This window comes from Grammomys surdaster, unplaced genomic scaffold (genome assembly GCF_004785775.1).
Source record: "Grammomys surdaster isolate TR1022 unplaced genomic scaffold, NIH_TR_1.0 143, whole genome shotgun sequence".
Lineage (NCBI taxonomy): Eukaryota > Metazoa > Chordata > Mammalia > Rodentia > Muridae > Grammomys > Grammomys surdaster.
Window position 1 is genome coordinate 318,920 of NW_021604601.1, and position 144,179 is coordinate 463,098.

A 144,179-nucleotide genomic window follows, 5' to 3' on the forward strand; every position below is an offset into this window, starting at 1 on the left:
GTCTTGACCACACTTTCAAGGACGCCTGCGTGCCTTCCGTGCGTTCCCCTTCGGCGGTCCCACCCCGACTGGCATCCGGGAAAGCCTCTCCTTCTCTCCGGGTGTCCAGACCCTGTCCAGCCCGGCATCCCCGGCTGTCCACCTCCGGGTCACCCCGCCCAACCTCACGGAGGTCCCGGCAGAGGAGCGGCCTGCCGCGCCCGCCCGGCCCTACCTGCGGGGCTGTGGACGACGGCCTGGGGGCGCTGGTGGTCAGCCACCCCGCGGCTGGCAGCACCAAGAACAGCAACAGCCGGACCGGCAGCGGCGCTGATAGGGCGCCCTCCATCTTGGACAACACCGGCGCCGGGCGGCGGGAGGTGAGGGCGTGGCGGCCCGGGATGGGGCGGGGTCGCGGGGGGGGCGGGGCCGAGAGGAGGGGGGACGCCTAGCAAATGGGGCCAGCCCACTGAGCTGGTGGAGTTGCTCAGGCCTTTGACGTCTTTGGGCGGAGCCAACTTCGTGAGCTTCTCAGCGTTTGGGATAAGAAAGGGATTTTTTTCCAAACAAGCGCAATTCTTTACTTTTGGAGTGTGTTTCTGTTTTTTCTTTCGAAACAGTAGCCTAGGCTGGACTTGAACTACTTACTGATCCTGCTGCTTCGACTTCCTCAGTGCTGGAATTACAGTAATGTGCCACCCTGTCAGCTCAACCTTGATGGTACTTTTTCATTAGTATCAATATGTTCATATATTTACAAAGTGAAAGCACAACTAGTTATTTTATAAGCTGTTAGGAATGAAAAATAAAACACTTAGCACTTGGAGAGGTCTTCGCTTTTACACTGGTTCTTACTATGTAGCCCCAGAACTCGCTATCTACAGAAAGCTGACACTCAACTTGTGACAATTCTCCTGCCTCTGCCTCCTGAGTGTTGAGATTACAGGCAAACACCACCATTCCTGCTGATGCAGAAGTTGCCTTTGGATACAGATGAGAATTCCTTAAGCAGTTTTATGAAGTACTGGGGCCCCCTTACAGTCCCAGGTGTCTGATTTAATTAGATTTCATTAGAGCTGGGAAGCCAATACTTTGTCATGGGTCAGGGTTGAGGACCTGATCCTTCTCCTAAATGTTCCATTGTATCTTTGGTGATAAGAGAAAATGTCCCCAAAATAAGCCCGGTTCACATGTCTCCATATCCTGCTTCATTACTTTCCTAACCTATGAAATGAAGGCGTAGACCTTTCTTTGACCTGTTTTTAAAATTTTATGTAAATGGGTTGTGAACCACCATGTGGGTGCTGAGAATGAAACCCGGATCCTTTGTAAGAGCAATAAGGGGTCTTAACCACTGAGCCACCTGTCCAAACCAACATTCTAAACCCTTTACTTTTTTTTATCTATTGTGGGTCGTGGTGTCCAGTGGTCGTGAGAGGGCAACAGCCTGGGGCCAGTTCTCAGCTTCTACAATGTGGTTTATGGGGATCCAACTCAGGTCATGATGCGGGTTGGAAAACAATTCTGTCCTAATTGCACTGAGCCTCAGGGAGGGGCCAGAGCATGTCAGCTGGGGAAGAGTAGGTGACGTGGGCTCCAGCTAGGAGGCTATCGAGAAGCCCTCAGCTGTGTTAGGTGATTTCCCACCGCTGCTTTGGGGTCTGCACATCACTGTCACTAATCCTTCCCATGTGTAAGCCCGATGAACCCGAGGATTCCCCAGGGGAATGCCAGTGGTTTTTTTTGGTTTGCCATAGACCTTAGAAGTAGGGGTAGATGCTCACCGCTCCCCTGGGGAAGGAGTTTTCTTAATATTGGACTGCATACTGACTGACAAGTGTTTATATCTATGGCCTATTAGGCAGAATAAGAAATTTATTTAGTTTTTTTTTTAAAATAAAACCTTTGCCATAAAAAGGATTTTTTTCCTGTTTTTGAAGCCATTTTATCTCTTATCACCTCTTACATATTCCTTATTTTTAAGCTACAGTAACCTGCTAGGTAGCACTCAGATATTAGCAGGCTTATAGGTCATTGAGGATGGACCTCCTCCTGCATAATTGGCAGCTTGTAAATCCAGAAGATGAATTGCTGGACTTTGACTACTGGTTAAATGTATGAGATCTGAGTGGAGACACAGGAGTCTAGACTATAGTTACTATTTAGCTGGAGGCTTTTTAGTAAAGCACAGCCATATCATTGTTCCCTTCCTTAAGAATGAATCCACCTCTCCCTTGGCAGAATGCTTGAGAGCCCTGGGTTCATTCCCAGCACCAAGTGTGGGCACATCAAGATGGTGCAGCTGATAAAGGCTCTTGCTGCCAAACCAGAAAACCTGACTTAAGCCCTTGGGAGCCCACATGACGGAAGGAGAGAACCAACTCTTTGCAAGTTATCCTCTGATGTCCACATACCCACTGTGGTACAAGTGTGTACACACACACACACACACACACACACACAAATGTAAATAAATAAAAGCAAAACCTGGGTGTGATACAGGACTATAATCCCATTAGCTCAAGGTCATTGTTGGCTACATGAAACCTTGTCTAAAAAAAGAAAAAAACAAAACAAACGAGTTAACTGAAATGGGCCTGTCAATCATCTAGACAGGAAAACCATCCCTCAGGAAAGCTATCTCTCTCGTCATTGTCCACTCTCACCCCTTGAGAGTGTGTCCTTCGCAGTGGTTCCTTGGGCACATGTCAACCTTGAAACTGTCCCACTTTACCTTACAATAAACTATATCTATCTCTACACTACATTTGTGTGTCTCGGAATTCTTTTTGACAAAGGCAACACAAGGCAAAGAGGAGACTAGGATGAGATTCCCCATAGCAAAGCTAAACAGGACTGGTCAAGTGTTCGCAGTGTTTCTCTGTGTAGTCCTGGCTGTTCTGGAATTCACTCTGTAGACCAGGCTGGCTTTGAACTCACAGGCATCCACATGCCTCTGCCTCCCAAGTGCTAGAATCAAAGGTGTGCGCCACTACTGATCAGAAAATGTTCACTTCTTAACTACTCAACCACTATGAGGTTCTGTACATCAGTACTAACTTATAGGTGGATTCTATAATGAAGCCCCCACCTCCTTCTGTGGTCATCTAGAACCACTGGCTATTTCACCCTGTGATAAACTTCTGGAATTAAAAATGAGTCTAGAGAACTAGAGAGATGGCTCAGCAGTTAAGAGTGCTTGTTGCTCTTCCAGAGGATTGGGATTCAGTCTCCAGGGCTCAGTGTGGGTGGTTCACAACCACCTGTTCCAAAGGGTCTAGGGCCTTCCTGACTTCACACATGCAAACACAGACACACACAAATAAATATTTTTAAAAAAATTAATCTAGAGTTCAGAAAAAGACATGCGTGGAGTGTAGAATACATATAGAATATTGCAAAAGGTCCCAGATTACAAGTGTATGAGCAGGTAGTAGGGAGATAAGGCTGCTTGTTTTGCAAGAGAGCTTTTCCTAGCATCAGACAGTCTAGTCTTTCTTTATTTCACTGTCTCTGCTGGTGGCATGAGCTCCAGGAAGGAGCAGCCAAACCTTGAAGCATGGAGCCAGCTCAAGCAGATTCTCCTTGGCACCTATTCTTTGGACAAAGTGGAAAAAGAGGGCCAAGTACTTAAAAGGTTATTTGGTAAAGAGAGACATTACTATATGTATGACATTGCTTTCTTTGGGTCCCATTTTATTACATGCACACACAAATCACATGATTTGAAAAAATAAAGTTACCACAACTGTGATGAGCTATCAATCCCCCAAAACCACACAACCCCCAACTTCAAATATACCTCGTTGAAAGGTTCTATTCACTTTCTATTCAGAAGAAAATGTTTTCATCCACCTGACTTTCACATTCATATGCAAGATCAAGAATTAACTTGGTAGTTGCTTATGAATAATAAAACCGTCAGTATCAGTATGCACTTTGATCTTCTGAGTCAGCTCATGTAAACTAGATTTGAGCACAAAACTCATCTAAGGGTTCAATTTATCTAATATCCAGCCAGTCTGATTATGTGCACATTTGATGCATTCTGATATTTGAGGCAGAAAATATTTTGAAACATTTAATAGCTTAGAAAGTGAAGTATGTAAAACACAGAATACACCTTTAATTGATCATTAATAATAACCTTTGAACCCAAATATGGACATGTCTGCCTCCTAAGTAACTTATTTCATTGTTACTTCTGTTATCTTCACAATCAAAATTTGAGTTTACTGTTTTCTGTGATGCAAAGCAAGCTTGCCAGGAAAAGGAAATCTGGGGAGTGCTGGGTCTGGATGCAATTTTTGGGACAAAGTGAGTCACAGGGCTTTCAGTACAGCACATCTTACTTGGTGTTTTCCAGAGTTAGCCAACTACATATTTTTGAACTTTCCAAAGATTCCCAGAAGAGTACAAGAGGGAAAACAAGTAACAAAGCCACATTCATTGTTGTTGTTGTTGAATAGTATTATGTCAACCTGACACAAGCTAATGTCACCTAAGTGGAGGGACCCTCAATTAAGAAAATACTTCCATAAAATGGGATTGTACTGTGGGGCATTTTTTAAAATTTCTGATTGATGGGGAAGGGCCAGCACATTGTAGGAGGGGCCATCTGGGCTGGTGGTTCTGGGTTTTATAAGAAATCAGGCTGAGCATGCAATGGAGAGCAAGCAAGCATGGCAGGAAGCAGCACCTCTCCATGGCCTCTGCATCAGTTCCTGCCTCCAGGTTCCCATCCTATCTTAACTCCCTTCAATAATGGACTACAGATGGGAGGCACAAACCAAATAAACCCCTTCTTTTCCAATTTGCTTTGATCATGGTGCTTCATCATAGGCGGTCAAATCTTACCTCATTTTTCTAAGTTTTTGTTGTTCTTTTTGTGTGTATGGTGTGTCTGTGTGTGTTTCTGTGTAACAGCCCTGGCTGTCCTGGAATTCCCTCTGCAGACCAGACTGGGATTAAACTCACAGAAATCCACCTGCCTCTGCCTCCTGACTGCTAAAATTAGAGGCGTGTACCCCATGCTCAGCTTTTCTAAGAAATTTTAAAACTGCTTTTACTGGAACCTTATTATCCATGTTTGTTTAAAAATAAAAGTTTTGTTTTTTTTGTTATTTTGTATTCTTCTATTTGTTTGTTTGTTTAGATAGAGTCTCACTATGTAGCTTTAGCCAGCCTGGAACTCTATGTAGACCAGGTTGGCCTGTCTCTGCCTCTCAACTACTAAGATTAAAGTTGTGCACCACCATGCCTGGCTAGTAAATACATTTTATTAGACCCAGTGATGATATGCCATATTTGTATAAATAGTTAAGTAATAGAAATATTAGTATAAGGTCAGCAAGATGGCTCAGCTGGCAAAGGTGCTTGCCATCTAAGCCTGATGACTTGAGTTTGATACCTAGAATCCATGTGAAGGTGGAAGGAACAAACTGTCTCTGTCAAACTGTCCTCTGACCTACACAAATGTGCCATAGCACACACTGACACAGACATACTCAAAATAATAAGGCTTTAAAATGAACCATCTTTGTCAGTCAACATGTACTATGCATTTTTGTTTAAATTCTTTCTGTATATTTAAACTTCACAAAAATCTAATCTGAAATATAAAAAGCATCCCATGCTAACACCAGCTATGTTCTAATAACTCGGTTTCCCCCGTCCCCAAGGTCTCCATGGTCCCCATGCAGTGACCACCAAACTCTCGGTTCTCTTGCTGAGGATTCTGCTTGAATTTCTAGCCATCTGCCTCCTGTGGTTAGCTGTCACAAATCCCCATGGCCTGGTAAAATCAAAACTCCAGCGGCTTGTAATTTTTCAGTCAGATGTAACACAATGAACTCAGAGCCAATTGATGTTGCTATAAACTGCCCACCTAGATTGGACAAATTGTCCTGTAACAATCCATCCCTTCTATGATATTCAGAGCTACCTGTGGCTATTTAAAGCCACACAGATCTGGTTTGTCCTTCTCTTCCTCCATCTTCCTCCCTTCTCCTTGTGTCTCCCTATCTCTCCCGTTTCTAAAACTCTCAGCCCGCCTTCTTTATCCACTGCCCAGTCACAGGCTCTAGCCTTATCCTGTGCCTGATCTCACCTGCATATAGATAGCAATCCACATATATGGTTACAATTCATGATAATATGTGTCTGTTTTTTTTTTTTTTTTTTTGGTTTTTCGAGGCAGGGTTTCTCTGTGTAGCCCTGGCTGTCCTGGAACTCACTCTGTAGACCAGGCTAGCCTCAAACTCTCAAAATCAGAAATCCGCCTGCCTCTGCCTCCCAAGTGCTGGGATTTTTAATAACTGGAGTTTCAGGCCAAAAAAATGTGGAAGTCTTGCAACACCCTCCTGGCTCTCCCCAAAGCTAGGTTTGGCCACCAGTTATCAAAATACAAATTAAAGAGACAATTTTGAAAAGCAGAGATAGGAGATTTATTTAGTGTGGCCACATTAGGAAAAAGAACAAATAAGAGACTAATGATCTCCATATTAGTCTTCAGGGTGCTGGCATGAGCTTTGGACTTAAACAGAGGAAGAATCAGTACCTGGGGGAAAGGATGCAGAAACACTGCTGGTCACGCTGTGGTCTTGGCACTGTCTCAGGTCTGTTTCTGCAAAGTGGCCAAAGAAATCCTTATCATTGTCATCACATCCCGTTAGGGTATTATTCCGGCTCCTACAAGATGATCACTTCTGCTCCAGAGTCTGGTCTCACTAACAAGATGACCTACATGCAATGTTTTACTGCTTTAGAACCCAAAGTGATTCAAGAGAGAGGAGTCTAGGCCACGACAAGTTATCAGTGACCAATGTCTGGGATTTTTCAGTTATTACAAGGGCATTTCTTGAATGCTTAGACCTATCTAGTACTGCTGCTTAACGATTTTAGTCGTGACCTGCATGTAGCTTAGCAGTTAAAAGGAACTGTTGCTCAATCTTGAGGTGAACTTTGGATCACAACACTCAAATCAGGCATAGATACCTGTACCTCCAGCTCTAAGGCATCCAACACTGTCTTCTGGATATAGATACTTGCACACACTCACAGAGACACAGGACTACACATATAGATAAACAGTTTTTAGAGATAGTAGTGAGCCTGCCTCAAAAACTACAACAAAAATAAAATAGCAGTCACAGTACAATCAGGAACACAAGGGTAGAAAATGTTAGCACCATTAACAATTCTAGCTTGCAGGACACCAGCTTTGTCACAAATTTTTCTAAGCCTTGCGTTCTAGGAAACTTATATACAAAAAGAAACATAAATACAGCCGGGCAGTGGTGGCACACGCCTTTAATCCCAGCACTTGGGAGGCAGAGGCAGGCTAATTTCTGAGTTCGAGGCCAGCCTGGTCTACAGAGTGAGTTCCAGGACAGCCAGGGCTATACAGAGAAACCCTGTCTCAAAAATAAATAAATAAATAAAAAAGAAAAGAAACATAAATACACTACATACAAAAGAACCCACAACTTTCATCACAGCTACACCGGTGCTTTTTAAAAGTGTTTTTATTAGTGTGTACTAAGTATGCACAAGTTTCACTATCAACCTTTCATATGTGTACACAATTTGTTTCAATCTTATCCACTCCCCATCACCCTCTCCCTCCCTTCCCACCAATGGCCTTCCTCTTCCAAACTAGCAACTCTTCCGCTTCCATCTCTCTTTCAGATGAGTTTTATTAGGGTTGTTAGGTGGACATGGGTGAGTTTGTAAATTGACATGGGCACTTTTCCACTGAAGGAAACCTCTTTCTCCCATTAATCATTAACTACATATAAATGCCTAGGGAGAGGTGGAGCCCTGTGAACCCTTCCCTTATATGACAGTGTTCATGAGCTCAAACCTGTGCAAATAACCACAGCAGCTGTGAGCTCAGCAATGCTACAGCCACGTCATGCCTGGAAGACAGCATTCCACACTGCTCCCTCAGCCCTTCCTCCAGCCCTTCCATCCCTTCTGCACCCCATTTCTCCAGTGTTCCTTAGCCTTGGAGGGGCGATACAGAAGCCTCTCTTAAGTTTGCTTTTGTTGTATCCCATAGGGTTTTGTATGTTCTATTCTTGTTTTCACTCAACACTAGGAATTTAAAATTTTTTTCTCCTTAATTTTTTTTAGCATTCATATTTAACAGTTTTAATATCTACTTTGTGGATTTTCTGTTGCTTCTTATTTTCTGTTGTGTAGTTTCTATTGCTTTCTAGCTTTTATTCCATTATAGTCCAATAGAATACAAAAGGTTATCTCAATTTTTCTGTACTTTTTGAGACTTGACTTTTGTCCTAATATATGATCTATTTTAGAGATAGTTCTACAGGCTCCTGGGAAGTATATTCTGTAGTGTGTGGATAGATGTTCTAATCTGTTCAGCCCATTTGATCTATGATGTCATTTAACTCCAGTGTTTCTAGGTTTTTCACACATACAATCCATCTATTGGTGAGAGCATAGGGCTAAGTCTATGGCTCTATCTAGCAGCGTTTGCTTTATGAAGTTGGGCTCACATGTTCAGTGGGTTTGTTTAGAACTGTAATGTCTAAAACGAGTGTTCCTGTAATCAGTACGAAGTGACTTCCTTTGTCTCATCTGATTCGTTTTGGTTTGAAGTTATTTTGTCAGATATTAGACTAGCAAAGTCTACTTTCTCCTAATTCCATTTGCTTTGAATACCTTTCCCCCATCCTTTTGCTCTAATACAAATTCTGTCTTTCGTGGAGGTATAGGTTTTGGAGGCAGCAAATAAAAGATGTGCTGGGATTAAAGATGTGGACCACTACCACCTGGCTTTTATTTATTTATTTATTTATTTAATTTATTTATTTTGTTTTTTTTTTTTTTTGAGACAGGGTTTCTCTGTGTAGCCCTGGCTGTCCTGGAACTCACTCTGTAGACCAGGCTGGCCTCGAACTCAGAAATTTGCCTGTCTCTGCCTCCCAAGTGCTGGGATCAAAGGCGTGCGCCACCACGGCCCGACGGCTTTTATTTTTTAAACACAAATCTGCAAGTCTTCCTCTTTTTGATTGGGAAACTGAGGCCAAGGATATTCAAGAAAGGGGTGTGTTAATCCCTGCCACTTTGTTGTCTTTATGAAGTGTTTGTTTCCTTGATCCTCATTTGTCTATCCACTGTTGTAGCATCTTTTACTTTTCTCTCCTGTATCCTGTATGTGCCTATCATTCCCCAGTCTCAGGAGTTCCTCTCCTAGTATCCTCGTAGAGCTAGCTGGCTTCATGCTCATAAATTCTATTAGTCTTTTTTTTTTTTAAATCATGGAATGTTTCTGTCTATCAATTTTAATATAGTTTTCTGGAGTACAGTAGTCTGGGTTGGCAGCCATAGTCTCTCAGAATTTGAAATACATTCTGCACCTTTAGAACTTTTAATGTTTCTGTTGAAAATTAAGCTATTATTCTAACAAGTTTGATTTAACATGTGTCTTGGTGATTTTCTCTCCTGGAGCTCTTGATACACTTCCTTTGTTTTGTATATTAAGTGTTTTAACCATAATATGTTGCAAATTTCTATTCGGATCCTATTTGTTGTGGGTATGTTTCTTTCTTTACATTTGGGACACTTCTTTGGCTATTACTTATCTGTAGACTTTCTCTTTATTAAACTCCTCTTTCATGCATTGAGTCCCTTTCCTAGCTTAGCTGTATATTCTCTTGGAGTTAATTCAGTTTATCCATGCGCGCGCTCATGTCTTTGAACATATCACACTCTTTGAATTCTTTGGAATTTCTTCTAAAAGATTCCCACTGAGTGTCAACACTATGGGACTGGTATTTTTGAGAGAAGCCTTACTGCCTTTTTCATTTTACTTGTGGTTTTGCATAGAGACTTGTGGTGCTCTGGCAAATGTCAAGGCTGGCAGAGAGACAGTCCGTATTCGGCAAGAAGAAAACACGGTTCAACACTACTTAGTTAGCTGCTATTGGTTCATACTTCTATAATTTGATACCAGGCAGTTTTTTTTAGATATATTTAAGTATGTTACAATTTGAGAAAAAATCTTTTCTGCTAATGGTTATCTCAATTCAGTGTTTACAATAAAGCTTACAGTGTGATTTCACTGAAATTCTTTTACAAAGTACATGTGACCTCTACCATGAAGATGGGTTCTATAGCTTGAGTGCCTAGGATCTGGCTTGGTCTCAGTCCTTCAGACGTTTAGAGGGCACTAGGCTATAAAGAACATGCGGCATCTCTTCAAAAGAGGGTTCTATTCCCTGCGAAGGATAAAGGTCTAGGGAAAGAGAGTCTGGGATAAACATAATAGTGTGGTGTGGCCCTATAAACAGCACAGAACAACATCCACTTGCAGCCATCTGGGTGGAAAATAGGTATGCACATTGTATTGCAGTTCTAACAGGAAAGTCTTCCCCTACAGAAGTGTTTCAGCTCTGCCCAGAAAGGTATCCTGGCAATCAGGAGCCAAGGAGTACCACAAAGTCACACTGCACAACAAACCTCACACAAGAAATTTACTGGGAGGGAAAAACCCAGGAGGGTGGCTGCAGCTGCTTGGGTAAGAAACAGTAAACTAAGCGGAAGGCATAGCTTTCTTAGGATTTCTTAGGGAGTGGAGCTTCCCAGGGTAAGGATTAGTGGGATTTCAAGTTTTGAGCTTGGGCAAGTTTAGGGATTGGCAGGATTTTTTTTCCTTGTAGGGCAGGGCTTGGGGCTTGGCTACTCTCCCACCTTGGGACTGGGAATCAATGTTAAAGCTGGCAGAAAACACTAAAGCCAGGGCTGTTAGGGAAGCCTGTGGGGGCAATGAGCTTGGACTCTAAAGATCCTTAGGCCTGGGGCCAGCCCCTTTCCTGACTTGGGGATTTATAAAGTTTACAAAGTATGCAAAGTTTGCAAAAGGAGTTAACTGCCACTTGAGTTGGTGTGAACAGGCAACATACATCTTTTCCAATGAAGAGACAGTGTAGTTTGAAGTCTCGCAAAATCCACCAAAGCTGCAGCTGGTCCTTCCTTCTTACCCCACCCTACTGCCACCATAAGATGTCCACGAAGGAGCTGTCAACAATGCAGCATCTGTCAAAATAGTAACACCTCAGCTTGCTGCGTTCGTGAGGAGCTGTCCACAGTGGTGATACCTTCTTTCCTGCCTCAGCCTCTCGCCTTCCTCAAATACCACAGCAGGAGCTGTCCAACAGGAGCTGTTTATGGTGGCAGTGGCAGCATCTTCTCTCCAGCCTCCTAGAGCAGCTCCACAGAGATGGAGCCTCAGCCAGAGCTGCTTGTGGCCAGGAAAGACTTCACACCCTAACCCATGGGCCACATGCAGGGAAAGTGAATAAACCCAATCAATCCCTGAGCAGGAAACCCACCAATCTCTGAACAGAAGAACACACCAATTCCTGAGCTCCCCAAGGAAATCCCACCAATCCTCAATCTGGAAATCTGTACCCTGACAAGCTCCGCCCCAAGAAATTCTATATAAGCCCTTCCTTTTGTCCAATTCTTTGATGTCTGCTCCTGGGAGCAGAAGGTAGCCATCCCTGGATTTGTCCCTCCACACCCTGGACCCTCCAATAAGTCTCTCTCATGAGATTTACTTCCTGGAGTGACTCTCTCATCAGAAGAAGCCAAGAAGCAAAGAGAAGTGAAGGAGTGGGGCTGAGGCTTCTCAGCTCAGCAGGGGGATGCCTCCCCTGGAAGCTGCAATGCTGAGGAGGCTTCATCTCCGAGCTGTATGGTTCCTGAGCTCCTGAGTCTTAGGATGCTCTTCCACTGGGACACTGTCCCACCTCAGAGCTGTATAGTTCCTGGGTCCCCATGTCTCAGGATGCCTTTCTATTGGCATCTTTCCCCCTCAGAGCTGTTATGGTTTCTGAGCTTCCAAGTCCCAGGATACTCTTCCATCTGAGCAGAAACACTTACTTAATATATTAGTTACTTAATATATTAGTTATTTATTAGTGTGGTCCAAAGTAAAAAGAAAACTATAGTAAGATTAGATGATAGAGACAATGAAGAAGAGAACACAGATGGTAGGGAACTACAGAGGAAAGAGTAGGGAAGAGAAGGGAGTAGATTCAAGAAAGAGGTAAAGCTAGGCTATCAGTTAACACAAATAACACCGCCTCTCTGGAGACTGAGGAACAGAGGCCCTGCAACCAGGCCAGAAGATGTTCACTGGGAGAGGATAAAGTGAAAGGAAATCTGGAGTGAATGAGAACAGGAGTGAGGGCAGGTATATAGGGCAAGGAAGAGTGGGGAGAGCTGGCATCCTAAAATGGCATGGACAGTGTAGGTGTGGAGGGGGAGAGAGCTAGATTGAAATAGGACATAAAAACAGCCCCGCTTGATTGTTGACTCGCATCTGGATTCTCTTGCATTCTATTCCTAAGTCCTAGAATCCTGTTTACAGCTTGAGCACTCCTCTGCAATGAGAATAGCCTTTAGGATGATCAGATTACAAGTGCTGTCCTAGTCAGTGGGCAGTGTTTCACAGATGGATTGCCAGGACTTGTCACGCCTCTGCCAATTCCTTCAGGACACTGATTGCAAATGTTGGCCCTGCCTCTGTGTAGCTGTTCCCACTGTCTTGTATGCCGCCAGGAGTCTGTATATAAGTTCCTATGTATACTTTAGTTCCTACCAGGTTTTCAGTTCACTGAAGGATATGCAGATCTGACTCAAAAGTTTGCTTTGAGGCCAGACCTCATGCATCCTAGGTTTGCTTTTATTTGCTACACAGTGGTTATGATCTTCAACTGATTCTCCTGCTTCCACAACTTACCTTTAAAAAGTCCTTTCTCCTTATCTTCCTGGATATACCTATGATGTCATATCATATCTCTGATTTTTGAGTAATATGTTTGATTAGAAAAGAATGTAATAAAACATGGAAACATCTTATCAGCATACAAAAAACCGGTAGTATGTACACACACACGTCTCTCTCCAATAGAAGACTGAAGCCTTTGTATTCTAATTTGTTGCACAAAAACTCTATGCTGTTAAACCATGTACAGTCTTGATATGCACACTAGCATGTTCAAAAATCAACAAGAAAACCCCAAAACCAAAGCTTGTTAGTCACCTTTTCAGGCAGCAACCGATGCCTCCGGCCTGGCGTTTTTTGATGGAGAGACTATGGAAACCCCAGAGCAATCTCTTACAAAGGCGAGGAGAGAATGTGCCGCGGGCTTGGGGGTCCCCCAGCTCTCGGGTGGCTACGCTATTCCTACAGAATGGCCCTCTTGAAAGACAGACCTTTATACGGGTTACCAAGGGCGAAGGAGAGCCTTCAAATGACAGCCTCCACGGCAGTAAGACAACTGGCAGCGGATATCAGCGGCCGAGTCAAATGACCCGCCCACCAGGCTGCCGGAAGTTGCGCCTCCAAGGTGGGCGACGGCGCCCCCGGGTGACGCCTAAAACCGTCGCACAGATTGTGACGTAAGGCGTAGACGCGCGCTGGCTGCGCCTGCGCCTGTCATTACCTGGGTGTTTGTTCCTGCGGAGAAGCCGGCGCCATGGCGGTTCTCTTGGAGACTACTTTGGGCGACGTGGTCATCGACTTGTACACCGAAGAGCGTCCGCGTGGTGAGGCCTGCGGCCTGCGGGACCTGGCGGGGCCGTGAGCCTGCTGCCCAAGTTCCCTTTTCTTCGCTGTTTCTGGCTCGAGCTCTGTTTCATAGCGGGCCTTGTATGTGGTGTGTGTGTGTGTGTTGTGTGTTGTGTGTTGTGTGTTGAAGGACTTTGGCTTGTGGGTCTGTGAGGTGCATAGGCGATACCCATAGCTTTCGTGACTTTGTTGTGCTTTCTTTACTCGTGAAACGAAAAGGGTTAAATACGTCTTGACATGATACCATTGGTCATGATGAAAGCAGGTAGGACGCGTCTGTTTTTTCGGGAAGGTGGCCGTCGCATTCTTCCTGGTTACATGACATCTGGTGTCTGCCTGTGTGGCTGATCAGCAAGGCGCCAGGGATCAGCTAGTGTTTGAGAGAGTTGAGAGAGAATGAAGCGGGCTTTTAGGACTTAGAGTCCTAAAAGAAGGATATGCACATTGCTATGGAAAACAGAGAGGTGGGAAGAAACCACATAAGAAACCTAGCTTTTTTGGAGATGAGTGGCAAGTAAGGTTTTTTTAGCAGTTTCTTTGGAGCTTTTCTGGTGATAGCAAGAAATCTGGCATGGCTGGAACGAATTGGTATGTGGAGTGCAACAGCTGCCACTGACTTAGAGTCAGGCCAAATACGTCCTATGTGCAATGTTGGTGGTCTTTGATAGTTTGGCAGCCTTTGAAGGCTTCAGGAGCAAGACTACAGCATGGCACACTTGCCTTGGGGAGATAATAGGCAACTGTGTGGAGAAAGTATCCGTTGGGAGAATCGGGAAACCAGGAGAGATTAGCCACAATCAGTGTCCTTCCCCCAAGAACTGCAAAGATGGCCACAGAATGGAAGAAGCTGCCGAACTGCACAGGGAGTGCCTCCTGCTGTGTACACCTCCCATGCTCAACTGTCCCTCCCCTCCCCCACAAGCACTTCCCTTTCTGTTGCAGCCTTCTCTATCCTTACTGTTGCCAATGGCCACACTCCTCTCCACGCCTGTCCCTCTGAGAACTTCCTGACTATATATAAGAAAAGCTCCAATAAAGATCAGCTACAAGTAATCTCTTTCTTCTGTTCTGTCCACATTGGTTTTATAAATCACAGCAGCACTCATTTTATTAGAACATGTACTTACTGTCCTGGAACTATGTGAATGATTGGCTCCTCCCAGGGATGTGCTGCAAGGAGAGCAGGAACTGTACCTTAATATCTCCCTTATCTTAAGACCCTGGTACAAGCCAGGCAGTGGTAGCACAGGCCTTTAATCCCAGCACTCAAGAGGCAGAAGTAGGTGGATCTCTGAGTTCCAGACCAGCCTGGTCTACAGAGTGAGTTCCAGGACAGCCAGGGCTACAAAGAGAGACTCTGTCATGAAGAAGGAGGAGGAGAAGGAAGGAAGGGAGGAAGGACTGACAAACCTAGTACAGTATCTGCCACTCTGAGAACACTGTACTAGTGGTTTGGTACAGTGAGCAACACTTGGGGTGTGTTGTTTTTACTTAATACTCTGTCAGGTGGTAGGAAATGCTCAGTTGCCTTCTGTTACTGTGATACATTTAGTTGCTTTAGGGTGACTGGATCTGAAGGCTCAACGGATGCTCTATGGAACTGTATTGTTTTGATTTTTGTTTTGTTTTTCAAGACCGGGTTTCTCTGTGTGACAGAGTCCTGGTTGTCCTGGAATTCACTCTATAGGCCAGGCTGGCCTCAATCACAGAAGTCTGCCTGCCTCTGCCTCCAAGTGCTGGGACTAAAGCATGTGCCACCACCACCGAGCTTGAACTGTATTGTTATCTCTTGATGTTGCATTTTTTTTTCTCTTGAGTCCTTTGACACTGTATGTAGAGCAGCACTTTATATAATGAATGGACCCCTTTCCATGGAGTTGTGCCCTCCTGAAATGGAGCTAGAGTTACCACACATTATTAACAAGCCGAGGTTCTGCAAGGAAACCTTAGGACACCAAAGACATCTACTTGTGTATTTGAAGAGAATGACTAGGCATGTGTGTGTGTGTGTGTGTGTGTGTGTGTGTGTGTGTCAAGCAATAGTAAGTATATCCAGATTCTTTTTTTTCCTTACATTTAATTGCTGAAAAAAATTTAAGCAAACAGCAGTCTCCATGACCAGCTTTATTACAAGTCACCAACACATAGCTATTCTTGTTTAATTTACAGCACCTCCCTCCACCTCCATGGATTTATTTAATCTTTGCTTCAGTGTTTATCCGTAAAAGAAAATAATGATAAAGTATAATTGGAGCCAGGCATGGTGGCACATGGCTAAGAATCTAACCCAGGCCCTTCTTGCATGCTAAACACTAATGTTGAGCTGTGTTCCCCCAACTCCATCTTTTTTGTTTTTAACTTTCTGCCAGTCCAGTTATCTTCAGTCATTTTTGTTTGTTTTGATACAGTTTCACTATGTAGCCCTGGCTGTCCTAGAACTCACCACGTAGACCAGGCTGGCCTTGAACTCAAGATCAGCCTGTTTTTGCCTCCTGAGTGCTAGAATTAAAAGCATGTGCCACCAACTCCCCGTCTCTTTCATCTTGGTAAAAATACACAATCTTGTCCCCACTCTTTCCTCTCCCCCCCCCCGTGTGTGTGTGTGTGTGAGAGAGAGAGAGAGAGGGAAAGGGAGAGGGAGAGGGAGAGGGAGAGGGAGAGGGGGAGAGGGGGAGAGAGAGAGAGAGAGAGAGAGAGAGAGAGAGAGAGAGAGAGAGAGAATAAGTTCTTCAAGGCATGAGCCATAATTTAGTGATGTTTATGATGTCAGCCAGTGCCAAATATCTAGAAGGCTGTATTAGTTACTCTTCTGTTGGTGTGACAAAACACTGTGACCAGATAGTGACTTATGGAAGCATTTATTTTGGATTATGGTTCCAGAGGGACTGGTCATAATTGTGTGGCAGGCATGTCAGCTTTTGGCTGGATTAGGTGGCTGTGAGCTCATATCTTTAGCAGAGCACGCCAAGCAGGGAGAGTGAACCAGAAGTAGGGTGAGGCTGGGAACACTCAAAGCCTGTTCCTAGTGATGAATTTCCTTTGGCAAGGCTCCCATCCTAAAATTTCCAGCTCACAGAACCTTTGTTTTTCTTTGTCATCAATTTGTCTAAAACTGATTTTTTGCTTTCCTGTAATTTAATTTTTACTTTCTTTCAGCTTGCTTGAATTTTTTGAAGCTGTGCAAAACAAAATATTACAACTATTGCCTCATCCACAATGTACAGGTGAGTTTGTAGGTATTAGTCATGTTATTTGTTACTGAAAACATGTAGCAAACTGTTAATTAACAAAGAATTTTGTATATTCTAGAGGGATTTTATCATACAAACAGGAGATCCCACAGGGACTGGCCGTGGAGGAGAGTCTATATTTGGGTAAGTTCCTATGCATGTGTTTTAGTTAGGGTTTCTACTACTGTGATAAAACACTATGATCGAAAGAAACTTCGAAAGGAAGGCTTATTCCTTTCAGGTAACACTTCATTACTAAAGGGAGCCAGGAACAGTGACTTAATGGAGGAACTGAAGCACAAGCCATGAAGGAGCACTTCTTCCTGGCTTGCTGCTCACAGCTTGCTCAGTGTACTTTCTTGTACAACCCAGAACTACTTGCCAGGGTGGCGCTGACCCTGTGTGGGCTGGGTCCGCTAACATCAGTCATTAATCAAGAAAATGTTCTATATACTTGCCTACAGGCAATCTGATGGAGCCGTTTTCTTAAATGAGGGGCCTCTTCCCAGATAACTAACTCTAGCTTCTGTCAAGCTGATAAAAGAACAACCAGGCATGACTCTGTGTGTGTGTGTGTGTGTGTGTGTGTGTGTGTGTGTTTAGAGACAAGATCTCATGTAACCCAGGTTGATCTTGAACTCAGTCACTACCAAGCTGAGGATGAACGTAAACTGATCCTGCTGCCTCCATTTTCCTTGTACTGAGATTAAAAGCATGCACCACTACACCTGGTTTTACAGTGCTGCAATTGAACCTACAGTTTGTGTATACTAAACATACATTGTACCAATTGAGCTATATCCCTACCCTCTATTTTTATCTATTCTTTTATTGATTGCTTTTGAGGTGGTCTTATTCTGTAGCCCAAGTTAATCTAGAACTCACCTTGTAGCTTAGGCTTGGCTCTGACTCAAATTTTTGTTTTGTTTTGTTTTTTTATTTTTTATTTTGGAAAAGATGTCTCTACTCCTGGCTGGCTTGGAACTCATTCTGTACACCAGGCTGGTTTTTATTTTTTTAAAAAACCTCTTTTTTGGTGGTGGTGGGGGGTGAGACATGGTTTCTCTGTATAGCCCTGGCTGTCCTGGAACTCACTCTGTAGACCAGGCTGGCCTCGAACTCAGAGATCCGCCTGCTTATGCCTCCTAAGAGCTGGGATTAAAGGTGTGTGCCACCACTGCCTGGCTACCAGGCTGGTCTTTAACTCAAGAGATCTGCCTTCCTTTGCTTCCCAAGTGCTGGGAGTAAAGGTGTGTCCCACCACCTCCTGGACAGACTGAGGCTTCTTATGCCTTAGCCTCCTAAGTGTTGCATTATAGATGTGCCTCATCACGTCCATCTCAGTTAGTGTTAATCTGCTTTCATGAGCCAGAATCTCACTCTGGTCCAGGCTGTCTTGGAACTCACTGTGTTGCTCAAGCTGGTACCAAACTTGTTACAATCTTTCGGGCCGTGTTGGTTCAGTCATCACATTAAAATAAGACTCCAACTCTACAGTGGTTCCCTAAGTTCCCAGAATGCCTGTAAGGAAAGAGAAGGAGTATTTGGATCAGTGTGATGTTTATAAAGACACGGTCACACTGTTGCAGTACCTCTGTATTTCATTTTGATAGTATTGACGTTTCATAACTTTATTATATACTTTCAGACAACTGTATGGTGATCAAGCAAGCTTTTTTGAGGCAGAAAAAGTGCCAAGGATTAAGCACAAGAAGAAAGGCACTGTGTCCATGGTGAACAATGGCAGTGATCAACATGGATCTCAGGTTAGGACATGGATGGATGAGCTTTGCTTAGGCATGAAGAACTGAATGGCGCCTATGAAGTTACCTTTTCAAGTTATTCAGTAATGAAAATATATTAAGGACATTTTTAGGGGAAATGTCAAATTATTTCTTTTCCACATTAAAAGTGCAGGGGTTGGGGTGGGACAGATGGCTCAGTGATTAAAAGCACTAAGTCTTCTTCCAGAAGTTATAGCTTCATTCCCAGACCCACATGATGCTCACAATGCTTTGGGACTCCAGTTCCAGGACATCTAATGGCCTCTTCTGGCTTCCATGAGCACTGTGTACACGTTGGTGTGCCACCACATCTGTCTTGTTGAAGTATTTTAAACTATCAGGGAAACATCTTTGTACCTGTTGATATAAACACAATCTCTATTTTTTATTTAGTTTTAAAAATAAGTATATAAGAATTGATACAGTAAATCTAGAGTCTTGGTTTTGTGGTTTTTATAGTTCTAAGTAATTTCAGACTAATACATGTTTTCAAATATTTATTATGTGCCTTTTGGTCTAGTTTCTTATTACTACAGGAGAAAATTTAGATTACCTTGATGGTGTTCATACAGTCTTTGGCGAAGTGACAGAAGGCATGGACATAGTTAAGAAAATCAATGAGACCTTTGTGGACAAGGATTTTGTACCATATCAAGATATCAGGTGTGCTTAGCTTTACTTTCTTAATATACTAGAATGATTTAACACTGTGGTGTTGTACTGACATGAGTGAGATTTCTACACATAGGACTAAGGTCTCAGTGTCTTTTACTTTTCTGTAATGAATTTCTCTGACATAAGTAAGTCTAGGAGTGAAGGGTTTGCTTCAGCTCACAGCTCCAGGCTGCAATAGGGTAGTTAAAATGACACTTGAGAGGAGTGAAGGGTTTACTTCAGCTCACAGCTCCAGGCTGCAGTAGGATAGTTAAAATGACACTTGAGTCAACTAGTTACCTTACATCCACAGCGATAAGAAAGAGCCAGGAGTGCTTGTGCACAGCTCCCTCCTCATTCAGTCCAGCTGCTCCCATGGTCAGGGAGGGTCGTCCCATCAGCTCTGTTCAGCAGATCCTTCACGGGCATTCCCACAGACCACTTTAATTTAGACTCCCTTTCCAGGAGTTTCCAGATTCTGCTACATTGACAATTGAAATTAACCATCACAACTAGTTAATAATTCAAAATGTGAATTAATATGAGATCATTAGAATCCTTGTGAAAAGGAGCTTTTATATTTTTCTTTTGTACTAATTGTTACGTTGATTACAATTACTTTTGTTTCAGTTTATTTTTTTAAAGGCAGATTATTTTAAAAAAGGTGTAAGTAGCAAGGTTTAGGTATTTACTTTTTTCTTTCTCTGTTTAGTTTTTGATGTATGTATTTTGAGAGAAGGTCTCACTCTGTAGCCTAGCTTTCCTGGAATTTACTATCTAGCTCAGGCTAACCTCAGACTTGGGATTCTCTTCCTTCAACCTCCTCAGTGCTGGGGGTTACAGATGCCAACTGTCATGCCAGGCTTACTTTACAACATAAAGTCATGCAGAGTACCAGTGTCAAAGGGAATACAGTGCTGTATAAAAGCATACTGTAGGTCAGTGATGTCCAAGCCTTGTGGAATCTTTGGGCAGTAGAAATAACTTATATGCTAAAGTTTATGAAAAAAGTATGGATTCTGAAATAAATGTAACATTTGGATTTGTTTTGTAAGGATAAATCATACAGTGATTTTAGATGATCCATTTGATGACCCTCCTGATTTATTAATTCCTGATCGATCACCAGAACCTACGAAGGAACAATTAGATGTAAGTCGTACCTTGGCAGTATTGTCTTTTTCTTTTCTTCTGAGACACAGTCTCTCTATGTAGCTCTGGCTGGCTTAGAATTTTGCTATGTAGACCAGGGTGGCCTTGAATTCACAGACATCTGCCTGCCTCTTCTCATGCTAAAATTAAAGGAGTTCACCACCCCCCAGCTAGTAGCACCTTCTTGTACAGGTATATTTCTATTGCTTATCTTACTTGATCTGTTACACAGAACAAGTTTAGAATTCCTTTCTCACCTACAGAGATGATTATTTTTGTAGCTGTCTCTTTATTTCCTTAATTTTTCTCTTTAGTTCCTATTCTACCAGGAGTCTCAGTTATGAAACTTTATATAAATAGTGCTTTGGAAATTTTTCTATCACTTAATCCTAGGAGAATAGCCTCAGGGTCAAACTGAATGACTATCTTGTAAGACACTTTTTCAGTGGGGATATTCTGGAGCCAGGTTAGACCTAGCCATTTCTGTGGACTGCAGAGAACATTCAGGTGTTTAAAGTATAAACTTACTAGGCTTTCTCAAAGCTGAATTTATGGTTGAGTTTGGTATTTAATTCTAAAATTATGTATCCTTTCTACTGAACACTTAATTGGATAATAGTATTTATATAAATATTTCTTTTGATTTTATAATCACTCCAAAGCCAAGTCTGGCAAATACTATAGAATCAATTTAAATGAATGCCCAGATGTTTGTAAATTTCTATTCTGCTATGTTTGATAAGCTAAGAATAAAGCATGATGTCTTCCATGATTCTGAGTTTTAACTTCTATATTACAGAGTGGTCGAATAGGAGCAGATGAAGAAATTGATGACTTCAAAGGAAGATCAGCTGAAGAAGTAGAAGAAATAAAGGCAGAAAAAGAGGCTAAAACTCAAGCTATTCTTTTAGAGATGGTAAGATAACTGTTATATAACTTACATAACACATTTCAGGGAGTTTATCTGTTTTTGTGATAATAAACTAGTAAAACTTGAATGGGATTCTTTTTTCTGGATTATGTTTTTTTTATTTTTTGTTTTTATTTGTTTGTGTTTTGGGTTTTTGAGACAGGGTTTCTCTGTATAGCCCTGTCTGTCCTGGAACTCATTCTATAGACCAAGATGGCCTCAAACTCAGAGATCTACCTGCCTTTACCCTCTGAGTACTGGGATCAAAGGCATGTGCCACCACTGCCCAGCTTGAACTACGTTTTGTAGGACACAAGAACATGAAAATAAACAGATTGGTTCTATTTTTCCATAAATTAGTGAGTGCTGTTTTAAAAAAGAGAAATGCTAAGGTGAAGAGGTGAGTAAAGACACGTGCTGACATGCCTGATGAGCTGAGCTGGCTCACCAGAACCCACATGGTGAAAGGACAGAGCTCACTCCTGTCACTGTCCTCTGACCTCTGTTTGTACACCATGACATGCACATGCCCACATTCACACATAACACACACACACACACACACACACACACACGGAAAAAAAATGAGAGATGGTTATCTAATTTATACCTATTGAGTTTTAGTTTAGTATTGATATAACTTTTGAACGTTGTTTAATTAGACTACATCTTCATGGATAGTAGAGAAAAGTTTATTTTGAATTGATTAATCATTCCCTACACTGATTCACATTTCTTTGGCTAACTGTATCAGCCCAGTTAATTATGTGTATATGTGTGTTTGTGTATGAATTTGGTGAGCACAGGTACCCAAGGAGGCCAGATATATCAGGAACTCATGTAGCTGGAAAGAGCAGTACATGTTCCAACTACAGAGCCGTCTCTTCTGCAACCTGCATCTTTTTCCCATTAACTTTTCTCATTTGTCCTCCTTTCTCTCATTTATGGATTTCTGTTGATTTGGTTTTTTTTCTCTTTGCTATTATGATACTTTTTTTTTTTTTTTTTTTGAGGCAGGGTCTTACTTGCTGCCCAAGTTAGTCTCAGTTTCCTAGGCTCATCAGCCTGCCAAGTATCTTGGATGCTGGATGTGTGCCACCATCCCTGGCTGTGACTCTTCTTGGGCACAGCTAATCGGCTGCTGTTGCCATTGGCTGGCTTCGGAAATGTTGAGCAGATTTATGGCTCTTACATTTCTGAAATTCAAGATTTTCCTTTTGGTGTGTTTTTTCAGTCAGGAATTCTTTACATGATCATCTCAGTTTTCAGATATACATATAAAGGGTATTATTGCCCTCAAAATGCTTGTGGGAAGTATGTTATAGTCTTCACAGTTCTACCTCACTGCTGCCCTCTGTGTGTCCTTAGTAGGAAGCGCACCCAGCACCCTCCAGTGTGCTGTTTGCTGCAGCAGCTGACGTTGATCTTGGCTTTAGTTTAGATAAAGTAAAAGGTCTAAGGTTGAGAGTATAATTGGGAAAACTGTGTAAAAAAGGTCTAAAGTTGAGGGTATAACGGAGAAAACTATGTAGAAATTGTGGTTCCATATTGAAAAGCAGTCTGGAAAGAATTGGGTATTACTGAAGACTACATAATTGTTTTCCAAAATTCAGTAGCAAGCAAAACTAAACAATATATTGCTTGATGATGTATGGGGTAAACATCTTAGAGGTGTGAAAAGGAATAGCCAAAACAGAAAATAAAAACTTGGGTTTTTTTTTTTTTTTTTTTTTTTTTTTTTTTTTTTTTTGTGAGAGAAGCAGGACAGTGGGACCAGGGGAGAGTATTTGTTCTTAGGCACATAGTTTCTTATTACTTAAATTTAAAATGTACAATTTTTATTTTGTGTGTTGTTGTATGTTAGTTAGGTGCATGTTGGAAGGTCAGAGGACAATTTACAGAAGTTGGTTACCTATGTTCCCTGAGGGTCCAACTTGGGTCATCAGGCTTGTTGGCAGATGCCTTACCAATGAGCTAGCCCCAGTGGCTTTTATTGTTATTCTTGAAAACCTATGCTCTACAAACAATATATCAAATACTTAAAGAAAGAAAACATGGGTGTTATTTGTGTTTTGAAGCCACAATAGGTCTGGATTTGTGTCTTAGCTACAACCCTTTTGATTTCACTGTACTTGCCTTTAAATTGGAGAGTGTGTGTGGTTTGGTGGAACTGGCCTGTAATATCAGTACTCAGAAGATTTGGGTAGTAGGGCTGCAGGTTTGAGTCTAGTCAGAGCTCCAGTAAGAGTCTGTCTGAAATATAAATAAAATTTAGAAGTAAGTAATGGGATGGAAACATGGTATTGCTTGAAGAACTAGCAGCAATTATCAAGTTAGGTAAAAACGTAGCTATTAATATTGTTAATACCAGGAAAGATATAGTATCAGTTTATTTTAATTGCAAAAATTTTTATTACATTTTGCTTTTTGTATATATGTGTGTAAATACGTTCAGGTTATCGTTTGCACGTGGAAATCAAGGGACAAATTTTGGAAGTTGATTCTTCCACCGTGTGTATTTACTGCTCTAAAGGCCGTGGGACCTGGGAGAATGGAGGTGATGAATGAGGCGGACTGAAGTCTCATGCTGCAGTAGCTCACCTTATTCAGAGTGTTGCACAGTTTATACTCTCAGGGTTAAGAGGAGTGTATAATAATCACCAGGGCAAGCTGCAAGTGGCACAAAACATGTTTTCCCATACAGGCATATGAGCAGGTAACCAATAGCCAGTTGTAACACATAATCTGAGGTAAACTCACTCCTATCTGCTGCTACACGTGGGAGAGGCAGAAAAACACAATCCAAGAACAATTCCACGCTTTTGAAGAAACTGAGCTCACAAGACTCTTACATCTTGGTTTCTTGGAGTTTTCTCATAAGCGTTCAGAAATCTCCTCACCCAACTCCATTTTGGACCATGATCTGGTATATGTGAGTCCTAGGAGTTGAACTCAGGTCGATGGGCTGGATGGCAAGCACTTTTACCCCAAGAGATATCTTCTTCTTCCTTTTTTTTTAATTTTTTTTTTTTTATTATATATACAGTATTCTGCCTACACGTAAACCTGCAAGCCAGAAGTTGGCACTAGACCCCATTACAGATGGCTGTGAGCCACCATGCGGTTGCTGGGAATTGAACTCAGGACCTTTGGAAGAACAGCCAGTGCTCTTAACCTCTGAGCCATCTCTCCAGCCCCCAAGAGATATCTTCTAAACCCTTGAAATACTTTTTAGATTATTTTTTTCACTCTAAACCTATAGTTCATGGTGTAAATTTAGATGGTTTTAAGAAATCAGTGTTGTGGGCTTAGACAAAAATATTTGGAATAGAAACTAAAAGAATTAATTTGTATGCTTGATTATTTGTAACTTTAGGTGGGAGACCTCCCTGATGCAGATATTAAACCTCCAGAAAATGTGCTATTTGTGTGTAAATTGAATCCAGTGACCACAGATGAGGATTTGGAGATAATATTCTCAAGATTTGGGCCAATACGAAGGTAATCCCAGCATTAGTAGAGGAGAAATTTGGAAATATCTAGGTATTAATTGATTGATGTGTGTTTGTTTTATGTTTTGTCTTTTTGAAACAGGATCTTATTATGTAGCCTTGACTGGCCAGCAACTTGCCTTATAGTGGGCTTGAACTCAAGATCTGCCTACCTCTGCTTCCTGAGTGTTAAGACTTAAAGCCCTATGTCACAACATTCAGCAGAGTGTTTTTAATTACACATTTTTGGCAAGTTTGTCAATTTTGAATGACTTTTTAAATTTACTTTTTGTTTTATTTTATTGTTTTGTGGGGCTGGGGATCAAGCCTAAGTCATCATGCATGTTAAGCCAGTTCTCTACCTCTGAGACATAGCCCCACCCCTTTTGATGAATTTCATACTGGTGATTTTACAAGTAAGTGTTTCAACCGTTGGAAAGAAAAGTTTGTTTTCAGACACTTTAATTTAATATTTGAGTGATTCTTCAATTCCTAGCATAAGTTTTCACAATAGAATATATGAGTTGAGCAATTTAAGACTACTTCTATAATATTCTCAATGCTATTTAATATTTAAAATTTCTACTCATTTAATTCTGCTCCTAAAACTATCAGCAGTCTGTCAGAATGAAATTTTCCTAATTTATTTATTTTTTAAACTTACCATGTAGCCAAGGATGACTTTAAACTTTCTGATCCTTCTGCCTCTGCCTCATAAGCACTAGGATTATAGGTGACCACCACAGTGTTCCAGCCTTCATCATTATTTGTTGTCGTCATCAGCATCGTAAAAATAAACTGTTACTGGCTTTTTAGAAATATATCCATTTATTTATTGGGTACCTATGGAGATGAGAGGACAGCTTGTAGCAGACGGTTCTCCCCTTCTCCCGTGCAGGTGCTGGGGAGTAACCGTAGCTCACCGGTCTCGGGAGCAAGTGGCTTTCTCTTCTGAACCATCTCATGGGTACCTTCCCTAAATTATTAATGCAAAACCATACAAAATCAGTAAGGAGACTTTTTCTAACTGGTTAACATGTGCTATGTTAGCATGTCCTTTCATTTAATGTTTTTAAAATGGTTCATATCATACAATACCTGGAGAGAGACAATCCAATTGGTCTCAACTCACCTTCTTGACTCTTTCCCTTGGTTATTATTTGTATGGTAATTGTACTTAATTATATTTTTATTTCCCTCGGTTATTAGTTCTGTATGGTAATTGTACTTACAGTATTAAATTTGAGGCTCATTCACTTTAAAATCCAAAGCATAAGCCCAAACCATGGTGACTTGTGCGTTTAATCAAAGTACTTGGGAGGCGGCAGCAGGGAGATCTCCGTGATCAAGGCCAGCCTGGTTTACATACTGAGTTCCAGGCTAGCCAGGGCTCCATTATGGATCCTTGTGACAAATTCCAAAGCATAAACATACTAAGAACTTCTATATGTAACAGATAGTTAAGTCTTTTTTGTTTGGACTAAAAAAGACTTAGGATTTAAAGATTTTACTGGACATGATGGTACACACCTTTAATCTCAGTACACACTACACAAATCTTTTATCTTTGAGGTAGGAAAATTGCTGTGATTTTGAAGTTATCTGGGTTTCATAGTGAATACTGCCCATCCAGGGATACCCAGACCTTACCTCAGAAATCTAAAAATAAGAAATATAAAAATAAGTAAAGTAATTTAAAAATGAAAATAATTTAGCAGTTTATTTTTGTTCAAAGGAAGCCTCCCACTGGCTCTCCCAACCTAGTTTGTGTGTTTGGAATAGAATTTAGGTAATTAGTTTACTGGGTTGACAAGCTACTATATGTGTATGTGTTTAAATAGAATTGGTACTGAAAACTTTGGAGCCATAGAGTTCTGTGAGTTTAATAGCTGGATTATTTTGTTTTGGTGTGAAGAATTAGAGCAAATGGTTTCTTTGCTTTCTTTCTTTTTTAAAGTGACTTTAAAAAGAAATTTTTTTTTCCCAGTTGTGAAGTTATCCGGGATTGGAAAACAGGAGAGTCCCTCTGTTATGCTTTTATTGAATTTGAAAAGGTATGTCATAATGTAAATATACCAGATTCTGTTTTTCTTACTTAACTTTTTGTCTTGGCTAATGTCATACTAGTTATCTTCCTGCTTCCATGTGTCTAGGATTAGAACTGTGCATCACTGTACTGACTGTGTGTCTCTGAGTAGTCTTAAAGATGAAAAGTTGTAGTACTTTCTTCAATTTCCAGGGTTGTGCTTTTCTTTAGGTATCCAAGAACATTAACTACTTTAACTTTACATTAGAAATAAATTCAACAGCTACTGATGTTAATGTTTGTTTGCTGTAAGTTCAGCTAGTCTGCCTGAACATAATTGTTTTAGAAAAAGTCCTTCACATACTGTTAATTATATAACTGAATACCAGAAAGAGAAATGGTTGAGTGTTTAGATGTAGGGTCAATCACTGGCTAGCTACTGGACAGTGCTCACTTATTTAACTCTTTCTCCCAAGGCTTTTCCCTCCTTAGTGTGCAGTGTGAGGACTGGATCAGGTAGCAGCTGCTAGATCTGCCTTAGTGATGATAGCTTGGTTGGCCAAGTGCTTACTTCAAATCGGACATTACCTCATTTTTCTGAATGTAATATGTACAACTCTTAGTCCTTTATTATGCGCTAAGCCCCAGAAGGTCAATGGTAGACTTCAACCTTAATTAGCAGAGTTTCTACAGCACACAGACATGCATTCAGGGCAACACTCATACATATAGGAAAATAAAATCTCAAAATATAAGCTTAAATAATATTGCTATTAGTATGTGGGGGTTACGTATGCACCATAGCCCACATATGGAGGTCAGAGGACAAATTTGGGAGTTGATTCTTCCATCTTATTCTAAGGCACGATTTCTCTTGTTTCTGTCTCTGCTGTGCTGCAGAGCTAGCTGACCTTAGGCTCCCAAGTCTCCTGTTCCTACCTCCCATCTTGCTAGGGAGTGCTGCCGACTATAGATGAGTGCCACCACATCTGGCTTTTTCTGTTGGTTTGAGGGATAAAACCCAGATTGTTAGACATGTGTGGCAAGCACAGCAACCTGCTGAGTCGCCTCACTGGCCCAAATGTTCTCCTAAAACAAAGTCCTCGTGCCGGATTTCCTGCTCCCTCACTCTGCCTTTGTGCCATCAAGTTTATTAGACGGTTACTTGTCTGCTTTCTACAGCATTTCCTGCCTTTTATTGACTTTTAGGAACTCTTTATATGCTATGAATGTAAGCTCTTTTTAAAAATATACGTCATACATATATATCTGTTCTGTGGATTACCCATTTGATAAACACAAAAATAATAGTTTTAATTTAGTCTCATTTGTCAACATTTTCTCCAGATGGCCTCTAAAAAATCTGCTTACTCTAAAGACATGAGAATATTCTCTATATTCTTTTTTAAGCTTTATTTATTTTAATTTTATGTATATGAATGTTTTGTTTACATATATGCATGTGTACCATGCATGGTGCCCTTGTAGGCTGTAAGAGAGCTCTGCACTCACTAAAATGAGAATTATGGATGGTTGTGAGCTAATGGGTGCTAGAAACCAAACATGGGTCTCTGCAAAAGTAGTAAATGCAAGAACCTACTAAGCCACCTGTCTGCAGCCCCTCTGTTTTCATAAGCCATGTTATTAGATGTTTCCATTGGGGTCTGTGATTTGTCTGTGCCCTGTGTGGACTGTATTGCATTTCATTTGTCTGACTTTGGGTACTCATGTGACCCACTGAAAATAAAGGCCTTCCTGTTCCCAGAGCTCTATGGGAACATCTTTGCTGTAAACCAGGCATTCATATGTGTTTAAAGTCTAGTTCTAGGTACTGGTACCGTGCTCATGTTAGACATTTTAGAGTGTGAGTCCTCTAGCTTTTTTTTTTTTTTCATTTTTGTTTTATTGTTGTTTTGAAATAATGAAGATAATAAATAGATGTGGCCTCAAAAGGTTTTTACCAAGGTTAATTGGGATAGTAGATGCAATACGTTTAATATCTGGTGTATAAGAAGTAATTGAATATCAGTTTTAGTAATAACAGCCTTTTTACTTTCATAGTATTTGTCTTAGCTGAAGAAACCTCTCCTGAAAACATTTATGCCTGAGTTTTTGTAATCTCTAATAGGAAGAAGACTGTGAGAAAGCATTCTTCAAAATGGATAATGTACTTATAGATGACAGGAGGATACACGTGGATTTCAGCCAGTCTGTTGCAAAGGTGAAATGGAAAGGAAAAGGTATGTTGGTTTATCTCCTTTTACCGATGTTCTGCTTTTGGGGTGTGTGTGTGTGTGTGTGTGTGTGTGTGTGTGAGAGAGAGAGAGAGAGCATGCATGTGCTTTAATTTTGTGCTGTTAATTAAGAGAAGTGTTAATAGAATTCAGGTCATTTAGGATTTTATAAAGCTGCTATCTAGAATGTGTGTGTGTGTGTGTATTTGTTGATGAATGAAAATACCTTTGTCTTTAATGTTTGCTTATATTATAAGTTATTTAAATTGCCTATTGAAGACATCTACTGATGAAATAATTGTGGCTTTTTGATAATTTGGTTCTTTTAGATACAAAGTTTAAAAAAGTTTATCGTTTTTGTTGTAATATGAAATTCTCTTCCAGTCCTCCTGTACTCAATTTCTCTTCCCAGAAGTAACCAATTGCCTGTTGTTTCTACAGCTATTCTTTGTGTACATGCATGTTTTTTTCCTCACTTAAAAAAGGAGAGTTCACAGAATCCAGATTATATATTCAATGTCTTGAAGTCCCCATTGAAAATGTGTCTTCATTTAGTGTGTGTGCGCCACTATATGTGCTCAGTCTTTCATTGAGTGTGTGTATCATCATTTGTTGCCTGAGCCCCTCCATGGGCTAACCCTGTATGTGTGACATTTCTCACAGTTGCTGTATACCTACATGTAAGTCCTTGATGGAGGCATGCTAAAGTTAAGTTTGGATCTGTTGTATGTTAGAACATGAGTTTATTTTATTATTATATCTTTTAGTTTAAATTTTGAAAATTAAAATTGAATTAAAAAATTTTTTTTTCAGACAGTTTTTCTATGGAGTCTAGATTGGCCTCAAACTTAATATCCTCTTGCTTCAGTCTTCTGAGTGATAAGATTGTAAGCATTAACTCCCCACGCTAGTTATGAATTTTTTATCTTGTTAACTTTGTGTATGTGTGTATGCATGGATGTGTGGGCTAAGGATTGAGCATAGTAGTCTCACAGATGCTAAGCATGTGTCCTGTCATTGAACTGCATTCCTAGCTGAGTTTAAAAGGATCCTTTTGCAATGTTTTAGAAGAGCTTCACTTAGAATTGTGCATTGGGAAGGCAGAGGCAGGCAGATCTCTGAGTTCAAGCCCAGTTTTCTTTACATAGCCAGGCTATGCCAGCTACATAGTTAAGATCCTGTCTCAGAAAACCAACAACAAAATAACAACAGAAAAAAGTTTTCACTTTGGTAGTTATTCACACACATGTAATGCTAAATTTTACCAGAAAATTACAATTACCAGTTTTTCTTTTTTAAAAGATTCACCCTTATTTTATATGTCTGCATATGTTATCTCTATATATGTATATGTACTATGTGTATGCCTGGTGCTAGCAGAGACCAGAGTATTAGATCCCCTGGAACTGGAGTTATAAATAGTTAAGACCCGTCATGTGGGTGCTTGGAGTCGAACCCAGGTTTTCTGCAAGACCTTGTTCTTAACCATGGAGCCATCACTACAGCCACAAGATTACCTTTTCTATACCATTTATAATTTGTTTTCCATGACTTTACTGCACTTTAGAAATAAGAAATAAATAGAACTTTTGGTGGTAAGTAGTAGGCTGTATCACCTTATGGGCATTCAGAACGGGAGAAATCAGTGACTAGAGTTGTCAATTGGAAGGCCACTGGGAGCTGTGATCTCTCATAGGAGGAAGTGACTTGGACTGTGGCCATGTGCTCTCTCTGTTTCCCTTAAGATTCCATTCCTGAGTGGTTCATGAAAATGAATTGATTTTTTTCAATATTTTTGTTAAGATCTATAAAAAATCCAGAGAGAGAAATATCTGGCCTGTCCGGAGAATGTTTTTCCTCCACATTGTTTTTTCACAACAGCCTTTACCTCGCTAGAGGCTGATTGTAGAAGAAAATCTTGTTCAGTGCACACTGTGGTCTGAACCAGCACCTCACCCTCAGTGTTCTCATTTACAGCTCATTTCCAACCCACTTAGAGGGAGGCTAGCTTTTTTTGTTCCATGAGGAAAGCTTTTTTGTTCACAATTGGATCATAGTGCAGAAGGCTCAGCTTCTCTCTAAGTTGACTTCTCTTGTAGTTGAAGAAGAAACCTGTCCCAGCATGGTTCACCAGTCTTTTCAGGCCTATATGCTTTCCCAAACCAGCCTCTTGATGTGTTTTTTACATGTCCTAATCACAGGTCCTATTGGTGGTGGGTGATCACATGTCTGTTTAGGAGTAGTATAAGCTGCTGGCTGATGCAGTAGAGTTCATGGACTTAGTGGCTCTGCTTGAACAATGTCGTAGGGCTGTTTATTTCAGTTGGATGTTGCAATATTCACACACGTCATTAGGTGGCAGCATATGACTATCAAGAAAACTGGACATCCACTTTCAACTAAAGTAACAGCAGAGACAAGCTTGAGGGTTTATGTTCTTCCTCACCTTCCCTACCTCCCAGTGTGTGCCTTTCATACATAGTCCTTTGTGTTTTATACAATTGTTAGTGTATCATTATGTGATACTAATTCTTTTTCCTTTTAATAAATAGGTGGGAAATACACCAAGAGTGATTTCAAGGAGTATGAAAAGGAACAGGATAAACCAGCCAATTTGGTTCTGAAAGAAAAAGTAAAGCCCAAACAAGAGTATCCTTTACAAGAACAGTATGCTTGGCCTCCACTGTGTAGGTCATTTGTGAGGGAACAACCGGTCAGTGTTTCCCATAGACTTGGCTTTTTCAGTATACTTTGTATTATGGAGAAAGTTAGGTTTGAAAGAAACCTTAGGCCTAAATATCTTACCTCCTACTCTTATGATAAATACCTTACTTACTTACCCACTGTTCTCAGATGGTCTTCAGAAAATAAATTTGTTATTTTTATATATACTAATGTTTTAAATTCCTTTCTATCAAATATCGTTGTATTAGTCATTCTCTTATAATTTATTTCCTTATTTAAATAACAAAATCTTGTAGTTCTCTGCCACATGATTAGATTTTTTTTCTTCTGTATAATACATTGTCATTTTAAGAAAAAAGATTTGCTAAATCTTTTTGTTAAATTTTTATGTAGCGCTCCTTCCTGTTTGGTACAAGAATTAACATTTATAGGATTAAAAAGAAATCTATTGATTGGACCATGTAATTCAGGTTCTTCCAAGTTGCAGCAAGTTAAAAAGCAGTGAAACACACTGCTCGTGTTACGCCATTTCTATTTGCTCACCTATAACTGACTTTCCCATTATAAATCTATCACTCTACACATAACAAAGGTCATTTCTTTGGTGATCATCTTTGGTAAAAGATGTTTTTGTTTCCTAGTTTCTGTTGATGGAAAGAGGTTCTCTTTTCTGTGTTACATAGGCATGTCTTCTCCCAGTATTCGTCAAGGAGGATGAGTATCAGGTTGGCCTTTAGATACTCATGCTTTATTTAAAGTGTGTTGCCTGTCTGCACTGCACAAAGTATTGGGACATGTCTGACAGGATCACTCTAAGTCTTCATAGGCAGTCTTCACAGCAAGCTGAGGCCTGTCTTTAATAAAGGATATTAGAAGGCATGTTATTAAAGCTTACAGTCATAAAAGGCATAGACAAGCATGTGCAAATGTTACCTTCACATCAAAGGAAAGTTTAGGCTAACCACTTAGAATGGAAGGACAAATCAAGGAAGCATAGGGCATAAAGTAGAGATGCTTACCACATAGGTCCTTCTGATTATAAGGAAGTCAGTATATTATTTTAAAGTTTGTAGCACTAAAGTGTTTTAATGAATGTTAGGCAACCACTCTACTAATTGATCTATACCCCAACTCTACTAATTGAGCTATATCCCAGGCCTTGGGACTGTTTTCTTTCCCATCACTCAGAAAGTTAGGAGTTTTCTTTCCCACCATTCAGAAAGCTGTGGGTATGTGTATGAAAACAGACATTACATTCTGGTCCTAAAGAACATGACTATGTTAACTTCAGTCTCAGATGAACCTACATAGTGCTTGTATGTTAGGCTTCCTCATACTTCTCATGTTCCAGAGCTCAACCTTCTCTGAGTCCACTGCAGAGACCGGGATTATTTTTACACTAGTTCTATGCTTTCTCTTAGTTTATTTTTTGAGATAGGGTCTTACTATGTAGCTGTCCTAGAACTCACTATATAGACCAGGCTGGTCTCAAAACTCATAAGAGATCTGCCTGCCTCTGCTTCCCAAGTGCCTTCATTAGAGGTGTGTGCCACCATGCCCAGTGTATGCTTTATTTTATTCTAAGGCTTTATATTACATTAGAGAAGTTACTTTATTTCTGATTTAAAACATTATTATTATTATTATTATTATATTGCTAGGATTGAACCCAGGGGTTTCTGCATGATAGGAAGTACTCTAGCACAGAGCTACATTACACCCTTATCTCAATTACAATTAAAGTTTTAGTGACATGTTTTATATAACATTTAGAAAATATTTGTTCACTTCTGTTACATTCACAAATGGTGCTTTGTTGTAGGATATTTGATGACATTGTGAGTCCCAAGAGTGTGTTATTTACTGAAAAAGAAAATACCTGTTTCTAGTTGTGGTGTGGCTCAGCCCGTAGCATACACCTTTAATCCCTCTGGCTGGGATACAGTCTTGCCCTTAGTACACACCTGTAATCTCAAACAATGACAGTAAAGTTAGCTTGTAGAAGGAAGCACCCATGTTTGAAAGTGGTGTCTAATTGAGTGGCAGACAAAGTGATGAATCAGAGACTGATTTGATAGAATAGGATCTGTCCAAGAAGAGAGATGTAAAGGAAGCAACTTAGGGCAGTGCAGAAAAGAGAAAGAGACACTTTACTGGGAGAATGTTACAGAAACAGGTTGGAGGGAGAGAACGAGCTAGATGATGTCAGAACAAGCCAGAGAATGGGAAGGAGCCAGGAGATTAGGACAGATTGCCAAAGTTAGTATGAGGCCAAGCAGAGCAATTCAGGAGAGGCTGAAAGAGAGAAGCCAGATTGAATCAGTTTAGAGAGGAGTTTTGACCCAGAACAGCTGACTTGAATCAGCCAGCCAGAGAGCAGAAAGAACAAGAAAGGGTGAGCTTATTGAACAGTAAGTCTCAGAGGCTGAAAACGTTCTAGATCTAGAGTAGATTCTACTGAGGCTAGAAGCATCCAGGACTAGGCCTAGGTTAGCAGACAGACAGTAAGCCTTGGAGATGACAGTTACATCAGCTGAATAAAATATACTTTTACAGTGCTTTTTATTTTTTCCTTTCAGTCTTTTATTTTTAATAGAGTTTATTGAAGTTAAAATTACAGTAATATGTATGTAGGGGTCTCCATCCTTTCCCCAGGCAGGCCCTTACTTTGTAGCCCAGGCTAGTCTCAGACTAATCTCTTCTTTTCCTCTTCCTTCTGAATAGCTGGGATTACAAATATGAGCATGAAGTTTTTTTTTTAAAGTAGTTTTTTAAAATTATGTTTTGTGTGTGTGTGCATAGTTATACACATAGTTATCCATGTTTAAATGAGAGTACTTGAAGAAGCCAGAGGAGAGTGCTGAATCTCTGGAGCTGGAGTACAGGCAGTTGTAATCTAACTGATGTGTGTGCTGGGAACAGAACATAGATCCATAGAGCAGAAAGATCCTTAGCTCTTAACTTCCCAGTCTGTGTAGTTTTGTTTGCTTGCTTCTTTTGAGATGGACTCACTGTGTAACTCTGACCAGCCTGGAGCTTGCTACAAACTCAAACTCACAGAAATCGGCCTGCTTTGTCTCCTGAGTCCTGGGATCTCACACAGTGTTTGACTGAAACTTTTTTTCACTTTTAGTCTTCATATAGGTTTTCATTACATTTAAAAATAATTATTAATAACTCCTTTTGTATTACATCATGCTATGATACTAAAATATAATTATATATTTTTAAACATTCTTCCTACTTTCTTTTTTTTTCTTTTTTTCTTTCTTTCTTTTTTTTTTTTTCTTTTTTTTTTTTTTTTGGTTTGGTTTTTCGAGACAGGGTTTCTCTGTGGAGCCCTGGCTGTCCTGGAACTCACTCTGTAGACCAGGCTGGCCTCGAACTCAGAAATCCGCCTGCCTCTGCCTCCCAAGTGCTGGGATTAAAGGCGTGCACCACCACCACCCGGCTTCTTCCTACTTTCTGATAACTAAAAATGGTTCTAAAGTGTATATCTGTGTTCATGTAACTTACAGTTTTAGTTGCTATAAATTCTTATAAAAATTTCCACATCATCACTGTTTATTGCTAAATCGTCTCCCAGCTGACCTAAGGAGAGTCGTGCAATGCACCTTTTATGTAGAGTGTGTCTGGCATTGGGGTTCATAATACCTTTAGTTTCTTTAGTTGATGACGTGCCTCACTTTCTAAATTAAGTTTTTCATTATTGACAAATATATTTTGGTTTCTATTCTCCTTATAACTTCTGCCTGGTGATTGTTAGCTGGCTGATTCCAGGATCCCTTCCAGTTCTCTGGACTGCAGTGAAGACGGTGTGTTACATGTTTTAGAAATGTATTCTGTGCTTTCAGATGCTCTTTGCTTTATGGCCTCTCTTATCTGCCATATTTCTTATGGCTTGCTTCTTATCCATCATTTGTACTATTTGTCCTTAATTAAATGCTTCAGTGCAAAATACGATCTTATACTAGATGAGCAGGCAGAAGACTCAAAATCAAGTCACTCACACACAAGTAAAAAACACAAAAAGAAAACACGTCATTGCTCTGAAGAAAAAGAAGATGAAGATTATATGCCAATCAAAAATCCTAATCAGGTATTTCTAATATTCAGGCTTAAATATGGAGAAACCAGTAGTTTATAGTTTTGTGCAGTGCATCTTGGTAATGTGATTTAGGAGGTAAAAGATAGTTTTGAATAGCAATTCTTACTCTGAGCTATAGAATGGGCACACAGAATAATGTACTTTAATTTTAAAAAATGTATCCCACAGGATATAAATACTGTTTTCAGAGTAATTTGTTATATATTTTTACATTGTAATCAAGAGTGAATTCCTTACCTGTGGATACTCATTTTCATTAAAAAATCAAACGTATCTATGTTGAAAAATTGTTTCTCAATTGCTAGCTTAATTTCTCAATACTTTTCAAAGGATTTGTTATTATTTTATCCATATATGTCTGTAAATATATGGTACTTGCCATTGAAGGTCAGAAGAGGGTATTGGATCCCCTGGAGCTGGAGTTACAAGCAGTTATGTGGCAACCTTACGTAGGCGATGGGAATGAACATGGGTCCTCTGGAAGGCCATTAAGTCCTCTTAAGTGCTGAGCATCTTCCAGCCCCTCAGCACTTTACAAACTAAGTTAAAAGGTTATGTGTATGTATACTTGTGTGTAGTGCATGTGCATGTGCATGGGGTTATACATGCAGAGAGGCCCAGGAGGACACTCTGACCTGTTTTATCACTCGCCAGCTTATTCCCTTGGGACAGGGTCTCACTGAACATGGAATCCTCCTGCCTCCACTCCCCTTAGTACTCTGGTTAAATCTTGTGACCTTGCCTTGACACAGTTCCTCATGCTTGTCCAGTCAGCACTCCTGTCTGAGTCACAACCTCTCCAGCCTCTTGATTTCATTTTAAATCTTCTTATGTGTATGTATTGTATATGGCAAATATTCCCTCCACTCCCTAGTAGTCCCCTTGTTCCCCTATATTTAATCTATATGTACATGCCTATATAAAATCTAGAACCACAAATACGAGAAGACTTACACGGGTTGTCTTTCTGAGACTGACGTCATTTGCTGACTATGACTGTCCAGTTGCATTCGTTTACTACACAGACATCACACTTTGGGGCTGAGGAGTTTTCCTTTGTGGCTGTTCACGTTGTCCTCACCCATTCCTCTGTTGTTAGACACTTAGTTGTGTCTATAACAGCTATCGTGAATGGTGCTACAATAAACATTGGTGATCAGCATGTATTTTATGTGCAGCACTGCCAGTGGGTTGGAAGATTCCTTTGGCTTGTTTGTTTACTGACAGGGTTTTTGGTAGTCCTGGTTGGTCTTGAACTTGATTTGTGGCAGCAGCTGTCCTTGAACGGATCCTCTTTGCCTTCCAATTGATAGGATGACAGCCATGAGCTCTTAACCTCTGGCTAGCCTTTGAAGTTTTTATGTCCTGTCTGTTTTGTAGATGTAAAATAAAAATTGATCTCATAGTTAAAAAATTCGCCAAAGCTCTCCTGAGCAGCATATTTCATAAAATAGTAATAATGAAAGGAAATAATTTCTAGCCTACTTTAACTCTTTGTTAAATTTTTCAAAAGCCATTCCAGGGGCTGGAGAGATGGCTCAGTGGTTAAGAGCACTGACTGCTCCTTCAGAGGTCCTGAGTTCAAGTCCCAGCAACTACATGGTGGCTCACAACCGTCTGTAATGGGATCTGATGCCCTCTTCTGGTGTGTCTGAAGACAGCTACAGTATACTCACATACATAAAATAGAATTTTTTTAAAAGCCATTTCATCTTGACTGCATGCTTTTATTTTATTTCACGTTAGTCATTTGAGATGGTCTTGGTGAATGAGAAAGATTTTGGTAGACTGAGGTGAGGAGGAGGGAACACAGGAGAGTAAGCCTGTGAAGCAGAGACACAGACATGTTAGGGTAAGCAGAGTCAAGGCTTTGCTGTCAGGAGAGTTAAGCATGACAATTCTGCACTGCACGTCATTGATGTGACCTGGGCAAGTTAACTTTGAGTCACAGTTTCCTTCCTTGAGGAAGGAGATACTTCTCAGACAGGTTGTTACAATAAATGTGGGCAAGTGTGTGCAAACATTTTTTATGTCTGGCTAATCTCATTACTTCGGCTAGTACTGTCAAGGTGCAGCTTTAAGGTCACTTACAGGTCTCCTTGTGGCTATGACATTGGTTTGGTTCCTATTTCAGGTAATGGGTCTCATTTTCTGTTTCATGTTAATGGATTGTGCAAAACATTGTTTTGGTTTATAGTTTTGTTTTGTGGCTTGCTTTGTTTTGAGACAGGATCTCACTGTGTAACCCTAGCTGGCCTGGAACTCGTTATGTAAACCAGGCTGGCTTCAAACTCACAGAGATCTGCTTGTCTGCCTCCCAGGTAGTGTGATTAAATGGCTTGTAGTTTTTTAAAACAATAAGATTCAAACATAAAATCTAACTGAACACTATGATAGTACACATCTATAACTGTAGTGCTTGGGAATCTGAGGCAAGAAGGTCAAGAGTTTGAAGCCAGGGTGAGTTACATAGTGAGGCTCTGAGTTAAAAAAAAAAGAAGAAGAAGAAGAAGAAGAGGAGGAGGAGGAGGAAGAGAAGGGGAAGGAAAGAAAAAAGAAAGAAAGAGAAAGAAAGAAACCTACAGACTAGTACACATATAAAGTGAAACTTGAACCTTATCCCATCCCCCCCCTTTTTCTTTCTCTTGTAGATGATGATATCTTTTATATTGGTTTTCAGTTAACAGTGTTCTCTCTCTCTCTCTCTTTCTCTTTCTCTCTCTCTCTCTCTCTCTCTCTCTCTCTCTCTCTCTCTCTCTCTGTGTCTGTGTGTGTGTGTGTCTGTGTGTCTGTGTGTGTGTCTGTGTGTGTGTTAACATGGATGTTCAATTATATTTGCCTGTGTAAGCTTCCTACTTTATTTTTTTTTTGAGATAGTCTATCATTGAACTTGGTATTGCTGTTTTGGCCAGGCTGGCTGGCTATAGGGCTCCCAAAATCATTATGTTCCCTCAGGCCCAGCTCTGGGGTTAAAGAGCTGTACTCACACATGGCTTGTGTGAATGCTGAAGATTTGAATACAGGTACTCAATATCTTCCTAGATCTAAATTATTTTAGTAAGTATATATTTGATAAATACTCATAGACAGCATGCACTCCTACTCCCCAGTGTCATCTAACAGAGCCATGGTCTCTCTTTAGCCTGTTAGCTATTTAAAGATTGTCATCACTCACGTCCTGTTTTAGATTTTAAACTATCTTGATCCATTCCTTCAGGTGTTATTCAAATAAATATGTAAAAAGAAAAGGAATAAAGACTGTTTTGTCTGAAAAATGTAAGGTAAGGTCTTTTACCCCCATCTCACAACGGATAGTATGCCATGGAACCATGATTTATATCAGATTCACAGTCTGCTGCTGTTCTTTTTACCAGGAATATATTCTCATTCCTCTTCTTTCCTTAGTCCTTTGTTATTCTAGTAGAATTGACCCATACTGCAGTATTCCAGGTGATCTACTCTGTCACTCTTCACCTTATTCCTTTACATCAGGGTCTCTTACCAAACCTGCAGCTAGACTGGTAGTCCACAAACTTGGGCGATCCTCCTGTCTCTGCCAGCCCACAGTGCTTGGCCTATAAGCTATTTCCCGCTAAGCTATCTCCACAGCCCAATTCCTTTCTCTTAGTTTCTGTTAGTTTAGTTCTAGGTCACCCCAATCTTTTAAAATAGACATCATGTCAAATTCCTATGAATATTTAACATGTTTTCTACTAAAGCCTTTTAAGCCCCTTCTCCACGTGTTGCTTTTAGCTACAGGCGTTCAAGCGTGCATTTATGTCAGTAAGTGAATCCAGGCCTGAGAGAGATAATCATAGGTTTAGAGAAATGCAAACACTGCATGTTTTAAGTTCCCCACTGTTAGGAACCTTTTTACCCTACTTTGTAAATATTTTTAAATGTATATTTATATTTTTTTTGCATTTCTGTACAGGTGTATATGTATCTGGGTGTGTGAGTGTGTGAGTGTGTGAGTGTGTGTGTGTGTGTGTGTGTGTGTGTAGGCCAGAGGTTCAAGTTAAGTGTCTTCCTCTGTTGTACTCTATCTTGTTTTCTTTGGGACAGCATCTCTACCTGAGCTCAGCGCTCGCTGATTGGCTGATCTGTTTGTCATTGTTCCAGCCTTGCTAGGATCACAGGCACATGCCACCTCACCTGACGTTTCACACGGGTTCTGTATCTGAGCTCAGACCATTGTCCTGGTATGCAGGCACTTTACAACTGAGCCATCTCCCTAGCCTACTTTCTGACTACTTAAGTAAGACTTTACAGAGGCAATCTTTTTTCTTTTTTCTTTTTCTTTTTCTTCTTCTTCTTTTTTTTTTTGTTTTTTATTTTTTGTTTTGTTTTGTTTTTTGGCATGCAGTAAGAAGAAAGAAATGCTGTTAGCAGTTTTTTTTGGTTTTTTGGGTTTTTTTATTTAAAGGCTGAAGAGGTGGCTCGGTGGGTAAAAAGCACTTGCCATGCAAATCTAATGACCTGAGTCCAGTCTCTGGAACCTCCCTTTAAAAAGAAAAACAAAACAACATGCTTTTATGGCACACATCTGTAATCTCTGTACTTCTGTGTTGATGTGGAAAGTAGAAACAGGAAAATCCCCCAGAAACTTGAGGACCAGCATGGGGACATGCTACTCCAACCTAGCAGAAATGACGACAGTGCAGGCCCAGCCTCGGCACAGTGGAAGGAAATGTCCCCAGTGAGAGTTGTCCTCTGACACCCACTCTTAAGTTTTAAAATGATTTATGGAGATTGTAACTATAAAAGTGTTAGATTCTAAAATATATTTTTCTACCCTTTTCCATGTAAGTACATTAAAGTAAGTCTTTTGGATTTCATAGTTTGATTTGATAATATAGCTATATTAATTCCTTTTCTTGGTAAGGACGCTCAGCATTGCTACTTTCTATTTCAGTCTCAAAGACGTAATTACTAACGGGAATTTCAGTACAAGCTGTAAGTGTAGCTAAGATTTTCCTATTTGCTGCTGTTTGCTGGGAGAGTTTAGCTTCTGAAGGGAGCTTTAACTTCTTTAAATTGTTGCTTGTTGAGTGGCAGCCTTGAGATTCAGTTCAGAAACTTGTGTGTTTAATTTTTTACCTTATGCCTTAATTCCATAGGTTGTTTGGTGTTGTTGAGGTTTTGGATTTTTACTAGGTTACAGGAACTTGAGCAGTATCTAGTTGAAATAGTCAAAATGGGTGTCAGTTCTCCAAATACCCATGTTTGGGGGGTTGAACTGGAAACTGAACTGAGAGCTATGGCCCTGCCAAGTAACACTCCTAATAGGTCTACCTCTGCACCTCCAGCCCAGATAGACCATTTTATTCTCTTGACAGCATGCACTATTTCCTAATTCACTTGTACGAATAGGATATTTTTCTTTGTCTGAGGGCAGAGACTCACTGTGTAGCCTTGGCTGTCCTGAAAGTTGCTATGTATATCAAACTAGTCTTAAACTCATAGAGTTCCTCCTGTCTCTGCCTCCTAAATGCTGGGATTAAAGGCATGCACCACCTTAAATGTCTGACCTACTAAGAGTGTTAACACATGTATTAGCTCAGTCTGACCATAGAAAATGTATTAGAAGATATAGAGATATGACATTATAAAACACTTTAAAGTTAACCAGGGCTGGCACACCTAACTCTCTTCCTGCTGTTTTGAGTGATACCTTCATGTAGACTTATTAGGAGACTTTACTAGTTTCCCTGCAGTTCAGTGATGGAACCACAGTCTGGGGGAGTGGAGAACGAGAAGTGGAGTATGGCTTTATATTATTAGCACACTGGGCTTTGCACTAGGGCTGGGGGTGTCGTGGAATACTTCCCTGGCATGTGTGAAGCCCTGGCTCGTTCCACAGACTCTATTAGGAAAACAGACAAGACCTGTCAGTGTTTATGTGGCTGCTTCAGCTCCCTGGTTTCGGGACTGATCTTTCAGGTCAACTGAAATAGATGTGAACCAAGTAGACCTTGAAGAAAAGGTTAACTCTTCTGAGTTATTTGCTTTATTGTAGTTTATGAGAATCTAGTATTAGTGATGGTACACACACTGAAACCATTAGGGAGGGTGACTGAGAGAAGCTGAGGCTAAAGAAATGAATGAGTTTATTATTACCAGTTCAGGCTGCCAAAAACAATAGTAAAAGATAAAAGAATGAATTTGAGCTGGTGCAATGGCTTGCAATGGCAGATTTTTCTGGGCTTCATGAATTGACAGAACCCATAGATGATTATTTTACTGATTGACTTTAACACTGCGTTTCTTTGACAGGATATCTACAGGGAAATGGGTTTTGGCCATTATGAAGAAGAAGAAAGCTGTTGGGAGAAACAGAAGAATGAAAAGAGAGACCGACGTCAGAACCGCAGTCGTAGCCGATCTCGAGAAAGGGATGGTCACTATAGCAACAGCCACAAACCCAAGTACCAGACAGATCCTTACGAGAGGGAAAAGAGCAGAAAGAGGGACCGAAGCAGAAGTCCAAAGAAATCCAAAGATAAAGAAAAATCCAAGTATAGATGAGCAGAGAGGAAGCAGACTGAATGTAGCAGGTCTGCTCCGGCCTGACTTGGGGTGTGCAGGCGACTGCAGTTTCTGTGATAACATTGTTGCCTTTCAGGTTACACTTGATGGTGTGGGGCTCTGGAAGAAAGGGAGGCGTTTGGTGTATACGTTTTTATACAAATTTTATTGTTATACATACATGGAAACATTAATATTTAACATCTTTCATAGTTTCAGTCTTTTAAAAATGAATCATTTCATATCACAGAAGTCCATAAACTTGTATATAAGACATAAAACCTAGAAAATGAAAGTGTTTGTGTACCTGGCTGCAACATAAGAGATAAAGTGTCACTCACTATGAAAGTTTCATGTGTCCCTTCTTGCAGGAATTATTCTGAGTTGTGTTTGCCCTGCTGTTAATATTGTATGTTTTTGAATTTTATACAAATGGCACAATGTATGTTTGCTTTTGTGACTTGTTTTTTTAAGAGTCCATTTATTTTTATTGTTATGTAGTTGTGAATATAATGCAGTTGATCTGTTGATGGACTTTTAGGTTGGTTGTTAGTGTTTGCTATCTAAGGAATGCCACTGTGAACATTTCAACTGGGCATGGCACTATCTGGCCATGTGGTTTGAGTTTTTGATGCATTTATAGTTATGGTTGTTGTAATTTACCTGGTATGTGAATTTGTATGGGGGCAGGGATAGCCACAAGAGTACCAGTTTACCATACAGCTTAGAACACATTTGTTCCATTATTGTACATATTTTGACCACCAATAGAAAAGGCTTAATTACATCAGAAGCTAGTATCTTTTCTGGGGAGATGGCTCAGTTAGTACAGTGCTTCTTCACCAGCACAGGACTGAGTTCAGATCCTCCCCACATACCCAGGTGTGCCGGTGCTTACGAGTAATCCAGCAGTGGGGAGGCAGGAGCACTGGGGAGACAGGAGCAGGCGAAGCTCCAGGTAGTGAGAACCCTTTTCTCAGTGAGAGTAACTGAGGAAGACACTTGGCACTGACCTCTTGCCTCCACAGACTGTACAGACTGGTGTGCGCACACACTCACACTCACACACACACACACACACACACTCAAACAGCTGTCCTGCATACAGAACTGTAGGTGTTGCTTACACAGATGAGTCTAAAACGTTCTAGAAGAGTGAGCAAGAGACAAGCCGGGAGCAGTGAGGAGTTGCCCACTGACAGCCGAGACTCGATGTAAGAGCACTGGAGTATTGGAATGGGAACTTTATGCACCAAGCGTTTCAAGGAAAACATATGTTTGTTTGCAAAGTATAAGAAGCTGTTTTATTTTTCCTATGTATTTGACAGTAATTTTATATGCTTATGGGGTTATAATATGTTTGATATATGTTCATATTCTGGAACAAGTAAATCCATTTACAAATATCTGTCAGCTCACTTTTTTCTTTCTTTTTGCCAAAGTTTGCTCTCAGGAATTTTTGAAATCTAATCATTATTATTAATTGTAGCTTGCACGCCCTACAATACTTTACAGACATGCCTTCTTTTCATTTAGTAAAAACCATATACTCTTTGACCCAAACCTCCTTTATTTTTCATCACTATGCCCTAGGGCAGTGCTTCTCAACCTTCCTATGCGACGCTTCAGTTCCTGTTGGGTGACCCCCAACCATAAAATTATTAATCTTGGTGCTATTATGAATTGTAAATATCTGTGTTTACCAATAGTCTTAGGCAACCCCTGTGAAGAGCTCATTTGGCTCCCAAATGGATTGTGACCCACAGGTTGAGAACCACTGCCCTGGGGCCTGAAGTCATTTCGTTCCTGAGTTTGACTTTTGTAGACTCCCATAAAAATGAGATCACATAGAATTTATGTTTCTGTTCCTGGCTTATATCACTCAGTATTGTCTTCCAGGTTCATCCATGTTGCAAAAGAGCTTCCTTCCTAAAGGATAAGTAATGCCCTGTTGTATATATATGACATGTTTTCTCCATATTGTGTTGATAGGCAAGTGTATCTAGCCTGTGTCTGCGCTGTTGTGATTAGTGTGGCATTGTAGCTGAGCTGGGAGCACAGACCGCAATTTGGTAAGTGAATTGGAACCTATTAGCCTGCTGGATCCATAGTAGTACTACTGTCTTCAGGGTTCGTCTCCCCAAAATATCTCTACTGTTTTCCGTAATGACTATAATTCACATTCCCAAAGACAATATATGAGCATTTCTTTTGAGAAGCTGTGGTTTTCACAAGGTGATTTTTTTTCCTTATTTTATTTTATTTTAATGGGGTTATTTATAACCCAGCCTGGCCTCAAACCTAGCTGAGTATGATGCTAAACTTCTGATCCTCCTGTCAAACCTTCAGAGAGCTGGTATTATAAATGTGTACCACCAGGCCTATTTTATGTGGTTTTTGAGGACTGACCCTAAGGCTTTGTGGGTGTTAGACAAGCCCTCTATCAACTGAGTTCCATTCCCAGCTACTTCACCATGTGATTTTTGTTGGTTTTTGAGACTGTGTGTCCTTGGTTGGCCTGGAACTCACTATGTAGTCCAGGCCCTTGGCCTTGAACTCATAAGAGATGTGCCTGTCTCTGCCTTCTGAATGCTGGGGTTAAGGGTATGCACCACTATGCCCAGCCTCACTAGGTGATTTTATTATAAGTTTAATCATAACATTGTGTTGTACTTTGATTAGATACAGGGCAGACTTAGATCTGGATTACTACTGCTTATATCTGGGTAAAGTGACCCATAATTCCTGTCTCAGATTTGGCTTCTTTAGGTGTTAAGTGGACTACCTTTTTCCTTTAGGTGCTGGCACTGAACAGAGGGCCTTGTGCATGCTGAGAACCTTCTACCTCTCATTGCATTCGACGGAATCAGTCTTCAGTGATTTTCCATTGACTTTTGAAAAAAAAAAGTATATTTTGCATTAAAATAGTTACTTCAGACCCCTAATTGTTTGTTAATACAACTTCACTTTAGGCTGTTAATCTTTTACCAGTTGAATTTTCAAAGACCTTGGCCAGAACTTTACTAGTTCTTTAGTAGGCTGAGTGAGAACCTACATGTTGTTTCATCAGTTGTACCAGTTCCTTTAATAAACTGCATTTTTTGGTCAGTGGAAACTTAATCTCAGGTTGACATTTCATACCTTGAAGGTTGAGTCACAAAGAATACATAACAGATAGTAAAATCGAAATCTCAGAAGCTTTACCTTTCAGTGGCTGTTGCTAGGAGACCATGCTTTGATGGGAAATTTGAGAGAAGGTTGTTTCCTGTTAGATGAACATGTGGAGATCCCCTTCGTTTTTAAAACTGTCTCCATTTCAAAGCAAATACCATCAGTTATTCTTGCTGATCTGTATTCCCCCGTGTTTGTAACTCAGGTCTGGGAAATGAGAGTGATGCCCAGAGTTTGCAGTTTTATGTCTTGCTTCTTCTCCTATCCCCTGTTCATTTGAGCAGGCAGATGGGTGGGCTGTTGAATGTTTTCATTGTGCAATTTAAAAATGGTAGTTCAAGGGCTGTGAGGTGCCTCATCCAGTAAAGGCATATGTCACCAAGCCTGAATTTGACCCCTGGGCCCTAAATGTTGTCCTGTGACTTCCACAACCACACTGGCACATGAGCAACCAGACACACACTAAATATATGTAATGATTTTTTTTTTTTTGAGACAAGGTTTTTCTGGCTGTACCGGAACTTGCTCAGTAGACCAGGCTGGCCTCGAATACAAAGATCAGACTGCCTTTACCTTCTGAGTTGTTCTGAGATTAAAGGTGTTTGCCACTGCCCAGCCAACTTAATGATTTTTTAAAAATCTGTGTTGATGGAATTTACTTTGGATTGCTGGGAAAGCTAACACACAAGAAAGATTTCACACACAGTAACATACCAGCAATCGTGTGTATAAAAAGAGAAGTTGGGGAACGTTGCTAGAATTCTAGAACTCTACCACAGTGACCCTTGGTTCCTGAAAACAGTTTTGCTTTGTACTGTTTCCTTGGTGCGGAGAGACTTTGGTTTACAGTTGGGAAGCTTGAGTCAGAAACAAAGGTTTGTGCCAGCTGTAGGAGCAGAAAGCTAAGGGAGCATGGGGTGATGGGCTGATCAAAAAGAGAAAGGAAGGGCCAAAAGACAGGAGGGGGTGGGAAACAAGTCCAGAAAGCCTACACTGGATTCCCAGGCATTAGAGAAGTCAAGCATGTTCCGAAGGAAGAAATGCCACAGTGTAGCCAAGGAAAATGGGAACTGGTTATAAGTACTCCAACTGGGAGGTACCACAGCCCCCCCCCCCCCGTTGCTTTGAACATAATTCATCCCATATCCATGCCTCATGCAACCCCAAACCAGACTTAATCCAAGTCACTTTCCCAGAGGAGGTGCTGTGGAAGCCGAGGCATGGATTTGAGACATAGAGTGGGCCTCCCATCAATAATAATAATAATAATAAAAATCATAAAAAGTCTACAGTCTCTGTTGCACAGTTACTGCAGAGAGCAAGCAATCCAAGGGTCTGGAATGACTACAGATGGATGTGGTTTGGGTAAAACTTTGATACAATGGAGGCAGGATCAGTTAACACGGTCTCCAGTCCCTCAGTGGGCCACCTCATACTGTCTTGGGCGGAGCTGCCCTGTCCAGGTCATCTCTACACACACGGCATGCAGCATCGAGCCTTGCCTTACTGAAATCTCAGCGAATGGCAGATATTTTTAGCTTTAGGATTGTTTTACTGTTACATTGATAATCATCTACTATTCACAAATCAAAAGCACAGATTCATAGTCTTTCCCCTTGCATGATTACAGGAAATTACACAATATGTCTCACCACGATCTTGGTTTGTTTGACAGCCTGTGTTATATCCCGTGTCCACTTCATAGCCTCTACATGGGTGGACACATGATGCCACAACACACAGTAGCCGGTTGAAGGTGCCAATGATTCTTGCTAGCTTCTGGTGTGTTCCTTGGCTTACAGCTACATCACTTTAAGCTTGGCCTCTGTCTTCATATGGCCTTTACCCTGCATCTCTGTGTCTCAGTCTCCCCCTTGTCGAATAAAGATTCGTTTACATCAGGGCCCACTCAGGGCTGTACAACTCCATCTTACCTGGGTGACTTTTACAGAGATAATTTCCAAATAAAGGTATGTTCACAGATAAAAGAAGTTAGAACTCGAACATGTTTTAGGACAGGGGTCAGAGTGAGGCCATGGTAAGCTTGGTACCTTTCTTGTGGGGCGAGTATTGTGGAGCTCAAGAAAAGCTTCTGTAGCAATTTTGGCCAGAGGCCAGCAGAGGATACTGGGATGAGCCTTGGAACCTATGTTTCTAAGCAGTGTGGCCAGGGCTCAGATGTAATCGCAAGCCGGTGCCATTGACTTAGGTTCCCAGGGTTTCATGTAGCATGTGCAACACCTCTCATCGTTGCCTGTGCTCATCCTAGTTCCCCCGTTAGTGACCATCAGTCCTTGCGTCTTCTGGTTCATAGCATCTCTTAGGAATAGAGGTACTATCATGGACCACCTCACATTTCCCTTGGGTCTCTCTGAAAATCTAAGAGTCTCTGGATTCTAAGAAAGGCAGGTCTATGCCGGGCGGTGGTGGCGCACGCCTTTAATCCCAGCACTTGGGAGGCAGAGGCAGGCAGATTTCTGAGGCCAGCCTGATCTACAGAGTGAGTTCCAGGACAGCCAGAGCTACACAGAGAAACCCTGTCTAGAAAAACCAAAAAAAAAGAAAGAAAGAAAGGCAGGTCCTCCAGAGTCAAGAGTGGTCTGTTAAAGCTATGCATTACTCCACTCATGATGGGGTGACCCCCCCAACCATAAAATCATTTTCATTGCTACTTCATAACTGCATTTTTGCTAATGTTTTGAATCATAATGTACATCAGTTATGCAGGATATTTGTCTCCCGTGAAAGGGTTGTTGAAGCCCGAAAGGGGTCAAGACCCACGTGTTGAGAACCACTGGTATAGTAGGGGAGCGAATTCAGTAGCTGGGATTATACAAAGAAAATAGAAAGCTACAGAGTGCCCTGCAGGACCATTGTTTCTGTCCCATGTTCCTCACAAGGCTGAGAAAGGCTGGCTGATCTTTGGAAGGCTAGACATTCCCACATTCGGATCTGGCCAACGGCCCTGCACTGGAGTAGATAATCAGTTTTCACAAGCTGTGGTATCTGATGGCCCAGAAATGAAAAGATAAAAAAAAGTTTTTTCCTAAACCTTAAGCAAACAGCCTGTGTGTGAGCGTACATAATAATTAATAATTGAACTGTTTTTTATTTTATATGTATGACTGTTTTGCCTGTATGCATATGTGTATGTATGCATGTATGAATGTATGTTCAGAAGAGAGGATCAAATCTTCTGAAACTAGACTTATAGATATTTGCGAGGTGCCCTAGAGGTGGTAGAAGTTGAACCCTGGTCACCTCCGAGAGCAGCAATTACTCTAAGCAGCTCAGCCACCTTTCCAGCCCCTCATTCTGTGCGGGGGATGAGCACACACACTCCTGTTGTTGACTGCGATGGTGGTTTTGCTAGTCTCTGTGACATTGTTTTGCTTTAGAAACTTGGTCTCAGTGTGTAGCCTTAGCTGACCTGGAACTCTCTGTAAACCTACTAACCTCCACCTCACAGAGAGTCTCCTTCCTGCTTCTGCCTCCTGAGTGCGGGATTAAAGATGTGTTCCACAACACCCTGTTTGTCTCTGCAATTTGCCAGAGTTTTCTAGGTGCTGGGCTTTGTCACGGCCAATTGTGGTAAGCTTATTTCCGTCATAGATTATGTTTAAGTCAGGTGTGGAGTTACACACTCATGGGCTAGGGCTTTAGATGCTGGGACAGGAGGGGACTCAAAACCAAAGCAGGGCTGCTGAGATAGGAACGCCACTAAAAGTGTTTGCTATGCAAGTCTGACAACCTGAGTTTCATCCCCGGAGCCCACATAAAAAGCCAGATGTGGTGGTACACATCTGTAATCCCAGCACCCCTAAAGTGGAGATGGGAGGCAGAGACAGGAGAATAGCCTGGAATTGCTACCAGCTGTCCTGGGGGTATGCTTTAAACAGCAGAAACAACAAGATCAACAAGATAGAGGGGAAGACTGCCAAGGCCTCCACAGACATGGCGTGGCACGCATGTACACACACACACACGCACACCAAACAGTAAAACACTCAGGATTGGGGCATAAAGATCATGAGTTCAAAGCTAGTCTAAGATATATAGGGAGACTGTCAGTCATCGAAAGCCACAGATTTTTGAGTTGGGAACGGAGGCCTGACATTGAACCCTTGTACCACAGACATACAAAAAAAATAAGTGGACTTATACTCAAAACAGTAATAGCCGTTGACTGAGCATTTCACATAGACCAGATGCTTTTTATAAGCACATGTGTTTCTTTTTAAAGCATTTTGTAAATGTCTTTATTGGGCAGTGCTAAGGATTGAGCCCGGGGCTTTGCACAGGGAAGCTAGCACTCTGTCACTGAGATGCAGTCTCGGCGTTACTTGGGCTCATTTATTCTCACACTGTCTTTGTCAGATAAGGTTAAGCAAGACGACTCCTCATTTACATAGAAAGAGACTGAAGCATAGATGTCCATTGGCTTGAGATTACACAGATGAATGAATAGCAGAGTGGTCTGTGTGGCTTCAAGTCCATGACACCAAACTACAAAACAGAAACCAGATTCTTCCTCAGCACATGCATCAAAATAAACTTTAGATTATGATTCAAAGCCTTATTTAAATGACAAAATACAAGACCAGTGGGATGATTCAGCTGGAAAAAATGCCTGCTCCTGAGCTGACATCAGAGTGAGTTCAAACCCTGAGACCCACATTGTAGAAGAGAACAGTTTCTGTAAACTGTCTTCTGACTTTCATACATGAGTATAAACACACGCACACACACACACACACACATGTAATGATAAAAACCTTTATAGCTTGAGAGAAAACTGTCATTTCAATCCCAGGGTAAAGACGATACAAAGTGTAAATTATGAAGGAAAAGCCAATACATTTACTGAAAAGTAAATGTCTGCACACCTCAAAACATGATAAACAAGTTAAAAGTTGCATACAAAACTGAACAGGTATCTACAGCATACACAAAACACACAAGGCCTCAATAACATGAACGATAATATGAACCAAAAGGTAAAGGAACACCATAAGATAACAGGCCACTGTGGGGGAACTGTTCTTACAGCTCCTCGCAGTAAGGGAAGAAAAGCTGAGGTGGTTTTGACAAACACTTTCTCATGTGTGAGTTTGGCAAAAAGCAGAATGGCTCAGAAACCCACAAGTCGGCAGACTGTTTGGAGACTGGAGACTCCCATCTGCCTCTGGTGAACACATTCATGGAAAGCCGAGAAGAGTTCTTTCTGTCCCGCGACTTTATCCCCACTGTATTATGCAGTTTAAGGTCACTCAGGAAACACCCTCTAAGTCTGGTGTCCACTGGAGCTGTAGATGGAAGGAAGCAGGCAATCGAGAATCCTGGGCTTCCAGGGCTCTGTGTTCGTGTTACCTACCTGCATGTTATCCTCCCTCTGTGGTCAGGGTCTGTCCACACATACCTACACCCTATGGGGCCACTTCCTAATGGCACAGATCTCAGTGTTACCAAAAAAGCAGGAAATAGACAGAAATAGCCTTGGGGTAGACCAGGCAGAAGAGGAAAGGGAGAGAGGCTTGCTCAGGACTCAGCAACTGTGTTTGTGGGGTGTAGACCCATGGCCAATCACCTATGCAAGGCTACAATCTCCTCTCCTTTTCTTATTTGGTTGACTGATGTTCGTGAGGCTGAAGATGGAGTCCCAGACTCTTCATGTGCAAGCGGCTGCCCTTTCTTCTCCTGGTTTAGGCAGAACTCTGTTTGGAGTGAATGACACTGTAACTGTTTCTCCTTCCAATGGATAACAAGTCTCCCAAACCGATGGGACTTCTTTCCTAGGCCAACAGTGATGGCAGCTGAAGCACAATGGGTGGACCCAGTCCAGGTTTAAAGGGATCATATGGTAGGCAGTTCTCTCAACAAAGACAACTGAATGTCAAGTTTTCCAGCCAAAACGGTATCTCCAGGAATTAAGGCACTGAAATATTTTGGCCACGAGACACGGTTTCACTGTGTAGCCTTGGCTATCCTAGAACTCAATTTGTAGACCAGGTTGACCTTGAACTCAGAAATCTGCCTGCTTCTTCCTTCCAAGTGCTGGAACTAAAGACATGTACCACCATTGCCCTGCTGACACCATCATTTTTGTTCATGTGTGTGCATCTGTGTGTGAAAGCATGCACATGTATGGAGGAGGTAGCTCTCCAGGCACAGTCTACTAATAATTTTTAAGATTTAGTGTGTGTGTGTGTGTGTATGTTTGAGTTTTCGCATATGTGAGTATATATGTATATGCATGCACATATGTATGTGCATGTACATGTATATGTGCATGTGTATGTGCATGTGCATATGTGTGTGTATGTATGTATTATGTATGTATGTATGTATATTGGTACACATGTGACATGACAAGAGTATAGGTCACAGGACAACTTAAGGGAGCCATTCTCTCTTTCCATTATGTTGGTCCTGTGGACAGAACTCAAGGCACCAGGCTTGGCAGTAGGTACGTCTACCTGCTGACCCATCTGGCCACCCACCATCATCTTTTCTGAGATATAATTTGACGCTTCTCACTTGGCCTCATACTCTTCAGAAGTGCTGTTGACCCAGGGATGGCCACACAGCAGAATTCTGTTTGTTTGTTTGTTTGCTTGCTTGCTTGTTTGTTTGTTTTTTAAGACAGGGTTTCTCAGCCAGGTGGTGGTGCCACACACCTTTAATCCCAGCACTTGGCAGGCAGAGGCAGGCAGATTTCTGAGTTCGAGAGTTCGAGGCTAGCCTGGTCTACAGAGTGAGTTCCAGGACAGCCAGGGCTACACAGAGGAACCCTGTCTCGAAAAAAAAACAAAAAACAAAACAAAACAAAAAAACAAAAACAAAAAAACAACAAAAAAAGACAGGGTTTTTCTGTGTAGCCCTGGCTGTCTTGGAACTTGCTCTGTAGACAAAGCTGGCCTTTGTCTACAAACTCACAGAGGCCTGCCTTTACCTCCTGAATGCTGGGATTAAAGGCATGTGCCACCACCTCCCAACCCCAGAATTCTTTTAAAATGTCTATTCCATTTAGTTACTTATGTGTGTACATGTGCATGAGCATGTGTGGGCATGTGTGTACTCGGTCACTGTGTATGTCAAGGTCAGAGGACAGCTTGCAGGAATGAGTTCTCTCTCTCCACATGTGGGTCCTAGGAATTACAGGTTCCCAGCCTCGGCCATGGGTGCCTTTAACTGCTGCAGAATCTCAATGGCCTACAAATCCAGATGTTTATATCCCACATCCCGGGTCCCTCTTGATAGTCTTCCTAGAGCTTCTAAGACCAGTTGTCTTGGACCTAAGAGAATAGCTTTCAAGGCTAGGCATGGTAGTTCACACCTTTAATCTCAGCACTGGGGAGGCTGACTGGTAGGCGGACTGAGTTCAAGGCCAGCCTAAGCATAGCATGTTCCAACGACAACCTAGACTACATACAAAGACTATGTTTCAAAAGACATAAAAGAAGGGCTGGAGAGATGACTCAGTTGTTAAGAGTGTTTGTTGTGCAAACAGGAGGACCCGAGTTCTAATTTCCATCACCCGGGTGAAAGCCAGGCCATTCTTACTTCCTCAGAACCAAGTCCTGTGTTCAGACCTCATCTTGACTCCCCGGCTATGTCCTTGAGCAAGTCATTGTTAGGGGTGTTATCTGGTGGGAGGTGGGCTGCTATGAAATTCTTTTTTGCATTGCTGTGAAACACCCCAAATTCAGGAAACCGACTCCTGAGTCTGTTCTCTGTCCTTGCTCTATGGATAGCGGCTGTGTGATGCATTGTGTAGGCTTGGGATCAGACTTGACCTCAGTTAGAGAAAGCTGTCACTCCACGTAGGAAGACAGTAAAGAGAGATGCTGAGCCTCTTTTCACAGGGGGTCATTGTGTGTTGGGACTCCGGGCTTTGTGAATGACTGGTAGAATCCTCCCAGTCCAAGTTCCATGAGCTACTTGTAGGAGTCTTTGTCCTTTCTGCTTCCCCTGACAGTCTGTGGTCTGGGCATCACATCCCCTAGGAGCATCTTCAAGCAGATGGGCTTCCCAGCCACCTGGAGTGGGAACTTAGCAGCTGTTCTCACCCTCCAACTCTTGGTGCTTTTTCCGCTTGGACTCCTGGCTGTCCCGGGAGGAGGAGGTGTTTGTTTTGCACAGTTGCTGTACTTTGATTTGACTGGGGCGGAGGCGTGAACTTCCTACCTCTCGCTGCCTTCTTCCTTTTTTTTTTTCTTCACACAAAGTGTAAGTACCTTTTGCAGCTGAACGTGACTTGCACGCAGGAAGTGGAGCGTAGGGATGGATCGGCTTCTAGCAGGGGTGTGGCCTGGGCTCTCTGCCCTCCTCTGACTCCAGCAACTCCTGAGGGATTGGAGCACTCCCTAGCTGAAAAGAGAGGGTCACTGTGGAGGCTCAGGCAGCTGGGCCAAGTCTGCTGTGAGAGCCTGAGGGACACACCCTGCTGGTGAGTGCTTGTGCCCTGCTATCAGTTAACGTGGCAGGCACAGTACAGACTTCAGTCAAGGGTATGGGAGAAGGGCATGCTAGAGCCAGGTGTGTGAGTGAGGACTGCCCTGAACACTCTGGCTTCTCACACCTGAGAAGCTGTATTAGGTGTTCAAATTACGGAAATTCGGTAAGCGTCTTTAACTGCCTTTCAATGCAGTGTCTGCTTAATTTTAGCTAGGATTGTTATGTGTGTCGGGGGAGAATGGGCATTAATCCCACCAAGTGAAGTAAACCTTCCTTCCATCTGCTGGCTCGGTGACAATGCTGAATGGTGTGGAGCTCAGGAGTGGACATTGCTTTACTCTTTCCAGGCTCACTAAAGTGTCTACCAGTCTAGACATTGGTTTGGCCGTGTCTAGTTTCTAGGTTTGAGAGAGATCGGGAGCTTTGGCAGCAGCCTCAGAGTTGATGAAGAGATTGACCGGTCTTAGCCTGATTTGGCTAATTCTTTGTAGGACTAGAAACCCACGCTTTGTCACCCAAGATAAGGGAGTTTTCTTCCAGGCCAAACGTAGCTAATATGGACCTGGCACACAGATAAGACCATGGCTGTAAATGCTTCCAGCATACCTGTAAGTTACCTATAGCAGCAGCGAGAAGTGGGGGGGGGGGTAAGTTTGAGGAGGAAACAAGAGTCCAAGCCAGAACGCTCATGTTCATAGATAGCAGCTTGAGTGGCAGTAGCCAAAAGACAGCTGAAGTAGCCCATATGAGTGAACACATACAACATATGGATTATGATTCATAATTCACATGGGTTATGATTTTGCCTCAAACAGAAAGAATATTCCGACACACACCACAGCATGGTTGGAGCTTGAGGCCATTACACTAAGTAAAACACATAGTGTCAGAGGATACGTGCTATGTGATTCCACTCCTGTTGGCCAAATTCATGGAGGCAGCAGAAAGAGGCTGCTAGCTAGGGCCAGGGTGGTGGCGAGGGGCTCAGGGGCATGGATTTCAAGGGATGGAGAGGTCTGGAGATGGGTGAACAAATAGTCCCATACAGAACTATGAGCTGTATGGTTTAAATGGGGCCTTGTGCATGCCAGGCAAGCACCCTGCTATTAAAATACAGGCCTAGCCCCTTACAATATGTTTTAAAATTACAAATTCTAAAATTATTATTAATATTAAATTATTAATATTAAATTTTAAAAAGGCAGAAGTGAGCAGGAAAAACAATCAGCCCTGTGGGATGAAATCTTAGATCCTCTGTGACTTCCTTAAATTCTGACAAAACCAAACCAGAACAAATCCCTCCACTGAGGGACTGGAAATCTGTGCTGACTCACCAAACTTCATGGAGTTGTTGAGAAGCTAGGACCAGGCTGACTGTCTCCTCACTGTTGTGATTAACTTCATGTGTCCTGTGGGCCAGGACAGGGTACCTAATGAGTCACTTGGGGAATCAGTGACATGGGTTTGCACTACAGGTGGCCACCGGAGGGGGCTCTCTGGTCTGGATGACAAATATCACCGTTTAGTAGCTCTCAGCACCATAGGCAAGTCACTAAAGGCTCTTTCCCTCCGTTTCCTCACATAAACCACCACATGAGGAACAGACTTGCACTTTCCACCTCAAAAGGAGGTTGGGGTTTTCACACTGTAGGAGGCAGCCCCTCATAAAGAGGCAGTGCTGTACACAGGGGGACTGCTTCTCTGACATCTTCATCCTTCCCTTTCCTCTCGTGTCAGTCTCTCCCCAGAGGCTCTTCCAGGCAGAGATTGCAGACTTTCCACGTGGTTATCTTCAAACCTGGGTTTGCTGCCTTTAGAAGGGACACAGGACAGTTGTGTCTGCCATTAGTCCTAAGGGAGGGAGGATCGGGAGGCTGACCCTTCTGAGGTCTCATGATGAAATCTGTAAGATTTTGTCACTAATTTTCTGGGCTGTCTGGGACTTCCAGTCAAGATTGAGGAAGAAAATTTAGATGAAGCTGTTCAGACCCTAAGATTTTAAAAATAGCAAGGTCATACTTAAGCAACTGAGAGCTAACAGCTCAGAGACGAGCTCATCAAAGTGGAGAGGCTTCTGAGAGGAGGCCCCTACCCCTGGTTCCTCCCTTATTTAGAAATCATTTGTGTTAAAAGGAACTAAAGTTGCTGTTAAGGTCCCGAGGGAGAATTATTTTCTGAAGTAGGTGAATTCTCCGTTAGTTTTGTAACTAACAGCTGTCTAAAAACAGCTGTCTGGTGGCACACGTACCTTTTCAAAGTCTTCTCAGAAAAGACTCTGTGGCAGATGACTTGCTGGCTCCCTAGAAAGAAGCAGCCAGAGGGAAGGCCATACAGCTGCCTGCCTGTTCACCCCGTCTGGCACAAGTCTTTTTGTTTTAGGTGTTCTTGCTTTTGTCCCACCTAGTAGTAGTTACAAAATAAACAGAGGGCCCCTCACAGAGAAGCTCCTTTGAGGCTGAAGGGAAGCCACTCAGAGGAGATTTAATTTTTTCATTTCTGCAATCGGTATGCGCTACCTCTGTACTGAGCACATGACTCAAAATAACAAGTTATTTCTGGAACTTATTAGTGTCACTCTTTGCTACTTACTAGCTATGTAGCCTCTGTTTCCCCAGTCATGAAAGGAGAAGGTTTACATCCAGACTGTTTTCTCAAGAGAAACAGGAAGTTTAAGTAAGAGTTCATAAAAATGATATAGAAACCATGAAAAGCCACAGTGGAAACATGTATGTTTCTTTAATTTTGTTTTAGATTTTCAAGACAGGGTTTTCTTTGTGTGTGTAGCCCTGACTGTCCTGTTACTCACTCTGTAGACCAGGCTGGCCTAGAACTCACAGAGATTTGTGTGCCTCTGTCTCCTGAGTGCTGGAATTAAAGGCATGCACCACCACACCCAGCTGGGAACATGAATGTTTCTATCTCCTCTGTTATCTTTCTGTTCTTCCTTTCTCTCTGAAATAAGTGCAGGAGTGCATAGTACTGAGGGGTGAAATGCTCATGGAAGTGTCCAGAAAATGTAACAGTAGACTTAGCCTGTGAAGAGAACAGGTGTTCCAGATAGAGGAGGAGCCTTGAGGGGCAGTGAGTGATCCCCCACTTAAGTGTGAGGTGAGGGTCCTTTTCCTATGTGAAGTTTGGTCCAGAGTTGGACTCTAGCCCTAGGTCCCACAAGAAGAACTGCTCACTAGACATAGAGAGGCGAGGCTGGACCAGGGTCACGCAGTTCAGGGATAGGGGGTAGAGTAGGGCTGTGAGGTCCTGCTTCTCCTGTGGATGAGTTTTGACCTTTACTCTGTGCAGGGTGGAGGAATGTGGAAGTTTGGAGAAACACTGAATCTTTGAGTAGTGGTTTAGCATTATCGATGTTGGAGTGGGGTGGGGCCAACTGCATGTTGAAATGGTGGTGTCCACTCAGAAGGCCTCACCATCTTCTGAGGACTTCTCTGGCCTTTCCTGACACCATTTTTATGTTTATTTATTGATTCTGTGTGGATAACCTACATAAGTTGATTCTCTCAGGGGACCAGACTCAGCTCATTAGACTTGATGGAGATCACCTTTGCCTGATGGGCCTGGACTGTCCTTCCATATCTTTCAAAAGGAGATACATCATTCCTCATCTGTGCCTTGAAAGCACATTTTTCATATACATATATATATGTATATATATATATGTATATATATATATGATTTATTTATGTTTATGAGTATTTTGCCTACATGTATGTATGTGCACCGAGTGAATGCTTGGTACCCTTAGAGGCCAGAAGAAAGCATCAGATTGCCTGGAACTGGAATGAGAGATGGTTGTGAGCCACCATGTAGCTGCTGGGAACTGAACTCAGTTACCTTGCAAGATCGCTTAAGAGCTTTTAACTGTTGCGACCTCTCTCTAGCTCCAGGAAGCACATTTTTCTAACCAATTGTTAGACATACACACAGACATACACACACACATATACACACACAGGCACACACAGGCACACACATAGACATACACACACATACACACACAGACATACACAGACATACACACATATACACACATACATATACACACAGAGACATATACATGGGCATACACACACACACAGACACACACACAGACATAGACACACACATACGTAGACATACAGACAAATACATGGGCATACACACACAGATACACACACAGACACATATACATAGACACACATAGACATAGACATACATACACACAGACACACATTCAAATGTAAACAAAAAGCCAAACCCCAAACAACCAATGATGCTTATTTTGGGTTTATGACTTAAATTTTTTGGGCTGCTTTCCAGAGTAGATTAGGAGCAGGTTGAGATTAGATCATGTTTTGTTTTGTTTTGTTTTGTTTCTGTGGAGCCAGTGTGAGTATATAATCAGTGAGCTTGCTCCATGGAACGAGAGGATGGGACAGTGTTAGTGTGTGTGGAGGTTAGGGTGGGTACTCAAGGTGTCCAGGAAACAGAGTTAATGACCGGCTGGATGTGGAAGTCAGGAATCAAAGGGGACATCGGAGTGTCTCCTTTGGGGCCTCTAGAGGATGCTGTTCTTTGAGATTTACAACTCAAGCAAAAACATGTGGGAAGAGAGGAAAACCCCAGCTTAGACCATCAGAGGAAAACCCCGGCCCACCATCCATTAAAAATAAAACTATTGAACTAGCTATGCCAGGTGTCGCTAAGAGACGGTGACTCTGAGGCAGACGGGCCAGGATGGTCGAGTCTCTTGAGAAGACTAAATGATAATCGCCGTGAGGGAGTGCAAGGGTGATGTGCTGTGGCAGATGGCGTGGCCAAGTTCTTGTTAGGTCTGTAGAGTCCCTAATGGTTCCTCTGACTGGTATGTGCACTGAAATTTAAAGTGCCAAACCAAAACAGAGGAAAGCACATCGTTTGAAAACATTCTGGAATAGTTAGATACTCGGAAGAGAGTCATTTCACTCTGAGTAAGGGCTAGCTGAGCCACTGGTAGGTAGCGGGGTGGCCGAGGTCAGAGCCACAGGGTGACACAGCTGTTCTGCCTGCTCAGGAACTTGGCATCCTTTCTGTAGTCACTAGGGGCTGGGGTAGATGGAAATATGGTCAGATTTTTGTTAAAAATACAATTCTGGGTCCAAGCCAGAGAGCTTGTGCAGAGGTGAAGTGGGAGTGTGCGTGTTAGGGCAGCAGTAGAGGTCTCTCTGTCTAAAAGGTTGTATTTGAAACGTTCTGCGCCTGGCAGGCTCTGATCTAGTTAGTTTTGTCCCTGTTCCTGCCCTGGAAGGACAGGTCTTCAAAAGCATGTGACAGCTAAGTGGGAGGCTAGCACAGACGCTCACATGCTGTCAAGGATTGACAGAAGAATGGGTTGGAACGGTGAGGAATCCATAGCGTTGGGAAGGGGGCGGGGCAGTGAAAGGAGCATGCACGAGAGTCTTCAGTAAGCAGCATCTGTAACAGTGAAAAATAGAAGATGGACTAAATTTGCATCATTCGGCATGTGGTTAACCCTAAAGACCACCATTCATTCATTCATTCATTCATTCGCCATCAAGTTTGATTCTGGGCATACAGCAGCCAGATCAAGGAAACTGGCTAGACAAGATGTTCAAGGTGAGTTTTAAAGGAAAAAGGCAAGCTGCTAGCTAATGATACGTACAGCATGGCATCGTGCATGCAGCAATAAGCCAGAGACAATCCTAAGACCACATCTGTGTGACTCTATTAAATGCAGGTAGGTGCACAGAGAAAATGCTGGAGTCGTGCAGACAAACGGCCTGCATAGGAGGCTCTGGAGGTGTTCTAGACGTCCTTTCTACTTCTGTGTCCTTTGACTCCTTTATGGTTACTATGTCTACATGATCACCTCTGCCTTTTTAAATGTGGTGTCAAGTTTCTGTGACTAGCAGAGAGTCTCAGTGTGTCCCAATATTCCCATTTCCTCCCTTTGAACACAACTGTCCTTGCCACCCCAACACAGGGAGGCGTGACAGGCCATGCTGGATGTCCCCAGGGGAAGAGCCAAATATGAGTCCAGATTGCTTATTTTTAAGGTTAAGTGTGAGCAGAATCAGTACATTGAGGTAGTGTGCAGAGTTGGGTTCCTGGGTAGCCTTGCCTTTCTGGGAGGGGCTCCCTTCTGTGAGTGTTCTCTTGTGGGTGAGCCAGCAGCTTATACTGCCTGCCAGGATTTCTACCACCAGGACCGCTGTAGCCATCTTGGGAAGTGAGGGATGACACAATGGAAAGTCATTGTGTCCTGGAAGCTGCAAGTTCGGGATCAAGGAGTCAACAATGTTGGTTCCTTCCCAGGTCTCACTCCCTAACCTGCTCACAACCACAGAGGTCCGTCCCTCCATCCTCCTAAGCTCATTTGTATGTGTGCACACATGTGTCTAAAGTGTCTTGTCTCTTCTTGTAGAGCATCTGCTGTAGGGTGAAACTGTGCCCCCAACGACCTGATTTGAAAGGTTCTTTCTCCAAATACTGTGACACCCGGAGGTATTGGTGCTAACCACTTCAGTCCAGGAATCTGAGTGGATGGCATCTTGCTCCTAACAGAGTCTCTAAAAAGGTTTGCCTGTTTTGGTGTCCTACTCGGCTCTTGCCACCCTGGCTCCTGGCTAGCTTTCCCTGTACAGGCACACAGGAACAAAGACATCAGAGAATACACTAAAAGAGGCAGGATTGCTCTGGTGGCCTGTCAGCCACACCAAGCAACTGACAATTTCCAAGGGGATCTGGAGCCACTTGATTTCCTGATAGATAACACCACGAGGGAGGAGCATGCGCAGCACGCTCTTCACGCCCGATGGCCTGGCTGCCAGGCTGCTCAGCAAACACCTGACTACTGCTTTTTCTTTGCAGCTCATACATGTGAAGCTCTACCAGGAGGAAGCTCGGGGCAGGAGCCAGACGAGGCAACAGTTGGCACGATATGGAGCGTCGGAGCAAGATGGAATTTTTCCAGAAACTGGGCTACAGCCAGGAGGACGTGGTCAGGGTGCTGGGCAAACTGGGTGACAGTGCCTTGGTCAATGACGTGCTACAAGAGTTGATCCAGACCGGCAGCCGCCCAAGGGGCCAGGAGGATCCAGCCAACGGCACCGGGGTAGTGCTGATGCCCCGGGGATGCTGTGGGGTCCGAGACTCTGCCCCACAGGGCCTGGGACCAGGCCTAGAAGAGGCTGGCGGAGATCCAGCCAGCTTCCTGCGGCCCATAGTGATCGATGGCAGCAATGTGGCTATGAGGTAGCATCTTTGGTTTCCTTCATCTTTTTACTGAGTGCTGGGGCCAGAGACCTTGTTATCTGGAGTCCTGGGAAACATTTTTCTCTCTGTGGTTTGACTCAAAGAGTTTTAAGACCAATGGATGAGTTTTTAAGAACTATTGTAGAAAATAATAGGTTTCCTGATGACATAGTCATACGTGTATGTCACATGCACTGCCCATGGGGGAGGGGGAAGGGGCGAGGGGAAATCAAGCCTTGCTACCAAAGTCGCTACTGTTCTCAATAAGCAAAGGCATGGGTATCTAGACCGACTCTATAACCCAAATACTGTGAAGAGGGTTTCGGTAAAGACGGTTGTGAATGTGTGTCGATGCTATGCTTGATTAAGATTCATCTGGGTATATACCCAGAGGCGGTATAGCTACATCAAATGCTAGTTCTAATTTTAGTTTGTTAGGTTCTTTTTTCTCTCTCTCTTTCTTTCCATCTTTCTTTCTTCCTTTTCCTCTTTCTTTCTTTCTTTCTTTCTTTCTTTCTTTCTTTCTTTCTTTCTTTCTTTCCTTTAGATCAGACTTTCAAACCTTGTTCTATATCTTGGAAGCTGTGTGAACGAGGCAAATTGCTTTCTGGTTCTGTGACACGGAATCAACCCTTCCTAGAGGGGTGGCTAGAAAAAGTTCCTGCTGTAGCGAGCTCAGCAAGTTGATGCTGACCATGCTCCCAGGAAGAGCAGCTTTCTTCAGAAGGAAGGAAGCCAGTGATAGGCTGGTGCCCAGGGTTAGATGCTGGCAAAGAGGGCTCCTTCTTTGGAGTATGTCCCCAGCCAGCTGTGTTATTCTGGAAAGGCGAGAATACTCGGTTCCTCTCTGTGCAGAGCAGGCCAGTAGATCTCCACTGACTCCCTTTGGGTGTGAGAACAAGATGAGAAGTGCTTAGGTAGTGTTCAAAGCCCTCTGCTTGTGGCGGGTGGTGAAGCAAGGCTGCAGTTTCCATGTTAAGGCTGAAAGGAGAGTCCCTAGGGTCTCTCCTCCCACCTTGAGCTGCAGATAGGGCCAGGTCAGTCTTTGAAACTTGGCCTCTTCGTTGTGTGTAGGGATTCCAGCTTGATGGCATGTGTGGTTATTGTGCCTGACTTGGCAAAGCTCTGCTGTGGCCCAGTTTCCCAAGATTCCACGCTCAGTGTTGGGTGAGGAGGGCATTGCGCAAACTTGGCTTAGTTACAGGCAGGCAGAGGGCAGAGTCATGGGAAATAGCTCACTCGCAGCTATAAATACTCGTACTTCCCCTTTTAAAAGCTGAGTAGGAATTCCGAAAAGCAGTTATCAGCGGCTCCAAACGTGTCAACAAGCATCCGAAGCTCTCCCCCCAACCCCCCCAAGGGATTTGAACTCACTTTGAATTTGGCACTCTAGGACAGAAGTTTGGAATGGTCCAGCCCAGTGGTTGTCCCCACATGCCCAGCATGGTGTGCCTTAAGAGCATATGCTCTCTCTCTCTCTCTTTTTTTTAATCTGCTTGGTTTGCCGCCACAAGGGTAGAAGGGGTGATGGAGCCTCTGGCTCCTGCCAGGGACTGTGCATTCGAGCCCCCTTTCGGCAGCAGATGGGAAACCCATGACATCTTGCTCTCTGAGGTGTTAAAGAGACAATCCTTACTTACGCCATTTCAATTGCTGTGGTGAGACACCATGAGGAAAAATAATTCAGGAAGGAAAGGTTTAATTGGCTTTCAGGTTACAGTCCATCATCAGGAGAAGCCAAAGTAGAAATTCAGGGCAGGAACCTGGAGACAGGAACTGAAACAGAGGCCAAGGAGGAATTCTATTTACTGGTCTGTTCTTCACAGCTTCCTCAGCCTGCTTTCTAAAAAACACACACCAGGACCCCTTACCCAGGATGACAATATCCACAATGGTCTGAACCCTCCACTTCAATCTCTAATTAAGAAAATGCCCCCATAAACTTGAGTATAAACCAGTGTGATAGAGGCATTTTTTAAATTGTGGTTTCCCCCAGTCAGGTGACTCTACCTTGTCAAGTTGAGAGTAAACTATCCAGGACAGGGGCTTGAAAGAATCCAGTGGCCAGTGAGATGGCTCAGCTGATAAAGACACTTGTTGCCAAATCTGATGACCTGAGTTCTCTCCCTGAGACCACATGATGGAAGGAAAAATGGAGAGTCATGCTAGCTGTCCTCTGACCTTTCACCAATCAGCAAGTGTAAATAATAATAATAATAATAATAATAATAAAAAATGTTCAATATGTTCCAACAGCCTTAGAAAGTGCAGGGGAAGAGGTGCTTGGCTTCTGCGTGGTCTGGACAAAGCTTGCCAGGCAGTAATTGAAAGAGGGTCTGAATGTAAGGTGTCACCACACAAATCAAAGCCCATGTTAGCCCTCAAGATGGCATGAGTTACCCGAGTTTGGGAGGAAATACCAGAATGGTCATATCGCAAACAGACTACTTCAGGATGGTGTTTTCTCCCTGGGGATCAGAGAACACTGTTAAAAAGGATGCTAGAGACCTTGTGAGGGAGGGGTTATTTTTGGTGGGGGAGTGGAGGGAACTCTGCTGCAGTCTGGAATTCAAACTGAAACCACACCTTCTATCTGTACATGACTGCATGACTATGAAGTGTCCTAGGTCAATCCAGTCAGTACTAGCACTGCTACCCCATCCTTCCCACTGTGGTCAACTTTGTCTTTCCATACTTAATCTGTGTGGATTACAAACAGAAGCCAGACTCACTGCAAAGAATGTGTCAAAGTCTAAGTGTTTTCCTATACTTTCTGTCTACGAAATAACCCCCCCCCAAACACACACACACACAGAACCCTACCCCTCTTTGCTCCTTGAATCCTAGGGAAAAGCACAAATAATATAACAATTCCTTGACTGTAGACTGTAATTAATTTCTTCCAAAGGCCAAGTTCTAAGAGCACAGAGGAGGTGTATGCATATTCTCTGTCCCTCTACTGTGCCCTCCAGGGGGAGTTTGTTTCCAGGGCCAACCAAATCCTTAGCCATGAAAAAGATGACCACAGAGAGCCCCCCCTTTATAGAAAATTCAGGGTGGAAACTCAAACTGGTGTCTCATTACCTACAGAACACAGATTTTTAAAAAAAATTATTTTATGCACATTGGTGCTTTGACTGCATGTACATCTGTGTCAGGGTGTTGGAGCCCCAGGAACAGGAGTTACAGGCCATTGTGAACTTCCATGTAGGTGCTGGGAATTGAATTCCAGTTCTCTAGAAGAGCAGTCAGTGCTCTTAACTGCTGAGCCATCTCTCCAGTTCCTGAACACAAAATTTTATTAACCCCAGAAAGATGCTCTTAGGAGGTCCCTCTCCTCTGAGGTTTACAGGATCCCAGACATTGCTGCCCTCTGCTTTGAGAGGTGAGGCTGCTGTCTGCTTCTGGGGGAACAGGGTAGAGCTTGAAGCCTTGGTGTCTTTTTATCCCTAATCTATAACAAGGGTAGCCACTGTTGGCAGGGACCACTTCCACAACTGGCGATCCTTCCATCCTCTGGAGCCTGTGGTGGCCCATGCCTTTGCTTATAGAAAACAGTAGCCTGACTTTTGGTAGCAAGGCTTGCTCCCCCTCCACCCCCCCCAACTGTTGGGAAGTTATGTTCCAGATGTTCCCTATAGGCTAACACCTGTTGTCCTTTGATGGCTCATAACAACATGCTGTCATATGCTTTTGTTTCTGGAGCACAGAAGTCTGAGAGGAGCGTTTGAGTTAAAATCCAGGTGTCTGTAGAATTGATGGAGAATCTACTTTTTTTTTATTTTGTTTTTCCTGCAGGCCTGGATCTGGAGCCCATCTACTTTCAAAGCCATGAATGGCTTGAAATGATATGTCTTATGGCATATGTGTGCACATAATATTGCTTCTCTGCAGATAAGACGTATAGCTTTTAATAAATAATTAAAGGGTCTGCAGTCCCCAAAGCGTTAGGGATCCCTGACATACAACGAGAAGTTACAGATAATACACCAAGTCATCTGCCCTGTGCTGATATAGAATGTTCAAGTAGGGTCATCTGTCCTTGTATCTGAACCTGCCAGCTGCTGGGGAAGGGACCTGATGGGTTTTGAGAAGGTCAGCACTCGACTCGGGTTAGACCCAGTTTCCAGTGGTGCATTCCCAACTGTACTGTACTTCAGGCTGTTTAGACCAAAGCTGTTGGTGATGGCTGAGTCCAGATGAACTGACCGGGGTCCTGGATTGAAGGCTTTTATGAGCAAAGGGGATGTATCTGCTCAGGATACATTGGAGTTTGAGATTTACGGAACACTTTCTGATGGTGATTCATTATACAGAAGGGAACTGAGTGTGTGGCTCTACCCCATAAGAAACTTTAAAAGCCTTCTGTTTCCTCATTTCAACAACACAAGGGCCCTTTGGGTTCCTCCACGAGGTACTGGTAGCTTATTTGTCATTCTATAAGGAGCAAGTCCAATAAAGGATAATCCTGAGTTGTAATGCTGTACGATGCTCATTGTACCAGGCCCTGGGCACCATGCCATGCCCTGGGGAGCCAGGCTTCAGATGCTCCCACAGTCCCCCTCATTTCTTACGCCAACATGGGAAAACAGAAGGCCAGAGTCAGAGGACAGAGTAGTTCTGTGCCTGGAAGTCCAAGTTCTGAGCACTTGTTCTCAAGGCTGTCCACGGTAATTGTGAGGGCGGAAAGTTCTGGAGTTCATCATTGTTGTGGAAGTCACTTGCTACGTGTGGCTACGGAAACCTTGGAATGTGGTTAGTACCACAGAGGAGCCGAGTGTTCAAAGTCACTTCCTTTTACTTCATCGGAATTAATTGATTAATGGCTACACAAGTTAACTAAGTACATGTCCAGCTTTTCAGTTCGACCAAATGAGGAGTCTCTATGTGTTCCAGACCATGTTCTTTTTTTAAGAAGCTGGACTAAGTAGACTTTTTTTGGTGGAGGGCAGGTTCGAGACAGGGATTCTCTGTGTAGCCTTCACTGTTCTAGAACTTGTTCTGTAGACCAGGCTGGTCTTGAGCTCACAGAAATCTGCCTGCGTCTGCCTCTTGAATGCTGGAATTAAAGGTGTGCACCACTGCTACCAGGCTAGAAGACTTAAAAAAAATTCTGACATGCTAAGATTCACAATCTTAGTAACGCAATGGTTTGCCTAAGGCCACAGATCAAGAAAACACCAGCTCTAGGTTTTGTGCTTTTTACACGGCTACCACCACCTCTTTCCCATCAGCTCTCCATCACCTCTGTCTATTCCCATCTCTGAAGCTCTCCCCTCTACCTACATCTGGGCTGGGAAAGGACCACAGACTGGACAACCACATCCCCACAGGCCTTTGTCCTGGCATCAATAGCTTCCTGGGTGGAGTACAGCTTTCTGGGTAGGGTGCCAGCTCTGGACAGGATATGCCAGGCCCCTATTTCCTTCTCCAGAGATTTGCAGGGCCATTACCAAGATACTTTCTGTTACTGCCAATGCACATGTGTTCAAATGAAGCAGAAGAGGAGAGAGAACACACTGTAAGCTGTATAATTGTCCTCTAAACACCTGACCTCAAGGCAAATGTCCATCAATAAATGTACTTTATTTATATAGACACAGCTTCATGTAGCCAAGGCTGGCTTTGACCTCTCTATGTAGCAGAAGATTACCCTGAACTTCTGGCTCCCCCACCTTCACTGCTGGAGTGATGACAGCTACCTCTGTGCTTGGTTTGATGTGGTGCTGGTGTTGAGACCCATGGCTGTGTGCAGTCTATGCTTGCACTCAACCAATGATCGCTATCTCCAGCCTACCATTTACGCTCCCCTTCTCTTTCCAAAGCAGCCACCACTCCAGGCTGGTTTGTTTTAAGATAAGATCTTAGAATGTAGCCTAAACTGGCCCTGAAATTCATATTCCTGCCATGGCCTCCTGAATGTTAGTCACTGAGTGTGACATAGGGTGAGAGTTTGCTTCTGGGCTGGAGTCTTCGGCTCTACTCAAATCCACACCCATTTCTGCCTCCTTAAGAACAGGGCAGCCAGGATAGCTCCTGTAATCCTTCCTTCCATTGACCCAAATTGGGTTAGAGCTCCCATTGGGCAGATTCAGAACACCACCGGTTTGAGCCTCTAAGAAGAAATGGGATGGACAAATAGCCTTTCTATCTCAGAGGCCAGAGACAACTTTGTCATCCCACCCCATGATCGTGACCTTGTACTCCATGGGCCGTGTTGTGAGCCCCTGACTTCTACAGGGAATTCTTGGACACTAGTCAGTACTGCCCCATGTGTAATTACATTGTCTAGTTTGTGCAAGTGACAGTCCTCTAACTGACTGCTGCAGGCACAGTTGTCATATCGGCAGACTTTGCTTTGGACACCAACCACTTCCCTTTTCTACCCTCTCAATATTCAAAACCTCCAGGCTCATTTCCTTTCCCATGGCCTCATGGCGGCTGGTTCCCAGTGTCTGGTAATCTCTCCACGGAAGCTCCTCCAAGTGGGAGGATTCTCAATGTCCAAGACTTTATTGTCTGGGCCCTAAAGATCTGGGGGAAAGGTAGACTCATAGAGCTATCACCAGGTCAGAGAGCTGGGCATGTTTCTCTGCTTTAGTTTCCTATAAGGGTAAAATGGGGTGAAAGTCATTTCCTCAAGGGAGTAATGTAATGACAAAATGAGTCACTGACTGGTAAACAGAACTCTCTACAGCTATTAAAATGAGCTTTAGGCCTCCACTCTGGTCCCCATTCCCCTAAAAAGAGACCCCAAAGCCATGGGTGTCTTTTTTCGCCTCTCCTCTCTTCTCCTCTCCTCTCCTCTCCTCTCCTCTCCTCTCCTCTCCTCTCCTCCCTTCTCTTCCCTTTTCTTCTTTTCCAGCTTTTCTTTTTTGTTGTTGTTTTAAGACAGGGTTTTATGTAGATCAAGCTGGCCCCAAACTTCCAATGTAGCCAAAGCCGATCTTTACCTCAAGATTTTCCTGTCTCTGCTTCCTGAGTGCTGAGATTAGAGTCATGCACAGCTATGGCTGACTTATTTGATGCCAGGAACGAACCCAGGGCCTTGTGCATGCCAGGCAAGCATGACAACTGAGCTATGTCCTGGGGCTCTGTGCTTGGAATCTTTTGAGGAAAGGTCTTTCTCTATAGTCTAGGCTAGTCTGAAACTCAATGTTAGACAAGGCTAGCCTCAAGCTCACCATTCTGTTTTGTAACTTCCTAAATACTAGGATTACAGGGGGCACCCCTGGCGGGTGTTTTACCTCCAGCACTATCCTGTACTAGAAGTTTGTGAGTTGGTGCAAAGACAAGGGCAAACGCCCAGGTGGACACATTCCTTCTGAAAGGGACCAAGGGTGACTGTCCTCTCCTGACTGGACCTCTACCAGGACTCAGTTTTCCTCCTTTTCTCTCTGCCCAAACATACCCATCAAAAGATCAGGGAAGGAAAGCTGTTTTTTTTTTTTTTTGTCAGTTGTTTTTGAGCCAATTATGTTTTTACTGCTGTCGACATTTCAAGCTGTCTCAACTATCATACTCCTTCTACAGATCTCAGAACTCACTGACTAGTGATCTAGGTTGCAAAGAGGGTTGCCATTTGCACCTGCCTTTAAGTCTGTGTCTATCAGTTTAACGAGCACACACAAATGCTACATGGCTTCAGAGTAATTAAGACAGACTCACTGAGAGTCCCAGGGGACCCAGCGAGGAAACTTTTCAGAGTAATTGTGGTAGTGACCATTGTGTCTGAGATTCCACTGGGGCTGGATGACTGTTCAGGAGCTGTGTGTGCCTGAGGGAGGGAATGTGGAGGAGGGGGTGTCTGTCCAGAGTGCTCTTTTTTAAAAAAGAATTATTTACTTAATTTTGATATGTGTGAGTACACGGTCGCTGTCTTCAGACACACCAGAAGAGGGTATTGGATTCCATTATGGATGGTTGTGAGCCACCATGTGGTTGCTGGGATTTGAACTCAGGACCTCTGGAAGAGCAGTCAGTGCTCTTAACCACTTAGCCATGTCTCCAGCCCCAGAGTACGCTTATATTTCCCTTAGTGGACAGATCTTTCCTCAGTTTTTACAAAGGAGAGTGGCTGAGCTGACATTTGTCTATACCTGTATGGTGTTTCCACCTAGTCTAGCCTGGGTCTAGCTCTGTGGTTCCATCCCTGCTCTGACTCCTTTCTCAATAATCACTGTAGATCCCACCTGTGATAGCTGGGACAGGAGGTCTTGGGTCTCATATTCTGCCACAGGATGTCCTGGTGAGCTGGAATTGTAATGAGAATTTTAGGTCAAAATCTGAGGCTTTAGCAGCCTCAATAGCTAAGCACTGGCACCTGTCGAAACATGCTAATTAAAGAAACAAGGAATTGGAGAAAGCAGCAAACAGTCTTAATGTGCACCAAGAAGAGAAACAGATAAAGAGACCCAGGGACCCTAAACTCAGAGTATTGAAATGAACTTCAGATTTAAATAAAGGAAGATTTGGAGAGGGGGGAAGAGGCATGTGAAATAAGGCAGTCATGGTCAAAACATGGCCCTCTGTTTTAGCTCCAGACTGCTGGATGTTATCCTAAGAAGTTGTTACATCTTTTGATCACTGTTGTCCTCAAAGGAGTATGTCTGGTGGTTTATAAGACAACTTTCCCTAGGGCGGAAGCTCCAATTCTGGACATGGCCTGTGTTGCCCCGGAGACCTTGCTGATTGCTGTGGTCCAGTGCTGTTTAGAAAAAGAATTTCTAAGACTTCTTACAGAAGTGTCATTTGGCTTTTGGTGGGGTGTGTGTGAATCAATGATTGTTTAAAATATTCCTCTCCAGCAGAGACCTGTTGTTCCATCCCTAGTTCTCTAACAACTAACTACCAGGCCTAGAGCCTGCAAGAGGTCTGGGGAGTTGTTTCCAGCTCCACTATGGACCACTTTCAAACCAGGCAGCCTGGTTTGGGGAGAGTTTGGACATTGCTTCTCCAGGGACTTATCAGAAAGAGAAGGGGTCAGGACGAACCCAGAGAATGACCTCCTCACTATGTTCTTTCTTCTTTCAGCCAGTCTGGGTGGGTGGTAGGGACTAGCTTTTCTTTTCCTCCTACTTTCCCAAGGCATCTGGTTGGTATCTTATCCCTACTGTTTGGACAACCTTCCTAGTGCAGCCTCTATGACTGATGAGAGAAATGCTAACCTGGCCGGCCAAGTCAGGATCCTTTAACTGCGACTGAAGCTGAAGAAATTCCCAGAGATAGCTTATATCCTTTGGGAGTCTGGCTTTTCGTTCTACAGATTAGTTTCTTCCCTAGACATCCCTTCTCACTCTGTAAACCTGTGTCTGTCCCACACTCCCAGGAAAACAGCAGGGACACACAATGGAGTACAGTTAGGGAAACAGTGTGGTCTTCAACTGGATGGGGGCTGACTGCTTCTGGACAGCCTTCTAAGAACTGGCTCAGGCTGGAAAGGCAGCACAGCAGTTCCAAGTACTCGCTACTCTTCTAGAGGACCCCAGCTCAGTTCCCACACCAAGCAGCTCACAGCCAACTGTCAACTCCAGCTCTAGATGGATCCGATGCCTCTGGCTTCTTCCTGTTCTGGTCTCTATGTCCCTTGTACTTCCTCTTTGACTTATGGGCACATTGCTATGTTTCTGGTCCCCAGAATAGGGCTGTATTAGAGTCTTTCCAGGCAACCCTCCCTTTTGCCTGTGATGTCCCTCTTTCTGCTGGTTATGAGGTAGGTATCTTCTCCATCATGAATCTACTCGGCAGGTTTTTAGTAAGCCTTCACAAATAATCAGGGACCAAGCTAGTCAGGCCCTGGGACCTTGGTTCTGTAGAGCTCCTGGGAGTGTGTGTGTGTGTGTGTGTGTGTGTGTGTGTGTGTGTGTGATATTGTTGCTGCTGCCGCAGGGAAGAAGGAAGAGGCGTGAATTCGGTGAGAGGACAAGGATAGTGACTGCAAGAGGCCCGTGGCTGAGTGAACAGCTGGAGGGAATACGGAGAAGTAGAGAAAATGGTCTGACCTAGAGGCCGGGTGCTGCCACATCCATGGCTCAGCCTGTCGATTCCCCTCACACTGTCACAGGTCCAGCCACTTCTCTCTGTCTCCAGCAAAACACCAATGACCTGAACTGACCAACTTCAAGTGAAGCCTTTAGATTTCACCAGTCCCCCACAGGGCACTTGGCTGCCTCTTTTCCTGGCTTCTGGGCAACAGTAGACCTGTGACAGAAGCCATGGAGAAAGGGTTATGGCAGTCAAGTGTGGCCCACTGTTTTGCATGGCTGTGATGGGTGGACCCTGAGAGACATGGACCCCAGGGACTCAGTGCCAGGATTGCTTCTTGCTGCTGATATTTCTTTCCTGCCACTATTACATAACCTAATGATTCCTGGGCATCAGCAAATTTTGCAAATTTCCTGCAGATCAATATGAAGATGTGCTTTCATATAATAATGCTGTTTAGATGAATTAATGATTTTATAGAATTCCTGATTTGATTCAGATAATTTTAGGAAGAAAGTTTAAGGAGATCATTTTAGCTGTTTTGCCAGAAAGATGTAATAAAGTTAAAATCAGGAATAAAATGTACCCCCTCCTCATAGACTAGTAAGTAAAAGCTGCATACTAAGGAAAACAATGAGCTTTCACAAATTGCACTAAGAAGAGAGATAGGCTTGGGACAGATTTTTGATCCAGGAAGAGCATTCATTCTAGGTCAGGTCCAAGGATGAGGCCACAGGTGTACACCATGATAAAGCAAGGCCATGTGAGACTGTTGCTTTGAACTTATAATGAGCTTATAGAATGAAACACTCCTTTGAACTTACTATTAACATTCTTCTCTAACTTCCCTTTTGTGTAACATTATACCTGTGAGGTAACTCCATGAAGAACTTTTGTCTAAGAAGGTAGAAAAAGGCTGAGAGAAAAAATAAAGTGTGACTGTTGGGGCTCTGCTCCATCCACCAAATGTATGTGTAGATATACATACATGCGTATGTATGTATGTATGTATGTATGTATGTATGTATGTATGATGTATATACAATATGTAATATGTATATATGTCTATGTGTCTACATATGTATGTATATAAGTATGACGTGCACTTGTGAAATTGATGAAACAGGTGGTTGGGTCTGGCCGAGTGTGTGTACTAGGTAAGGTACTAGGATTAAGGCATGTGCCATCATCCTCTTCTTAAGGAAGATAATTTCTTTTTTCTAAGACATAGCTTCACTATGTATCACTGGCTGGCCTGGAACTCACTATGTAGACCAGGCTGGCCCAGAACTCACAGAGATCCACTTTCCTCTGTTTCCTAAATGCTGGGATTAAAGATGTGTGTCCCCCATGCCTGGCTAGGAAGATGGTTTTTACGAGGCTGACAAGATACAGCATAGTCTCACATAGCCCTTCCCTTTCTGCAACATTGGTGTATTTTGTGGGATTTGGGAGGCACTGGCTTCCTTGCTTGGACTTTGAAGCCCTGGCAGAGCCAATACAATCATCTCTGAGGGAGAGCAATTCTACAGATGCCTAGTCTTGTCTATTTCATGTTGATTCTTCTTGTTTTCTCCCTTCAGTGTTGGCTCTTATAAATTCAGTTAAAGAGTGGACAGGTCGATTACCCTTTGGAATATTTTCCCACAACTTCCTACCCTCCATCCCCTGCAGCCGGAGCACAGCCCTGCATCTTGATTGAAAGCTACCTGGGTTTAGTCCGTAGTTATGGTCTGGGGGAAGAACGCACTGTGTTTAAACTTTGCTTTTTTCCAGCCCCCTCTTAGTTTTGAGGCTGTGGCGCAGGATACTTTCAGGATCTTTTTCGTGTCTTCTCAGATTTCTCTGTCTTCCATTGTAGCCATGGAAATAAAGAAGCCTTCTCTTGCCGGGGAATTCGTCTGGCTGTGGACTGGTTCAGAGACAGAGGACACACCTACATCAAGGTTTTTGTCCCATCTTGGAGGAAAGAGCCATCAAGGTCTGATACCCCCATCAGAGGTATGCCACCATTGCTCTGTGGTGTCCCTCAAGATGGTGGTCAATTTCCCATTACTGGTATAGGGTCTTTCTCCAGTACTGACAGGGACACAAGAGCCCTGATTATGAACACTGAGCACTCACTCGTAGCACTTCTTCAGAGTAGAAAGGACACAAAAACTTGTTGAACAGATAAATAATGTCTAAATCTTTACTTGCCCACTTACAGACATCACTTTATCATTTATTGTGAATGCATTTATACTATCAAACGATTGTGTCTTACAACATTTAACTCTCTGAAGATTGGATCTATACTTCATATCCAATAGGTAGGATCTGAAGGAGACATTTTGTCAGAGTATATTTGCTATTTGTCAAATACCTCTCCAATCTCTTTATTTGAAGAAATGGACATTTATTTTTAGTGTTTTTGTTTTTCATTGCTTGGGATCAAACCAGAGGCTTTTCCCATGCTAGATCAGCATTCTGTTAGACATGTGTTTCTAATTTGTTTCATTTATGCATAATATATGTATAGTGTGTGTGTGTGTGTGTGTGTGTGTGTATGCGCGCACACGCTTATGTGCATGCACACCCAAGTGTGAATGCCTTCCGAAGCCTGAAAGGCTGTTGAATTACTAGAGCTGGAGTTACTAATGGTTGTGAGATACCCAATGTGGGTACTTGGAACTAACTCTGGTTCTCTGCAGGGACAGCCCATGAGCCATTTTTTTTTTTCTGGCTCCCAGATACATTTTTATTTATTGAAAAATGTTTTTTACATAAAATATATTTTGATCATGTTTTCACCTCCCTCAGATCATCCTAGATTGTCTACACCTCCCTACCTACCCAACTTTAAATTCATTCTCTCTCTCAAAGTAGCAAAACAAAAACGAATATACACCAAAAAAGAACCCCCAACAAAAACACAAAATGAAAATCAAAACCAACAACCAAAATATTAACAAGACAAAAAGTGCCCAAACAAAGCAAAATTAAACAAAACATTCACAAAACTACCATTGGGTTTATTTTGTCATTAGTCAGCCACTCCTGGGTGTGGGGCTTGCCCTGGGGGATCATTGATATATTCAGCGAGATTCCGTTGGAGAAAACTGATAGTCTCTTTAGCTGCAACTCTTATTTGTAGATAACTTCTTGATGGGTGCGGGGGACCTTGTATCTAGTCCCCCCATTCAGTGCTGGGATGACATCTGGCTTCAGTCTGTGAAGGTCTTGTATGAGTTGTCACAGTCTCTGTGAGTTCATATGTACATCAGGCCTCTTGCATCTGGAAGACATGGTTTCCCTCTTACAATCTCTCTACCTCTTCTGCATAGATCCCTGAGCCTTGAGGGGAGGAGTGTGATAAAGACATCCTATTGAGGACCGAGTGCTACAACATTTCTAATATTCTGCACACTATTCATGTGAGGTGCTCTGTGCTAATTTCCATCTACTGCAGGAAGATTTTCTTGTATAAGCTGAGTGAGAGACTGACCTGTGAGTATAGCAGCATCTTTAGGAGCCATTTAACAGCCGTGCTCCTTTAACAGAATAATAGTAAAAGGTTTTCCACTAGGCCCCTGACCTGTCTGGTTGTAGGCTCTCCCCGCTTTAGCGGCATCTCTCCGAATGGGCCTGAAAGAAATCAGAAAGTGGTTTGTTTCTCCCCAAACAGGTGCACCACTGCTGAGTCCATGTATCTTGCAAGCATGTTGTAGGCTGTGAGGTTTGCAGCTGGGTATTAGTAAGAGTACCTTCCAGGGTCATGAACGCTAGTTAGTGGATGGGGTGCTACTAGTTATGCACCAACTCAACTTCTCATATTTGAAGACATAAATAAGTTGTGTCTTCAATAATAGAGATTTACCGTCAAGATGTGGAGGGTAACCATTAGCCCGTGATGTCTGAGGATCGCCATGGGGCGGATAATGCAATAAAATTAACCCATTCCCAACCCTGGAGGTTTTACTCGGTGGCACAGGATGCCTACTTGGGACTTGTCTCTTCTGTCATTTGGTGACTCCATTTTGATTCCTCTCGTGTATGTATATGTGTTAGGAAGCTTCTACAGTAGTAGTTCAAATGGCCTTACCTGGTAGCTATTTCTCCCCATGGTCCTTTTTTTATCCTCCTATTCTGGTTTTGGCCTTACCTGGTAGCTGTTTCTCCCCATGGTCCTTTTTTTATCCTCCTATTCTGGTTTTCCTTTCCCATCTCCATAACAATATATTCTATTTCCTCTTCCTTGGTAGAGCCTCTTCTTGCTAATCACTTACTGGACACCTAACCTTGGTGGTCATTCAGATGCTAGCACACATATTGAAAGTTTAAAGGCTAACACCCACATACAAGAGAAAACATACAATATTTGTCTTTCGGGGTCTGGGTTGTGTCTCTGAGGAGGATGTTTTTCCCACCTCCACTCATTTACCTGTAGGTTTCATAAATTAATTTTTTAACAGCTGAATAACACCTTACTGAATAAACACACTGCATTTTCTTTATCCATTCATCACTTTTTTAAAAAAAGATTTTTTAAAAATTTATTTTATGAGTACACTGTAGCTGTCTTCAGACCCTCCAACAGAGGGCACTGGATCCCATTACAGGTGGTTGTGAGCCACCATGTGGTTACTGGGAATTGAACTCAGGACATCTGGAAGAACAGCCAATGCTCTTAACCGCTGAGCCATCTTTCCAGCCCTATCCATTCATCACTTGATGGACATCAAGCTGTTTCCAATTTCTGACTATCATAAACAGAGCATCAATGAACATGGATGAGCAGATGTCTGTGTAGCAGGATGTGAGGTCCTTCAGGTACATGCTCAAGAGTGGGATAGCAGGTTCTTGAGGTAGATCTATTCCCATCTTCCTCAAGAACTGACATACTGACTTCCACAGTGGCTGTACATGTTTGTACGGTCACTAGTGATGGATGAATGTTTTTTGCCTACATCCTCACCAGCATGAGCTGTCATTTGTTTTATTGATCTTGATATTGTGAGATGAAATCTTAAAGTGGTTTTTATTTGCATTTTTTCTTATGACTAAGAATGTTGAACATTTCTTCAAGTGCTTCTCAGCCATATGTGTTTCATCTGTTGGGAACTACCCTCTGTTTAGGTCTGTGCCCATTTTTTAAAATTGAGTTGTTTTAGTTGTTTTTTCCTCTTGTTCAGGTTTTTTTTTTTTTTAGTTCTTTCTATATTTTAGATATGAACCCTCTACTGAATATGTAATTAGTAAAGATCATTTTCTATTCTGTAACCTGCTGCTTTGTCCAGTGTCCTCTGTGGTGCAGAAGCTCCTCAGTTTCATCTTAGTGCCTGTGCTAATGGTCTTCAGTTCAGAAAGTCTTTTCCTGTGCCAGTGAAGTTCAAGGTTATTTCTCACTTTTTGTTCTATAAGATTCTGGGTATCTGGCCTTAAGTTAAGGTCCTTGATCCCTTTAGAGTTGAGTTTTGTGCAGGGTGATAAGTATGAATATATTTGGATTTTTCTACATGCAGTAAGTTGAAGATGGTGTCTTTTTTTTCAGTGTGTATTTCTGGTTTCTTTGTCAAAAATGAAGTGTCCATAGGTGTCTGTATTTACCTGGGTCTTCAATTCAATTCCATTGACCAATGAGTCTCTTTTTATGCCAACACCATGGTGGGTTTAAAAAAAATAATCTATTATTATTAGTTTATGTACATTGGTGTTTTGCCTGTCTGTCTGTCTGTCTGTCTGTCTGTCTGTATGTTTGTATGTATGTCTGTGTGAGAGCGTCAAATCCCCTGGAAGAGTAGTTACAGGCAGTTGTGAGTTGCTATGGGGATGCTGGGAGTTGAACCCATGTCCTCTTGGAAGAGCAATTAGTGCTCTAAACCACTGAATTATCTCTTTATCCCCACTATGGTGGTTTTTTTTAAATTAATATAGGTCTGTAGTACAATTTGAGAGTGGAGATGGTAACAGCTCCAGCAGGTTTTTTTTTATTATTCAGTATTATTTTAGCTGTCTCTGTATGTGTGTTTCCAAAATTGTCCTTTTAATTTCTGTGAATAATTGTCTTGAGCTTTTGATGGGGAGTCTATTTAATCTGTAGATTGCTTTTGGCAGGATGGCAATTTTTACAATATTAACCCTATTGATTCATGAACAAGTGAGATTCTTTTATTTTCTGGTGTCTGTAGTATTTTTCTTAAATGTCTTAAAGTTTTTATTATACAAGTCTTTTACTTCTTAGAGTTACCCCAAGATTTTTTTGAGGCTATTATAAAAGATATTGTTTCCCTGGTTTCTTTGTTTGTCTGTCATTTGTGTATAGGAAGACTGATGAATTTTCTGTGTTCACTTTGTAACCTACTACTTGGCTGAAGGTGATTATGAGCCGTAGAAGTTTCCTGGTGGAATTTTTTTAGTGTCATTTATGTATACAATCATATGATCTGCAGATAAAGATACTTTAACTTCCTCCTTTTCTGTTCAAATCCCCTTTGAGCTCCTTCACCTGTATTATTGCTCTAGCTAAGACGGCAAGGACTATCTTGAGTAGGCAGGGAGAAAATGGACATCTTTGTCTTGTTCCTGATTTTACTGTAAATGCTTTGAGTTTCTCTCTGTTAAGGTTGATGTTGACTGTGGGCTTGCTATAGATTATATTTATTGTGTTGAGGTATCCCCCTTATATCCCTGGTTTCCCTAACATTTTTATTATGAAGAGATGTTAGATTTTTGTCAAGGCCTTTTCTGCATCTAATGAGATAAGGTTTTGCCTTTCAATCTGTTTAGGTGGTGAATTGTGTTTATTGGTTTATGTACACCGAGCTTCAATTCTCAGATGAAGCCAACTCGATCATGGTGGAGAATTCTTTGGATGTGTTTTTGTATTTGGTTTACCTGTATTTTATTGAGAAAATTTTGCATCTGTGTTCACATCCATCTGTTTCTATTCTACAGAATACTTTGAAGAATATTAGTGTTAATTATTCTTTGAAAGTCTGACACTGGGATTTTCTTAGTTGAGAGAGACTTTTATTAAATACTACTTCTATTTCACTAGGGATTATGAGTACATTTAAACTGCTTATTAAATCTTTATTTAACTTTGATAGGCCACGTATATCAAGGAGTCCATCCATTTCCTTTAGGTTTTCCAGTTGGGAGGAGTAAGTATATATTTTTAAAGTACGTCCTTATGTGTCTCTGAATTTCATCAGTGATTGTTGTAATGTCTCCATTCTCAGCTCTAATTTTATTAATTTGGATCCTCTCTCTCTCTCTCTCTCTCTCTCTCTCTCTCTCTCTGTGTGTGTGTGTGTGTGTGTGTGTGTGTATGTATGTATGTGTGTGTGCATGTGTTTTACTTAGAACAGACAAACTATTTGCCAAGTCTTGCTGATTTTCTCAAAGAACCAACTCTCCATTTCATTATTCTTTGTATTGCCTTGTTTCTAGTTCATTGATTTCAGCCCTGAGTTTGATTATTTCTTGACATCTGCTCCTTTTATTTATTATTTATTTTTGTATTATTTTTTCTTTGCTCTAGAGCTTTGAGGTATGCTACTAAGTTACTAATATAAGATTGCCAGTTTTCCCTTCTCTCTCTCTCTCTCTCTCTCTCTCTCTCTCTCTCTCTCTCTCTCTCTTTCTCTTTCATTATTATTTTAATGTAGGCATTTAGTCTATGAACTTACTTCTTAGAACTGCCTTAATTGTGTCCCATAGGTTTGAATATGTTGTGTTTTCATTTTTATTCAATCTCCATCTTGGTTTCTGTCTTGATCCAGTTTTCAAGGTGGTAAATTGTTCATTTCCAAAAATGTATGTACTTTCCTCTGTTTCTGCTGTTGCTGATACCCAGTTTTAATTTGCAGTGGTCAGTTAGAATGCAGGATGTTATTTCACTTTCCTTGTATGTGGGTGAGACTTGCTTTGTGTCCAAGTGTATGGTCAATTTTGTAGAAAGTTTCTTGAGAGCTGATAAGAAAATATATTCTTTAGTGTTTGGGTGAAATGTTCTGTAGATATCTGCCAGGTCTGTGTAATTTATGATGTTATTTAACTCTGTTTAGTTTTCATCCAGATGACCTGTCTGTTGTCAAGTGTGGGGTGTTGAAGTTACCCACGATCGCTGTGTGAGGGTCAATATGTGATTGTAGCCACAGATGTGTTTCTTTTATAAACTTGGGAGCCCTTGTGTTTGGTGCATAAATATTTAGAATTACAATATCCTCTTGGTATATATATATATTTACATACATATACATATGTATATATATGTACTTATATTTGTGTGTGTATTATGTATGCATGTACATGTATGCATGTGTGTGTGTGTGTATGTGTATGTGTGTGTGTGTGTGTGTTCCCTTTAATGAGGATGTAATGTCTTTCTCCATCTCTTCTGGTTAAATTTTGGTTTGAAGTCTATTTTGTCAGGTGTTAAAATGGCTACATCTGTGTGGTTCTTGGGTCTGTTTTCTTAGAATAAAGTTTCCCATCCTTTCACCCCAAGGTAGTCTCTATCCTTGGTGGTGAGGTGTGTTTCTTGGATGCAGCAGAAATAAGGATCCTGTTTTCTTTCTAATCCAACATGTTTTTGTTGCTGACTTGAGACCATTAGTATTGAGACTTATCAGTGAGGAGTACCTAATTCATATTATTTCATTGTTGTGGTATGTAAGTATTCCTCCCCCCCTTTTATTAACTCTTTTGAGATTATTTATTCCTTTTATCTTTCTGGGTGTAGTTAACCTTCTCTTTGATGGAAGTTTTCTTTCTACTGTCTTCATAGAGCTAGATTGGTGGGTAGAAATTGCTTTAAATTGTTTTTTAATGATAAATTTTTTCCTTAGTCAATAATTGCTCATTTTGCTGGATATAGCAGTCTTGGCTGCCATCTGTTTAACTCTTTTTTTTTCTTTTTGTGGTTTTTCAAGACAGGGTTTCTCTTATAGCCCAGGCTGTCCTGGAACTCACTCTGTAGACCAGGCTGGCCTCGAACTCAGAAATCCTCCTGCCTCTGCCTCCCAAGTGTTGGGATTAAAGGCGTGTGCCACCATTGCCCAGCCATCTGTTTAATTCTTAAATCCGGTTGATAGACTACGCTATAGCTTGTAGGATACTGTGGTTTGAATAAACAGATTGCTTTGTTTTATTATTATTATTATTATTACTACAGAGTTTTGATATATAGCTATTGCTGGCCTGGAACTCACTTTAGAGCCAAAGCAGTGATGATTCTCCTGCCTCAGTCTCCCAAGTGCTATGTGTACTAACATACTTGGCAGAAAAAAATGAATGGAATTGGCCACATTGAGGTAAAAAACTTCAGCTCACAAACAGACACCAATGGCAAAAGCAAACAAATAGAAATGAGAAATTGTGAGAGAGAGAGAAGAGTCTAGACTGCACCAGGCTGTCCCTTCCTGAGTGTCTGACCTTCCTGTTTCTGCTTTGCAGTGCCAAGCACTAGCATTACAGGTATAGGCCACTGTGGCTCGTTTTATGCAGTGAGGGGTTAAACCCAAGTTTCATGAGTAACAGGGCGCCACTCTGCCAATGCAGCCTCTCTCCCTGCCCCACACCTCCAAATTAATGAGGCAGGAACAGGAACCCACCGAAAGATGACCTATTCCATAAATAAGCCTTCTATACAAGAAAATTGTAACTGAGCAGTAAAAATAGGCAAAGATGCTCAATCTCAAGAATAACCAGAAATAAATGCAAAATAAAACCTTGCAAGGGATCACGTTATGCCTGGCAGCCAGAAAATATTTTAGAGATCTGCCCCGGGCGGTTCCCTGATTATCCATGCCTGAGACTCACTGGCTGAGAGTAGCAAACATGTGAGCATGGCCAGACCGAGTCACCATATGGTAAGTGAACAAGGAAACCATTACATAAGTATGGATAGGGACTATTCATTGGGTGAAGTCCAAGGCAGGACCACACTGAAAATGGTCCTTTCGCATGTGTATCCGTGAGAATAAAAGGGAAGGGAGCTGTCAATATGACGTTTTATAACAGGTTATCTTAGGGGAAGACAGGCTTTGGACCGGGATGGGCAGCGGGGACTTTCCAGGCAGGACACACCCCATTCTCAGAGTCAGTGACACTTTTTATTGCAAGTACTTTAGGTGTATTGTACTATGCACTTTTGTTGTTGCTTGAAGCAGGGTCCCCTCTAACCCTGGCTCCTGTTCCTTCTGCTCTTACTTTCCGATACCAGGACTGTAGGCATTAAATAGTAATCCAGCCTTGGCGGCAAGGATAATAACCCCAAAACCACGAGGCGGAAGCGGGGAAGCTGTGAAGTTGAAGCCAGCCTAGACTTTAGTCCCTTAGAACCTGTCCAGCTCTGATGGGCTGGGGCAGGGATGGAGGCAGATGGCTCAGGGTGGGATCCTGGACTGGGAGACAGGTCCTTCCGTGGAGCTTTGACTCAAGTCTCCACCCCGTGGCCTCAGAGCAACACGTGCTGGAGGAGCTGGAACGGCAAGCTGTGTTGGTGTACACCCCATCCCGCAAGGTGAACGGCAAGCGAGTGGTCTGCTACGATGACCGCTACATCGTGAAGGTGGCCTATGAGAAGGATGGCATCATTGTCTCCAATGACAACTACCGGGACCTGCAGAACGAAAACCCAGAGTGGAAATGGTTCATCGAGCAGAGACTGCTCATGTTCTCCTTTGTGAATGACAGGTGAGGAAGGGGCGGAAGCCTGCACGCTCTGCCAGGCTTCTTCAGGCAAGCGCTCAACTCAGAGTCTCTTGTGTCTGTTTCTCCTGAAGGCAGCACTTTATGCTCTGTTCAAGGAAGAACCTTAAGTCAGCCGTCATGCAGAGTGGAGCAGGAGAGATGGTGTAGTGGTTAAGAGCACTTGTTGCTCTTGCGGAGAACCCAGGTTTGGTTCTCAGCACTGGCATGGTGGCTCACAACCATCCCTAACTGTCATTCCAGGGGATCTGATGCCCTCTTCTGGCTTCCATAGGTACTAGGTATACATGTGGCACACACACACACACACACACACACACACACACACACACTCTCGAGACAGGGGACAAAACACTCATATACATAAAATAAAAATACATCTAAAAAGTAAAAATTAAAATTGAAAAACTTATAATGGAGGAGGGATTTCAACTATGTTGTATTTCCTTTCAAGTTTAAAAACACAGACTAAGGCTGAGAACAGGGCTCAGTGGTTAACAGCACTTGCTGCTCTTCCAGAGGACCTGGAGTTCAGTTCTTAGCACCCAGCTCTGCCAGCTCACAATCTTCTCTAACACCAGCTCCAAGGGATACAATAGCTCTGGCTTCCAAAGGCATCTGTGCTCACATATGCAGACATATAGTTACTCGTAATTAAAATAATACAGAAGAATCTTTTAGAAACACCAAGTGAGGCACTCCTTCATATCCCAGGCTGGCCTCAAACTTATGTAGTGAAGAGTCACCTTGAACTTCCAGTCCTCCTGCCTCTATCAACCTTCTAAGTATTAGACTGGCCACCATGTCCAGTCTATACCGTGCTAAGGATCAAAGTAACCCAGGGCTTTGTGCATCCCAGACAAACATTCTACCAACTGAGCTTCAACCCCAGCCCTTTGGTTTCTGTTCCAGGCAAAAATCAACGGACTCTTACTCTGGGATATCTGACAAGCCTCCTGGCATGTGGTTTGAGACAAGGTCTTCGACCCTAGGATGACACAGAATGCCTGATTAGTTGCCATGTTCCCAGCATGCTCGTGTCATAGTAGAAATGCAGTAGCTGGTGATGCAGGGGTGGATGGATGCAGGAATGAATGAACAACAACTATGGGCCAGGCCAAGAGGGGTTGAGAGGAGAGAAAGAGTCTCTCTGTGGGATTTGGTCCACTTGTGCATAAGAGACCATCCCTTGCACCAAAGCTGGGGAGGTGGTGTAGGGCAGCGGAGAGAGCCAACGCTTCAGACCCTATGCAGTGGTTTCTTCAGAGGTCCTGCCCTGGTGAAGTAAAGTGGACCCTAGAGAGGGACTGTGTCCTACAAGGGGTAGCAGTTATTCCTGGGGACAGGTGTGGACACGCCCCCTCCCACTGCCACCTGTTCCTGCACCTGGGAAGCGATGCTCCCCGTGAACCCAGGACAGATGCTTCAGCAGCTGCACTGTAGCAACCCCCACCGTTACTTCCAGATCCAGGAGCTAGAGGCTTTCTCTGTCCAGCTTTGGGCTAAACGAATCTGGCAAGTCAGGAAATGAGATTCCAGAAATCCTCACTGAGGGCTATGGGCCATGGCTGCCTCTAGCTTGGTGACAGCCAGGGTCCCTGGCCAAGTCCTTCAAGGCTCTAAGAGGTTGGGAGGTCAGACAGCAGGCTCTGACAGCCTGTGAGTGAGGGCGCCTGCCTCAGTGCCCTGGGCATGTCCACAGGGCCCTCTTGGTACTCTTGGCGGCTCTTGCTCCCAAGAGAGGGGGGTAATCCTCTGAGAACTTTTAATAACTGCAGTGGGCGGCTCCTCAGATTCTTGATCAGGTCCCAACTCCACAAAGAAGCCAGCTGTGTGGCTGGAGCTGAACCCTGGAGTCTGCACTGGGTCAGAGATCACTCAGCTCTCCTCAGGGTGGGACACACTCAGATGTTCGGAGATGGTAACTGTCAAAGACGACGCTTCTCCTCATTCTTTTTCCTCTAGAAACTTCTAGAACCTTCTCTAGAACTTCCTGACTAATTGGAAGGGGTTCCTGGGAACAAAAGGATTTATTGGAAATGCAGCAAATGGGAAGGGCTTCATTATTTTTTTCCCCAGAGGCATTTTGTTTCTGGCACTGAACCCAGGGCTTTGGGCATATTTAGTAAGCACTCTATTGAAGCACACTGGTACCCCTCCCTCCTCCCTTTTTAAATTTTATTTTGAGTTAGGGTCTCACTAAGTTACTCAGGCTGCCCTGAACTTGCAATCCTCCTGCCTCAGCTTTCACAACAGTGGGATTACAGGTATACGTGACAAGTGCCCAGCTTTTGAGCCATTTTATTTTCTGCTTGGTGCCCTGAGCATTTGGAAAACACAGTCCCTTCTTTGTTGAGGCTCTGTGCCAGGGAGGAAGAGCAGGCAGGAGACAGGCTGGCATCAAAGGACCATGTGTGCAGAGTCAAGACAACCCCAGAAGCTGAGGCCAAGCCCAAGGGTTCCTCTACACCCAGAGTTTGCAGAGTGGGGCTATTGCTTCGCCTACTTACCTGCTGGTGTCTTAGACTGCTAAGATTGACCCTGCATCTGCAGAGATGAGAAGCATGGTGTAAGGGGAGGGGGTGGAAGGAGCCTGTCTTGGTTTCTTGGTCTGTTGCTTTGATAAAATACCCGATAAAAACAACTTAAGTGCTTACTTTGATTCATGGTTCTGGATTACAGTCCATCACAGTTCGAGGAAGTCGCAGTGGTCAGAAGCTGAGGCAGCTGGCCACGTTGCTTCCGCAGTCAACAAGCAAAGAGTGATGAATGCCGGCCCAGTTCACCTTGTCCCCTTTTTATACAGTCTAGGATTCTAGTTCTAGGGAATGGTGCTGCCCACAATGGCTGCATCTTTCCACCTCATTTAACCCCATAAAGATACTCTCTAACAGGCATGCCCAGGGGCCTGTCTGCAAGGTTATTTTCATCAAATTGACAGTCAAGATCTACCATCACCAAGTCCCAAGCCTCCAAGGGGCTTACACAGTTCCCATGCTTCCTAGGAGCTGTCTGTTAACTCCTTGGACTTTCTCAAGCTTTTGTGAGGGTGATGCGGAGGGATGGGAGCTCAAGCATTAAGCTCTTCTTCTGCATAAAAATCACCTAGGAAGCTGTTAACATGTCAATTTCGGGGGTGGGGGGATGTAATTCTGCCTAACGCGCAATGCAAAGCTTCAGTCTGCATTTGTTAACAAGCTGTAAGATAATTCTGAACCTACTGGCCAGCATCATGTTGGGACAGGCTGATGGGAAGGGATGCTGTGTACATGTACCTTCTTGGGTGCGTGGTCATGCTATCTGGGTATTTACTCTCTTGGGTGGCTCAGGCCTCCTCTCCTAAGCCTCCATATAGGTACCTGTGGTAAGTCCCATTTGCTCTTGAAGAGGCTCCTTTGTTTATTTTTCAGATTCATGCCTCCTGATGATCCCCTGGGCCGCCGTGGACCAACCCTCAGTAATTTCCTAAGCAAGAAGCCAAGGCCCCCAGAGCCCTCCTGGCAACACTGTCCCTATGGTGGGTAGCACCCAGGTTTTGTGGGCTCTGGAAGCACAGTAGGAAGCTCTAACCTGGCAGACAGTAACCTAGGTTCCAGCCCAAGCAAGCTCTGCCCTCAGCTAGCTACCTGACCCTGGGGAGAAGCCTAGCATTTCCGGACTGCAGTTTGACAGCTAGGATACTCTAAGGATGAACTGACACCCATGAGAGTTGGATGTAGAGCCACACTCAGGGGGACACAAACCACGCATCCCATGCTCTTGTTTTAGAGCCTTCACTGCTTCCTTGGTACCTGTTTGTCTGGTTTACTCCCGCCCTTACCAAGTTGGTCCATACTAGCCATTCAGAATTAAGGGTTTCATCCAAGCTAACTGTTCAATAGCTCGTTCCCTACCTGCCTTGTCATGATATTTAGTGCTCCTGCCTTTTGTGCTTATGAACGTTCATTAAGACATGAGTGGCATTCAAAATCGTTTCTTGTTAGAATTAACGTGATTATCCTTTCGGGCTGGCCCAGAATGTCGGGTTGAAGCGCTTGGGTTTAGACGGTCAATGATTTGGTACTTTGCATCTCCTGTTAGAACAGGTATAGAGAGAAGGCAATTGTTAGTGCTGGGACGCTGGGAGGGGGGCGGGGGCGGGGGGCATGTGGCCATTAGCGGAAACCGAGGCAGAGCTAGATCTTACACCACCAGCAGCTCTACTGCGGGCTCTATTCTCAAGGGCAGGACCCCCGGGAGATGAGACTAAGTAAGGGTGACCTGTTTGGACTTAGACTCTGCTCAAAGGAAGTTCCCAATGGGATGGGTTACTTACTCAGCTGACCTTGGGGCCTACAAGAGCTCTGAGCACTGTATCTTCCATCCACCTCAGAACACTTGCCACCCCGGTCACTTTCCAGACCTTAGTCATTCACGGGATGGAAAGTAGCCGAGACAGAGGCCTGGGGAAGGGTATCATAGCCTCTGCTCACCCCAGGTCTCATCCCGCGCCCCCTCCGGCCTGCCTCTTCTAGGCAAGAAATGCACCTACGGGGTCAAGTGCAGATTCTACCACCCCGAGAGACCGCACCACGGGCAGCTGCCGGTGGCCGACGAACTCCGAGCCAAGACGCGGGCCTGGCCGAGTGGTGGCCCCGAGGAGCCGCGGCCACCGAGCGCCCGAAGCCGTCCCACAGCAGCCCGGCCGCTTCCCCGGGAGCCGGGTGCGCACAACCTCCCGCTGGCCCGGCAGCCCGCGGCCCTGGCAGCCCTGAACAGGAGCTTCGCTCGGCTGACCTTCAGCGACACCGCGGCCAACGGCGTCGTGTCCCGGTCGCGAGGACTGGACTGGATGCCAACGGGTGGCTCCACGTCCTGGGACTCGCCATCCCTTCGCGCGGGCGGCGCTGCAACCCCAGGGTCGCCGGGTCTGCGGTGCCTCCGGACTCCGAGCAGCTCGCTTTCTCCCGGTGATCTCGGGTCCCCAGTCTGCCCACAGGCCCAGACGTCGGACGGACACCGTTCCAGGGACGTGCACAGTGACCTGGCTCCCCAGCGCGGACCACTGGAACACCCGTGGGCCCTCCTGCCCAGCTCTTACCGTTATTTGAGCCACTCGACCTGGGCAGAGTCGGCTTGGGGCGAGGGCACCTTTAGAGGACCTCTGGGGTCAGCACAGCCCGCCACCAATGGTGGGGGAACACGCGCTGCGCTCTGCAGCGTCTTCCCATCTGACCGAGAGGACCCTGTGATGACCTCGGATCCTGTGCTCTCAGACATGGCTCCGCTTACCCTCCTTCAGAGATCCCAAAAGAATGGTGCTCCATTGCGGGATCCTTATGGGACAGGTTCATAACACTGCAAGGGGTGGTGGCCCAGGCTTGACTCACAGCTTGGACAGGTGGGACACAGTTGCTTGTTAATCTGCATGCATCATTGCGGTTGGACACCGTTTTTTTCAAAGGTAGTCGGTGGGAGACTTCTTTCTCATCTTCAGTGGTGGATACCCGTGGGGATCTTGGGGATGCTCCCTGAAGGCAGGGCCTGCTGCATGGACAGGGTGATGTGTTTGGAAGGCTTTGTCCAGAACACATCTGTATCTGGGTCTAAGTAGCATCCACAAATGTTTCAGCTGGTCATCACCGCTAATCAAGGTGATCAAGCTGAGTTTGATATAAACTCCTGTAAGTGTGTGTGTGTGTGTGTGTGTGTGTGTGTGTGAAAGATTGAAAATGGCTGGTAAATCAATCTTGACTTTTGTGGTGTCAAATGATGTTTAACATATGTATTCAGGTGACACAGGAAGGAAGGTGTTGCTGTCTGGAGCTTTGAAGTTGCCGATGCTAATCTCACTCACAGGAGAATCCAGCCTTCTGAAAATTTTACTGTGGAGCTGTCCCAGGGCACCTGATCCTAAGAGTCTTCTCACTGGGTCTTTATTCTTTTTGTACATACATACCATATTTCCCAAACATCACAACACAAGATTCAGCCTGCCTTTTTTCCCCTTAAATCAGCCTTTCTTTGTGGTGATTCTTCAAACTCTTCTAAATTGGACCTTACAGAGATGAAATTCCAATCTACCCACTATCCCCTCAAAACCAACAACAAAAATCAGCTTCCAGGTGGTTTAGCATCGAATTGGATTGGTTTATTGCAACTTTACTTAGCTGTGTCTTCTGGATAACTTTGGCTCTGGGTTTTGGGGGAGAAGAGGCTCATTCATTTACAAGGGACAAGAAATGATACAGTATTGCTGGGGCCTGGGCCCAGCATTCCGAGGGACCCCAGCATCTGTAGCAGCATCCACACGTCCCAGTTACAGTGGTAGCCTGCCAGGTTCCAACTCATTTGCTCCTGAGGGACTCAGTAGTTCATTTGGTCAGAGAAAGAGTCAGAAGAGACCTGCCAATGGGATCTGTTTGCCAAAGCCTCCGAGTTCCTGAAGTGTGGTAGGTACATTTGGGAAACACCCCTTTGTTACCGGCCATGTTTGTTGGCACAGCAACGGTATGCCTCAGGGAACATGCTGTTGTGGTATTCATGGTAAACTTGACTCCTTGGTACCAGGACAGCCATATGACTTTTCAGAAGTCAACTCTCTTTTAAAACTGCATTCTTAACCTGGCTTCTTGTAGATCCGTTCCTCACGCCCTTTTCAAAGCATACACTGTTCTCAGAGTGTTGTTTCTTATCTTGAGTCCTCTGTCCTGAAGAGGGTCTGCTCTTTCTAAATCCTTTGAATTTTTTCCTTTGTGTGTGTGTGTGTGTATGTGTTTCCTTTCCACAAGACTGTTAGAACCACTGTTTGATTCCCCGACCTTGTTTCCTGCTTCGAATCAATGCATTGCAAATTAACTGTTGGAAATGTTTAAACTGCTTCCTCTGAAGACAAGTTTGAGTTTTAGTAAGCTGCAAAGCTATTTTATTTGGTTCATTGTGATTAAGAGAAGTACAAGGGGTGGGGGAGAAGAGAAGAGATATGTGTGAGTGTGTAACTGCACATATCAGATGTAATCACCTTTGGAAAATTCCAAAGTCTTAGTATGTCCTTGTGACACACAACTGTGGATGAGAGACATAAATGGACCATCCCTAGTTGCATAGCTGTTACCATGCTCTAAAAATAAACCACCTTTTCCACACCTGGACTCCACAGTCAAACCGTGGTGATTTCTCCTGTCAGTTCTTTTCCCCACTGTTTTTTCCCCCCAAGTTTAACAGGATGGGTAAGAAGTCTTGGCTAATGTCCAGTCTCTGTACTCTCTCCCTGGGGGTGGGGGGTGCAGCTGTGATATGTTAGAGCTTACCTTCACCCTCCCCTGGAAGTAGCTGGACCCATCCCAAGTTAATGAGCAGGCTGTTTCCAAGATCACAGGTTGCTCATCAGTTTGCTAGACCTGGTCCCCATTCCAGATACAGCAAAGAGATTCCAGAGTTTAGCTCCCTCTTCGAAAGCCAGAAGCAGAGGGAGTTCTCAGTGTCCCAGGGAGGGCAGGATGTACTTTCCCCAGAAGCTCCAACTGGAAGAAGGTTTGAGGTTGAATCACAGAATTTAAGTGTTGAGAAGCAAGAAAAGCTGCTTATTTCAGTACTGTTCTAAGTAAAGGGAATCCCAGCTTTGGTTTGATGTGAAGTCAAATGGAATGCCTTGGACCAGATGTTGGCTGGCATGGGTAGTTTGGATGAAGCCACAGAGGCTGATAGCCGCTGAAAGAAAAGTCCCCTCTGGGAGTAGAAGGGGTTGGCAGAGATCTTAGGGAGAGGCAGGGACTTTAAGGAACAAGGGAGGTACAGGATTTAGGGACTTGGAGAGGTTCATGGGCATCACAAATCCCGCCACAAGGGGCTCCATGGAGCCAGCATCAGGTACGTGCACAATAAAAGCATAGGGTCTCTTTTAAATGACTACAAATTTCAAGTTGGTGACAGCAGAATGTTAAACCAAGTCCAGGGCTCTTCTAAGTACAGAGTCCTGTGTAAGTGCACAGGACACCTTCTATGAAACTCTTAAAAAGAAGGTAGGCTAGAAGAGAGCATTCTCAGCACCTAGGGTGCTCTCACAGCAAAACACTGGTGAAAAAGGTCAGCTTTCATCACTTGCATGCACGCACAAACACATGAACACACACATGTGCTGACACACACACCCCTTATAGCCAAACCCAACAACAACAATGATAACACAAGTCGTGGGCATCCAGAGCAGGTACTAGGCTCCTGCTTGGGGATGTGGGGTTCTATCCAGGAGGTCTCTGCCCAGGCTGATACAGGCTCCTAGAGTGGAGAAGTCAAGATATTTGAGCAAACACGCAGGGAATAATCCACTTCCAAATGGGCAAGGGCTACCCACACCTGGCAGCAATTACACCATATTAGGCAAAGTCCCTTGGCTGCCACCCTGGGTTACAGGACCAAATGGAAGGACACCAAAGGTGGAGGCATCCCTCAAGGCTGCAAAGTCCTCCAGGTGTCTCTTCTCTGTTTCCTTCTGGATCTGCTTCTTTCACATTCTCTCTCTCTCTCTCTCTCTCTCTCTCTCTCTCTCTCTCTCTCTCTCTCTCTCTCTTTCTACCTTATTGTTTTCTTCTAGGCTTTTCTCTAGACAGTGAGAGCTATCCTGCAGGCAGGTTCAAGCATATGTCCTTTCAGCTGAAGATTCAAGAAGCAACCTTGAAAAAAATCCTGGGGAAGAGTTCTGAGTGACCCGATGTGGGTCACATACATTAGCCTGAATCTCACACCCACCTCTGGCTAGCACATGGGTGTAAATTGTGAGGGTTAGTTTCTTCACAAACATACAGGGTGGGTGGACATTGGAAGGAGGGGAGCAGATCCCTCAAAAAGATAGAGGGCCATTGTCCAGACAGACAGACAGAGAGACAGACAGACAGAACACATGTCCATAACTATGTTCAAACCTGAGGATTGAGCCAAGCCTTATGATGTCCCTAATAACTTCTTGTCCTTTTTGGTGACCCTCATATCTGCTCATCCACAGTCAGGGACGAGCAGAGAAATCTGCTGCAATAGAACTTGGAGTATCGTCCTGGACATTGAGCCAATTTTGGGATCAGAGCCAGACGAGCCCTTCAGTAGAACACCATCAAACACCCCTACGGTTGTGGAAGAAGCTCTTTGGAGCTGACGTTTCAGAGTTCAGGAAACTTCACGGTCACAGTGGCTAAGGGTGATGGTGTGGGGGGTGGACGTACAGGTGGGGCAGCTGGAGATGAAGGGCAGTGGACCTGATCCCATTGGGTAATTAATTTGTTGTGAGTTCCTGGAGACACATGGAGGAGGGACACCTGTCCCAAGTCTCAGAAACAGAAAAGGTGCTGAGAAAAACAGAAAGACAGTGGGCAAGCAGTCAGAAACCTGCGAACACCATGCTTAAATCTGGCCTGCTGACTGACAGTGACTGATGTTGCTTGACTGACAGACACTGACTGACACCCACTGAGTCATGGCCCCAGTGACCCACTAACAGATGTCTTTGGACCAGTGACACAGACAGATGGACACCAACAGTAGTTGGCACCAACACATTCAGTAAGCTAACATTAAGTCACTGACAGTGACTATGTCATTGACTGGTGGACAAGGACTGTCTGATTGACAGTGATGGTGACTGACTGACAGAAAGACAAACTGTTCTGATTCACTGACTGGCTTTTATGAGGCAATGACAAATATCGGCTGGCTGGCATTGATTCATTGATCTATGGACACGGATTATGACTGGCTGACTCTGAGTGGCTGACATTGGTTATCTGATTGGCTGATACTGAGTGACTGTCACTGATCATGACTTCCTGGCTGGTACTGAGTTATTGATGGATGCCGAGCACGACTAACTGGCTGCTCTGTCTGACTGGCTGTTGAAGATGACTGCTCAAATAGGATCACTTACTCATGATAATTCTGATTTTATCAAATGACTCTGGAATGTAGTATTTGTGTGATGATAAGTCACATCAGGGTCCAAAGTTAGGCCATTTCTGAGAGAGGCAGTCAGAAAGCATTTCTCCTCAAGGCTTGGGCAGCACAGGAAGGGAACGAAGCTTTTTTGCAAAGAGGTTTCACTCTTGCTGTCCCCTTCCCTCTCTGCCACTGTCTCCATTTCTCGTTTCCTCCGGGTCTTGTTCCACTCAAAATCACTTGTTTGTGAGTCCTCTGGACTCTGTGCTTTGCTTGACCGTGACTCTTCTTCTCCCACTTTCCTTGGTCTATTCCCTCATTTCATCTCTCCCTCATGTTTCTTCAGCTATACCCCACAATTCCTCAACTAATAGAACTGTAATCTCCTCAGGCTCCTTCAAAGCTATCTTTTCTGGGTAGTTTTTCCATTTCCACATTTCCACACTGCTTCAGGGCACCCTTGCAATGGTTCTGTTTCTAATGATTGCTTTTCTTTATTGGATTCTTCTTTGTAGCTAAGCCAGACTTGCCCAAGCAGGCCACACACACTTAAAGGCTGTAGATTCTGCATTGCGCTGGTTTCTCCAACAGCCTGGTCAGTCAGGACAAGGGAGGCAATGTTAGAGAAAGTTCTGGAGCTCCTTGTGACATTGGCTCTAACTAGTCACACCACAGCACTTCACTTCCTGAGCAGGGACAGGAAGGCGCCTCCTACTGAGTTCCCAGAAGGCTCAGAGAAGGGCATTCACAAGCCATTTGTGGTGATCAGAGAGAGATGCTGATTGACTGATGACTCCGAAGACTGGACGACTTAGTGAAACTACAGCTCATTCAATGAATGCAATGTGGGAAATGGTTAAGGTAATATTGTTGAATGGTGCAAGTGGTGACCATATATTGTGAAGCAGAGACGTAGATTCTTTGAAAAAAGAGATGTATTACATGATATGTTCCAGGAAGACATTTTCTTGCTCCCAGTGTTCTTTGAGTTGGTTCAACCCCAGGGAAGATTTTTGGGAGTGGGGGAGGGGGTTGTTTTCAAAATAATTCTTCAGGATCTGTTTGTTGCAAATGCAGTGATTTGTGGTGTTCTAGAACTCTGATGTTGACCGAGCTCTGTGGCAGTCCCTGGGAGGCTTCTCTCTGCTTGTTTACCAGAGGGATTGAGGAGCAAGAGGTTCCATGTTTCTCTCACCAGAAACCTGATTTCTTGGATTCAGCACCAATTCACACCCAGGGTAGGGACCCTAGTGCTTGGCCTGTGACCCACCTCAGAAGAGTCCTCAAAGAAGACTCCCAGGGCTGTTGTCTTCAGCGGCCTGTGGCCTACACTGGTTTCATCCCTCCTTTTACCCACGCCTCCACTGCCAACTGGCTGAGAGTGAGCAGAGTGCATGGTTATTATTATTTTTTTTAAAAAATAATTGTCATTTATACTTTTGGATTACAAGAGTCTCTGAGCAAAACAAAGACCTATGACACTCTGAAAAGCTGGATGGGTTTATGAAATGGGGGGGGTGGAATCAGGGGAGTTCTGAGGAACCCCAGGATTCCTTCTTTGGGCCTGTAAGGGACTGAATAACTTAGTACTTTCATGTCATATTTGAGCAGAAGGAAACTCTGAGATTCTAAGAGGACTCCTTAGTAAAACAGAAAACCTAACTCCGTTTTTGCTTTTCTCATGGCGCATTGATTAGGGCAGGGCTCCTCAACCTTCGTAATGCTGCCACCCTGTACCATAACATTATTTTGTTGCTACTTTATAACTGTAATTCTGCTACTGGTATGAAATGTAATCGAGATATTTTTGGAGATAGCAGTTTGCCAAAGGGGCTGAGACTCACAGGTTGAGAACCTCTGCCTTAGGCTGTCTCGTACTTTGCTAAAAGCAGATGTAGCAATGACTGCTCTGTGTCCACACGGAAGCAGATATGAGGAGCACAAGCCTCGTCCACAGCCCCACGGTTCTGACAATTCATTTGTTACTGAGACCTGGTAGAGGATTAACAGCCTCTTCTACTCCCCACCCTCTCCCCAGCCTCCTCCTCACCTCCTTCCCAGCCTCCTCTGGAGCTTGGTGTGGGGAGGGAGAGGTAAAAAAAAAAAAAGCCCAGGAGACAGATCAGTATCAGATTCCGTGTGGACTCACCTGATCTAATTTGCTGTTGAATTTTAAAAAGAATTTTACTACTTTTATTTTTTTCATAGTCCAGTTGCTATGATTTTTAAAAATTTAACACCATAACATCCAATCAAAATGGATCATAGGTTTCAGTGTGAAAACTAACGCTATAAAAACTCAAGACGGGCCCGAGATGTGATCATGAGACTATAACCCACAATACTCACAGCATGGTCTAGTACACAAAGTGTGAGACCTGCGTGGAGAGAACAAGACAAGCCACAAGCGGGAAGAACACTTGTTTTAATCCTCTGTATTCAGAAGAGGGCACATGTACAGAATACACAGAGAACCCTGGAAACCAATCACAAAACTAATGAAAACATGGATACACAGCTTTATTTAAGAAAATACCAAAGGGAGATGGCTCAGTGGTTAAGAGTGCTTGCTGCTCTTGCAAGGCACCTGGGTTCAGTCCCCAGCACCCACTTCAGGTGATCCACAGCTGCCTGTAACTCAAGCCCCTCTGGTGTGTAAACCCACACAGGCACACGTATATACACAATTATAAAAAGCTTTTAAAAAAGATACGAAGCTGGTAGAATAGCCCATGAGGGAAAAGGCACTTGCCATGGAAGCCTGGTGACCTGAGTTTGGTACCTGGAATACACATTAAGGTGGAAGGAGATATTCACTCTATAAAACTGTCCTTCCATCGCCACAAGCACGCTGTGGTATGTAGTTCCCTCTCGTCAAAATAAATAAAACGAAATGTAAAACGCTGGTGAAAAGGTGCTCAATATTCTAAGTTTCTGATGAAATGTTAATGAGACACTACTACATACGTATTAGAGAACTTACAATTCAAAAGACAAATCTTATAAAAAGATCATCTCCGCCAGTCTCTACTGTTCCGGCTGGGGCAAGGAGGGCGAATCCAACTATTGAGACCACTAGGTGTCGCTGTTGCAGCATGGCTGGACCGGGGAGCAGTTGATTGAACGGGTCCAGTGAAGCCACATCTTCAACCTGACAGATATGTTAACAGCATGGATATCATAGATAACTAGAAAGGCAAATTAAATACATTTTCATTTTATATGCCACGTCAAACTATACTACTTTAAACATACAGAAAACTCCAGAGAATATAGTTACGTGTTTAAATGGAATCTTAATGTCTCCTTGCTTGATTCAGTTATTTCATTTAATAATAATTTATAATTTTCTTTTTGAACAGATATTGATACACATTTTAATGAAATCATTCTTGGATACCTTGCAGGTTTTTTTTATTACTACCATTTTCCATATCATTATTATAAACACATTCTCTTCCTTCATACTTTTTCACTGTTCATTGTTCATACATTGATTTTTGTTTGACTAAAACTTGGATTCCAGGGCTCAGTTCATCATTGTTGAGGCTAATCTTGGCTACCAAGTTGACTCACTGGGGAATCTGAACCTCAGTTGAGGAATTGCCTTTATTAGATTGGCCTGTGAGCACACAAGGCATTTTCTCAATTGATGTGGAAGGGTCTGGCCCACCTTGGGAGGTGCCACCTCTGGGCAGGAGGTCCTGGACTGTGTAGGAATGCAGGCTGAGTCAGTAAACAGCATTCTTCCAGGGACTCTGCTCCAGCTCCTGACCTGGCTTCTCTTGATCATGATCTGGAAGAGGAAACAGATGAAATAAACTTGTTTCTTCCTTAGGTTAGTTAGGGTTTCATTGCTTTGAAGAGATACATTGACCAAGGCAACTCTAATAGAGGACAATTTACTTGGGGATGACTTACAATTTCAGAGGTTCAGTCCATGATCATCATGGTGGGAAGCATGGCAAGCATCCAGGGAGACATGGTGATGGAGGAGCTGAGAGGTCTATGTCTTGATCCGAAAGGCAGCCAGAAGAGACTATCACCTATAAGCAGCTAAGAGGAGGGTCCTCTCTTTCTGTGCTGGGCAGAGCTTGAGCACTAGGAGACCTCAAAGCCCACCTACATAGTGACACACTTCCTTCAACAAGGCCACAGCCATTCTGGCAAGGCCACACCTCCTAATAGTGCCACTTCCCATGGCCCAAGCATATACAAAGCACATTACTCAACTTGCTTTTGGGTCCTGGTGCTTATCACAGCAACAGAAAGCAAACTTAACTACATTCTTTCACACTTCAGAGTGATTTTCTTTCTTTGTTTCTTTTCTTCCTTCCTCCATATTTCTTCCTTCCTTCCTTCCTTCCTTTCTTCCTTCCTTCCTTCCTTCCTTCCTTTCTCTTCCTTCCTTCCTTCCTTCCTTCCTTCTTCCCTCCTTCCCTCCCTCCCTCCCTCCCTCCTTCCCTCCCTTCTTCCTTCTTCCTTTCTTCCTTTCTCTCTTTCTCTCTCTCTCTCTCTTTCTTTCTTTCTTTCTTTCTTTCTTTCTTTCTTTCTTTCTTTCTTTCTTGGCTAGCCTGGGCGTTACTATGGAGACCATATTGCTTTGAAGCTGCAGGCCCGTGTCTCTGCATCCCTAGCGCTTGGATCCCAGGTATGTGCTGTCACCCAAGGTCATTTCAATTTTGAAGTACTGAGCCCCCTTTGCATAGGGAATCTTCTGGTTAAGCTCTTCATTGACATTGACAACGGAAGTTTCAGTGTCCACCCTGTTCCCTGGGAGATGTGCATGTGAGCAGTGTAACCGAGGAACTGAACTTTAATTTTTATTTAATTTTAATTAATTATACACATCAACAGTCCCATGTGACTCGTGGCTGCTGTGTATGGCAGTGGGTGTCTCTGGAAAGCCCAGCTGTGGCTAAGCTGTGTCTCACAATGTTTGGGGTTTTTCTCCTCTGTTCCTGTCACTCAGAGAAGCTCTCTGCTGGTGGTTTATTGAGCCTCTCTCTGGTTTGTCTTTCTGTCTTGGGAAATACAAGTCAAGACTGCAGATTCCCCAGGGAAATATAAAAAGTCATTGGTGCTGACACCGGCCTTGACCTTGAGAAGACGCCTCAGGTCAGAAGATCGACCATTCCTAGTCAGCTTCCTGCTCCCTGCCTCCCCATCTGCGTGTCTATAGGAACAAACAGACACAGCACACATTTACGCTCCAAATGAAGAACTCCTACCATTTCTTTCTTAAGAGAAAAACCCCACGGATTTGAATGTGAAAGAAATACTACAGAGAGCAAAATGGCTGGCTTCGTGTACAATGGCGTGAGCCACCAAGCTGGAAAATCTGATTTCCATCCTCAAGATTCAAATGGGAGAAGGCGAGAAGCATCTCACGATCCTTTGGCTTCCATACTCACCCTGCGCCATGCAACGAATAAATAAATGTAAAATGAACCTAACATAGGGGATTCATGTCTTAGGGGAGAAAACCCAAGAAATGAAGCAACAAGAGAAAGATACTGTTAACATTTGATGTATTTTCTTCTAACATCTCAGGATGCAAGCGCTTTGTTTTTTTAGAAGTGTGGTTAAAGTCACTATGCAGGTATAATTTTAAAATTCCTTTTTTTAATAATAATATCATATGAGTATTTTTTCATCCTACAGAGAATATGGATCCTACAAATACAATCTGGATAGAACTCCATTTTCCCTGTGGAGAGACAGAAATTTACTTAGTTTGTTACACACTATTTATTTATTTTCTCCTTCTTTAGGCCAAGATATTTAGAGACGTAAAAATATCTTGGCCCAAAACTTTCTGGAATTCACCCAAAATAAATTGTTAGATATAAGCAAAATAACTCATATTTTACGGCCTCTGATGCTATTACCAAAGTACTTAGTAACAAGCAAGCTTAGCTGTTACTAGGCGTCCACCTTCCATGCTCTTCCTTAGCAAGAATGTATCTAAAACAAACCCTAAACCACCATCAGCACTGCACCAGCACACAAGAAAACAATGAAAATTTTAGTTTTAAAAAATTATGTGTATAGGTTTCTTGACCAGAGGAGTCCGCCAGGCCTGGCTGCTGTGATCCCTGAAGACTGCTACCTACAAGTCCTTACAGGTCCTTCAAAATCCCAGCCCCAACTGTCTTGTTCTCCCGGTCCCACTCACTCTCCATTTCCAAATGTCTTGACGGAATGGGCCTGGTATCCACCAAAGAAGGAACCCCTTTAGAGAACGGAGGCCTGAATGAAGTCCACAAGCAGCCTCAAGTTCGACAACAGGATTGGCTGCTGTCCATGCTCCCAGCAGGCCATGGGCGAAGAGGAGAAGGCTGGGCAGAAAGGGCTGTAGACGCTCACTCAGAAGGACCTTAGCAAGCCCCCACTTCTCTGCTGTTGTATACGTTCAAAGTAAAGATTTGATTGATAAAAGAGGTCTGTTGCTAAGAATATGTTGAAAACCACTGCTGTCAGTCAAATTGGCTGGCGTCTCCTCTCTTGCTCAGTGCAAATTTCTAACCAAGGACACAATTTACAAACCGGCAGAGTTTCCTCAGCTCTGACTGGCTGAAGTCTAAGTGTGTCTGCCAAGCAGACATGGTAGTTGTTAGGTAGTGGCACAGGAAGGCAATTTACAGAGCTTAAGAGCCACCGTGGCTCCGGGCACACACCTTTAATCCCACTACTTGGGAGGCAGAGGCAGGTGGATCTCTGAGTTCGAAGCCAGCCTGGCCTACAGAGTGAGTTCCAGAAGAGCCAGGGCCACACTGAGAAACCCTGAGGCCTGCACAGGTTCAAGCTAGACAGGGCCCCAGTGGTGAGAGAGAAAGTGGACATAAGCTTCTATCCCTAACCAAGAAGCTATCTCCAACTGACATCTGCTTATAAAAGAAAAATTAATTTTCTTCAGTGGACTCTTACTGGGTATACAAATCACAGTTAAGAGCAGGCATGCAGAGATGTTCAAAGCAAAACAAACTTGATATTTTTTGTTCTCATATTGCTTTGTTTATCCATTTTAAAAAAAGTATTCGACTTTTGCTAGTATATAATGGTTTCTGATTTCGTGTTTTTATGGGTATTGTTTTTTTGTGTGTGTTTCTTGTGCTTCAAAAAATTCTATTGCTATTATTATTGATTTGCCTGTTTGTTTTTTAAAGAGACAAAAAAAAAAAAAAAAGAAGAAGGCGTGGAGCTGGATGGGTGTGGAGCTGGAGAGGACCTGGGAGGAGGGGAAACTGTGATGAGAATATACTGTGTGAAAAAATTTTATTAAAAAAGCCCAAACAAACAAGCAAACAACCGAAAAACAAAACCCCAATGCCGTGGTCATCTTGGGCCTTAACTGTCATGCCCACTCTCAAGGATACTTGCTGAATTTTCTCCCAATGGTTTCTCAGCATATTGTAATGGATAAAACTATAAGTGGGGCGAGCTGCTATCCCTGCCAGGAGTTCGGAGTCAGCTTCAGATAAACCAGGGATTCCAGCTAATGTGATTCCTTGTGTCCTGACCCTTCTTCGTGCTGATATTTCTGTGCTCATTTGCCAGGGATGCTCTGGTGTTAATGCCACCCAAGACGAGCTTCTACCAGTAAGTCTGTATCAGGTGCATGCTCCACTGCTGGTCTGCTGGCCACTTTCATTGGTCCCGTGGCATCATGGGACCAGGTCTTAGATACTGGAATTGATTGACTCAGAACACCTTGGGACTGCCACTTCCAGGTAGAACAAAGACAGAGCAGCTGATAAAGGACGGGGCATAATTTTACCAGACAGGAGAAGAATCAGTGTGAGGGACAAACAGGAGAGCGTTTTTTAGTAAATATCCCACGCAGGAATGAGCCGTGAAGATGGGAGGGAGCGAGGACCGGAACAGAGGAAACCATGGACCAGAACACAGGAAACCGTGGCAAACTCCTTCCTGTTGTAGTTTCTTGAATGCTCCCCGAGACTGTGCAGGGTGCTGTCTGTGCCTTGGCATTTCATCTTTGTTATTTGTAAGGTGATGGACACAAAGATGTGTAGAGCATCGGAAATGAGCCTCTTCAGTACGCCATGCAGAGGAAACTGGATATCCACACGTACCAGAGTAAAACTGGGGGAAACTGCAGACGATGGCTCAGTGCTCGGGAGCACTGATGCTCTTCCAAGAGGATCCAGGTTCATTTCCCAGCACCCACATGGTGGCCCAGAACTGTCTGCAGCTCCAGTTCCAGAGGCCTCCCTGGCCTCTGTGGGCACCAGGCACACACTACTAACTCACAAACATGCAGGCGAAACACCCATACAGATAAATCATCATCATCATCATCAACAACATCATCATCATCATCATCATCAACAGCAACAACAACAAAAGGTGTGTTTGTCCAGAGGACCCAAGTTTGATTCCTAGCACCTGTATATGTATGTATATGGTCTATGTGTATGCATATGATGCATGTGTATGTGTGTATGCATATAAATATACAGACATGATGGTAGAATGAGGGGGAGGAAGAGATTTAAGGAAAGGGGAGTGGGAGACAGGGGGGGGTAATGGAATCTCTGTGTCACAAGAGCAGAAGGGACCAGCAAGACGGGAGTGGGTAGGGTGGGAAAGGTAGTGAGAAGGGCTAACGAAGTCGGAAGTATGAGGGTATGCATGCCTACAGATGTCCCAAGGAAACGGTTGTCTGTATGCCAATACTAAGAAAAGAGTAGGGTGTGAAGAAAGACGAAGGTCCTATGACTTGTCAAAACCCTTTCCCAGTCAAGTATGGCAGCCTGTACCTGTAGTAGCGACACTTAGGAAGCTGAGGGAGGGGGATTGCCATGAGCTCCAGGCCAGCTCAGACTACATAGTCATCACAAAGAACCAAAACAAGAAAACTCCAAACCAGTAGTGGGGTGTGGTGCTGCACACTTTAATCCCAGCACGGGACCCGTGCCCAGGCTTCACCTCCCAAAGGGACCACACTCTGGGTCTTCTCTTAACTTGCTTTTTAAAACATTTTAATTTATTCATTTTCATGTGTCTGAGTGTTTTGTCTGAGTTTACGTACGTGCACTACACACATACCTGGGGCTCCCACTCAGACGAGGATGTTGAATCCCCTTATAGATGGCGAGCCACCATGTGGATGCTGGGAACTGAACCACATCCTCTGCAAGAACAGCAAGAGCGCTAAACCACGGAGCCAGCTCCAGCCCCACTTCTTCTGTTGTTTTGAGACAGGCTTTCTCTGTAGCCTCGGCTCCTAGAACTCACTCTGTAGATCAGTTTGGCCTCAAACCCAGAGATCTGTCTGCCTCTACCTCTGGAGTGCTGGGATTAAAGGCGTGTGCCACCACCATCCAGTCTACTATCCCCACAACTGGACTCAGACTAGTACATGGGGGTGCACTAGAGATGCCTCTTCCACTTGGACTCTCTGGTGGTGAGAGAGTCTCTCTCTCTCTGCTTCTGGGTGGTGTCTCTAGTGGATGAGGGTCTATTAAACCCTTGAAAACCAGCAGCCTTTCATAGGACCTCAGTTTAGACTCAGGGAAATTCCTTATACCGGGCATATTGCCTTCTCTCTCCAGATTACTGAACAGAAAGCAGTTACAGATTGGGAGCAGCTTGAAGTGACCTGGAGTCACCGTTGAGAAACTGGTCTCTTGAGCTATCCTGATTTCTGGCTGTCTCTGCAGCTGGCTAGAAGATTTATTTATTTATTTATTTATTTATTTATTTATTTATTTATTGCCAGGTTGAATCTAGACTGCTCTGGTTACCACACATTTTTCTCATTTCAGCTTTATGAAGTTGAGCAAGGATGGTCTAACTCAAACTCTCGTGCTTTAATTTAGCCGTGAGGTTGGAGGGGAAGGACCTCATTCCCGTGCAGCCTAGAGAACAGCTCTGTTTAGACGTTCACATTGTAGCTTCTGCCATGGCCCTGACAGGTAGCATGTAGACACAGATCATTTCACTTCCCAGAATATACAATGCAGGACTGTGAGTCCTCTCCCCAGGGATCTTTTCCTAGAGTCAGCTGATGCTGTCTTTTGGAGCAAATCAGTATGGAAACCCTCTGCTTTTGGACCATAGCAATATGGACCTTGTAAGACTATGTTTCTGGAGGCCGGACTGAGAAGAGCTTACTCAAGGTTTTCTCTTTCAATTTTTCCGGCCAAGCAATGTTTTCAACATAAAACGTTCCCTTGTAATTATGCTGTCTGTATTTGAATTTTTCCCTGCTTGACTTCCATTCTGTTTAGTCAGCAGTTCGGGGCTCAGGCCCCATATCAAGCCACCGTCTGAAGACAGCATCGGGTGTGTGTGTCTGTGGAAAGGGAGCAAGGACTCGGAGTCTGGAGGAAGAGCGCAGGCATTATTTCTTCCCATCGCCGAGTTTAATGTGGAAGGTGATTGTGGTTTTGAGGTGCTGTGTTCTCCCCCTTCCCTGTTAGAGGGCACGCAGACAGAGTGCAAGAGAGAGACACGAGAAGTGATGTCAGCTGCAGGATTCCATCCAACTTAAGCAGTGGGAAGGAGGCAAGTGCGATCTGGCAGACCACAGCGAAAGAGACAGCCGATGGAGGATCTGGGAAAAAGTTTCCAGCCCTCAAGGTACTGAAGCACCCCTGACTTTGAGCCTGCCTACCTCAACTACAGCAGCAACAGCAGCAGCAGCAGCAGCAGCGTCCAGCTAAGGTGACCAAGACTAAATTCTTGAGCATTTAGCTATGAACAAATATGAGGGTCTCTCTCTACAGCACAAAAGATAGAAGCTTGAAAAGGGAGAGAGGTTTCTGTTGTTTGTTTTGTTTTTTTCCCCATTAAAAGCACACACACTTGGAATTGTATTTGTTTTCTGAATTTGAGTTCTTTTCTGAGACAGAGGCTCATGTAATCTCGCATGGCCCCCAACTCCTTAAGTAACCAAGGATGACTTGGAAGTCTTGCTCTTCTTGCCTCTATGTCTCCAGTGTGGAGAATTAAAGGCGTGTACCACCTCAGCTGCATTAAGATGACATTTTCAAAAGCTGTCAGTACAAAGACAAGGAATCTCATGAAGTGGGTGGCATAACCACAGTAGTCCCGGGCCAAGAGGGCTAAGCCCAGGAAGTGACTATGTGTTTAGTACGTGGTCTCATACTCCCTAGATAGTGTAACTCTGAATAAATCTGCAATGGACGTTCTAAGGGAGGGTTTAACTCTAGTGAGCGGAACTCTGTGATCACGGTTGGGGACTTGATGGGCAGGCTTCATGATGTTATTTAGGGAGCAAAGCCTGTCGTATTTTAGTTACAGAAAAATTGACAAATTTTTGTGTTTTCATGAAAGGTCTTTGGAAACAGAACAACGAAAGGTGAGGAGCAGCTTTGTGAAGAGAGTCCACTTTGAGAGTGCCTGCTGCCCGGTCCAGAGCACCTCTCACGTCCCTCCCCTGGAGAGAACCAGAACTGGCTGTGCAGGGCTATGAGCACAGCTGCAGAGAGAATCTCTTATAAACATCACCTGTCAATAAAAAAAACAATGGCCAATGAGCTGAGGCAGGAAATAGTAGGCGGGACACTGACAGGAACAGAGAGGACTCTGGGAAATAGTGAGAGAATAAGAGGAGACGCTGAGAGAGATGGAGGGGTAGAGATTGGAGCAAGATGCTGAGAGGGTTGAGGAAGACAAAGGAAGAAGGGGGCAGACTGGGGGGAGGTAACTAGAAAAAGTGGTAGACACAGAATAGCTTGTATGGGTTAAATAAGTTACGAGCTAGTCAGGGAATGAGCCAAAGCTTATGGCCTAGGTGTTTAATAAAAAATAGTCTCAGAGTAGTCATTCCGGGAGCTGGGGCTAGGAAAGGAAAACTTAGAATTTATTTTATTTTTTTTTACACACAGTGGGGTGATGAGGCTCCTTCCCCAACTTAAAAGAGCGATCCTGTGTGAATAGAATCTTAAGGTTCCAGGAGAGTAGGAATCTGGGTATTTGCTGCAGTATTCATGTGGACAGTTCTAGAAACTGGATGTAGACATAGTGGGGGGAATGGTTTATATATTCTTATATACTATTAACGCAAGTGAAGTTTTACATACGACATGTTAGCAACAGGAACGATCATGGTTGTTCCTCGGCAGGAGGGTGGCTCTGCTTTCTAGTGGCCCATGGGCTGGGGCCTTATTCTCTATTTGCTGATTCCTATGGGATCTCTGGTTGGTGACTTGAATGCTTCTGAACCACCTACCCCATGCATGGGGTACTCTTCTCATGGGTGTTTGTTCTGCATAGTGAACACTTCTTTAAGCTAAAGTTTCTTTTAAAAAATATTTATGGTTTTAAACTTCTATACATTATGGATTAATGTTTGTGTCTTTATTGTAAGTCAGACTTTGAAACCTGATCACCAGGGCTCCTGTGGGACCTTTGCAAGGTAATTGGGTCACAAATGCTTGGCATCTTCATTACCAAGCTAAGCAACTGAGATCAATGGCACTTAATAAGTGCGCAGCGTCTTCACATGATGTCATCTACAAAGTTCAAAGGTCATGCCTGAAAACTTCAAAACCGGGTTACAAAAACCAAACAACGACAAATCACCTAATGTTTTGAGTAAGTTTACATTTTTGTGTTGGTTGTCATTCACAGTTATCCTGTGGTTTGTGTGGCCTGCAGGCCCAGGCTGCAAGGTGAAGAACTCCAAAGTGAACTGAGATGCAGAGCTCTTTCTTCAGCATCAGTCACTGCGTGTGATATGAGAAGCAGCACCACTCTCTCTCCTTGGTTCCTTTTGGTGACACAGAGGCAGAGAGGAAATACAAGCTCAGGTGTGTTGCCGAGAGCCCCCACAGGATGGAATATTCACACCACAAAGAGTAAAGTTGAATTGAAAATGTTAGGAGCATGACAAAACAGCCTGGAGATAAATGTAGGGATTAAGGAGAAAAGAAACAGAAACAGACAACCACTGGACAGGGTAACGGAGGTCAGCTGCGCCCAGAGCACCTCACCGTCTATTTGATGACTCCTTGGTGGGACAGCGCTAGCATGGAACAGTTCTAGCATGGAATCAGAAGCACACAGTGTGCAAGTCCAGAAACCAAGCCATAGCCCGATTCCCTAGTGAACCAGCACACCCCAAATCCCTTGTTGAATGGTCATTTATAAGATGTGGTAGGGGCAGCTGGGCCCTCAGAAATGGAGAGTGGATTGTATTAGGGAAGGCACAGTTGCTTTGTCCAGAGTAGGAAGAAGGAAAACGCGACCACTAAATTATATTCTTTGAGGATGAAAGGGAGCTTTTTCTTGGACTCAGTATCGTGCCTATTAGAACCTGAAAAAGCAGCCAGTGAGCCGTTACGTAATCAGACATCCCACTCACGGAATGGTGAATGTTAGGCACAGGAAAGCTCTGCCAGAACCTAATTCTAGGGTTGTCAGGTTCCTGTGCTAGAGGATCGAAGTTGGGCTTTCAGGACGCAATCAGGAGGCCGGCACACTCTCTGGCCAGTGCGTTATTGATTAGGGATGGAGAGAGGAGACAGGCTGTAGTTATGGGGGTGGGGGTGGGTGGGGGAAAGGATACATGAGAAAAGCCTAAAAAGGCTGTACTTACATTCCCGATCATTCATGACCATGACAAAATTCCCTTACTCTTTGCTGCAGGGAAATGCCAGGTGTGCCTCTCATTAGTTCAGCAAAGCTTGGCTGTCTGGATTTACAAGTGCCATAATGCATACTTTCTGCTCTGTTCTGAGACGGCTCTGGCAGTTTCCCACAAGGACATGGGAAAGACTTATTAAAATCACAAAGGTAGTAATTAGGACTTCAAGCCAACTGCTAGAATAAGCCACAGGTCTGTTTCATGTCACATATTACATGGGGTCTTGGTTACGTGGACTCAACGTACAAATACACTTGTGGTTGCTGCTTTTGTCTGAAACCCGTCTTTCTGTCTTTCCTGGGACACAGGAAGACAGGGTTATCATACACTTAGCATTCAGTTGTTTTCTTCAAGTCCCCAGGCTTGGCAGCAGGTGCTGAGCCATCCTGTTAGCCCCAGGGCTTCACATTCACAATCTTAGCCCTCTATCCTTGATTGGTTAAACTGAATTATAGAGCGAGGGCAAACAAGGCAGACAACAGTGGGTGGGAATGTGCAAGGGCTCTAAGGGAAGTGACACGGCCAATTTAGATATCAGAGGCTTTTATAGAATTGATCCTGCAGAGGCAGCAAGGCAAGCCCAGTGAACACAGGAGGACAGGCAGGACAGCTGGACAGGCACCTGCAGATGAGGCATTCCCTCTGCCTGTACTGTTACATGCTACGATGCTCTAGCCGGTTGGTTATGAACCAGCAAGTGGAGTAGGGGGCCAATTACAAGCCTACTAACCCATGGCGGCTGGGTTCCCAGGTGGGACTGTCAGTAGCAGAGGCTGGAAATGAGGAAATCTGCGGCGAGGCAAGGGAGTGTTTGGTGGATTTTAGTCCACAAAAACATGCAGGTGGGCACCCCCCCCCCCCGCCATCGTTTGAATTTAGCATTTGTCATCTTGGAGAATTAATGTTATACTTCACTATAAAACACACACTTCCTAGACAGCCGGACAAGCAACAGGAATACACACGTGATCTTTAGGCCAGCCTGACATTATATTTGTAAAGAAGGCTGGGAGGACAGCTGTTGGTAAGGTGGTTTCTTTGCAAGTTAGAGAGCCCAAATTTAGCTCCCACCCCGAATCGAGGCGTGGTGGCCGGCACTTTTACAGTCCCAGGGAAGCAGATGTGGATCTGAGGCTCGGCTGGCCTCTGGCCTCCATGTACAATCTGCTGCCCCCACCCCACCCAGTCTCTGTGAAGCAACCCATCTTTGGCATTGAGAGGACTTGAGCCTCCGTGACTCAAACACCAATAGATCCATGGTGACGTCCTTAGAGCAACTGACACAATGCAGAGCATCTCACCTGTTTAATTGTGCTGTGGAAAAAAAGGCCTTGAAAGGCAGAAGGAAACTTAGGGAGCTCACACTGGGGGATCCGACACCTCTGGCATCTATGGGCACTACTCACACAGTCCACACTCAGACGCACATTACATGTGATTAAAAAGAGAAAGCAAATGGCTGGGTACAGTGGCACAAGGGCCTGGAATTCCTGCACTTGGGAGGCTGAGGCAGGACAATGAGCCTAAGGCTAGCCTAGGCTACTATGCAACAAGACCTTGTATAAAAAAAGCTACAAAGTGCTGGGCTCTGTTGGCTCACACCTTTTTAGTCCTAGCACTCAGAAGGCAGAGGCAGGCACATCTGTGAGTTCCAGGCCAGCCTGGTCTACAAAGTGAATTCCAGAACAGCCAGGGCTACACAGAAACCCTGTTTGGAAAAAAACAAACCTAAAAAGTAAAAATGGTGACTCAAGAATTTCACTTTTGTTTACAAAATGTACAACATGGGTCTCTGTATATTAGACATGGTAACAGAAGGTAACAGCCGCTTTTAACTTTGCATGCTTGTGTGTATGTGTGTGTGTGCACGTGAGTACACCATACTCACGTAGAGCAGTTAGAAGACAACTTCCGGAAACTGGTCATCTCCTCCCACCATGTGGGTTCTGGGGACTCAGCTCTGCCTGCTGAGCCACCTCACAGGCCCAGGGTTAAGGTTTCAGAGAGTTCCCCCAACTGGGAATAGAGGATGGTGGCACATGCTCCTGTGAGGTGTTCAGGTGTGACGCTCTTTTCAATACGGTCATTTCTAAAGTTGGCTTCCAGACCACTGTCCTGTTCAGACCGCTTATTCTTTGGCAAAATTTTCTCTCATTAGATCTCAAAAACTTAAGGTGGGCCTTCACATACAGACCATGTCAAAGACACCAGCAGGCATGTCTTTGTTTGTTTCAAAGTCTGACTATAAATTACAAAGGCAACTCTTATAAGGGACATTTAATTGAGGCTGGCTTTCAGTTTCAGAGATTCAGTCCATTTTCATAGCAGGAAGCATAGCAGCATGCAGGTAGACATGGAGCTGGAGAAGGAGCTGAGAGTTCTACATCTTGATCCAAAGGCAGCCAGAGACTGACTCTTTCACAAAGTATAAGAGCTCCTTTCAGGAGAAGCATCACTGACTCCTAGGCAAAGCCCAAGAAGTCCCATGTGTTTTCAACAGTCGGGTAGAATTTTTAAAAATTAAAAAGAAATAAAGAGCTAAAGTACACTACGAAAGGAAGCACCATCCACTTGCTTCCTCAGTTGACACCTGACTGCTTTGATCAGTTAAAAACAGCCTGACAGCCAAACATGGTGGGAGGCTGAGACAGGGGGACTACAAATTGGATGGTAGTCTGGTCTTATCTAGTGAGACTTGGCTTGCAAGAACAAACCAGGCAACTAACCAATCAAGACACACAAAAGAAACCAGTCTGCAGAAACTGACAGAATCCAGAGGGGATGCTGGGAACTCATGAGAAGATTCAAGAGAGTGAGGGGCTGCCTTCTCTTGACCTCAGGTAACTATGGAACATTATGCTGGGTACAAACTGTCCCACAAACTTCAAAGACAAGCCACAAAAATCCATATTAGAATATAAGTTTTTTTAATTTTTATAAATAACTTATCTGTTACAAAGATAGTTTACCCAGCTAAATCACAAAACCATCAACTCAAGATATCCAAATTACGTTTTATTAATAAAACAAGTAAAAACTGATTTACCAATCTTCACATAGAACTGCAGAGGAAGCTGAAAAACAAGGCCTACTTTTAAAACACAATGCATCAAATGTATGAGTTTCGGGGCCGCTGACCCGTGGCCTACGGTTGCCGTACCTCTCTTTCCATACTCACGGAGCAAAGCCCAGAAGGCAAGGCTGTGACCTTTTTAACGCTCATCTGTAATAATCCTGTTTATTTAAAACATAGCCACTTGTGAACATTTACAGTGGGACAATTACATTATTTCCTTTTTTTTTTTTTTTTTTTTGCTATATGTCAGCACTTCCCTTAGCCCCATTCCAAGCACTGATAATTTCATAATTCTTTTAAAATGCATACTGTTATTTTTTCTTGATTTCATTTAGTTATATACATTCCTGATCATATGAATATTTATTTTCCTTACAAAAATATATCATCAAAATAAAGAGATGTCTGAGGTTGCTTCAGTGTTCAAGTCTGCTTGTTTTCTTTCTTTTTTTCCAGCTTTTCTTCAGTTGTCCTAAAGATGACTATGTTTTATAAATACACATGACTGTCCCAACAGTACGGCAGCTAGACTTCTTCCCAGAAAGAGGCTGTGGGAATGAACGGCTGCTTCTCAACTGCATTTTCCCAACACGAACCTCCCATGGAGTTCTACGGGATACCACACAGATGGGGCAAGATGGCAGTGGGCTTAAATACTTTTTGCTTTAAGCTGCTGGAGAAGATAAAATGACACGTTTGGTCACCCACTGCTGAAGTCAGTGTATAGCGTGACCGTCTGACATGCCTGCAGTGTTTCCTGCAACCCACATGCAGCATCTGCATGTCTTCTCAGAGCACTGGGCACCAAGGGACAAAGGACAGGAGGAGGAGGAAGAGGAGGAAGAGGAGGAGGAGAGGGAAGTTATGTTGTGCACAGTTTCACTTCATTAATGCTTTCTATCTTATGGCATTGCTTTTCTCAGGCTTAAAAAGGATCATGATCGTGCTTACTAAAAGGGAAAAAAGCACATTAGTTAACAAAAGTCTATTACACTATACATATAGAAATATAAGAAGATAATGAGAAATCAAAGCAGACGTGAGAGATCTGTACAGTAGGAAAGGCTTGGGGAGCGCACTGCGGATTGTACAGACAGACACACTGCTTTCCTTTAATCTCACACCTAGATGCTGGCTTCACAGAGATGTCCTCAGAGAAGACAGAGGACAAGGCCAAAAGTACCACAGATTTCTGACGTTTCCGCATCTACTGGCACTATGTGGCAGCAGAGTTTTTAAATAGTCAAACCTTGTTCCTTCTCTTTGTGTATGTAGTGTTTCACCAAAAGCTTTAAAAACACAAAAAGCGATCATCCTGTTCCTTCTCCCATCAAGATCAGTAGTGACAAGAGGGGAGAAGTCCTGGGAACACCTAGGCATTGACACGGTGACACTGGACATAGTCAGGCAGCAGGCAGCCCGGTCTCTCAGGTTACCTTTCAGGTGAGGAATCTCACTGCCCATGACATTAGACTGAGGTATCATTAGCTCTGTGGGCTGACACTCAACACAGCACACCAGTCTTGTCACACCTTCAACTGGACTAACTTCTATGTGGCAGTGAAACACTTCCCCATGACAGGCGACGTTCTTAAACTTTAGATGTGGTTTCATAGGAAGACGGGGCCTTTGGCTCAGAAATGCCGAGGCATCTCACACTGTTCACAGCGGATTAAGGCCGGGTGATTCAGAAATGTACAGGCAGTGCAATTCCACTGAGCCCCCTCCTCATCCTCTGTGTCTTGAGTCTTTGGTGCTTTGATGGTGGACCTTTGATCTGTAAGGAATAAAAGAAAAGGCAATTTTAAGTTAAAAAAAAAATCACAAAGTCTACCAAACTGGTGACCAGATGACAAGGACTGTGCTTCTCCTCTGAGGAAGAGCACTGTGACACTCACTGTGACACTCGACAGGAACACTCCATGGCCTAAGGGAGAACACAGCCCCTCATTTCCAAGTGCAAGAGAAGGAAGGGTAAGCACTGTGACCATCCCCACTGACTGTCCAGTCAGGCTGTGAAGGGTCCTGCTGACTGTCACACCCTGCCAAATGTGAGCCTGCAGCACACATATTATCTGTTTTTACTAGGAAAACAAGTTCCCTTCAATGTTGTTTTTTCATCTACTGAAAAAAACAAGTCTTTAATAACACAAAAGACAAACAACTCAGCCCTTCCCCCTTTTTTTGAGGCTGAGTTTCCCTTTGGTGCTTGGGTTAACCTTAAATTGCACCAACCCTCCTGCCTTAACCTCCTGGGTGCTGGCATTCAATGTGTGCTATGACACTTGTCTTTAAACAACTCTTTTCTAACTGTTTACACTTATAGCAGTAACATGCTGAAAAGTAAGGCAGAGTCAAAGAAATCCTCCCATTTTCTTGTTGGGATTTTAAAACTGAGACATGGTCTAAGAAAGCCCTGAGTCCAGGTTAAACAGCAGGGAACCTTCCGTCGTGTCCGGTCCTTTGGTATGCAGCCCCTTAGCTGCTAGAGCCAAAAGTCAACACCCCCAACAATGCCACGTTTCCATCTACCAAGTTTCATCTTGTATTTTAATTTGTAATCTAGTTATTTTTTTACATTCATGCATTTTGTGTATGCACATGTGTGAATATGCATGTATCACAGCATGCATGTAGAGGTCAGAGGCCACCTCGTGGGAGTTGTTTCTTTCCTTCTACTATGTGCAGCCAGCCTGGGGAGTGAATTTAGGTCATCAAGCGCTGGTCAGCACCAAGAGTCCTTACCATTCAACCTTCCTGCCGCTCCATTTGAGTCACTGTTTGGATACGGAGGGCACAAACCCATCACTCTGCACATGGAGACTCGACTTTCCCAGCACCCTTCACTAACATGCTGACTGCACTCTTCTGATCACTGTCCCTCTGCAGGAGTAGGAGTGTGCTATCTCCAGCTCTACCCTCACTCGAGGTGGCTCTGCCTATTTACAATCCTGTCTGAAGTTTAGAATATTTTTCTTTTTTTCATTTTTTTTTTTGGTTTTTCAAGACAGGGTTTCTCTGTGTAGCCCTGGCTGACCTGGAACTCACTCTGTAGACCAGGCTGGCCTCGAACTCAGAAATCCGCCTGCCTCTGCCTCCCAAGTGCTGGGATCAAAGATGTGCACCACCACCGCCCGGCTAGAATATTTTTCTTATTTTTATAATGACACTGGACTTTTGATAGAATCTGTAGATTGGGGCTGAAGAGACGGCTTAGTAGCTAAGTACACTGGCTGCTCTTCCACAGGACTGGGGTTCAATTCCCAGCACCCATACAGCAGCTCATGACTGACTGTAGCTCCAGCTGCAGGTGACCTGATACCCTTACACAGATGCACCTTAAAAAAACAAAACAAACTGTGATCTTGGGTATTGTAGGTAGTTTAACAGTACATTTTTTCTAATCCATGAGCATGAATGTTTCTGATAATTTCCTTATTCAGTGTTTATAATTTTGGTATAAAATTCTCTGCCTCTGGTGAACTTTACTATTTTAACATTTTGATTATTACTGTGAATGAAACTTTTTTTTGCTACCTATGAATTTCTTTTGCTTAATTGTTCAAACAAACAACTGATTTTTGTGGGATGATTTTGTGGGATACGACAACATTAATGAATTGACTAAGTAGTTTTTAACAGTGAATGCTTGAAACTATGACTAATACTTATTCTGATAAATATTATGTTTTTTTTTTAAAAACATAAATACCTATAAGTCCTAATTTATAAATTAGGTATATTAAAAGAGTAGTAACTCACGGTAAAATAGATTATAACACTATACTAATGAAAGCTATCTAAAATTTATACATTATTTCTGAACTATTTCTCTGTGGCTAACCAATAAAAAAAGCAAAACTGCAGTTGGAGATAACCACCCGGCCATTTCTTCTGTTTCCTTCTCTGACTGGGATGCCTTTGTTTCTTCTTCTTATATAACTGCTCAGGCAAGGACAGTGCACTCCACTGAAAGAAACAGAAACTGAGGGCACTCCTGTCTTGTCCCTTCCACGAGCTAGAAGGCTTTCAGTTTCTCCCACTATGACTGGATCTATGGTTCTGGTAAATGGCCTTTATGATGCTGAGGTTAAATTCCTTTTGCTTGTTGACGTTCTTTATCTTTATTCACTTGTTGTGTGTGTGGAGTGTGTGCATGTGAGCCAGGGCCCATGATGTCAGAGGACAACTTCAGTTGTCTCTCTGCCTCCACTGACTGAGTTCAGGCCCTCAGGTTTCACAGAAAGCACCTTTCCCCGCTGATGCAGATTGGATTTTATGTTTCAATCTGAGTGGACACTTTCATCCTGGTCTGTTTGTGTGTCTCTGACATGACATGTTTTCTTCCTTCACTTGCTGCCTACTTGGTGCAGTCCACCTTGCCACATTCTGCATTTTTTTAGTCAGAATTTGCTTTCTTAATATTGTATGTTCATTTACAAATTATTTATTTTACTTCTCTTAGGGCTAAAAGCAAATTATGTATCATAATTAATAGGGAAAATAGTGACCTAAGTATCCATGCTTGTATATTTAACTTCAGCCAGTCAGATTTATGCACACAATTTCATTTGTACATATATCCTAATGCTTGGCTCAAGTCCACAGACTTAAATGTCTTACCTTGGTGCACACATTCTGTGACTTTCAATGCTGTAAAATGCTATAGATGATACTGTTTTGAAATTTACCTGGAATTCAGGATGTATGACTACTCAGAATTATATAGAGCAATGTTCTCAAAAAACTGAATTTCTCTAAAGTGCCTGCCTCACCACTGTTTAAGAATTTAAAGACACTAAATCTTTGCACTTTGTTTTAAACCCAAACTTTCTGTTTTCAGAGTACACAATGGCTACTAAGGTCTCAAACATACTCTAAAAAGTTAAATATATTACATCTTTGCATCCTCCTCAAAACCCAGAATGTAAATAAACATAAACAAACATCTTCCTGATGCGTTCACTCCCGAATGCCAATGTTGGAAACACTTCTAAAGTGGAAGGTTGAAAAAATTTTTTTTCTAAGATTTTGCTTTCCAAATGTCACCATCTCACATTTCACTAACCTTTGGGTTTTGGTGGCACAGGGCCTACAAATCCAATATTGTCATAAAAGTTATGAATAGCGCTGGGGTTAAAATGTGGTCCTGAAATATATAAAAAGGAAATATATCAGTATTTATAGCTCAGAAATACTTAATTTACTTCTTAAAGCAAGCATTTCTTTCTAAAAATAAGCAGAAGAAATGCTTTAAATTATACCCTCTTAATTTCAAATGATGTGTAAGACTTCAAAACCATCAAAGTATACACATAAGATAGTACTCAGGAAGAGAGGCAAGTGATAAACTGGGAAGAAGTGAAGCGAACATTTGTAAGAAAGGATCAGAAGCAGATCGATCCCAGGTTCTATATGATAAGCTATAATGATAGCTTATTGGCATTTTAACAGCAATTTAAGAAAAGCCCACCATCTTTCAGTTTAGTGGATGCTGGATTAAACACAGAAACGGGACTCAAGACTTCCTTGTTTTCTTTTTCTCTTTTAAATTTTGTGTATTTTTATTCCCACCCCACAACTTCAGAATTAGGTTTGAGAGATAAAGTTTTATTTATGTTTTCTATGGAATTAAGTTAAATCTAAGTAGTTTATACTATAATAAGAAATTAATGCTGGTTACTAACTGCTTGGAAATTATCAAGGCCTATCACTGTCATAAGAGCACAATTACACTTTTATGTCATTTTGTACTTGTCAACACAGGCAGTGCCAGTGAGGTGAGGACACGCAGTTCTTGAAAGAAAAAAGGAAAAGGGGGAAAGTAACCTAGACACATCCTTCCTATAAATCCTCAGACAGATTACACACAGGAGGCACACGGGTGATGTGCAGCTAGAAGGACAACCACTGTCTTCCCTTACCACAGGCTACAGCAGAAGGCTACAGAAGAGCTAAAGGCTACTCGGTGTAACGGGTTTCTTGAACCAACTACATATTTAGTGGGGAAAGAGGGGCCAACTGTTCTTTAGCACTTTCTGGCTCCAAAGCTAAACATTCTGAGACAGTGACTGGTAAGCCTGTTCTCAGCCACAGGAAAAGACTTGGCAGATCAATTCAATGAATTTCAGCTGAGAATGCACTGAACTTTACCTCGGGCTTGAAAAAGATCAATTTCTTTGGTTAAGCAGTCAATGTCAATCTGGAGTTGTCTATTACAACTTCTCAACTGCTGCATTTCTTCGAGCTGAAAAATAATTCCATGTAAAAAGGTTTATATTGAATTCTCATGTCATTAGTGAACAAAGAATGGAGTTGGCAGGGGAAAGTAAGGACAGAAAAACAAGTATAAATTAAGAGCATTTGCAGACCACCACTTGACCAAGCCTTTACACTACGGCAGAGAGCCTGCTCTCCTGGTCAAGCGTAGGCCCCAGCGGCTATAGGAGACTTACTGAAGGGATTTGGGATATGGAATTTGATCTCTTCAGGCGCCTTCGAGTTAGATTATTTTCCATCTCATTGACCTCAGATTTGAGTTTATCCAGCTTTTTCTTCTGCATCTCGAGCTCTCTTTGAAGCCGTTCCATCCTGGCCTTCTGGTGCACCAGCAGAGCTACAACAAGAGCACAGCGTGAGGACCAGCCCACTCCAGCACCTAACCCTTCAGCAGACAAGCATTTCTGTGACAGTCTGCCAAGAATCCCAGAGCTACACTACAACAAAATATTGGGAGCCACTTAAATTTTCAAAACTTTTGACCTGTAGACTTTTAATATTGCACACCTAAGAATGTTTTAATGGTTTGACTGAAACCTCCATTATGGCTGCAGACAGTCACCTGTTATTTTCTGAAAGGCTCTAGCTTACTACACTAACCTAACTTGTTCTTCTGGTAGCTCACATTGGACTCGTAGAAAGGACAAATCTCTTTCCTCCAGTGTGACACCACAGTCTATGTTTGAGATATTCTAACATGATAATTTTACAGACATTTTACATGGGAATATGGAATGGGGTAAATAATTTTGATTATAACAAATAAGAATGACTTCAAATCACATGAATATGAACAAATTGTTCAAACTTCAAATTAAAAAGGGTCATTTAGATAAATACTTTATTTTCTCACCCTCAGACCACATTTGGTGAAGGTATTCTAGCAGGATTTCTAAAAGCAGCAATAAATCCCAGAGCATAAATGCTGAGTAGGTACGCCAGGGTCTAGGCACGCAGTAGCATTACCATACTGCTCTGGGCAACCCATGGACTACATGGACTGGCTACATGGCACATTTTTCAAACTGAATCACTTCCTAAATGTTGTTTACCTGTTCATTTAAAAAGAAATTCCAGGGACAGGTAGAGTGTGTGGGCAAAAGTCCTGATCTGAAGAGTACTGGTTAAAAATGTCCCTAAATTGAAGAAAATGGAGATATAATTCTAGAAGATAATGGAACAATTTGTTCACCTAACTAAATCCTCAAAGAGCACTGATAAGTAAACACATTTTCAAAGTGTGGGAGAATATACAAACAACAGGCAGCTGCTGAAATAAACATGGACTATGAGGACAAATGACAAAAAGCTCAGTCTACAGAGAAAACCACGAGACAACTACAGTTAGGTGAGAGAGGATGCCGGGGATGGCTGAAAGCAAGGTGAAACTAAAATACTAGAAAATAGGAGAGAATTAGGAAGTTCTGCATCCGAGAAGAATGCTATGGTCTTGGAAAGGAGGTGCAAGCCCAGTGAACCAACCAGCTTCTCTGTGTTTCCTTTACAGGCCAGGCTTAAATCTACACGGAAGCCGATTTTTAATTGCCAACATGCTACATATTTAGGGATTACATATTTAGGAATCAAGGTGCGATATCTAATTGAAATACCCAGTTTCTAAATTAAAATAAAAAAAAGAAAAATAAAGAATGTGTGCTTATTAAGCCTAGTCACCAAGAAAGGAAATGAAAGACATAGAAAACAAAAAATTTGACAAGAATAATTTATACTGTTATTAGTGACCACAACAGATGCAAAACCTAAATAAACGCATTTCTTGAGACAGAGATAAGCAAAAAAGATTTTAAAAAATATTTATTTTATATGTATGACTGCATATATGAGTGTTCTCTGTGCCTGCAGAGGTCAGGATAGGGTGGAGGATGCCCTGGAATGGCTGTGAGCCTCCATGTGGGTGCTGGTACCTGAATCCGAGTCCCCTATAACAGCACTGCTGAGTAATCTCTCCAATCCGCAAAGTACATGTTACAAATTCAGACATATGCTGTTTATAACAGCAACATTCCACTCACTCATTCTTTTAACAAGCTGAGAGGCAACTACACTGCAATAACCCAGGGGCAGAATGCACAGGCAATCCCTCACCCTGTGGAGCGCATAGCAACAGGGTAAGAGAAGACAGCAACATCAGGACTCCAGAGAGCTGCAAACAGATGTGGGTGTGTGTTACTAACACATCCAGTGCTTTTAAGTCTTCTTTTTGTCAAAATTACAGTAATGGATACATGTAATACAAGTGTACCATCCCCTTCTGCTGCTACAACAACCCAACAGAGGCTGCTGGGTACCAGGGCTGTCCCAACACTGCTTGTGGGTACAGGAGTCTCTAGAAGAAGTTGCCTCACACCAACTTCTGCCAGATTCTGATAGACACAAACACTGAATTTTATTAAAACCCGTAAAGACATTTCAATTTCTGATAGTTTTAATAATTTTAGGTACTGTAATAATGCCTAGTTCTTACAGAAACACAAAACTCAGAACTACTAGAAGAGAATGTAGTTATTAAAGACTATCCATTAAAATGTCCCAGGGACTGATGGATATAAAGATTTTAGATTTATTTTTAAAAAACATAATTTTCATCACTAAAATATAGTAAGTCCTTATTTCTCAAATATAAAATTTATATGATCTAATGTACCTAAACTGGTATATGACTAAGTCATATTCAAGTTAGAATAAAGAAAGTACAATGTCAGCTTTTAAAATAAATCTAAATTCTTCTGGACTTCAAATGTGTTGGCAGCAGAGATTGTATCTGTTTTATACATTGCTTGTATTACTACTAGACATTTATTTGGTGACTGAACACAGAAGATTCAAAGATGGCAGCTTTTGAAAGCATCCTGTTTTCATTTGTTTTGCCATTTTTAAGGCTAGCTGAAATCAGATCTTGCAGCAGGGCCTGTAATTCAAAGAACAGACACAAGGAGAAAACTGAGATAACTCGGGAGCTCTGTACCTGAGTCATCCACATCAGGTACACTCAGTACTGACAAGACACGAGCTAGACTTTTAACACAACTGGTGTGGCTTGTGCTAGGCACTCACTTGTTGGCATTATTTGTGCATAACTAAGGTTTACATGCAGTTTTACAGCACTGAGGTACAGACACCATGTAAAGCTTACTTCAGAGCCTGCTTACAGCTTAGACAGATCTCTACTTTAAAAGGAGACACAAAGCAGTCTCCAAGTTTGTGATGGAATGTCATGAAGCTAGTTCATTGTGGTTTCAAGGAGTATCAACCACAGCCAATGAGAAACACAGGACATTTCTGCTATCTGCTTTTCCAAACTGTGGAACAGGAAAGGTTTTCTAATTATGATATAAATGCCAGAAACTAGAAGGGGAAGAGACCGGCAAATGTGAATACACAAAAGTAAAGCATTTAAAACATTGGTGAGCGCAGTAAAAGGCACTGCAAGTTACAAGAAAGTAGACCAAGTCCCTTAATAACAGGCATGCTCACAAAGTAAGAAAGAAGTACCTCCTGAAGACACTCGTGTTCCCTCAACCTCCACACAGTACATTTCTATGTGACAGAACAAGGAAGTATTTTCTTTCCAATCATTTATTCACTTGATAGAAGGGAGAAGATCACTCTTGTTGACACTATGAAATCGCTTTCTGCTCATAAGTGGGGCACATGGACCAGTACAAGAGGTCTAGGAGCAGTCACAAGGTGGAATGCAGAACTGCGGTCTCCTTAGAGCTGGGTATGGCTATGGGACCTGTTTTACCACAAGAACTGCCCCGCCCCCCCCGCCCGGAGCATGACTGATCTGCTAGCATGTCTCTTGTCATGGAGCAGAGATGAACTTTTCCTGTCTGGGTCTTGGGTGGGAATGGTGCAGAACAGAGCCCACAGCTAATCTGTAAGGACAGCACGTGAGGGGCAGAGCTAGAGTTCAAAGTTTATTTGGGCATTATAGAGAAAGGTCTTGTCGCAGAGAAAGACAAACCTGTTAATATGTGCATAAGCATAGCCCTGGATTATTTGTGATAATATCTAATATCATATAAGTATCACATAAACAGCTTTATACTGTACTGTTTAGTGAATAAGAAAGTCTGTATGTCTGCAGTCCAGATGTAATCCTGGCAAGTCCAATTTATCAACTGTGGTTAGATGTGACTTAACCCATGTATTTACAGATATTCAAATGTATATAGTATGTACTAAAGTGTGCTTATATGTGTGTAAATGCAGTTTTATGGATGTATATTTATATATTATATAAGGAGAAAGAATGCTATAGAGATTGTATTTAACAGTTAAGTGGTTAGAAGTGGAGACATATTTACTGCATTTTTTTGTCAGACCTTTTAATTTGCATACTATTTTCATAATCCTTTTAGGATACCATTTTTCTTTCCCCCCCCCCCCTCTCTCTCTCTCTCTCTCTCTCTCTCTCTCTCCTTCCTTCCTTCCTTCCTTCCTTCCTTCCTTCCTTCCTTCCTTCCTTTCTTTCTTCTTTCTCTTTTTTTGAGACAGGATTTCTCTGTATAGCCTTGGCTATCCTGGAACTCACTGTATGGACCAGGCTATACTCACAAATATCCACCTGCCTCTGTCTCCTGAGCGCTGGGATTAAACCTGTGCACCACCAACGCCCATCAAGGCATCAGTTTTAAGACATAGCTTACTAGGCAGAGCTCCCAAAGATGGGACACGCTGCCTCAGAAGGCAGATCTGCTACTAACAGAAATGCAATCACTGGGGCTCCTGTCTGATGGTGCTGGATGGGGAAGCGGACTGGTAACCCTGGATACAGAGCACTGCACACTTAAGGAGAGTCTTTTAACTCTAAGAGTGACACCAAGCTAATAAGTGGTTCCCTTAAAGAGTGAAAAGAGCCAACAGGTGGGAGACTCACTTGAAAAAAACAAATCATAAGAAGTTTGATATCAATTTGTAATTACTGAGATGACTAATAATGTGATTATAATTAACATAAAACAAAGTTTTAGGAGAGGGATTTCATAAAATTAAACCAATTTAAAAATTGTAACTAATTTAAACTATATTTCCTTTTGAAAAAAAATTACTGAATTTGTATCATAACCAGAACTTTATTAAATCTCCAACAGGAGTGCTGTGACTTGTAAGGAAGTGCTGGTGAGAAACGACAAGGAATAAGAAACAAAACTCAATAAACTTTTCAGCTCACAAGTTGTATGGCTGGAAGCAAGACACTGAAATTGTATTATTAAAATATAATTTATGTCCATCTAAATCACTCTCAGAGAGGTTGCTCGGAGAAGAGAGACAGCCTGCTGAGCCCTGGCTTCATAACACACACTATGTATCGTTCTTTTCCCTATGACAACAGTCTTAATGAAAAGTGTCAGCCCAATGACAGCATGCCACTAATGGGGGGAAGGAGACAGCTCCCTAATTTTCGGCAGCTACTCTCTCTGGTGGTCTCCATCAGGAGTGAAGAAAGAGGAATGTAGCTTATAGTTCAGTGAGTCTCAGCAAAGTCCAAACAGGAGGAACAGTAAGTATAGAGGCATCAAGGGATGCCTTTCTTCTGTGTTTATTGGCAACCTGCAAAGACCAGAGGAGCTGGACAGATCAAGCGAGGTACTGGCTGAAAGGAAAAAGTGGGGCCAGCAAGACGGTTCAGTAGGCAAAGCACTTGACACTCATAACTTGATAACCTAAGATTGATTCCCCACAAACGATGTAAAGGTCAAAGGAGAAAACTGACTGAGTCCTCTGACCTCCACTGAAATGCTGAAGTACATGCATTCCTACCCAAACATGCAAGCACACGAGTATGCATGTGTGAACATAAACACACTCATAACCACACATACTCATACTCTAAATAAACATAAAAAAAAGAAAAAGCCAAAAAGTAGATGAGAAGGCATGGCAGGCACGAGAGCTTTTACTGTGAAGAGACAGCTATCACCTGCACAGTGACAGGATCTGACGTAGTTTTAAACACTATCCCTCTGGCTGCTGAGTGCACGTAGACTACAAGGAGGCAAGGGTCAGAACCAGGTGCTAATACACTAATCTGAGAGGTGGTGGCACTTATGAGGACAGGGACTATGTAGGTGGGAAGACAGGACTCTGGACAGACTTGGAAGGACACTTGACAGATGTGAATATGAAATAAAGGAGTCAAGGATGTTCCCAAGGTTATTCTAATCGTTAGAAAATTCAATTGCCAGTAACTGACTTAAGGAAAAGAACCTGGTGGGAAAGTCAGAGGCTGGTTCAAGAGTCAGTAAATCTGAGAAACCCATGAAACATTCCAATGCAGAGCTACTGTGTTGACAAGGTATCCTGAACTCAGGGAATTACTCTGGCTTAAAAGTATATATAATGTTATTTAAAATCAAAGGCCAGACCTGGGCATGGTGGCAGAGACTCATTAATTCTAGCAGTTGGGAAACTGAGGCAGAAGATTTTGTCTTGGGTAGAGCTGGACTACATAGGACTATCTTGTCTATCAAATGAGATACTCAAAGAACAGAGAGGAAGATAGGTTAAGAATTTTAGTGAGCTAGGAGACTCTGGTCTCACTAGGACAAGAAAGTGGAGGAGCAAAGACGTGAGCAGACAGACAGGAGAGAATCCACAGTAAGGCAGTGAGGACACTGTGAAACACAGTGCTTCGTGGCCGGGAGGGTAGCTGATCTCCAGAGAAGGGAGAGGAAGGCTCAAAGATGTCTACTGAGGATGTAACAATGCCATCACCGAAGACAGTGACAGTAGTTTTCTAGGTGGACTGTACTGGGGGAAACGTGATTATAGTGGAATCTAGAGAGAATGGGAAGAAAACAATATGGAGACAGCATATTTAAGGAAGATTTTGTTTTCTCATTTAAGTTAAATACGAATAACTAATATTTAAAATGTCCAGTCAGATAAAATGTTTACTTTACTGTATTTTATCATCATAAAAACTTTGCTCTATATTTAAGAATCAGCAAATACTCAAACACAGGGAGCCTGCCATTCTGCCAGGAGAGGCAACTAAGACCGATGGAAGAACTTGGTGAGTGACAGAAACCTAGGCACTGCTGGACGTAAGAAAAATCAGTTTTAGTCAGTCCTAGTACTGGGGTAGTGTCAATTTTAAAACAATTTCTAGTATGAACAGAACCCCTCACAGACCTCTACAACACGTGCATCAGCTCACTATACCAAGATGCTAACTGCGCAAATTTAAGCTGGGCCCTGGGCACCTGATGTTTTAAAATCTCTATAGAGGATTATAGAATGGGAAAATACCACAGCCTAGCATGAGTGAAAAATCACTTCATATGCATCAGTTTAAAACAAGACAAGACAAAACAAAACAAGTCAGAGTCCTGTAAGAAACTTAGTCAGAAAAGCATTAGGGGCTAGAGAGATGGCTCAGTGATTAAGAGCACTTGATCTTACAGTGGACCTAGGCTTAATTCCAAGCACCGACATAGTGCTTACAACCATCCTTAACTCCAGTTTCAGGGGATATGATGCCCTCATCTGACTTCTATGGGCACCAGGCAAGAATATGGCACAAAGACACACAGGTAGGCAGAACATTATTCATACTATGAAACAAAATAAAGAAAAATATTTAAAAATAAACAAGCCACACTGATTTTTTGAAGAGCTAATAACTACAATACTCCAGATTATAATCATATTAAAATTTCCATGAATATTTTCAAATATTAAAATAATATTATTTGGGACATTTAAAGATGGAAGTTGGGCCAGGGATAGAGCCAAATGGAAGAACATTTAGTGTAGCAAGGCCAGTCCTGCAAAATAAATTAAACAGATCAGAAGGCACGCTGATGCCCACCTCTGTTGTGACATCCTATGTACAATAAATCCAGCAATGGAGACTTGTCCCCTTTCACATTAGCTTTACCTTGGGTGTAGGCAGCATCATCAGATCCCATACTCAGTTTCCGTGCTTCGCTGATTCTATCCACATGTGCTAAAGCAGGGTCCGTGAGGTGCTGAATATTCTCTGTTTCTACATAATGGTCAGGATGATTTAGAAGATTTGTAAGTTCAAAGGTGGGGGAGACCACCCCCGGAGAAACAGCGGGGGGTTTATTGGGAGAAACTGTAATTTTGAAAGTGTATTTTGTGTTGGGCTGAGTGACCACCACTCGAGGAGATGTTGCAGAGTTACCACCCAATACTCGGCTTTTGGGAGGATGGTGATGGATAAAGGCAGGACCCATGCTCACTTGCCCGGACATGTTCCTGGAGGCTGCAGATGGCCCAGAGTTTGTGGATATGAAGAGTGTAGGCTGACTTCGCACGCCCTGCTCATCTCCTGTGGTGGCATTGGCTGAGATGTAGACCTTGGGTTGACTACGGGAGGTCATCTCATCAGTACTTGGAGGACTGGCAGCTATGTAAACAGTGGGCTGATTTCTATTTAAGGTCTGGCTGTTGACCAGTGAGGAAGTGCTGGCAGTTCGAGGTCCAGAAGAACGTAATTTTGAAGAACTGTTTCTTTGTGGGGGTTCAAGTTTGATTTCTATCTGGTTTTTTCGAGGTCCTGTTGAAATATTCTGAATGTTATATTGGCTATGGGCAGAAGACTGAGAGCTACCAGACGAGTGAATGGTTGGCGGTTGTGGAGTAGTTGGTGAACTGATAGGCATGTAGACATGAGAGGTCTGATGGCCCTGCTGATTCGGCTGCTGGGTTGAGGTATGTGGCAAAGGACTGGATGCAGGGTAAGTAGTCCAAGGTCCAGGCTGTGAAGGTTGATAGGCTTGCTGAGAGTTCATGGGATTAAACTGAGATACCCAGCCAGAATGTTGTTGTGTCTGTCGAGTTGTACCACTAGGAGTTGTAATATAAGGCCTAATATAGATAGAATTTCCCTGTGGACTGTTGAGTACAGGCGGAGGTACACCATGTATGTGCAAAGACGTGGGGGTACTACGGCCAGTCTGTATGTTTGGGGCTAAAGTTACCATAATAGGATTAAACCTGGGAGTTTGTTGAGAGAGGTTTGATGTCCCTTTGCTGCCTAGGTGAAATCCAAGATGCGGTGTTGAATTTGAAGCACCAGATGTACTGGGCATTCCAAAAACATTAAAGCCTTGAGGAACTTGAGCTGGCGCTGTCTGTGGCTCCTGCTGAAACAGTTCGTTATTGGACTGCCCTCCTTGAAGCTGCCCATCACTAACGCTGTGTGTTAAAGCCCTGCCTCCATTCACTCGACTTCCTTCTCTTCCATGGTGGTAAACATTCTGTGACTGCAAGTCCAAGTTGAGAGAAGTCATGTGATTGCGTAGACCAGAAATTCCAGACTCATCTGAAAAATTCAGGTCTCCTTCACCATAAAGATACCTCGTACTCTCCTGAGAGAGAACAGCACAGCAGGCATCCAGGTTATTATTGTTCTACAGAGCAAAAGAAGAACAAGTTAATCTTCGTCATGAGAAGTGAACACACAGACTATCATTACCACAGAAATACTATACAACAGGTGAATAGATAATATAATCATAAGAGACATCTTTTGATTTGAGAACTATTTTATGTAAATGTTTATTAATTCTCACTGTTAGTATAATGAAAAAATTTGCTAGTAACAGATAAATGTAAACCAAATCACTAAGAAGCTACTTAGTAAAATAGACTCATCCAAATACAGTAAAAATGCAGCCTAATTAAAAACACAATTTTTATAATGAACAAAGTAATTAACTTTAAGAATATAATAAGGTATAATTAAATTTCTTTTTAAAGTGAAATGACAAAATGTAAAGTTCTTCAAAGTACTTAGAGAAGAAGTCAGTATTTATATAGCCAATTTCTACATGGATTCTTTCAAAGACCACTAATCATCTCAATTCTATCTATGCTTCCTTTTGTATAAAACATGCATCTACAAATGAAATACAAGCACAAAGTAGCAAAAAAGAACTGAGCTCACGTCTCTGCCGTCAACAGAGCACGACAAAAACTCATTCCAGAGCAACATGCAGAAAAAAGCAAAACCCCAACAAAGTGTTTTTGAATAAAGTACCATACCATTGGTCATGGTCATAAATTCTCCAGAAAAATACTTATTGGACATCAATCATATATGCAGCAATCTTTGAGCTCATGGAAGACTTAATGACAAATAAAAATGAGCTTTCACCCCCCCCCCCTTAAGAGCCTGTAACTCAATCAGGTAGACAGTTTTGGAAAATGGCAGTAGTCAGTTCTCTCAGGTCTATGACCTCTCCAGCCAAGGACAGTTAGCTAGGTTTAGAATACTCCAGCTAAATTCTAAGTAAATATTTATATAAAACCACAGACAGGTGTGGCTCTCACCTCTCATCAAAGCAGTTTCTTTTTGCAGCAGAGACCACTACAGAAATCTACAACTGGTCAAAATGCAGAGAATAATCAACTGTGGGGTGCCTGGCATCAATGGGTATATCTACAACACAACAGTTTTAGGAGCCAGCAGACCAGGATGCCTGCTGTGAGACAGTGACTTCTGGAGTGACAGGAAGTTACACCCATGAGATCATAACAATATGGCTGCCTAAGTAAGACCTGCATAATGACAACACTCGTTAACACACCAGCCTGGACAGGGAGGCTACAAAAGGCACCATCCCTAGATGAGAAGCTACAGGCAATCAATGGCCGCTGAGAGGGAGAGCCAGTCTTCTCCAGGGATGGGCCTTCCAATTCCAAGTGGTCAGCCCTATACACATAGACATTAGAGCAAGACTAATGACCTCAGTGACCTGTGCCACAAAACAACATGGAAAGCTCTGGAAAACAACAGTAGAGGTTTCTCTCCTCTCAGGTGTATTCATGGCACATGTGTTCACATACTTGTACCTATACACATTAATGTACACACACACACACACACACACACACACACCCTGGATTAATGAGGCAGATACAGCTTGAAGGTTCACAGTGCACACACAAGTTGGATGAGGAAAAAACAGACAAACAACTCTCCCCAAAACAAAAACAAAACTAACATAGAAACCCCAGGTTCTTGGTGAGCGGAATGGTATAGTTAGGTGAACCATGTTCTGAACACAGTGAATGAAGCACCTCTAGCTGGGGTGAAGCTTCACATTGGAAACTTTGTAAAACGCATGGTTCCAAAAGGAGACTGGTTTTAAGTAATGGAGGACTTAAAGAAACGAACGGCACGGCAGTGTAGTTGTTATTATAAGCAGTGGAGGGCTGGCTACTGAATAGAGACGAGCAGAGCAGTAACAACAAGAGAGTAGTTTGGGAAGACCAGTCTATAATACAGGAGATGTAAGGAGATGAATATTCTTTTGATAAAGCAGCCGGTTAGAAGACAGGCAATACATAGTGAGTATGCGATGCTGCACGTGAGCCACCAGAAACCAACTGACACAACTCAGACATGGGAGGAGGAAAAATCACAACACCGGAAGATTAGGAGCCAGAGAGAAATCAAGGACCTTAAAATGTCTCCCAGCAGTCAGATAAAATGAGGTCAGAACTCTGGTTAGGAGACGATGGTCTACATACAACACTTGAACAGGAACCACAAGCAGGAGGTAAGGCATGGCTGATATCTCCCCCTGCCTCCAGTGCCTATGCCTCTGGAACGCTTGGTTTGTCTTCTCAAAACATCAAGATAATACTGAAGTATACATTAGACTTCTTTATTTTTTGAAAATACCCTAAGCAGTTCTATAAAAGACTTTATACTTCATTCCAAGTTAACCGATTTAAAAACAGAACTGGGTTTAGGGCGGTGGTGGCTCATGTCTTCAATCCCAGCGCTCAGGAGGCAGACACAAGTGGATCTCTTAAGTTTGAGGTCAACCTGGACTGCATAGAGAAACTCTGACTCAAAAAACCAAAAATCTCTGAGCTATAGTGTTCTAGATCTTTCAATATCAAGTCTGTGAGATTTGTTAAAGAAATTACATTATTTTTCTATTAGTTTTTCAATGACTCTCCGAACACCCTTAGTATATAGCTTTACTTTCCTACAAATTTCTACCTTCTACTTAATTTAAAAAGCTAGACTTGGGTTCTAAGAGAAGGCTTACCTTACCCCTCTTCCCAGTTTCTGCTCTTTTCCCACCTTCTTAAAACATTGACTCCTACTTTATTACTTTTATGCTCACTGGTTTCTGTCTGTTTGACACAGACCTAGACATCTCTGGGAGTGGAGAGCTCAGTTGAACTGAATCCATCAGATTGGCCTGTAGGCAAGTCTATGGGATATTTTCTTGATTGATGACTGCTGTTGGAGGGTACAAGCAAGCCCTGGGCAGGTGGTTACAGGTGCTTAAGAAAGCAAAGTGAACAAGCCAGTTAGCAACACTCCTCCACGGCTTCTGCTTCAGCTCCTGCCTAGAGTTCCTCCCTCGGGTTCCCTCAGTGATAAACTAACCTGGAAGTGTAAGATGCAATTAAACACTTTACTCCCCAAGATGCTCTTAGTTATGGTCTTTATCGCAGCAATAGAAACCCAACTAAGACACTTCTGTTTTCTCTTTTTTTTTTTTCTGTTACATTCTACATTGATAAATGTGAACTAACTACTGATTCATTCGCCAAATATTTATAACGGGGAACTCCATTACTGTTACTCTTTCTAGAACTGTGAGTCATGTATCCTACCAATTAATTTACCTGGATTACACTTTTCTGTGAAGATTTTTATTCTCACCGAACAGTAAAGAAATGAAGTAAAAATGAGGCTCATAGATGTTACTGTTGGTAACCATCAAAACTTGAACTCAAGTCTGCCTATTCTAAACTACATGAACCAGGTGTGGAGAATTTCATATACCCAAGGATAACTAAGAGTGTAGAGTATGACATCAGGCTATAGAGAAAGCTGGGATTCCAGACCACAGGCTAGTGTATTAGTCAAGACACCCAAAACTCACCTTGAAGAACATGGAAAAAAAATGTAAGAAAGCGAATATATAGGAAACTGTATTTACACTGCCAAGAAACAATAATATCTTCATTTAGAAAGGAAGCAGATGATTGGTAGGACTCAAACTAGGTTAAGTTGGAAAGCATGCAGAACAAATGAAAGTACAGATAAGAGATGATAATAAGGGTATAGATGACATATGTAGTCACTATAAAACAGGATAAAAATTTCATACATTATCAAATTTTCAAAATAATCTGTCAAATTTTGAAGGATCTCCAAAATACTTTTTTGAGAAGAAGATTTCCAGGTTAAATGAATGGCTAGCTACAACTATCACTAAATATTTAGAATTATGGATTTCAAGAATTTTATATACTGCCGGGCAGTGGTGGCGCACGCCTTTAATCCCAGCACTTGGGAGGCAGAGGCAGGCGGATTTCTGAGTTTGAGGCCAGCCTGGTCTACAGAGTGAGTTCCAGGACAGCCTGGGCTCTAAGAGAAACCCTGTCTCGAAAAACCAAAAAGAATTTTATATAATAAGAAAATGTAGAAACTGGAGAGGTTGGAAAATTTATAAAGTAAACTTAGAAATATAAAAACAACATTTTTTTCTTCACAATTGGGAAGTTATGCACTGTTCATACAAATCCTTCATGTCAGAGATACGAGACTGACATGCAAACAATGTTTTGGCACACGCACCAGCGAACAGAAGAACAAGCTTTCTGACTCAATGACCTTTCCCCCATTTTCATACAAAGATCTGGGATTTTACACATCTGATGAGAGTATGAAGAAAAGACAGCAGGATTCTAGCGAGCACAACTCCTATCTACAGGCAGACAAGACCTGGATTATAGGCAGGCAATGAGAGCCCTATTTTGCCAGAGGCCATGTTACTATGAGACACCAAAGATCATTTTTCATTACAGTACAGTAATGCCAACAGAGTTTTCCTCCAATATCTAAAAAACCATCAGATTAATATTATAAATAGTATTGAATCAATAAATTCAGAAATCATTGAACACTAACCTGTAACATGCACCTGGATACAACAACTTCAGGCACTTCAGGGAACTTTTGTCGCAGGTCATGTAAAACCTGAAAATCAATTTGGTGGCTTCCTTGGGCCATTCGTATGTCGCCTGCTCAGGACTATCTCAATAGGCAATTCTAGGCCTGAGTGGAATTAGTACTCATCTCTTCTGGCCAAGCATTTTCTGTGAAAGAAAAAAAAAACATTGAGAACTGATTTTAGAATGAATGTTGCTATGGATTTATAATCACAGCACCTAACTATAAAAAAGTATTATTTGGTTTAATGATTTTCATATAGCTATCCATGCATACTTTCTTTTCTAACAGACAGTTTTGAAATGATCCAATTCCTCTATACTTGTACGTTCTACAATGGCAGTGCTAAGATGCATCCAACTAGCAAACTGCTGTGATGCTGGCTTGTCTTTCCTCATTCTTTTAGGGAGAATCAGGAAGCACTAACCTTTCTTAATGATTACACAAGACAGCCTTAGGTACAAAACCTTTCTCATTTTACTTAAAACCTTTAAGAATCTAAATGTGGCTCTAAAAGACCACATGTATTTTCTCTAAAACGTAATGCTGTAATCTGGTGCTTTCTCTTCAGTTCTGAAACGCACACTTACCTCCCCTGCACAAAATAACTAAGTCTTTTCTACTTCAGCTTTCTGTTGTCACTCACACTATCCTGTTCACATAGGGCCTTCTCTTCTGTGGTTATCTGTCACCAAGTCTTGTCGTGTTTAGCTGCAAAAGCATTTTGTATCTGACAATTCTTTCTCACCTCTACTGCTTTTTTCTGGCCACCTTACTCCATCGTAGCTCCTAGTGGTCCCCTCTCTACCTTTGTCAGTTTCCCTGCCTCTCACACCCTCAGTCTTTCCCCATAAGCTATCTCTGTGAACAGTACAGCAGAGTAGCCATTCACCATCCCTGTGGCTCAAAACAGCATACCACAAGGCCTCTTGTTAATGATCACATTTCTGTTCCCCTCGGTTGCTAATGGGCTTCTGGTGTCTTTTTTAAGGTTTTTGAACTTAACTCCCCTCTTTTAACATTCCCTCAGATACTTGAAGGCTGTCTTGTTTACTTCCTTACATTCACTTATCAAACGCCATCCACTGAAAAACAGGTTCCCTAACCATTCTTCCTAAGTTAAAAAACAAAACAAAACAAAAACAAACAAAAAAACCACATACTACTTTTTCCTTTGTGACATTCATAAATGACATCTCTAGAGGATCAAGATCTCTGAGGTTAACTACTGTATTCCCAAGACTAGACCTAATCTAGGTTGTTCAGAAAAGGTGCAACATCGTTAGATGAAAGTTTTACTGTAAAGTTTTTTTCACATCACAGTTTCTAAAGCACATTTCAAATGACTTAAACTTAGAAAAAATAATTTAGATGCAATATTAGAAATGGGAAAATAAACATCTAAATGAGAAACACCATCAATTAAAGGTGAAGAATGAAAACAAATTCGAATCTCTTCCATTATTAAAGCATACACAGCATGTTACTTACTATAGGCTTGCTTTTCTAGACAATGGCGACACAAATGAGAACATTCAAATGAGCAACTAACTATATTTTATGCCTACTTTCTGAGAGGACAGAGCAGGTCACGGAAAAAGAGGGACCCAGGTCGGAAGGTTAATCTTGTGTACTCTCTGTACACTAGGTTTGCTCTCTGAACTACATATATGAGAGAGACACTTGGAACAGCCAGGTTAAGGTTAAAATAACCCATCTGAGATTCTGGGGTTTACCTGTTCCTAAAACAAACTAAGCATCACTATCCACTGAGGGAACATAAAAGAATCCAGACTTTCTACATGCTATCTCTGTCCTTAATTATATCTTAAATGATTAAGACCAAACAGGAAAAACTAACCCATACTTAAGAAAAAGGCAACCAATGGAGAACAGGTCCAAAATGACTTAGCTACTGGAATTAGCAATATGGACTTGAAAGTATCTCATGAATGCAAGGGTGAATATACTTGGACTTCCCAGGAAATAAGTAGAATATATTTTTGTATTTATATATATGAAATTTGTACATAACATTTTCCTATTTAAGAACTAAAATATGTGAAACAGAAACTCCACTGGACATGCTTAGCTACAGAAAGAGGAGAAAATAAAGCAGTCTGGAAGACGGACAGAGCGATGAGTGGAACAAGGCTTCCAGACCCTCAGGGTGCAGGAGGCAGCACCAAAAGCTTTAATGTCCTTGTAATTAGAGACCAGAAACCAGGACACATGTAAGTAGGGGGATAAAAACAAACAGACAAACCTGACGGAATGGTGATTTAATTTTTCTCAAGATAGTAAATGATGCAAATTTACAGATTTAAGGAAAATCATACAAAAGGCCCAATATTGTCTAACTGCTATAAACCAGGGAAAGAAATCTTAAACACAACCTGAGAAATGATACATAAGGCTAGCGAAACAGCATATTTATACACGGGGCTCACAATCTAGCCCAAGGTAGTTTTGAACTTGGGGCAAACCTCCTGCCTCAGACCTTTCTAAAATACACAGTGAAGAACAGTGCTGCAAAGTGGAGGAGGAACCATGACCTCTGGTTAGCAGGAGATACGCATACAATTATATTAAGACACCGAGGGGTACTATGCTCAAATTAAGGAGGAACAATAACAAATTTAGTAATTCCAATTTAAAAAAATCTATTTGAGTCAGGCATGTTTGTGCACACCTTTAATCCCAGCACTCCGGTAGCAGGTGGATCTCTGAGTTTGAGGCCAGCCTGATCTACAGAGTGACTTCCAGGTCGGCCAGAGCTACTCAGAGAAACAGTCTCGAAAACCAAACCAAACCAAACCAAACCAAACCAAACCAAATCAAACCAAACCAAACCAAGCCAAACCAAACCAAGCCAAACCAAGCCAAATCATGCCAAAATCTGAGATCACCTGTCTGCTTCCCCTGCACTGGGATTTTAAGCACACAGCACCATGCTTACATGTTTACATGTGTTCTAGGAAATGAACTCAGACCAAGTCACCCAACCAAGCTCTCAAAAAGCTTAAAATCCTTAAAATAAAAGGAACTGATAAGGTTCCTTCTATAAAATTCTTAAGAGATACACTTAATGTAAAACATGACAAGTATTTTCTTTTATATGAAAGCAGTAAAAAGGTAACAACGTTAGCTGAGACAAGAACAAACTTCCCTAAAAGACAGAACTTTGTAAGAGTAAAAGAAACACTATTCAGCTTTAAAAAGGTAAAAAAACAAAAAGGAAAAACAGCATGTTAATAGTTAAAAATGGAAGTAACCAACACTATCTCATCTCAAACTAAATGAAGTAACTAATGTAGACAGAACACATATATTTGACATACTGTAGCTGCTAAGTAAAACTTTGAGGATTCTTGAAATGTCCTCTTTAGCAAATTATTGAATTTCAATACTTCAGTTATCCTCCTGTATAAAACGATGACAGAGTATTCAACTGTCATGAGAATCAAATGGACGGTCCATGTTAAGACGACAATGACAGCAAAAAAAAAAAAAAAATCAAATATAAATAAAACAGTAATACTATCTTTTTATTTTTACAAAACAGACAACTCAGGAGTTTACAAAATTACACAGTATAAGTTAATTATATTATTAAGCCTGTCTAGCTTAGAGCAAAAAAGTATAAATAGGTAGCAATAATGGTTATTTATTTTGAATATTGTGGGTTCTCACAAGGTAGGAAGGAATCAAATTTTAGTAATCAGGGCTTCATGCTCCCCTGCTGCATAATTTTGAAGTTGATTTAATCTTTTCAGTCTTCATAGAACAAATGATCCATGTACGTTAGAAAAACAGACAGCTAAACGCAGGTACTATCAATATGTAAGCCCATGCCCAAGCACTTGAGAAGTTGTATAAATTGTGCTGTGTATATTCAAAGGGATCTTAACTGAGGGAGATAGATGGGAAGTCATAAAGTACAGCTACGTGAATAATGTTAGAGATGAAGCAAGAACATGAAGTAGGTCGACTATGGAAATGACAAGCAAGTATGGGCAGAGTAAGAAAGGGGAAGAAGCCGAGGAAAGCGTACTAGGGAGACTGTATACTGGGTGTGCAGCTGCTAGGACAGCAGAGGACAGTGACACCTCACCAGTGGGGTGGGTCTTACTAGAGGCCCAGAGAAACACTTTACAGAGCTTTACTATCATTACATACAAACTGTACATATATAATTTTGAGACCAGATCTTACTATATATCCCAGGCTGTCTTTGAACTCATGGTCTACCTGCCTCAAATTCGCAAGTGCACTGGCTATTGCTATTTTATCCTTATAAACTGTGAATTTAATTGGAAAAACATTTAATTATTTTAACAAAGAAAAATATGTACCTGCTGAATGTCAAACAATAATATAAATACTTAAATTTCCCTTTTCAAACATATTACGATTCTCTCTCAATTTATGGATAAGAAGGCAAAGAATCTATTTAAGTCTATTCTAAAATTGATGCTGTGGTGACTTTCTGTAGAGCGTGAAATGCTGAGCTGGGAGAGTAGAGGGAAGCTACTATACATCAGTAGAGCATTCAAGGCACTTGAAAACCGCAGTGGATGTGTGCTACCAGAATACTACCAACATTGCAATTCCACTGCTCAGAACTAATCCCTGACTGTTAGCAAAAACTGTGACACAAAAACATCAGTTTCACCATTTCAAAGTGAGACTATCTTATTCACTGTTGTACACTAAATACTTACAGAGTATATGGAAGGGACACAGAGATGGCTAGTAGTTAAGAATTTAGATGGCTGATTCAGAGGGCCCAGGTTCAGTTCTGAGGACTCATGCTGGGATGGCTCAGAACCACCTGTAACTCCAGCTCAAGAGGATCAGACCCCTCTTTAGGCACTGCACTGACCACACCCTGTGTTACACTTTTCTTTGGTTTCAGAACTTTTAGTTCAGTAATTCATAAAACTCAATTCCACAGGCAAATTTTAGGTCTTGTTTGAGGCAAAGTACAATATTTATTACAGTATTTACATTATTACTTTTGTTTGTTTCTGTTCTTTGAGGATGGGGTCTCTCTGTGTAGCCCTGGCTGTCCTAGAACTCACTCTGTAGACCAGGCTGGCCTTGAACTCAGAGATTCTCTTACTTCTGTCTTCAAGTACTTGGGATTAAAGGCATGAGACACCATCGCCTGGTCATTTCTTAAGTTTTTAACATGAATAAAACTGTACTATATTTGTAAAGGTTTCTTAGCTTTAAAAATGTTTACGACTCAAGTTTTTGAAAGCCGTATATCTCACTTTTTTTTCCCCTATCAGCTCTGTCCTGTTTTAGGGAGGGATTCTTTTAGTAATTTTTAGGAACATATACATCAAATTTTAATAGAACTAGACACATATCAACAGCCCTCTGACCATCAGCTATTAGAACATTAACCTCTCCAGGGTCCAATGGAAACGTAGGCTGTTTCTCTCTCTCCCTACCAGCATTTCCTAATACTAACTCTAACTCATGTTGCTTTTGTGGATTGGCTGACATTATCAGTGAGTTATTTTGAAATAATGTCTTTACCATAAAAAACTGATGTGCAGTCAAAATAGTTGGATGATGTTACCTATTATGTTTTAAAGTTATAGTAAGTCCTAGAGTGCTAGGACTAAAGTGCTGAGCCACCATACCTAAGACATCAGTATTTTTCTTAAAAAAAAAAAAAATACTGAATTGTATTTCTTGAAGTATGATGTTACAAATTTATTAACAAGATAATCTAAACATATCTGTCAATATTCTTTTTCTATGATAGAAATAAAAGAATTAAAGCAATTCAATAAAAAAATCTGAAATTTAAGTACTATTGTCATTTAAAATAAAAATTGCCAGACATGATAGTATATGCCTTTAATCTTAGCCCTTGGGAGGCAGAGGCAGAAGAATTGAGTTCGAGGCTAGTCTGGTTTATGTAGTGAGCTCTAAGACAACCAGGGCTATCTAGAGAGACCCTGTCTCAATGAAAAACAAAACAAACAAACAAAATATAAAAATAAGATTATAAACAATCTTCAGCATTGACTCTGTCACAGAATTTGTAATATGGAATCACACTAAAATCAATTAACTGCCAAGACAACAATATACTAAACCAGTTATCCAAATGCTAAGTTATTTTAAGTTAGCTGTTATGGTCTAACCTAATACATTTAATAACTTGAAGTGAGCAAGTATTATATAAAACCAGACAACTTTATAGGCTTAGAACAATTAACTTTTCAAAGAAAAGCAATATACATCAATAGTCAGTAGCACGATTTATGCCTTCTCTTTGTAAAAAGAAACCCTCCTCTAATCCCATTACTTGGGAAGTAGAGGAAGGTAGAGAGGTCTGAGTTCGAGGCCAGCCTGATCTACAAAGCAAGTTTTCCAGAACAGTCTGAGGGTTACATTGAGAAACTCTATCTTAAAAAATCAAAACCAACCAAGCAACCAAAAATCCTTCCCAGTATCTTCCTGTAGTGCACTGCCTTACGGACATGAATGCTGACCACTGCTTCTGCCTCACCACGTTACAGGTTCTTCTTAGAGGAATGTGCAGGTCAGCCACAGTTGGCAATTGATGTTTTGTGGTTTTGTAGTGGATGCTGCCATTTTCTATGGAGTAAGGAAAGTGCAATAAATCTGAGACAAACATATTATATAATTAACTATCTTGTGTGTTTTTTCCACTTCATATCTTACTATTTTTCCAATACGTTAGCATTTTACTATGGAAACAAAGTTACTTTCCAGTGCCCTCTTTCACTTAATTTTTCAGATAATCTATTCTGATCATAAATATCTTTAAGAAAACAGGGACTAAAACATGTTAATAAATCCTTATTTATGAGTAAAAAGAGAAAAGAAAAACAAAATATTAGAATTCATGTTCTGGTCTCAGAGCATAATCATAAATATTTATAAGGAATGAATTAACCTAATACATGAAAATCATAATTAAGTTAAACATTACTCTATTAACATGTGGTGGTCAATGGACAACCTTCTGGAGTCGGGTCTCTCCTGCACTATTTGGATCTCTGTGATCAAACTCCTATCATCAGGTTTGGTGACAAGGGCCTGTCTTTAACTACAGAGCCATCTCAATGTCCCTCCTCTTCACTCCAAACAATAATTGCCTTCAAGAAGAAATAAATTATTGTACTGCCACATTAAGGAAAATTATGAGTTTTTCTTAGTGGAGTGAGACATCCAAATTATTAAATATAAGAAACTGATGGAAAATAGCAAGATGTAGAGTCCATGTATATTATACATTTTGTTATGGCTTCTTTCAAGCAATCAAGTAATATATATGCATATATATGTAAGTTAGCGGAAATACAATTGAATTCAGGTAAATATACCATGCAAATACAGTATCTGGTTTTATCCATAAACAATAAAACCCATCATTTCAAATGACTGGAGAACGGGTTAACTTCATGTGAATGTAGCAGAAACAGAACAGTTGAGGCAGGGAACCTGCTTCACTCACTCAATCCCCAATACTACTTGTCTCACACATGAACCCTGGAGAAGGATGGCTGTTTTATGCTTCCTTTTCAATGGAGACCAGTGTACTCTTCTACACATATGCAGGACTTGACACAGTAGCACTTCCACATCATTTCTCTTATACTGCTTTTGCATTAGTCTGCCACTACTAGCAAACAAACTAAACTAGAAAGACTCAGGCAAAAGCTAAGTTACAAGTCAATGCTAGCCATGTGTTACTAGATGTTAGGGAGGGTACCATGCCACTCAGATTAAAGCAAGGGAACTGTAAGTTGTAAACTGTGTGTTGTTATAGATCACACAGCCTAAGCTTGAGTGCCCCCAACTTTTGCATACCTGGAAATAGAAAAATTCAAACTGTAGCTGTCCTTGGTTGGCTCATTTGCAGTTTACAAATCTTTAAGTAACTGCAGTGAGCTCATCTCTACCGGATACTTCTTTTCCAGAGCAGATCCAGGAACTGGGTCTGGAGCCTTGAAAGCAGAAGAAAAACTACAGTAAACCTAGCGGCAGGCAGAGTGATAACTGCGGAGCAGGCAACATGAGGTCTGAAAGCTGGAGCAGTCCTACAGCCTCAAACAGAACATTCAAGAAGGAAAAGGCTTCTTCGACACAGCTCCCAGGGCAAGCGATTTGCTTCAGTCAGTAGTCTTCACTTGCCCAGGCCTCACAGTTCCCCATCCTGGGAAGTGGGAAGGGCCTTCAGGAAATCTCCAATGGTTCCTAACACTAGCCTGTGCCTGAGACCAGTGCAAACTGTAACAGAAAAGCTGCAAGACCTATTGTAACTGATAAACTTGGAATTACACATTCTTCACTTTCAGATTATTTACTCCTCCATCTCAATATTGTATTTCCGGTTATCTTGTAACTGCTCTCCTATTTCCCAAGGTCAGAAGCGTCCTTAAAAATATTTTAGATATATTCAAGCAATGAAATGAATTTCAAGTTCCAACTTTCTTTTTTTGTTGTTGTTGTTTTTCAAGACAGGGTTTTCGCTATGTAGCCCTGGCTGTCCTGGAACTCTGTGGACCAGGCTAGCCTCAAACTCAGAGATCCGTTTGCCTCTGCCTCCAGAAGGCTGGGATTAAAGGCACTGGCTCAAATTCCAATGCTTAAAGGGGGTGGCAGATAACAGGCCATAAGATGTGCCTCTTAACCAATTAGAAATTGCTACCAAAACAGAGTCATTTGCTTTAAAAATATTTCTTAGGCCAATATTAAAAGAAAAACAAGCTGGCAAAAGTGGCAGCCAATGTACTGGTTAGTGTCTAAGGACCAGGAATGATGTCCTGTGCTTGATTCTCAGTAGGCTGGCCCCTTTAGAAGTTCCTCTAAGAAATGAGTCCCACACTAAGTCAACTGAAATCTCTGCTCTATCAAACATGAGGACTGTAATGGGACAAAGATGAAATAGTGAATGAGTGCAAGTAAGGGTTGAATAAGTAAACTCCTTGCAGTTCTCGTACAAACCAATCTAGCAAAAACACAGTAGAAAATAGTTTCCCGCCCCTGGTGGGAAATATAAGCTTTCCATGTTTTGTGATGGCACGTTGTAGAGAAAAGAATCCTAGAAGACAGAGACCTTGGTTCAAATCTCACTTCAATATGGCCTTGAATTAAAATTTTCCCGCTCAAAGTCTCCTTTCTACCTAATGGCAGACAACTGGCTATTCATTCCACTGGGCTGCCTTGAAATTTCACTATTACACAAAGCACCCAAAGACTGTTGCATATTAAGTTTCTGTTTGCTTTATTTCTGCTCAGAACATGGAGGTAAACTTAAGCTTTCACTTTCATAAATACTAAAGCAACAGCCATGTTTAATAAGCTTTAGGTGTAATAAAAGTGCCTCCCATTCTCAATGACTTATCAACACTGGTGTCAGAATAGCTATGAGAATGAATATATGAGACAGTTCAATTCTCACAGCTGAAGATAAACAAAGGTGTAACAATTTACAGTAAGGATACAAAGGTAGTTGGTAGAAAACAAGATTTTTTTTTTTCCTCCCTTCCAGTAAAGTAGAAAATAGGTATGCCAACTGTCTTGTTAGAACTTAGCTCTAGGATTCAGAACTTAACAACAACAAACCCAGGAAAGAAATTAATCCATGATATAACTTGATTTTTATACAGTTAATACCACATATGGGCAATAAGTTCCTTCTTACTGATAGAACAGTGGGTTCCACAGAAAATTATTATTTACCAAATATGGCTCTAAGATCAGATTACAGCTCCTCTGCCATTTACCAAGTACAAAGCAAGTGTCACAAGCCACAAGGAATTTATGAAAAACATTTCCTTACAGTTACTCAAAATGTATTCATACTACAACTTTCTTTCAAAATAGTTTCAAAAACTTGACATAGAAGTATGTTACTCAGATAGGATTTTATTTATATATTCCTCAGAAAGGGGAAAAAAAGTCATGAGAGATTCCCTGTCACTAACTCTCTTGGAGAACTTTCACTACTTTAAAGACTACCAAGGAGGGAAAGCACTGTAAATAAATCAATATAATCTATAATTAGCTATCATATTGAAATCTCATTACTGACAGTAACATTTTGGCTTGTTAATATAAATATTAGATAATAGGAAAACTTGTTTCCTCCCCTTCAATCATATCTGGTCTTACTTACTTATTCACTTCTGGTTTAACTGTATTCTGGAGCATCTCCAGGACAATGTTATCTAACACTGGAGCTAGGGAGGATGGCAGGCAGGCCTCATTACGCAGCCAAGTTTCCTTCTGCCTTAGCCTCCTATGCAACTATAGGCAACATCTCAATAGGCTTTGATTTATGACTTCTTAATAGGAATTTGGCATTTTCCTAAATACTAAAATGGGAATTCTAGCATCTTAACATTTCTAGTAACAAAATAGTGGTTTCTGGTCTGAGATGTGAAAACTTAGGCATACTGCTCTAGTCTTTTACTAAGAACCCTTAGTAAAATAAATGTTGACACTCCCCTCTTCCACCTTTTGATATCTCTTAGGTTTTCTATACCAGTGTTTGCCACTAACATTATTTAATCTATAGTATTATTATAGTGATATAATGCTGGAATCCACTTGATAAATTCATTAAGCATTTTCTTCACCAAATTTCCTGTGATTGGTCTACAGTCTTTTATTTTCTTTTACTATCATAGTGTGTTTGGCTTTGTAAAAAGAACCTTAAAGTTTACCTCTTCCTCTGTATGTTGTGAAATAGTTACCTGAGCTTGAAGTTTAAAAAAAACCTCAATGTTTAAAATCTCCAAGGTCTGGTTCCTCTGTGTAGGGAGGGAATGTCTAAGACTAGATCTTGCATTTTCTGAGTTCAGACCCTTTCACATTTCCCTCCTTCCCTCCCTCCTTTTTAGGATGTCCCTCCCTTTAATTTATGAACATGTAGAAGTCTTAGTCATCTTAAACATACTGCCACGTACATACACCAAAGTTGCCAGTTAAGTCTGAAAGTCGCTCAGCAAGCACTAATTCACAAAGTAACTCACTCAAACTGCCCTCTACACTTTAGTCTATCTAGTAGGAAGCCAAGGAGCACAAAAGAAACAACAGCAGTGTAAGAACTGAAACAACACAAATAAGAAATAAGATTCACTAGGCTCCTTTCCTCCTTGCCACTCCCACTAAAATTCACTCCTATGCCTTCTCCAGTTTGGATCTCTACATCAGAGGTCAAGAAAGCTACAGATTCCCTCTGTGGCTTTTGGTTTTGAATGCATAAAATAAGATATTATGTTATTTTGAAAATGTAATTTGTCATGTTCAATGTGACACATCCAAATATGGACTGGAATTGAGAACAGTGACTACACCAGAGATGAGAAGATAAGAAGAGTGGTCAATGATCGAAAACAAGGCTGTAAAAACACAAGATAAACAATTATAGGGAAATGTGGTAGTCAAACAGCAGAGCTATCTTAAAAAGGCACTGCTGACACTACTCTGGTCTGCTGTGTAAAATCCTAACTACTTGTTCCACTTCCGCATGCACCTCTCCTCAAATCCTATCCTTAGGTATCTTTGGGGTCATGTGATTCAGATGAAAATCTATTAAATGTACCTTTAGATGACAATATTCTAAGCTGGCCTCAAACTCTCTGGGTGGTTGGCCCTCTTGCTTCCACCTCCCCCGTGGTCTAACTACAGGTGTGCACCGCCATGCATGGCTTGTATCATCCTGAGCTCGGGGCCTTAGACATGCTAGGTAAGCATTCTTCAACATACTGCCACATGCATGCGCCTACTGTGCTGGATTCGCCTACTGCTAAATTTACTTACTTTAAATATTTTTAAGTTTCAAAACAAAAACAAAAACCCTTCAGTATATTCATTGTCCACTGCCCTGTTCTAGAAGGACGTTTTACACAAGTGCACTCTGAACACTGAACATTCCCTCTTCTTCCTCTCTGTTAGTCCTCTTTGCTCCCACCACAGTTTTACATCTACTTTTATGCTGCACACAAATGCATGGCTTTATGTATTTTTATCAAATCTAGGAACTGAAAGTGAGAATGTATATGGTATTTGTCTTTCTGAAACAGGCTCGATTCACTTACATCCATTTTCCTGCAAACTTTGTTCTTTTGAGCAGAAAGCATTCCATTTGTGAACATACATCACATTTTCTTTACCCATTCCTCGGCTATACCCCTGTGACTTGACTTGGAGGCCTCCGGGCAAGTCCTGGAGTAGTTTGGGTGAGTCACATGGTAGATCTATTTTTAGGGTTGTGAGAAGCTTTCATATTGCTACACTCCCTTACGCTCCCATCAGCAGTATACATATGGCTTTCCTTTGCTCATATCCTCACCAGTATTTATTATTATTTGTTTTCTTAAAATTGATCCACTTTTATTTCCCCTCTGTCCCTATACAGGAATCCATTCAGGCTTTCTGAACATATTCAAATCCTCCTTTCTTCCCTCAGTGAGCAAGGTTCTTGCTTGGAATGTAATCTCTCCACTTTTGACACATGCTACAGCTACTTCAAAATCAACCCTAGTTTGACCTCCTTGAATCGTTCTCCCCTGCTTCAGTCCTCAACAGGCTCTATACTCAGAATTACGAATGCTCCTGTAGACCAATAAACACCACGAGCCATCATTTTTCCTGTATTGTTCTACATTTTTGGTGACATGGACTCCGTGCTTAAATATAGACACTGCCTGTATGGACTACTGATATATAGTGTACAAGATAGTAAAATGTTCTTAATAAATCAAACATTAGACTTTTGTTTTGCAATTTCAAATACCAGAAAATACATTGGGAAAGCCAAAATTCCATTAAGTAGCTGTGGTGGTTTGAATATGCTTGACTTAGGGAGTGGCCCTATTGGAGGAAGTGTGTCACTGTGGGCGCGTGGGCTTTAAGACCCTCATTCTAGCTGCCTGGAAGCCAGTCTTCTAGCAGCCTTCAGATGAAGATGTAGAACTCTCAGCTCCTCCTGCACCATGTCTGCCTGTATGATGCCATGCTCCTGCCTTGATGATAATGGACTGACCCTCTGAACCTGTACTGTAAGCCAGCCCTAATTAAATGCTGTCTTTATAAAGAGTTGCCTTGGTCATGGTGTCTGTTCACAGCAGTAAACCCCTAAGACAACAGCTAAAATGGATATTCTAAAACCCCAATGAGAACCTAGATACTCATTAAAAATCCACGAACTTATTTACTGGGCAGTAAGGAATTTCATGAATTTATTAATTAACTTAAGTTAGTAAATTAGGAAAGGAATACCTTAAAAGTAGGAACAAAATACTAAATTTTAAAGTATCTATGGACTAAGACTAGACTCTATGGATAAGGTTTTTTACACAGTTTAGTAGCAGGCCTTGGATTAGAACCTGGATTTCTGACTCATTCTGAAGCTATGAAGCAAACACTGTTTCTGTCTTCTACAAAAAGGTTTAATATGCAAGGTAGGTACATGTGCATAAGGTTTCCTATTTCAGAAGGTAGAGAAACATATGAAATATAAAGAAATAGACTTAGAACTAAAATATACATTTATTAATATAGATCACATAAATGAACTACATACATGATGTAGTTTTAAATCTACATATAAAATAAGTACAAATGTGAGGGTTGTTTTAATTACTTTATGCAAGTAATTTTACCTAGTGATATGAGATGAATAATGTCCTATTTACTGATTACTATTTGAATTGTAAACACAGCAGGTGGTTGCAGTTTTCTTTAAATAGCTCTAACAACTTTATTTCACATATAAAACTATAAAAATGAATCTATCCATGGCTTGGAGGTAGGGTGAGACGACAGCAATGACACTGGTATAGTCTCTAAGTAATCTTCATAAAGGTCAGAGAAGACCTCAAGAGGAGAACAAGAATGAGGGTAGGAAATAAGGGACTGCTCTCTCTATATACTAAGCTCTGCTGTTGGCTATGACTAAAAAGAACATACGTTTTCCTAAAGGAAAGCTCTTAGACCAACAGCAACGGAATTCAGACAGTGAGGGAGAGAAAGGGTGGGTCTGGAACAAGTAAACCAGCACATACAGTACACAAGCCTAAAAAAATGCAACCGAAACTCAATTCACTGACTTCTACCCAAGAATGCATGTAAGCAGTGTGGCTCTGAAGCCAAGAACCTCACAAGCTATTTCTGACTCTTTTCTACCTTAACACAATCAATAGCGAAGTATCACTGATCACTCCCACCAAGGTCTCTTGCTTTCATCCCTCGATTACAACCTTAATGCTCTGGTTCTGCTGTCTGTTACTTTTCTAACCAGTTAACAACAACCTCTTATCTGATACCTTGTCCTACTCAACAGCTTTTCTAAGCTGTATTTTACAATAGCAACAGGCCTATTAACTGCCCAAATACAAACTGGGTCATGTCATATATTGTTCCTATGAGAAGCAAGGGATTTTATAGTTGACTGGTATTGACTTTGGGTACACGTCCTTGATGCTGACACAGGGAATACAAAAGAGAAAAGGTAAGAAGACAACTCATAAAACAAAGCCAAGCAAGTTAGTGTGATGTTTTTTTATATATGCTTGGCCCAGGGTGTGGCACCATTAGGAGGTGTGGGCTTGTTGGAGTAGGCTATCACTGTCCAAGTGAGGTTTAAGACCCTCATCCTAATTTCCTGGGAGTCAGTTTTCTCCTAGGGCCTTCAGATGAAGATGTAGACCTCAGGTCCTTCTGCACCATGCCTGCTTTAACATTACCATGTTCCTGCTTTGATGATAATGGACTGAACCTCTGAACTTGTAAGCCAGTCCCAATTAAATGTTGTCTGTATGAGTTGCCTTGGTCATGGTATTTCTTCACCGCAATGAAAACCCTTACTAAGTTAGCTATATGAAATCACAAAAGAACTGGGTTCAAGCTCATTGTAGCTGTTCATTTCTGTATTATAACACTTGTAAAATCCAAGGCCAACTTAGGCTATGAAATAAGATGCTATTTAGAAAAAGAAGTACCAAGAAGGTCAAATGAAAAGATAAAATTTAAAGTTTTAATAACAGTGTCAGGTACTGGGGCAAATGATTTATAATGTGTTTGCTCGTTCAGTGCTGCAAATAATCATGTCCTTGGTTCAGGTGAGCACATACTGTTTCATTTACATCATTAAAACAAATACAAGTTATTACATAGCTATTTTCTCTTATTCATGGTGCTTACGCCAGGTCACTAAGTATTCTTATGTTGGTGTCAACAAAATCAGAGAGCATTATACACATCCTATTAGTTTGTCATAGACTGACTGTACTTATGAGTGTATATGAGTGTATGGATATGACATTCCATACACAGACTAAGCATCTGGA

The 144,179-nt window shown here is 42.4% G+C and overlaps 4 protein-coding genes and 1 long non-coding RNA gene across 6 annotated transcripts in view; 3 read left to right on the plus strand and 2 right to left on the minus strand.

The window, feature by feature from the left end:
- Window positions 1–365, minus strand: part of Ginm1 (glycoprotein integral membrane 1) — a 15,272-nt gene extending 14,907 nt beyond the window's left edge. For both annotated transcript variants that reach the window (XM_028764391.1, XM_028764390.1), the window contains exon 1: window positions 215–365. In XM_028764391.1, the coding sequence (XP_028620224.1) occupies window positions 215–328 (114 nt within the window). In that variant the 5' untranslated portion in view covers window positions 329–365. The remainder of the gene's footprint in view (window positions 1–214) is intronic.
- A 13,077-nt stretch (window positions 366–13,442) lies between these two features.
- On the plus strand, window positions 13,443–43,795 carry Ppil4 (peptidylprolyl isomerase like 4). The gene is made up of 13 exons (XM_028764386.1): window positions 13,443–13,563; window positions 16,742–16,809; window positions 16,895–16,959; window positions 18,464–18,581; window positions 19,120–19,262; window positions 20,309–20,405; window positions 21,205–21,321; window positions 24,692–24,816; window positions 26,794–26,860; window positions 28,961–29,072; window positions 31,619–31,715; window positions 35,703–35,850; window positions 42,136–43,795. The coding sequence occupies exons 1-13, from the start codon at window positions 13,494–13,496 to the stop codon at window positions 42,385–42,387; spliced, it is 1,479 nt and encodes a 492-aa protein (XP_028620219.1). The 5' UTR covers window positions 13,443–13,493; the 3' UTR covers window positions 42,388–43,795.
- A 530-nt stretch (window positions 43,796–44,325) lies between these two features.
- LOC114618607 lies at window positions 44,326–45,502 on the plus strand. Its single transcript, XR_003710977.1, has 2 exons — window positions 44,326–44,459; window positions 45,186–45,502. It is a non-coding gene; the product is annotated as an uncharacterized LOC114618607 (long non-coding RNA).
- An 8,309-nt stretch (window positions 45,503–53,811) lies between these two features.
- On the plus strand, window positions 53,812–89,088 carry Zc3h12d (zinc finger CCCH-type containing 12D). Its single transcript, XM_028764349.1, has 6 exons — window positions 53,812–54,007; window positions 60,880–61,263; window positions 73,109–73,248; window positions 81,696–81,930; window positions 85,356–85,462; window positions 86,460–89,088. The coding sequence occupies exons 2-6, from the start codon at window positions 60,950–60,952 to the stop codon at window positions 87,278–87,280; spliced, it is 1,617 nt and encodes a 538-aa protein (XP_028620182.1). The 5' UTR covers window positions 53,812–54,007; window positions 60,880–60,949; the 3' UTR covers window positions 87,281–89,088.
- Window positions 89,089–108,392: 19,304 nt separating this feature from the next.
- The window catches only part of Tab2 (TGF-beta activated kinase 1 (MAP3K7) binding protein 2), a 50,597-nt gene continuing 14,810 nt past the window's right edge, over window positions 108,393–144,179 (minus strand). The window contains exons 2-7 of the mRNA XM_028764352.1: window positions 128,785–128,972; window positions 122,749–124,249; window positions 115,016–115,176; window positions 114,714–114,807; window positions 113,629–113,709; window positions 108,393–110,337 (exon numbers count right to left, since the gene is read on the minus strand). Coding sequence (XP_028620185.1) covers window positions 110,195–110,337; window positions 113,629–113,709; window positions 114,714–114,807; window positions 115,016–115,176; window positions 122,749–124,249; window positions 128,785–128,886 — 2,082 coding nt within the window. The 5' untranslated portion in view covers window positions 128,887–128,972 and the 3' untranslated portion in view covers window positions 108,393–110,194. The remainder of the gene's footprint in view (window positions 110,338–113,628; window positions 113,710–114,713; window positions 114,808–115,015; window positions 115,177–122,748; window positions 124,250–128,784; window positions 128,973–144,179) is intronic.

What these genes read in the sequence shown, in the direction of transcription:
- Ppil4 (XM_028764386.1), top strand. Translation starts at nt 13,494, where the DNA reads ATGGCGGTTCTCTTGGAGACTACTTTGGGCGACGTGGTCATCGACTTG. An exon ending in GTGATCAACATGGATCTCAG is followed by an intron (nt 18,582 to 19,119) that starts GTTAGGACATGG and finishes CTTTTGGTCTAG; the next exon opens with TTTCTTATTACTACAGGAGA. An exon ending in AAAGTAAAGCCCAAACAAGA is followed by an intron (nt 31,716 to 35,702) that starts GTATCCTTTACA and finishes TAAATGCTTCAG; the next exon opens with TGCAAAATACGATCTTATAC.
- Zc3h12d (XM_028764349.1), top strand. Translation starts at nt 60,950, where the DNA reads ATGGAGCGTCGGAGCAAGATGGAATTTTTCCAGAAACTGGGCTACAGC. An exon ending in GTCTGATACCCCCATCAGAG is followed by an intron (nt 73,249 to 81,695) that starts GTATGCCACCAT and finishes CCGTGGCCTCAG; the next exon opens with AGCAACACGTGCTGGAGGAG. An exon ending in TTCTCCTTTGTGAATGACAG is followed by an intron (nt 81,931 to 85,355) that starts GTGAGGAAGGGG and finishes TTTATTTTTCAG; the next exon opens with ATTCATGCCTCCTGATGATC.